We start from the raw sequence: 127,044 nt of genomic DNA, 5'->3' as shown, positions 1-127,044 counted from the left end.
TAACCTTGAGTCCAATCACAATTATAGATAATAAGTTAGTATTTCATCTTACAAAAATTACTATCATTAATTTGCTTTTTATATGCAAGGACAATGCTATAATGAATTTATAATTTAATATATTTTACTTATTCAGAAGATTAGATCTTTCAATCATAAAAAAAATCAACCATTAGAAACACTCAGATTCTTTCATGCTTAATACTTAAAGAGTTGTAAACCATCAAATCATGAAAATCAATCAAGCATAGTAAATAGATATTTCAATATGAGATAATTAAACATCTAACCTTGAGTCCAATCACATTAGAATGACCTTGTGGTCACCTCACCTCAAGCAAATTGGGAACAATAGGATTTTTAGATGACTTCTTATTATGCTTGGACGTGAACAAAGATAATTATGTTGTTTCCGGATAAAATATTTTTATAGTTTACTAATAATTTTTTCGTGCAATTATGAAATATTTTAAATTTTAATAGTTTTACAAATAATAAATTTAAATATTTTTCTATTATCGCTGACAAATATTTAATTGCAACAAATTTAAATAACAAAACTTAAAAATGGTGAAAAAAATCATTAAAATCAATTAATGTGTTAAAAAATAAATTCAAAATACGATAGATTAAAATTACAATAATTTTTAAATGAAGTTGATCTAAAACATATTTCAAATTTGGTACAGTTTATTAAAATAAAATAAAAAGTTGACAAATATTATTTGAAAGAAATAGAAAGAATGAATAAAAAATAAAATAAAATACTCAATACAAGAAAAGACACTTGATTTAATGAAAATGAGAATAATTTCTAAAAGTATTCTTATTAAAAAATAAACAAACTCACAAAAGAAACTAAAAAATATTATTTGAAGGATTATTTCTAAATTTTGTATGATATTCTCAAATTAATCCTCTTATTAACGGGTTGAAGAACTTAATTACTAAATATTGTATATTTTAAAAACAGTAAATATATTTATTTAATTCTTTGCGTGAAATATTATGAGAAATAAAAAAATAATACTATAATAAAATATTAGGAGGTCATGCCCTTGTCCACCACAGGATTATTTTTATTGATTTGATGCCTACCACGGGATCATTTGTGGTTTTGGGGATTTAAAGCAAGTAATTAATGGGTTCACTATTTCCAAAAGCTTCTTCGGTTTTCCTATTCTGGTCAAAAGTCCGTTATCTGTACTGTGCTAGTCAGTGATTCTATGGAACGATTTTCCGAACTTCCAAAGGCCTTTTGACCATATCCTTATCATAATCACTGCCTCTAATTCTCTTTTGTGACTAGTACATAGGATAGAAGAACTAGTGAAGTGTTAAAAAATAACAAAAATTAATTAAAAAAAGCTGCAAAAAGCTGATACTATGCGTTATACGTTACCATTCTTTCAATGCAACTTTCAGTGGAATCTGTGTATACACATTTTGCGGGTAGTTTTTTTTTTTTTTTCATTTTTCCTTTTGCACAATGATTTTTTTTTTAAAAATAAGTTTTATTATTATTTTTATGAATAGAAAGGATTATATCTTTTAAAAAAATATTTTTTATTATGTATGATAAATTTATTAACAATTAAATAATTATCTTAACATAATTCAAAAGATAATTTATGATAAAATGATAATCTAAACTATTTTATACACACTAAACTCATTTTTATGAACATTATTTACATTAAAAAGAATATATATAGCTAAACTCATCTTTGAAAATGTGAGACATTAATAAATTGACCGTTGAAAGATAAAAAATTTAAATTTAGTCCGTGAATATACAACGAGTTAGTTCTGTAGATAATTAAGTGACAATTTGGTTCCTAAATATTATAACTTAATATTAAATTGATCCTCACAAAATAAAACTTATTATCAAATTATCCTGTAAACATACAAAATGATCTCACAAATTTAATAATATGATTAATTTGTCCTACTTTTTGCACATTCAAATATGACTTTGACAGAAAATACTCACTTTGACCAAAGTATGGGTAACAATGGGTATTACTCGAATAGTTTAAATGAAAATGAGATGAATATCAAATTATATTTGTATTCATACTTGTACCCACCTCTATTACATTTAACAATTTTTTTACAATATATATATATATAAAAGATTTTATAAATATAATTTTTTAAAATATAAATCAACTAGCTTAATAGTTAAATAATTAAATTACAAACTTAAAAATATTCAATTAATTAAAAATATAATCAAATTCTTAATTTTTTAAATTTAATTTATTTGTTATTAATTATATTTATATATAATTTATTTAAAAATATATAAGTGAATTAAAGTTATAAAAAAAGTATAATAAATTTCCTGCGGATATAACTAGGTTAAATTCAACAAGTAAGAGGATGAACATTAAAAGTTTTAAATACGTATCTTTCATATTATAGTCTTATCCAACTTTTGCGAAGATGAGATAGGAGAGTTAAACTCATCCCTAATTAAATTTATACTTTCAATCATTTAGGATGATATCACACTTTTAAAGATAAATTTAAGTAGTTGAGTATATTCAATTTACTAAATGCAAACATGCTTTGCAAAAGAAAAAAACAAAGTAAATGCAAACATATTTAAAAGGAAAAAACATAACTATTTTATACTGCTGCTTTGTTTTAAGACAAATTCACTTTTGATGGACTTTTTGCGTCGGCCCCCAATGGTCTTTGTTTGGCACTAACATTACAGGTCTATGGTCTTCAATCTTTATGCTTTCCGTGGCTGTGACCCACACCTTGGATTGATAATTGATTTCATTTCACTAGGCAAATGATTAATAAACGGCGATCGGAAATATCACTTGGTAACTTTTCCAGCCTTATGTCATGGTAGTGTTTCTTTCTTTATATTAACTTGATCAACTTCTTGAGTCTTTTGATTAATAAGAACAAAGAAAGCAACTTGTGTATTGTTTGTTTTTCTGCGTGTTAATTAAAGGGGCGAGCCTTAGAATCTCAGATATGCCACTGATTAGGAGGCTCTCATCTCTCTCTTCCTTTTTATATTCATTGATATATCGACAATTTGTTTGAACATATATATTGACAATGGCGTTAGGTTTAGTCGTCGCTTTCTATTAAGTTTGTGATTAGAAGAGCTTGATTTCTTGTTCTTCACGGGCAATTTTCTCTAATTGGATAGGCATTCACCTAACAATATACTGTATATATAATAGAATATACGATACCAAATTTTCCATATAAGTTCATTTGCAAGCAACAATGCAGTCCTTAATAGGAGAAAGTATTTTGTTGTTTCTTTTTTGGGCATGTTCCAATTATCATTGAGCTCTAGTTAACAGGAATATCGTGACGCTGGAATGATGAAAATGGGTTTGTGTTCTGGATGATAATTGTGATTTACATTGTTTCTCGATTCTCGGTCGTTTAACTCAAACGAAGAGAACACTGTACCCATACAGGTAGTTCTATGTGCCGAAAAAGATAACAGAAAATATAGGTATGTGTGAATGAAAAAGAGTTTCATTGGGTCCTATGATGACTGATGAGCACCAAATTGCCAAATGTTTCAACCAATGTAATTACTAGTGTCATTAGTGACATTAGATAAGAAATTCAAAATAAAAATTTCTATTAAGTTGTTTCATTTTTATTGTGATTATTTTAAGGATAAAAAAGTAATAAAATTAAAAAAAAATTAGAAACTAATATTTTAAAAAATATTATTTGAAATCATGTTTTAAAAAATGTTAAAATCAATAAAAATATTTTATTTATCAAACAATCAAATAAATTTTTTAATTAATAAAATGAATTAGACGCTGGTTGAAATAATTTACCAAACATTACTCAAATAATTATAATACTCAAGTCTAAAACTCGGCTAAAATCTAGGGGGTTCAGGACATATAAAAACTAAACTAGTACCTATATATAACGAGGAAATAAATTATTAATGTTGTTTAAACTGGGAATATTTATATCTACAAAATCTGTTCTTGACAGCAGCAGTTATATATTGCATGTATCCTTTATTAATGCCATTAAGTTCAGGTAATGATTGTGTTATTTCCATAAAAAAATGAAGCATTGCAGTTTAGTTGAAGAGTTACCAAAGACGATATATAGTTTAGGATGAGGAAATAAACCATAATAATCTTAAAAGAAAACTAGGGAGAGGATCAGAGGAATGAAAAGTAAAGTTACCAAAAGTGCTGATAGCACAATTCTTAAAAACCGAAAAGTAAAATCCAATAACATGGCTCAAAGCAGGTTTTCTATTTGCAAACATAGCACGTGTTGAAGGTTAATTAATCTTCATAATGCAATAATTATATGTCTTGACGGGATTCTTAGATACGAAATGCAAATGGTTTTTTTGCCGTCCTCAATAGCCAGCATAAAAAATGCTATTGGTCTTTTGACGAATAAAACTATCAATTAGATCTCTAAAATATTTTTCTCTCTTAAGTAGACTCTAAATAAAATAATTATATAATTAACTCTTCAAGGATTAAAAGTTATACTCCAGCTGAACTGCTATTGTTTCCTCATCTTAAAAAAATTGCATTGCCTCTCAGAAAAAAAAAATTGCATTTCGTACTTGTTCGTGTGAAATCTTTTCGTACCAATTAGCACTGATATTTTCTAAATGATATCATTCCGTCAATTGACCTGAGTATTTTCATACAACAAAACCCATGTTAAAATTTGGTTATTAGGATTTTTTTTAAAAGGTGACGTGCTTCTTTTTCTTCCGTTTTTTAAGGTTAAAAAACAAAGATTAAAACCTTTCTATCAACTAACCAAACAATCAATTCACTCATTCAGTGATAGGTAAAGTTAAACTCAGCTAGCTAGCACAGCTTCCATTAAAGTAGCAATTTAGTCGCTAAACTTGGTTCTCTAAATAGGTGAGTTAGTATTTTGACGTGTTACTTTTTCAATTGTGAGGTATGAGCATGATGGATGATCCGATTTCAGGTTTTGCCAACTTTTTGAGTTGTGATATCATCATCTTATCTATTATCTACCATTGTCCTATCATTTCGAGCATAATTGTCGCATCCTCGCACATTTTGACTTTGCCATTAAACTAATTCATCACTGTAGATGGGCATGGTGGGCCTACTCCAACATACAGGGAAAAAAGGAGAACCAATTACCAAATTAAGTGGAGTTTATTCTACATTGATTTGTCAGCAATTGACTCAAAGATAAGCTTTGACTATAGTTTCATAGTAATGATAGAAACTACAAAGCAATTATAGGAAGCCCAGTCCAAATAATAGACAAAAACGAACTAGCCTGGTAGTTGGGCTTGGGCCTGTGGATCTGTTTGCACTTCTCTTATGAGCAGTGCATGGAATAACATTTCACATGCCAATAAACTTGTTTTTGGTAAACTACTGAAGTTGATAATACTATGAATCTTATTGTAATTGTTTATTAACAATTTGGGTTATACACATATTTTATGATTTTTTTTGCAGAAAGTTATCAATTTCCTATGTTATTCCCATGTTCAGTGAAATCAAGTTTATGATTTTTTTTATAATGGTCTCACTTATATTCTAACACTTGATAAATACTATCACAGTCTCCCTTTTTTTTTGGTAATCACTATTCCAGTTCCTATCACTGGATCGACTCTAGTAGGTCAAATTGATATACTCTACTCAAGTTTTTTTTTTGGTGGAAAATAGTTATTTCTTATTTTTTTTAATTTTACCGCGTTTAATGAAATCATTTTTTCAATTACAGGCTTACATTGTATTACCTCTAAACCTAAATATAAACAACAAAAATACTTTTAGACTCAAATATAAACAAATTTTAACTACGTTGATCCTATAATTAATGATACCATCCCAAACATATTCTTCTATTAATTGTTATTCTAATTCAAATAATTCATTTTTATTCTTCATATCAAGTGAACGTATGATAAAAGGTATTTTAGAAAGAAAAAAAATGTGATTACAAGAATTAAATGAAATTAATCAATTTTTTTAATAGTCAAATTTACTTACATTGAAGTCTAGAGGCAGTATTTCAAATATTTAATATCGATGTACTACTTAAACTTTGATGCTGGACTAATAGACAAGAACGCTGGACCGAGATTGCTTTTGATTTTCATCCTCTCTAAAAGAGTGCGTCTTCACCATCACTATGTTACGTTAGGCTGTTTTTGAGTATGAGTTGTTATAATTCCATGCAAAAGTGAAGATGGTGAAATAAAATTGGTGCAATTAAGAGGGATGTAAGGGGAAATGTCCCTAATAAATTGTGTGGCAAGATGAAAACAACAATATTAGTATTATGACATGATTTTTTGATTTTTTTATATAAATGTATTACGACATATTTAAATGATGTTGTCATGCACGTAAAGTATTAGTATATAAAAGTATATGCTTTTTTTCTTTCTTTTTCTTTAAAGTATATGCTTATTTCAATGATAAGGGACAAGCTTATAAATAATTGATTTTGTATGATTAATAAAGCTTATATTAATATAGTCTACTAAGTTGGTTAATTAAACAGTAAACTTTTTTATATTAGATTTAATTTTTACGAATAAAAAAATATATCATATGACTTTGCCGCCATTTAAACAACTTGACACACTCAAAGCTTCTCCTATAATTTCACACGACATGTAAAGTGGCCACTTAGACAACTTGACATACTCAAACTTTCCCTATAATTTCACATGACATGTAAAGGGGAGGTTAGTCCGCAGTTACCAACTAGATAATTATTTGGTCTATTAAGTGATCAAAATTATTTTTATACTTAAAAGTTAAAACACCTCATATTATATTGATTTGAGTATTAAAGTTTCTTTGGTAAATACTCTCGATATGCTTCAATCATGAGAAGATTAGAGAATCAATGAAGTAAAAATAGATCAAATTTAAATAACTATTTCTTTTATACAATGACTACATAGTATTTTTATACCAATGAAGTAAAACTAGATCAAGCTTTTCCTATAATTTAATCATTTAGAAACTTTAATAAAAGAATATGAACCCTAACGTGATATTGTTGTCAATGTGGTTTTGTGTGCGATAGTAGAAATGGAAGAATGCTTACAAAGAATAAGAGAAACAAAATACTCTAAAACGTAGTATTATTGTTAGTGGACTTGCGTTTGACGTTAGAGGTAGAAGGATGTTTACATAGAAAAAGAAAAATACAATATTGTGAATAATTAGAGTTAATAATTTTTATTAAAGTTTTTGAATGATTAACAATTTTTATTTTATTTATAATTAATTTAATAACTATTAATCAAAATTATTTATTAATAATCTATAAAGGGGATCAAAATCATTAATTTATAAAACCAGGAGGAGTGCAGGAAACCAAAACCATGAATTTAAGAAACTAAGAAAATCAAAATTACAATTTAACTTTTATTATATTCTTATTAATATTTTTATTATTATTATATGATCAGGATCGAATTGAGTTACGGGTTGACAATTTGTAACTCGTTGCCCAACCCAAATATAATGTAATTTATATTGAATAAGTTATATCTCTAATCCAAACAGGTTTAAAATCCAATCCAATAATTAAGTTGGATCAAAGGTCAATCTAAACCCATAAACATCCTATTGATTAATTAGGTGTTAGGGTTTTTCTTGGAACATAAAGGGAATAAGGGTCTGACTTAGTGGTAGGAAATAATTGAAATATAATTACATTTACAGGTATGTAAAACAGATAGATGAAAATAACAATACTTTTTTTAGTTCATAATATGGGCAAAACTCAAAGTTTATTCGTGTGCCAGTACTAGTGGTACTATTTTTCAATTAAAATAAAGTTTAATCTTATATTTTTTTTATAAGTTAATCTTATAATTTATATCATTATTCTTAACTAACTTCATAAACTTTTTTATTAATTAATTAAAAAGCTAGTTTGAGATTACAGGGGTGGGGGCCGCATGGAAGGTGGCTAACGTTGAAGAGGGTCCACAGTGGCTATTTTTGGGCTGGGTACCGTAGGCCTAGCTGTAAGTTTTGATTAACAACAACGATCTTGCACTCTCAACATAATTGTTTAATCTAACATTTTTTTGAACTGCAAAATAATTGATTATATAAGATGGCGCACAAGAAAGATGACACAAGACATGGCATCTGTTGTGCAAAATTTTACAGAACAGTTTGTTTTTAGAAATTAAAACATGTAGCTTACTAATACCGATTATATGTTTAATCTAACATTAACAGTTATGTCTTAGAAGTGATTTCTTTCTAATCCACGCAAGGATAGATAAAGTAATGTAATTTTCTTTTACTAGAGACTAAAACAGGCATAATTGGGATTAAATCACATTATTTTATTAATGTAAAAACTAAAATGAATATTTTTTTTTTATAAAAATTAAAACTAAAATTATAATATTTTTAAGATTAAAACCAGATTTAGACTTGTCGCTCCAGAGGATTTATTTTCTTGCCGGACCAAAACAGTGAAAAGAATCTTCTAAAAAAAACAGCGAAAAGAATCATAGAGCAAAGATTCTTTACGTTGTTGTGATTTAACCTCTGCGAGTTTTGGGTTGCAACAGGTAGCTGTGGCAGCAAAGCAACGAGGAACGTTAAAGATCATAGGCATCGATCTAAATGACAAAAAAATTGAAATAGGTATTTTGGCTATCTCATTTTTCAATGATCCTTTTGAAATAGTATACATAATTGGTCTTTTAGATATTTTGAGTCTTGAGAAGAATCACTCCCTTGATTATAACTTACGCAGGAAAAACATTTGGAGTCACAGATTTTGTGAATCCTTCCAATTGCAAAGAGAAGTCAGTGAGCCAGGTCTTTTATTATATATAACTCGTATTGGTTCCTGCATTTTACCATTTACATCATACTACAAATAAGCAGCGTTTGATTAATATTTGTCTAATTAGTTAGTTCTGATTCATCTCTCACTCTCTCAGGTGATTAAGGACATGACAAATGGAGGTGCTGATTATTGCTTCGAGTGCATAGGCTTGGCTTCTTTAATGGCGGACGCTTTTAATAGCACCCGAGATGTTTGCTCTCTCCCTCCTTTAAATTAAGTTTAGCATGCCCATGCACATGTTTGGATGCAATTTCATAAACTAATCTTAATTAAGCTCAATTAACATTTTGAAATTCATCACTTCAAAAGAGTTTTATGTGAAACGAAAATTTTAATGATTATGCAAGTATAATAACATCAAATGGCTAATATCCACATTAATTGTGTATTTTATCCAAATAAAACAAAACAAAACCAATAACATTAATTGTTTTTAAATATTTGGTTCCTCTAACTTCTGTGATCATAATTATTACTGAGCAGGGGTCTTTATCGAGTTCACCAATTCAGCAAGGTGGAAATGTTTATTTTCTGCCGCCCAGAAGAGAGTGAACACTATCACCAAGAGCTTATTAAAATTGAAGAAGACCTCTTCTCATCCCTGGGATTGCATTTTAAGTGAGAGTTACTAATATGTACTTTGTAGTTAGTACATTCTTTCTTCGTTTTTTAACACGATTCCATTGCTGTTTTATTATAACTAAGCTTTTATGCAGAACTTTGGATATGGCTTCTGAAGATTAGGTGCAGCTGCTTATCATAAATTCGATGTGGAGGCATGGATGCCTGGTTTAGAACGGTTTGGTGAGGTACTGCAACAACTCTTTCCCTTTCAATCTTCCAAGACATATATATCTCTATACATTTTATGGCTCTAAGGCTGAGATTCTTGCTTGAGTACAATGCCTGTGGGTGTGACCAATCAAAAGTATAAGATACTATCAAAATAATTTCGACACAGACCTTAATACAAACTTCATTTTTATTTTAATATAGCCTGTAGATACTATACTTGTGTGCAAGAATTACTCTTGCTTGCACCAAGAGAAACTGCATTTTGTTTTGTTACTTGTTAACAACGCTTGAAAAAGCAACTTCATGCTATTCCATTATACAAAAATCATGTGGCTTTCAATATAATTTGCTGAGGCTTCCTATTGTGACAGATCTCAAGCGCCTCAAATTGCACAGACTATCAGAGCCGTCGTTTGGGAATAAGGTATTGTCCTGCATCAGAAGCACAAGCCACAAGTGCAAAAAAATCTAAAGGCAATCTTGCTCCACCACAGTTTGTTCACACATTAAATGCAACAGCCTGTGCAGTACCACGAATGATTATATGTTTGCTTGAGAATCATCAACAAGAAGATGGATCTGTCCTTATCCCTGAGCCCTTGAGGCCTTTCATGGGTGGCCTTAGTGTCATCGCTATAAAATCTTTATGATTGATCACAGTATTTGTTTCCATTTGGAGGATGCTGTTGCGGCATTAGACTATGGTGATAGATGAGTTGAAGCAATTTTCATTAGGATGATATTTTTACCAATACTTTTAAGGATTTTTTTCCTTATAAACTATTTTTTTTTTGTATCGTTTTTCCTTTTTCTTGGAATGTAGCCATACAAATTTGTTAATGCAACGTGTGTAAATTTTTTTCAGTAAAACAATCATCCTTGTACATTTTTCTTTTTTTAATAAAAAGAACTAGTTAGCAAACTGAAAGATTAATGGGAGGGGCATTATTTACTGTTGATATTTTTCTGTGACTTGTGCACATAAACTAGTGAGTTGCCGTGGTATTTAGAGATTAACAGCGATGGCATGCCAATTTAATCTAAAAGTTCAATGTCCAAACCCTTGAATATCCATATATTCTTGAATCTTCACCTAACTCTGATAGGAAAAAAAATCTACTTAGTTTGTGAAAACAAGGATGGGAACTATGGGAGTGAGTTTGAAGTTATAAGTATCTTCCATGAGCAAATTTATACAGTTGAATTTATATTTTATTCTGATACTCTCATTTCTTATAATTATTAAAAATATAAAACAATTTTTATAGTTATTAAATCATTTTAATTATAGTAATAAAATAATAAATTAAAATTACAAATTTTATAGAAAAATATGAAATCTTAATTTTTTTAAAAAATAATCTTATTTTCTATTAACTTCCCTAATTTGTTTTTTGGTGTTCAATGACAAAAGTTAGATAAAAACCTAAGATCTCTAGCAAACTACGAGTCTCCCATCACCAGATAGATTCTAGTGGGTTTAATTTTCATATTTGATTCAAATTAAGATGTGTTTGATATATGATTTAGTTAAAACTACATAAGTAAATTGAATTTAAAAAGAAAAAAGACAATGAGGCTTCCTCAAATGCAAAGGAGATAAAAGTTTTTATGCTCCCTTTGTCAAAACCCAACTCAATTTTGAAGAACAAAGATGGGAAGGAAAAAACTACTCCCTAATCCAATACAGCTCGTTGGCATGCCTTGAACAGCTGAGCTGCGCCTGCCCAAATATATATCGAGCTTCCAACCAACTAATGATACTATGTTTGGGTTAATATTGGTAAACTTAATTTTGGAAAAGGTTTTAGTTTTTTTTTTTGCAAAATGAACCTTGGTCCTGCTTTTATAGAAATTTGGTTCCAGTAAAATATAAGTGTGTGAACATACTTTTGAGGTAACTAAACATGTCAGAAACTGAGTTTACTCTTCGAATTGAGTTTGGAATTCCCCAAATGGAAATCTAAAGATAGCCGTAGAGGGTCAAAGGAGATCAAGCTTTGTTCGGGGTGGGAAGAGCATTAAACATATGATGAGAATACGATAAATATTTGCAATAATACTTCCAATAATGAATTTCACCAAAAACAAAAATATTTGCAATAATGTGTGATTTTGAGTCCCAGGCCAAATCTAAAAAGCTTTACATAAACAAGTAATGCTCACTGAATGAATGAACGAATCATGCCTTCCAAAAGACCCAATCACACACTCAAGAATCTGATTTAGTCACCCTCACCAACTTTGTATATCAACTCTTGCATCTTTCTTTATTTATTTCCCCCCTCCTTCCTTTTCCTTTCTATTATACTTCCTTCTTCTTCTTTTTTCTATCAATATATACACTATGACAACACCCTTTTAACATCTTCCAGCTGATCTAGTGTTGAAACGTTAGTAAAGGGAAGTGCATGTGACAATCCTTTCACCAATATAAAGGAAAAAGCTTTTGCTTTATTCTGGCCTAACTATACTGAGAAGTGAGAAGCGTTTATATTGAGTGATTCTGTCCGACATAAACAACCAGGTAAAGGGTTTGCATAAAATGTTTCTTCTGAGCGAAACCTGTCCAAGCCCTTTGTTCCAGAAACGGGTCCTTTTCTCTTTCTGAAGAAGCCAAGCCTGCTCAACACACCATAAGCACAAACCCAAATAATAAACAAATGTATTTTTTTTTCTTTTTCATAAGCATTTTATCAAAATTCAGAATACCACCTCAAATATTTTCATCTCATGTAATGAAAAATGATGACAATTACCAGACAAATGACAACATATTCTGTCAAGCTAATGATGACAACTATAATTGGTACAAAGGCATTGGTGTTTGGCCAATATTACTTGACCAATACAGCTTCTAAGAAACGAATTCATTCAATAAAAAAGAAAAAACATGGATCAAAGAGCCTAAATTAGAAGAAATTTTCATGGAGTAATGATAATTAGGGATGCTCCAAAAAACTAGTTTTAAAAAAATAACTATAAATATAACTAGTTATACAAAAGTGGGTATAAAACTATAACCAATTTTATAGTTATGGGTATGTCAAATAACTTATTTTTATTTAAAAAATAATTAGTTATAAAACTATAACTAAAAGAAATGCATATTTCAAATAACTTATATTTATTCATTAATAACTAGTTATGTAATTGATTTTAGATATAATTTGTTATATAACTAATTTATTGATAACTAGTTATATACCCATATTTTAAAAATTAGTTATGATTATAGCTATAATATCCTCTTATAATCTAGTTATTTATTAGGTATGGTTATAATTATGTAAATATCCAAATGTTGAGCAACCTGATAATAATGATTTGTTAAAAAATGATAGGGCTATCAAAATCATAAAAATGATGGGACATGCACAAATGTCAATTACAATATCATATAAGGAACTTATAGTGCAATCATAAAATTACTTAACATATAATTAATGCTTCTTCTATCATGTACCGTTTTTTGTGGAGATCAATGATTTTATTAGAAAGTGTTCTCCCCTCAGTCATTGATCCATTTGCCAGTTTATCAAACAGATGAACAAGCGCTTTCCTGATAAAAGAAATGGGATCATGCTGAACAGCTCTGTAATGATGAACATCTTTTGAAAAGAGTCTCACCTATCAGGAGATATTGTTCTTCCACTCCCAAGAAAACGACGATGGCCTTCAACAGCCTTTGCCATGTTTCCAGGGTAAGAATGTACAAATACATCACTTTCAACCGATACAATATAGTCAAGAGCAGCCATTTGAGACGCATGACTAGAAAAGGGTTCAAGCTCCTCAATGGATGCTAACTTTTCCTGAAAATAATCATAGGTAGGCTATCAACATGATATCAATGCATTCTCAGCTGACTGCTATTACTTATTTAGACTTCTTGCCTTAAACTCAGCACTTGCCATAGATAGAAAACATGGCTGCACCTAAATGATTTAACAAAAGAAACCTTTGATAGAAAACATGGTTGCACCTAAATGATTTAACGAAAGAAACCTTTGATAGAAAACATGGTTGCACCTAAATGATTTAACTGAAACAAGAGTTGGATCAATGCACAATGCCACTAACCTGATCTCTGTGATTAATTAATAGAGAATCTGGCTTATGATGCAAAGCTCCTCATGCATTTAAAAAATAGAGCCACCCTGTGTTTGTTTTCTTCTAGGATAGGTTTTCTGTCACCAGTTATCTAACCCCTTTGACATTGCTTTGTTTTCAATTTAAGAATTGTATTAGGAGTATGATGTCATCATATAGTGGATGAGACAATGCAAACCTTTCCTATCAAAACCTCATTTTATTATTGCTCAATCTGGTAATAAACTAACTAGTTACTGAATGAAAATTTTAGGGTAATCAAACTTCATTAAAAGAAAATATGTTCAAAAGATTTTCTTATCAAACTTCACCAACATACAGCAACAAAATTGTAATTGCTTACCTTGCTCATTAACAATGGATAGCGGGATTGCAGGTCAGTCATATGGGACTCACCCCCATATATCTCCCCAGCAGCAATATATATTGGAGTCTTTGATGGGTATCCAAGAGCAGTAAGAAAAATTCCAACTTCCTTTGGAGTTAAGGGGCAAAAACCTTTGGACCTTTCTTCTATGGGGTTAATATACTTTCTTTTCCAATAAGTAGTATTCTCTCTACAAATTTAGTCCAAGATGGTAATTTTCAAACATTAGATATCAGGAAAAGAAAATAGATTTCAACTAATCATTTTGAAGCATCAATACCTGATAATCCGTAGCTCTTCAGCCTCAGCTGTAGATAATTCATGTGTGCACCCACTAAATGCAAGCATATCCTTCTCATAACGTAAATGTAATGCAATATAAGGGCCGAATGACTTCATTCTCTCCACCAATATCTACAATGATCCAAAAAGTATTTGGAAATGAAAAAAAAAAATCCTAAAGTAAGGACGGAGTATGAGCAAGCAATAAAAGAAGCCAATAAGAGTTAATATCTACTTATATACTTTTCCCATTTTTTCAATGTGCGGAGAGAAGCGAAGAGCTTCATAACAAGCACGGCAGCGAAGTTTCTGAATCTCTGGAGGTAGGTTGTTATTTGCTAACCGAGAATCAGATTTGGAAGCTCGAATTACCTTTAGAGGTTATCAAAGATAAGATAGTCGTACAGTAGTTAGAAGTTAAGGTAAATAGATGGATAATAACATATTAGTGTATACACCAACAGATTTCAACCAGACTACATACATTGAAATTATCCCACAAGGCAGCAATCTCATTCTCATAGTAATCCATACCAGACCAGCTTCTGAATTGCATGACAATTTTGGTTGCATTAACCAGTTTTTTGGGAAGCTTCTTAATGATTTTTATATCATTAGCTAGAGAACTAATAAACCACTCTTCATCAAAGATATCAGAGAAAATGCTGCAAATCAAACAAAAGACTATAAAATCTAATAATGTAAAATCCAAAATAGAGAACTATAGTAGAAAAATAGAACTCATACAGAATTCAAAAGTTACCTAGTATCATGCCAAAATGACTTTTTATCAAGTTCTGGAATTACAAGAGTGGCATTTATGATACGAGCTATAGCTACCATATCACATATCTGTAGTAGAGAAAACAAACTTTCAGCTTCTAGCAATGCAATGATAAGAAACATCCAAAACTGACTATCATACTAGTGACGTTCTCTAAATTCAAGACTTTTGTCATCAATTAGGCCTTTTAGCAATCTTTTTTGTCTTGAAGTATCATGGTAGTATTAGTATAACTTCTCAGAAACTAAACTAATGGAGAACTTTCTAACATCTAACAAAAATCAAATAAGAAGTTAAAAATTCAACATGGAATAAGCTGAGTAGCTGACACTAAAACCAAAAGTTTCATATGAGAGAAATTTAAAGAGAGAACTCACCCCAGTACGCATTTGGTTTAGCCCTCCATTTGTATGAACAGAAAGGTAACCACGTGACCTTCCAGGAGCTGGATAAACAGTCAACACTTCATTTAAAGACTGAAAAGAAAATTCGAACTTACAAATTGCTACACAAGTTCAAGTTTCTTACTTGAGTAATTAGGAGTAGGCTTTGTACAGGGTATAAACCCATGATTTGATGGAGGCTTCCACAGTTTCTCGTAGTCTGAATCCTTTCTTGAATCCTTCAACTACAAAACTAAAGGAGTGAAAACAAAGAAAAAGATGCATAATTGCTTTGCAGAATATAAAATATACTGTATCTGCTAAGATACATGACACCCCAACATAGCTGACAAGCACTAAAACCAAATAAAATAAGAAACTCCCCACTGAAAGGCAATTAGCAAAGAAGAAACTTCCACTATTGACAGAAAAAAAAAATTAAAAATACACTTCTGCATTTAAGATGGTTTTCCGATAATTAGCAATTTACTAAAGGCAGTTAGTGAAAAAAAGGGTAACATTTATCTCTGATTTATAATATAAGATTTTCTCAAAAAATGTGGAAAATAAAATATTATATTGGGATCACTACCTAGTGGATTGGTTTCATTTCTCAGTCACATTCTCAGCATCCACAAACAGATAGATCAACAAATCAGTTTCTAAGGGAATAATGATTGGAAATACAAAACCTTGGGAACAGAGAGTGGAGCCTTGGATAGATGAGGCGGAGCGAGTTCTCTAGTCCAGCTTTGCGGGTCACGAAACTGTCAAATTTAGAATTTCACACAACAGAAATGGAACTTTGATCACTAAGCCATCAAAATATTCAAAACTAAATTCCAGAAAGCCAAAGTCCCACACTTTCCACATTTGTATGCACAAATGGCAATCCAGTTCAAGTCAACAATACACTGAAAATCGAAGTTTTCAAAAGAGAACCTGAAAACAGACCCATTGCAAATAAATTGAATAAATAAATAAAAAAATAGAATCAGTTAGCCTTGAAACAAAGTTAGAGAAGATCACGGAGATTTCCAGAACGCCCGGAGCAACAAGAAGTGCCCTAAAAAACAAACTTTTTTTTCGTTCAGCGAAACAGAGGAATGAATGATAGAGAGAAGAAACAAACCGAGGGGATCTTATCATTGAACTTGTGATCAGTGGGTGAAGGAGAAACGTGAACGTGAACAAAGAAGAAAGAAGTGACGACTATTGAGAATATGGACGCGGCGAGAAACCTTCTGAGCATGCCCAATGGAACAACCGTCTTGTTGCGCCTATGCATTGATCCTCCTCTTCTCTCTACACGTTATTATTAATAGTAATGGTAATATTGAATATAAGAAACAGGGTATAAATGTATAATTATTATAAGTATAATATAAGGTTGGTTCAACAGTTATGTTGAGAATAAAAAGATGAACCTCGGAGTGTGGGGTTCTTCATGAGTTTGCAGTGACAGTGAGGGAGGATGTGAATAAAAAAGCGGTGCTGTTTGCTCTGTTTGTTCGGTTTTGGCTTTTTTTTCTCTCAACGTCGTGCTCCTTTTTCCCTATTTCTTTTTTATCTATAACGAATTATGAATTACTATTACTCCTATTCTTCAGTAATAGCACTACCATGTTGTAACTAATTATGTGCTTAATTGAATTAAAATTTAAATTGTTCGTGCATCATGGTGCTTGCAGATCTCGTTCGCGACCCACGCTTTTTGTTCATCTCTCTTGCTCTTTTCATAGCTAGATTCAGTTTTACTGTATATTTGTCTAGTGCTGGCAACTCCTCATAAATACACTTTTTTTTTTAATTTACTTCTTCATTTATTATTGGTTAACATTTATTTCATAAAAATAAATTTTAATTAATAACAAAGAATGAACTTAAGAGGATGTATCACAAAATGTGTTAAGTGTGGAAAAAAAATTGGTTGAGAGAAATAATGTTAGATTGTGATTTTTTAACTAGAGTATTTTTAGAAGCCTTTATTCAACAAGAGCATCTTTATGGAATTTTTAACATCTTATCTCTCAATTTATCATTTTTATTGTTGTTTTAACTTTTAACTTGAATTCCAATAATTTTAAAAGAAATTATTAATAATAAAAAATATCATTGTATTATAATATAAATTATTTATCATATGAAATTAATATAATTAATTTGTTCTGAATTTTATTTAGTATAAATTTTAATCACAAAATAAATTTTATCACGAACAATGCACAAATTAAAATACTAATTCATCTTTAAATTATTAAAAGTCTTAGTTTATTTAAAACACTCATTTGAGGTCTCAACCAAATAATTTCTCAATAAACATTTAAAGGAGAAGAAAATAAAAAAGTAAAATGAATCGATAAATTTTTTTCACAATTTAAAATTTAATTATACACTTAATTTTTATAAAAACTTAAAATATTTATACCATAAATAACATAATTTTTAAGTATTTTAGAATTCATAAAATTAATCCATAAAATTAAGATATACAACACATTTATATAAGTATGTATTGTAAATACTTTTATTATACATGTATGTCATATAACTATAAAGTACTTGTTACCCACAAAGAGGATTACAAAGGTATTGAAGTTGCGCTTAGAACTATAGAGAAATAATATTAGTGAGATTAAAGTAAAATAAAAGTGTTTGATAGGTGAGAGAATGAAGAGAAATGATTCTAAAATGAGAGAGACTAATATTCTATTCATCACCTATTTCTTCTGATATTTTTATCTCTCTCCTCAACAAAAATTTATTTATCATTCTATTTCTCACCTACTTTCATTCTTTTATTATTATTATTATTATTATTTCCATCTACTCAATTTATCTTCTCTCAATAAACACAAATGGCAGCATACGATAAAGACTATTGCTATGTACGTATGTCATGTGACTGTAAATTACTCGTTACCCATCCAATGCAACAACAAAAAGGGGCTGACAGAAAGAACCATTCAAGCTGTGGTATGGAGCGTTATGTTTGTGAAGAGGACGGAAATTTCAAGTCCTTATCATTTTGGATTTATTAACTTTCTTCTAATTCTCAATGAAGCCAAGAAGCTCTTCCTTTTCTTGTGATGCCTTTGTCCTTTGTGGTCTCTGTCCTTCTCCCCACAGCTGAAATTGGGTCGGATTTATAAAACATATTTCCAACTGAACTAATCAATATTAATTAGTTAGATTGGTTTAACTTTTCCAAATCTTTTAATAATTCAAAACGAATCATCCTAAAACATATTCAAGTTCTATTAGGCCAGCCATGGCCAGGTGATCAAATTTATTAATAAATCAATGAAAAATAAAATCATAAATGAAGGGAAAAAATAACAAAACAAATGCTAAAATATGTTTTTGTAAAATCTTACAAGTTTAGTTTTAGTCTCTGAAATTTTTTTTTATCTATTTTTCGTATTTATAAAATTAAAATATGTGATTTTTTATCCAAAAATATGTTTAATTATGTTCACACGTGATGCTCTTTTTTATTTTAAATTTTAAAATATGATATCTGAGAATTAAAAACTGCCAGAAAATAAAAGAAACCGTCACAAATTTTTGAATCTTTCTTTCCTTGTCGTCTTCGTCTTCTTCGAACACCATTCAACCCCTGCCCCGAGATAGCAAAACAAAATCAAAACAACAATGATGGAACGAAATGACACAACAAGCAAGCTAAGTACAAAATCACAACTCAGTTACCATAAAACAAATTCTCAAAACCTTTGTGAGAAAACCCAGATCTAAATCCGTGATTGATGGCCACAGCGGCGCGGTTGGATATTGGTTGGGATCGCGCCGGAGTGACGTTAGGGATGGTGGTGGGTGGTGGGCAGCGTAGCGAACTGGATTCGTTTCACCTCTTCTTACGCCGCAAACTCGAGCTCGCGCTGTAGGTTCGTCCTCCTTGGAGGCAGTGGCGTCGCTGCCGTAGCCTCATTGGAGGTAATCGGACTTCGTCAACGGGAGGAATGGCGGTGCCTCCGACGAAGGCTTCAGATCTAGGACCATCGCTGGTTTCGGGCATGCCATTTATGCCTCGCCACGCCGCCAAAGTGTACACTGGTTTCGGAAGAACGAAGTTCGAAGGGCAGAAATTTTGGAAATGTTGAGAAGAAAGAAATTGAGGTTTTTGATTTTCACTGGAGGGTTTTTGTGAAAAAACTCAAGTATTGTGGTTGTGTTTGGATTCGACTTTTCCAGATTTTGGGTGTAGAAAATGTGAGAATAAGATGAGAAATTTATGTTGTCTAACATGTTTTATAGTTGTAATTATTCTTAAGGATTTAGAAAACAAGGCTGTTACTTTAATTGTGACAATAACATCAAGCTTTCTTGGATTCTACATTTTTTATTCTGGTCACATTAAACTGTATTCATGAAGAAATTGAAACTGTAATGGAATCTTAGCTTCAAAGAAGGTGAGGAAAGAGGGTATACAAAAATTTGTGGCAGCATTTTTGTATTTGTGAAAGTTTTTAACTTTTAGAAATTGTATTTTAAAATTTAACTTGAATTAAAAAATGTCACATAAATTTGGATAAGTTCGCAGTTGTTCAAATCTGACTTCAGGATAGAATGTCACATATTTTCATGTTGCATGCACCGATTTAACTACTGTCTACTGATCCTCCAGTTAGTGCAATACATAACATGCAACACGGGGAACTAAATACATAGTACTTGTGCGTTGTCAAAATTATTTTTAAAAGGAATTAATTTTGTAAGTTTAATTTTAAAATAATGTAATTTATATTTGGATATTTTTATAATGAAATAAAATTTATTATAAATTCTTTTATCTAACAAAAAATATTATAAATGGTTTCAACTCAATCAATTTTTTTTAAAAAATAATATAAAATCAATTATATTAAAATTTATCTAAAATCAAATTTTCAACGTCAAAGGAAACATGCACATAACAAAGTTGGTGATGCACTTGGAATACGAAGTTCCTATTTGATTTGTTTGTCATGAGTGAAGTAGGTCCTCTTGGATGTTTAACCGCATGAAAATGTGACTCAGGATGCGTTTGTTCGAAGAAAGATAATAAGAAAAACAAACTATAAAAATAATTATACTAAGCCTGAAGTAAAGAGATGAGTGTAGCACATGACCGTAAGTCAGTAGCCTTTCACAATCTTCCTTGCACGAGATTGCAGCATTTTATTTTATTTTTATTTATATATTTCCTATATTCGTTCTGTTTTGTTTTTCTTTATCAACGATTTGGATATAAATGAACTAGAAATTATTTTATTTGCTAAATTAGCATATTTTTCTTAAACAGTTCTTAATTTTTTCATTATCAAAATTTACATCTTTAAGTTGTTGTTTCTTTTAACTTAAAAGGTATATAAGTTTCTTATTTGACATCTAATTCATTTTTTTCTAACAAAATTCTCTTATTTTTAAATCAAATGATGTATTCATTTATGACTTCATACCTAAATAAAAAATTAATTCATAGACTTTAATCAAAATATCTAAATATCGAATTACTGTACCAACGATATTTATTACACCTTCAAGCTTTATATAACCTATAGCACTTCAAATATTATTACCTGCAAAGTAGAGATTCATCTACCTGGTTAAGTCTTCCGTTCACACAAATTGTGATTAGAGTTTGATTCTCATATTTTCCATATTAATAGGCAACATATAAATTCTAGTTATAAAATTTTGTTAATATTGATGATTTTCTAGAAAACTAAATGATGATCAGACACGTTTTGTAATTTTTTTAAGAAAACATATTCTTAAATGAGATTCTTAAAAAATAGTTTAACTATAATTGAAAATTTCTTTATACGAAGTACCACTTAAAAGAAAGAAATATGTTATTTTACTAGTGTTTCCCGAAGAAAATAGTTTGTCATTTATCATATTTCAGGAATGAAATAAAATAAAATTTATATATAAAAATAAATAGTGTATGTATTGATAGTATAGTTTTTTTATACTATTATTCAATTATAAAGTTACATATAATAAATTTGTTGAATTTTTCTTTTAAAAAGTTTGTTGACTTTAGCATAAACACTTTAAAACTCATATTTATCATAATTTTTTTGACTGAATGTTTACCATAATTTCTAATTAGTTGAAGATGTAATTTTTTTTACTCATACAATGTATAATATATATATTATTTTATTTAAAAAAGAAAGACTCTGTTGCCATAATTAGGGGTAAATGACAAGATTCCATTAAAATGATTTTTCGGGCGATCAAATTAATGAAAAAATGAGTGAACCACAAATCCAATTTAGGCAGTAATTCATGAAATAACTAGATTGATTTTATGCTTTTTAAAAAGTAATATCAAAAACCAAATTTACGACAATTATATTATTGATTAATTAAATTAATGATAAAAGTTTGAAAAATCAAAATAATGATATTTATATTTTAAGAATAAAATTATAGATTTAAATTTATGAATCATAAAGGCAATAAATCCTCTCGCCGAACCTTTAGCATGCATTGGTATCTTTGTTGAATTTTTGAATATGTTAAGGACCATTTTTTTTTCGGCTGCATTTTAGACTTACTATCCTCTAGTGAGGCCCATCCATGGTACCACGGGGCTTCACCTGCTAAAATAAATACCCCCCCAGTTAGAGAAACATAATAAGAATTTTGTTGGAAAATAAAATTTAAAATAGCAAACTAGAAATTATTTGGGAATTTTTAAAAAGTTATATTTCCAGTTTATAAATACTAATACGTGAATGTAGTTTTTTTTTTTTGCTGAAAAAAGTTACAAATAATATGACTGTATGAGAAAGTAACAAGAAGAAACGCTGTCATTTTCTCCATATTTTGGTGTGGAACTGGAATTATTGCATCGGCAATTTACATGGCTGCAAATTAAACTTAGTTAGGGTGTAGCATTTTGGGCGATAATGGAGAGGAAATCTCTAATGAGCGATCAACACGAGTTGGAATTTGGAGAATAGTTTGAACGTAATGCGCACGATCGATGGGGGCATAACTCATAAGCATTAATCAACCACAAACCTAACACGAGATATTATCATTATCCTGTGGAATATTGGAATTTGCATATTGTGGCACGTCAACAACACCAACGTACTACTTGTGCATTTAAATATTCCATGCTCATCATCATGGGAAACTGGGAATTTAAATATCACCATGCATGAACCGTCTCACCTTCACTTACGGAAAATGTTTCATAATATTTTCCCAGTTTGTCCTTCTACTTTCACCTCTCCTTCAATCCTTTCATTCTCAATTTCCTTCTTTGAAACTTTCACACCATCAAGAAGCAAAAGCTTCAATCAAAGAACCAAAATCCAAACCTCTTTCAAGCCTCCTTGGTCATTTTTCAGATTTGACGATGGATACAAAACTGTTCCAACAACAACTATTCCAAGCACATACAAACACTCAAGGCACACTCCGAACAAAAGAAAGCAAGAAATTGAAAACCCTTGCACAACCCCTTTCATCTTCTTCATCAAATCAAACGGAAATAAGACAGCCCACAAGCTAAAAATAGTTATTCTAAATTTTATCAGCAGAAATGAGACAACACACAATAATTCATTAGCCCTAAAATTGGTCACTCCCAAATCACCCTCACCACCATCTCACGCACTTCGCAAAGTTCCAGAGCCTTCCACCCCAAAACTGAGGCGTTAAGGAAACGGGGAGTGAAGAGACCTAAGCATATCTATCCATGGTTTCACCATATTCTCTCCTTTATTGTTTTTTGTTTTTGTTTTAACTCACAGGTGTCGGTAATGGTAGAGTATGGTGGTTACAGTGGCGTCGGAGCCGAGGCGGACGGTCATCTTCGATATTAGTAGCGGCTACTTCAGCCTTCAAAATCCATTTGATTTACAGGACATTCATATAACGAAAATATAAAAAATTATAAATGCAGAAAATACTTGCGGTAAGCGATTATCTTTTCTTTCTGCATCATACACACAAAATTTTTTTGCCTTGGCCTAAACAATAAATTAAATTAAAAGAAGTATCACTGATCAGTATTAAGCTCCTTGTTCTATCACTTATGATATTGATATGGGACACTTGTCTGGTTGCTATTACTCTTTTCCCGAAAAACAAGGGACAGTGTTACGTGATCCTTTCTAATTAAGGTTATCCAACTGCATTTTGATCCCATTGCTTATCAAGCCACGGAAAATACAAGCTTTCTATGAACGAACACACACACACACACACACAACACATAATGGGGAGACGTTTGAAATTATGAAAAAAAAAAAGGAAGTCACGATCAATTTTATTAAAAAACAGAAAAATTGGAAGACATTTATGCTTAGAATTAAATCAGAGACTAATTATGTATATATTGATGATTATGAAAATTCAATATCACTAAGCCCTAATACATTCATTAAAATTTAGTTTTCTTACAGATTAATTGTGAAATAATTAATAATTTTTTTAAAAATATTTTTCCTTATAAATTAAATAAGAACTAAGAGTGTATTTTTTCTGGAAGAAAGATATTTTTACATCTGAAAGTCATGAAATTATCCTTCCACATATAGAGATCACCAAAATGAGTTTTGTCTCTCTAAGAGTCTTTTATATACACCGTTAGAAAATTAAATTCTTACTAATATGCTTAAAGAATCTGATAATCTATTAAATGTGTTCACCATTGTTGATTAAAAGTGTATTTGATAAAATTAAATCAGTTGATATTTTATAAGCTATAAGTGAGGAGTTTAAAAGGAAAAAGCTTGTAAACTAGCTCATTAGTATTTGTGATATTGTTCAATAAGTTAGTCGATAAATATAAAAATGGTATATTTAGTTATTTGACTATAACTTTGTATATGTGTGTGTGGTTGATTTGAAAGTATTTAATGGTATTTAGGAGTGTGTATGACTCGACCTGGCCAGAAATTGGTTGACAGAAAATTGTTTTAGCTAGATAGTTGTCAGGAAATTTCCTTAATTACTCCAATGTATCACTTAATACAATAGTGCACTCAAAGCTACGTCATTTTTTAAAAAGGAATGGCAAACTTAAAGTTTGAAAACTGTAACTTGTAAGAAGATCGAGCAATTAAATTATGTAATCATGATAATAAATTTTAAAGATGGCGGTGTATCATCTAGAAGGAAGAGTTGACAAGTTGCATGTCTTAATTGAATCAATTCTTTAATTTGGATTGAGAAATGAAATCTTCTTTTATGAAATTGAGAAATGAATATAGTAAGACATAAACCATTATTTTATGAAAAATGATCTATTGTCTATGCTAACGAGTCTCCCTTTTAAAACGAATTAACAAGATTTTTAAGCTAAATCATTCCATAATTTAAATTAGGAAAGAAATAAAAAAATATTTTTTTATAAGAAATGGCTCAGAAAATTGCATTGGCTAAAGTGACATTTATTAAAAAAAGAGAATTGACAAATTGTCTTAACAAAGTTGTCTCAGCTAAACTGTCCCTCTTTAAAAGGGAGAAGTTGCCTATTTTAAGTTAGGAACTAAATGTGATAGTGATAAAATAAATCACCAAGCTATATTCTAACTAATATGTTCTTTATTAAAAACGAAAGTTGACATATTATTAAATTAACTTTTTTTTAAAAAAAATTATCTATGTATATATATATATATACGTAATGCAATATAAATAATGGAAAAAATACTGATTTTGATTTTCTTTTTTATTATTTCCTTTTCTTGCATTATGATATTGTTTCACTCCAAAACAAGTTCAAATAAACTAAGAAAAATAAATAAATAAATTTTTTTCAATTGTATTTTAGACCTACCCAGTCCAACCCCAAAAAACTTATTTTATGATGGAATTTGAATCCTATACCTCCCAACTTATATTATGCACCTCTTCTTTTATATGTGCGGATAAAATAGTCATTTTATGAAGAATCTTTATTTTAAAATAATCGTTCCAAAGAATTATTTTTATATTTTTTTAAAGATAAAAATTATCTTATAAAATGATCATTCTAAAACAAGATGATACAAAACTATTATGAAATAGTTATTTTAGAAAAAAAAAATTTACCTTCTATAATAACTATTTCGAAATAGTTATTTTAAAAAGATTTTTTTTTATGTCAGAATAGTTATTTTAAAAATGTATATGTATTATGTAAAATCATTTACAAGATAGTCGACGTGAAAAGCTTCATATCTACAATTTTCTTTCTTGGTGTGACGCAGTAGTGGTGTGTGATGTATGACATCATTACTAGAGGATGTTGGAGAAGGAGGCAGAGGGTGGGGCGGAGGGTGACATGATGCGGGGTGGAGGATCCACGCACATTAATAGAGGAAGAAGACTGGAGAAAAAAGATGAAACATTTTTGCTCATTCAATTTTAAGTGACAAGATTCAAAGTGGGAGGTGCAGGATTTAAATGCTTCCAACATGACCCTTATTATTTTTTTGTGAAGGGTATCTGGATTAAAATGTCAAACAGCCGTCCAAATGGCCTATGTTCATTAGCCCAAACTAAATTAATTAGGTTGTGCTATTGACCCACTCATATTACTAGCACGTGTCCAAAATTATCATAAACTAAGCAGACTCAAATAGTCAAATTGGGGTGTTGCTAGGTGCACCCAGTATTATTTGTTGGTGCACCCATCATTTTTTTAAAATACCAAAATTATCCCTGTGCTTTCTTTGCATTTGTGATGGGTGTGGGTCAAGGTGATCCATAAATCATACGGGTCAACTTGATCCGTAAAAGACTTACGGATCAAGTTGATCCGTATATTGATATTAAACACATGCGGATCAAGTTGATTCATAAACCTTTTACGGATCAACTTAAAATGCTTACGAATTAAGGGTATTTTTATCCTTTTCCCTTAAGTATTGGGTGCACCAACAATAATGTTAAATACATCTAGCAACACGCGTGAAATTGTTGTAAAACAAAATTAGACCTAGAAAAAAATTATTACATAAAAACTTTAAAAGACAGATAAAAAGGATAATACAGAATATTTTTTTTTTTACTTTAAACGACAGATTTGTATGTTAATCCTTTTATTAATATATGTATCCCTTTTATTTTATAAAAATTAAGAGTAAGTATTAAAGATTTAATTACTTCACTTAATAACTTTATTTTTACTATATGAATTTGGCAAGTCTAATTCTTGAATTATAATGAATATTATCTTAGTGATCACCAATGTCATCAAATTTCAGATCAACTAAACAATATTTCAATATTTTGAAAATTTTATCATACATTAATCAAAATAAATTTGATTGATGAAATATTGATAACTTTTAAATTATAAGATTTTTTATGAACTTAATGCAAGCTATTAATTCAGTAGTTAGATTAATGTATGTCACGTCTTAATTTTTTTCCAGCTTCAGCCTGAAGAGGGAAATACAAATTTATTGAATTTTTTCCAGTACTTAGAAAATTTAATTAAACGATTAATTGGCCGATCACAAGCATTGACAAAGAAAAAAAAAATGCTACTGGCGTGTAAGAATTATTTTCTGAATTCTGAAATCCATACATATAGGGTGGGATGCTGTAGTTTGCAGACCAAATATAGCAAGAATAATCAACTGAAAGTGCAAAGAAACAAAAGGTGACGATTTACCATCCGTCGTTTATCTAATCAGTTGATCATAAGTGACGGGTCTTAACAAAATCTAAAATGATTAATTCAACTTCTCAACTAAAACGATTCTTTATATTTTTCAAAATATTGCATGCATGTATATTTGCAATGCTATTTCATTTTTTTGGACATTAAATATTTTCATTTTGGTTACGAGATCATGCTCTCGATAAGGACAATCTTAACAGTGGATATTTACGATTAACTCTTTACATGGATTGTGTAAAAAGCAATTCATACGTGTTAGTATTGTTGCTTACTGAAGCAACCAAAAAGTGATTTCACTATTTTTTTTGTTCTTTCTTATTATAGACTTTGATGGAAAATAAAAAAGTGAAACTGCTCCACCGTTCAAAGTTAAAACTTGCTTTAGCTAAATTCTAATTAATACGTATATCTGACTTGATAATAATTAATATACTGATTTTTTTTCTTTTTTTTATCGACAGGAAATAAAGATAGTACTAAAGATTTTAAAATACTCACGTACTTTACTCAATCATATTAATTAAACTCCTTTGGTATATTGATCCTTCTTCTAAGTTCTAATTAAACAAAATGAAATAATTTAATTTCAGTTTTCAAGAGATCGCAACTAATAAATGACACAAGAAAAGGGTAGTTAGCTGCATTAATTAATTGAGAAATCTTTGCAAGTATGAAGTATGTGTGTTTTGCTTGCATAATATTTTCATTTTTTTATGAGTGAGTACAACGACATTTTTCTTGTACTAGAATGTGTAGTCTTTGAGATTGCCGCGAAGATTGGATCTAGGTCTTCTTTCTGCCTTTCCTTAATTAACTTCAATTTTTAAATCCTGCGTGTTCAAGATATGAAGAAGACATTAATTTTCAGCTTTGTGGTGCCAATTCAGAAGTTTGAACTTTACAACGCATGCAAAGAAAATTGCGAGGAGGAATATATACAATGGTCCCACGGGTATTATCTAATATCTACGAGCTGTCAAGTAGCTAGGGTTACGATTTTCCTATTATGACTAATCTCTGCATATGCGAAAAGAACAAGAGAAATTAAAAATTAAAAATTTTAAAAACAAAAGGCTAAGGAAAGAAACGAAAAAGAAAATTCAAAGTCCCCGATCGAACACCGTGAACCCACCATTGAATTTTGTCACCTCGAATAAATTTTCTTGATGTTGGCATGTTGCATATATTAGAAAATGCATGGAAAAATGACTTAGAAAATCACTTAGAAGTAATGTTTAATTCAATGGGCTAAAAACGTTAAATTCTTAAGAGAAATTATTCAGATTGTAATTAGAGTCAAACAATTTAATTTCACATTTCTATAATTTACTTTGACTGCTAAAAAAAGACTGATAAGTAAAAAAGTGATAACCATTCAAGTGAGGAAATGAACCTCTTATGTAAGGTTTTCACATGACATTATTGTGTAAAATTTAATTATGTTATTTTGCTTTTAATAAATATTTACATTTTTTTACAACGGTTTATTAATCAAAGATAAATAATAGTACATAAATACATATTATATTGTTGGGCATATATAGCGAAAAAGAGTGGTATTGACATTTTTCATACGTATAAAGATATATAACATCAATCATTCAAATATAAGTGTTATCCATTAACAACAATAATTGGATTCTCTTAAAAAAAATTATTATTAGATTATAATAACTCAATATTTCTTGATAATTTAACCACTAAAAATGAATAATAATTTTCAATAAAAATGGATAATAATAATTCACATAATCACTCAATGGAGTAACTGTTAACAACACACACTCTAATACATTTTTTTTCCTTTATTTTTGCTTAAAATTTATTAAAAACTACAAATTTTTTAGTGAAAAACTTAATAAATTAAAAATAAAACTCATATAAATTTATGATTTCTAATAAAATTCAACTAATAATAAATTAAGTGAGTTACTAGCATTTGTCATCCACAGCAAAAATATTTTTATATTATTAAAATAAGTAAAATTAATGAAAGTGATCTTCCTCTCTAATTACAATATTTCTTGATTTTTTTTTTTTGGTAACAATGCCAATGAGTGTTCCTGGCCGGACACTTGTTAATTAAGGATTTGAAAAAAAAAAGTTTTGTGCATGAAATACTGTATTTTCACTGCATTTTTAATTATTTTTATTCCTTAAACACTTGTTGAGAGAGATATATTTTTTTTTCATTTTTATTAAATTAAATTTTATTTCTCAACTGGGGCATTATTTAGTTTATCCTTATGAATGGATGAGAACACAGCCTCAAATATTACAGCCATAGATCGATATTGCCAAGTCATGCCAGCAATACATGTTTCTCTGCGCGCCAAACTAGTTAATCAACATGTTGAACTGAATAAGTATTCTCCGACCTCTCCTCTTGTCAATAATTACATCTATAACCGCCAGTGATAACATACAAATAATTTTGATAGAATCAGATCTAAAAGGAACAATCTCTAGCATATTGATCCGTGTACAATTTAATATATATACGTACTGTACGTACATCTGGTTATGTAAATTAATTCTTATATTTGCCTTTAGTTATTCCCTCCCTATTAATTAATGATCCAAAAAGTGTTCATTTATATACAAAAACAATTACAAGCATATCATGCAATACAAGATCTCTATTTTTGTTTCCTGCTTTTGCAGAAGGGAAATTGTACACACGAACTAATTAATATTCAACGACATAAATATAATCCACTCAAAAATTAAAGGGTGGGATTAAAAAATGAAAGAAAGAATCACTAATTATAATTAGAGACGATCGAACAAATGATCATGCATCACTAGCTATGTCACAGTTTGTATTAGAGACCTAGTATGAACCAGCTGCTTAGTGCCTTTGATCTCCTCCATTCTCTTGCTTTTGGTTCTGGGATGAAGCAACTTGGACCAAAACCCACTTTTCATGCCAGTCTTCTTATTACGATCATCACCTTCATCTTGACCTTTTGTTCTTCTCCTTGTTGCAACAACGCTCATTGACCTACTTTTGAGTATTCCACCAGGTTTTGCGCTCAACAAAAAGATGGAAACCGAATTGGAGCCACTCTTTGAATCTTTATGAAAAGGGAAAGGAAGCGTTGGAGAGGCGCAAGAAGAGGCGGAAGAGGAGCAATAGGAGGTTAAAGAAGAAGAGGAGGAAGACGAATGACACGAAGAAATGAATGTTGTTTTACGCGAAGAAGAAGAAGATGAGCATGCCGAAGATAGTTGAGAAAGCTTGTCTCTCAAACAAAGAGAACATACGCCGGGTGATTGGCGGTGTTTGGGGTGCTTCTTGCAACAACGACCATCAGGCATGAACCTCCCAATGATGTCCTTGTCCTTCAAAGGTGGTCGAATTCTAAGGCTTGCCATAATACTATAAATAAGTTGTTTCTTATGAAAAAGCTAGGAAGAGACGTAGAGATAGTAATAACGTTGGAGGCAACATTGTCGTTTGGAATGTGAGGGATCGATATGGTTGATATAGAGAGAGAGAGATGTGTGAAGGGAAGGAAGGAAGGGGGTGATGAGGGTGTGTTTCACTTTCCGTGATAGTTCATGGCTGTTTCCTCAAAATGGTCTTTTTGACGGTTGAAAAACAAGACTTGGAAGGTTAAAATGGACGGTTGTGATTGAAACATGTCGCCTGAGTCGGTGGCTGGGATGGCCCCGATGGGTCTTGGGTGTGTGGAAAATGCCAAAGCTCTTTTTTGGGGGCGGCGTGGAAACAAAGGTTGGCGTGGACAAAATCAAAATCAAAATCAAAGCAACCTTGTTCATGGTAATTCAACGTGGCCCTTTTGTATTGCTATTTTCCTATCCAAGAAAGGGAAACTAGAATTTTGTTTTCTGGAGTGGGGGTCTTTCTAATTTACAACTTTGATTTTTAGACAAACATCAATCAAGAAATTAGTTAAATTATTTTTTTTATTAAATGTATTGTTAATATATTTATTATGATTTCATTTTGAGAGTGGTTTTAACATTTTTTATTAATTTCTTCAATAATGTCTTAAGCGAGACTCTTATTTTCATTACAAAAACGATATATAAACATCCATACAGTATATACACTTAATTGATACTTTTTTTTCCTATTTCTCTTCTTTTAATTTTTTTGGTAAAACAACTACGGATAATAAAGCTTTTTTAATATTTAAAACGATTACATGTTTAAGACAGAAACTAAAGTTGTTAATTAAAATAAAAAATTTCATATTAATTAATTTATATTTTTGGAAGGGATGAAAATGAGAAAAAAGAAAATAGAGAGAGAAAAACATGGATAACACAATGTCTTTCCGTTGTTTAGTTTTAAAAAAAGTAAAAGAAAAATGGATTTTTATAAATTAAAAATTCTATTTTTTAAATTTAAATTTTAAACTTTTCTCTATTGTCTCGATTTTTTTCCACTTAACCAAATGTAGGATTAGATATTTCCTTTCTTTTATAAGCATCACACCATCTCTATTCTTGTGTTCAGCAGAGAGAGAAAAAAAATTTGAAATTTAAACTAGAAGAAATATGAAAGGAAAAAATTATTTCTTAAAATTAAATCTTTTTTTAATTTTGCTTCTATTTTCTCTTCAAGCATATAAAAAAAATAATGTTTTACTCTAGCAAACGGACCTTATATATCTTTCTTTTGATGTCTATGAATATATAAATTAGCATAAAGTATGATGAGTAATTTTCAATTTATTATCTGGTTTGGTAGGAAGTAGGACCCCACCTGGCTGTCATGTGTGATGAGTAGGTTGCCATACCTTGGGACACTGCACTCTGCACATTCTTAACTTGTGTTGTGAATTGTGACAGGTGTGTGTATTTTGGTCAATGATTCAGCCATTTAACCATACTTTTTTTTTTCTCTTTTTGGAATGCAGTTTCAAGGTGAGTGTTTTCCGTAATCCGTACTGCAAAGGCGGGTTTTTATTTTTTTTATACAAATAAATTTAAATAGAATTTATATAACATAGACCGAATAATAAATTGTTTCATTATTAATATTTTTTAAGAAAAATTGAGAAGAAAATTATAAAAGGTTATCGAAATCAAGAAACAATATACTTTTTAATATAATATTTCAAAAATTAATTTTAAGTATGGTTAAGATTATTATGAATATATCCATTAAATATAATACATAATATATATACAGACAAAGATATATTTAATTTAATATAATGTGTCAATATTTAAATTTTAAATTAAATAAAAAAATAAATAATAAAGAGATTGTATTGCAAGATTTAAAAACTATAAACAAAAAATAAAATTAAATGTTCAATACAAAAAATTACATAATATAATAAAAATAATTTAAATATTCAAACCAAAAATATTTTTTTATTTATAAAAAATAAGCATTATTCATTAGTTAAAAATAACTTTATATCATATTTAAATTGTTTATAGTAAATCTGAAATATAATTAAAATATTCAAATTATATTTCTTTTGATAATTTAAAAAATGGGACACAAAAGTTAACTTCATCTTCTGTTGTTTTGTTCCTGTCGCCGTATTCTGCTCCTACAGTATTGCTTTGTCACTGCCGCAAAGTTAGCAACAAAGACCAACTTTCCAACCTCTAAAATTTCGAAATAGAATAAAATAAAAAAGGAAATGTCCAAGTAAATTCTTATAAAGTACGTTTTTAATTTAACTTATTGTTCTGGGTTAAGTCTTAGAAAGCCCAAAAATGCCAAGTCCAAGTCCATGTCGTCCAGTGACAAAATGACCCAGCAGATAACATTGCCCGGGTCTATCTACTCAATTAATAGATTAATTATATTATAAAATAATTAATTTTATTATATATAACAATAAAAATTTTAATATATATTTAATACACCTGTAAAATTTATTATTTAAATTTACATGTGCATTAAATATATATTAAAATTTTTATTGTTATATATAATAACATTAATTATTTTATAACATAATTGATCTATTAGTTCAGTTGATTAAAATGTTGTGCTGGTTTAATTTTTGCATAAACCATTAATTTTAAATTAATTCGTAAAACATATTTAAAAAAAAATTTAAAAAAAACTGTTGACCTCATACGGATTGATCAATCTATATCAACTTTACAAAAGGACCCAAATAAAATTTTACTGTTTGATTGGGTGTACCAGCACGTGTGCATAACAATATCCGAAAATGAATTGTAAATGACTTAAAAAGGATACCCCAAAAAGTTTGGGGTGTGAAATATGAAAGTTGGTAAATTTGAGTAATTTAAAGTGATTATTTTTTGCCACAAGGCAAGATCATTGGTATTCCCTAATCCACTAAAAGAAACTAATGATAAGTGACTGTTGCACATAGTGGAAATTGAATTTAAAGTGATTTGAATCCACCTTTGATAATCTCTTTTCATTAATAATTAATAAAAAAAAACCAGACAATGGTTCAAGGTCTTTTCAGCTTTTACAATTCCACTCGATTATTAACAACTCCACCCATCCAAACATAACCAAAGTAATCGGGGAACAACAGATGAAAATTATTGATAATTTTGATAGTCCAAATCATTCATCGCATTACATATATTAATGATATTGATTGATAGGTTAATATCCTGTCAAAATATCAAACATTTGTGCTGGTCAATAATTACTGGAGACGTTGTAGTTCAAAAGGAGAGAACAAACAACAAAAACGAAGGGCATGCCAACTCCTATTCTTGGAAAAACATCTGCAGTTACAAAAAAAGTATCTTACACAATGCAATTAGGTTATTTAGCCGTTTAGGAAACTTCAGAGGTATTGGCTTCTATAGGACACTGAGATACGTATGGCTTGAGCTGCATAAAAGAAGTGATTATATGAATCAGCGGTCACTAACGGTACATGAAAAATCTAAATTCATACTAGTTAGCTTTGCAGAAATTCTTGAATCATAGTCATTCATGAAGAGAAATAATCTTGTTCATAGCTTATGGTCATTTATGAAGATGAAGCCATCATTTTTTGACCCCTCTAAATGGTACAGTGTTGTGAGGGGATGGTGAGGCTAGGAATAATGACTATGTTTTTAGATCACTATAGCAGACATTAAGATAGACTGTCTATGGAATTAAAGACAAGTACTAATAAGATAAAAGAGAGAGCACAGCACAGTTAAATAGAATAACCACATCACCAGAAGCCAACACCATGGTTCTTGTCATTGTGGTAAGGAAGACAAAGAAAAATTCAATTAATAGTCATAGCTAAGCTAAACTATGCTAATAAGCTCAAAAGAGAAAAGCATTGAAGGAACAACATTAAATTTATCATTAACAAAGCAATGACTTGAGTACATAATTTATCCAAGCAAATGTCAGCACAGCAAACATGTGGAAGAAAAGTAGGGGAACAAAAGACAATATAGTGATGAGATTAGATAAGTGGAAGATGCAAACCTTGAAATCACTCAAATCAGGAACTACATAATTTGGCAATTTTTCTTGCATCACTACATACCCACCTGCAACAATATGGAGATTTACATTTAGTTTGACAGTATAAAAAAATACATTAATATAATATGTATGTTGATATAGTGCTCAAAGCTACACTATCACTACTCCTAAGAAAACACCATTAAAGACTATAAAGAAAGCTATGAAGAAGATAAAATAATAACTGAGATATTTTTCATTGATGATAATAGCCAAATGAGGGATACAATATATAGCCTAGTGGTTGTCAATAACAACCATACAAGTGTCCTCATTTAACTTTAGAAAATATAAAATAAAACTGAATAATATAAGAAGGATAATACCTAAGTTACCTAATATTTAAACTACCTATTTGGGCCTCTCCAGGCCCATCCCATCATATGTAGCTTGGCAAATTATTTTATTACTATATTATTAATACAACCTCAGTAATGAATCCAAAGTTTTATAAAGCCACATTTACAAACTGTAGACATTTACGATATAACAAATTCTTAGACTAAGATATGGAAATGCATGTAATTTCAGTCAACCAACCCAAAAAATAGACATGGGCTAAAGAGTAAGAGTTCTCATAAAGAGCAAGTAAAAAACAAGCATCCTTCACACCAAGCAGTCCTCGTCAATCAAAGTCACAGTATAGTGAAACTAGACTAAGATTTAATTTAAGAAGTCACAAGTTTTTTACTATAACTATAAAAAAACACAAGTTTCACTGGAAAACATTAATCATACACCTTAAATGTGCGTTCACCACAATTAAGAAGATCCAGTTCAACAGTTCCAGAACACCACAAAATCTCCAAAACTTAAGTTTTAAAACTGTAGTCACTAGTCAATAATTCAGCAAGTGTAATCAGTAAACACCATTAACGCAGAAAAAGCCTCTTCCTGAAGCTGCCGAACATGTTGATTGTCTATTTGCAAGCAAATTAGTAATAGACACCATTACCAAACAAATAAATATGCCCCATTCATATGACAAAACAAAATATGTATTCTAGTTCAACATGGTAATCAAAGTCAGACTAGTTCAAGATAAGTGTTCCTTAAACAAACACAGGTTAAACCACAACTTCAATTGAAGAAACAAACCTTTGCGAGTGTGGAAACCAGTAGGCTTGCAATTCTTTCCCTTGTAATAACCACGAGGAGCACGTTTTGATGATAGAATGTCAAGAGAAGATGGCCGCTTCCTTCGAAATGCCCTTCCTATTCCCAAGATGAGTCCCAGAGGCATCTTTTTCTACAAGAGACGGAACAAACCAATAATTATCAAAACCAAACATGTCACAATCAAGAATAACATATATAAACACAAATAATAGCAGTAATAATACATAATCAAAAGTAGAAAAATGTCTGCGTAAAAACTACATTATGCACTCGCCATTGGCAATTGATGAAGGTGAAACAGAAAGCCCGCAGATTGCCAAACAGAGGATTCAAGGAAACGGATCTGAGCTGGATTGGATTGAGGAAATGAAAATTAAGGAAAGGGAATTCGTCTTTCCGAGGGCTACAATTAGGCATGACCAAGAATTTCTTAATTGTCTCAGAGATCAAAGCTCTGCTACCCTGACCATAGCAACGCTGAATTGGTATACAGGCACTGAAAGGTGGGTTCCAAATCTGAAACTGAAATCACTAGCTCCATGCTTTAACCTATGAGACTCAAGATACAAATTAACTAAACCCAAAAGCTTTGCACAGACGAAAACAAGTTCCTTCGTTCTGCTAATAGTGAACAAAAAATGGAAAATGCAGACAGGACCAATTCAAACACAAATCGAATTCAGTTAGGTGCGTTAAATATTACACGCGTGAAAATGTTACGTTACCCGTAACCAAACATACATTAGAGAGAGAACAGAGAAGCATACCTAGAAGTCGCAGAGAGATAACAAATTGGGTTGGAAACGTCGACGAATAATCAGTGAAAGTGGAGAAAGAAGAAACACAGGGGCAGTGTGGCACCGTGACTGTGAGGGTTTAGGGTACAAGAGGAGGATAAATATATAATTTAATAAATAAATAGTGGTATAACAGTATAAAATATTACCTGTAAATATAACCATATAACAAAATGGGCTTTGGTCTTGTTAATTAGAAATAGCCATTAACAATATAATAGTAAAAAAATTATGAAAGAAAATAGTTATCTTATTAAACATTAAAAATGTAATGCATATCATTTTAAGTAATTAGAAATATTTAATAAGACATTTCTTATTTTTTAATTAATGTTCTTAAGATAATGGTCAATAAATCACATACTTTTAATTAAAGTGATTCAAATCATAAAATAGCTTGGGATTTTATGTTATTGTATTTCATTTTTTTATTCTAATTTTTTATTTAATATAAATAAAGCTTAAATTAAGGATATTATTGTAATTTACTTGACTATGGGTCCTGCATTGAGAAGTAATATTCTCAAGTCTCAACTCAATCTTACTCCGATTCTATAATTTGGAAAAGTTCAGGTTAAAAACCATCCTTGTTTAAAAAGAATTTTCCTGTTAAAAGTTAGGTGCATGATATATAGTGTCCATAAACACAATGTAGTCATGATATTCAATAAAGGAAAATTGACGTATCTTAATTACACGTTTACAGCCAAAGTGTGTGCATTCTTGTTAAGGATTATATAGGTAAAAAAAAAAAGCCTAAAATATTACTATCGTTAATATGCGTACTACTCTTGCACCAAATGAAATTGATTGATTAAAATTCAAGTGAAATAATCTATGATCATGAAGGTAGTCAATGATTGAAAATTAATTATTACAAGAATTTTTAGTGACATTTTGGGGGAAATTGAACAAAGATATACTTGTGGATGTAAAGGAGTTACATTTAAGCTTTGGCTTTACTCTTATCAGTATAACGTCTCACAAAGTGTAATTTGAATCCATCGTTTTACATTCTCTAGAATACAAGACGAATCTTCAGATGCCTGCGTGATAAATAAGAACCTAACCCTAAAGGAACCTAGTATAAGCCTAACCTTTGATAATTTTTACTGAAGCGGCATAAGCAGGATACAAAATTTATGCCGAAAAAATCATAGTAAACTATAGTGTATCTCTTCAATGTTTCTGTTGGTCCGTGTATATCATTTTTACCTCACTAAACTAACTTCTTCTTCGGGCATACTTTTGGAATCATGTTCTTGGCATGATGAAAACTGAGCACAGCAGGAAGAAATGTCGATTCCAGCCACCTCCATAGCATCGCAGACCCATTCAGGAACATCACCTTTCGGGAACTGCAGTATGAACATGTAAGTAGGTCTAACAATCACTAGAATTGGAAAAAATTATCATGTCAACAGAGATATATTACAGTTTTTCAATTTCAAAACAAAAGTCAATGTAATGTGACCAAAATTCAAGGTTGATGTAATTTTCTCAAGCATACCATTTTGCGTAGAAAGTCGCATACAAATCTACAAAAAGTAAAAACGAAATATGGTTATTGGCGTATAAAGGAAGGAAATTATTGAATGGAAAGTATCAATTCAGATCAAAAGCGAGATAGAATGAGAGAAAAGAATAATTAAATATGAACATACTCTGGAAACCTTCCTTCAACTATTGAAGAGTGTAGATTCCTACTGAGCTGCAAAATTTGGAAATACAATGACTTTAATCATACATATTAACACGAGTACACAACTATATAGTTATGATGGTCTTTTTATCAGATGTTACTGCTTCTACCTGCAACATGTAGTATAAATTATGATATGACAAAAGTTGAGACCCCATTGCATCTTTTGTCACAAGGCAATGGATGTAAGCCCTGCTGTAGGTCTTGCAAACCTGTGACAGAAGAAATAAACTAAAACACATGCTGATTTCTGCAAACAGTTGAATCAAATAAAGAATTGACCTCTTACAAACATACCATACAAGGGCAAGTAGGATCAATTGGACGGGTGTCATCAGCCATTGCTTTGTGTTTTAGTTTCAATACTCCCTGCAAAATTACAGGAAGAAAAAAAACAAGTTAAAAAAGAAATTGATTTATGAATGAGTGGAATTAATTAAAAAAATTAAAATCTATACACGATCATGAATGCATATAAACGACTATTGCATGTGCGCGTGTGTGACGAAAGAATGTTACAAATAATCAATAAAAAATGATCACCTCAGGAACAAGAGCAGTGCCAAAGCGTGCTGTGCGGGTAGGATACACACAATCATACATATCAGCACCCAAAGCACTACAAACAACAATATCAAGTGGATAACCAACTCCCTGAAAGTTCATGCAAAATGAGACGACATAATACTAATATATTTTAAGAAAAAAAATAAGAGGTTGATAAGATGAAGTCATTCTCAATGTCACCATAACATATCGTGGTTTGTCCTCTGGCAAAGCAGCAGTGCACTGAGCAACAACTCGCCAAAATGAATTTTTATCTTCACCGCCTGAAAGACCACCAATAGCATAGCTGTGACAAAATAAAATTATTTTTAACTCCACATCACTACTGAAAAAACTATTAATTTCAAGACTCTTCTGTGCTGCTGCTGGTGTTCGTATATAAAAGCAACTTATGTCTATTTGTAAATTACATTCTTTGCAGGGAAAAAAACACCATATGCAAGTAAAAATATCCAAACGTGACAATATCATGCAGATTGTGAGGGATAGTCTGTAAGGTTCATTGTAATTTGAGTAAATTCATAAAAGAAAGCCTTTATGCACGTTTTCAAGATATCTTATATACTATATCAGAGTCTTCAATATGTATTTTGTTTTCACGCATCCAAGGATGTTACTAAGTTTTGGATAAAAAACAGAGTCCTCCTTTAATGTGTTAAAAACCAGACCAGACAAATAGAGCAGTAAGTAAGGCCACCTGTTCAGGGTTTCCCTCCCTCCAAAAAAATCAAATTTGGATATAAACCAGGGGGAAAATAGTCGAATAACAAATTAAATCCATTTAACAATGAAAAATTATTTTTACATTCTAACAACAACTAATATTGATCTATAAAAAAAATGTAAGATTATTTTTAAGATTAAAACTTATCATGTTTTAAAGAGGAAATAAAGACATTGCAAAGACAATTTATGAATAATTTGACCTAGTCAAGTTTAGGAAGGCAACTGTACCCAAAGCCGAGCCAACCAAACTGGCCAGTAGGATCAGTAGAGTCTGTCTTGTTCATAAAGCACAGCAAAAAAATAAAATACAAAAGTATTGGAAAAACAATAAACGGTTTACAAGTTGACAAGAATTTACACCTACCCAGGCAAATTGCGCTCCACCAAACCTTTGACACAGATATCCCTGATTACAAAATATCATAATTTATAAGCAATATACAACTTCCACACTGGTAAAACAGTACTCAGGAAACTAAATATAGTGCACAACAAATAGCAAGAAGGTTATGCTTTGTGCAGGAATTCACCTCAATATGGGATCTAAACCACCTTGCACGATACCAAACAAGTTCTGATCATGAGGTCTCTTGTGAGCTGTTAACACAAAGCAACGTGCATTGATATTCAGCATGCAAAGTAGACAGTGATAGAAAAGTATGAGTAGGATTAAAAATATGGCCTATCATTTCTATTCAACATTCATGCTAAAATAAATATAAAACCTTTTACAAACTGGCCATGCTTGACATCATTGACCATAATTTTATACTCGGCAAATGCTAAGAGACGAACATAAATCACTTTCACCCTTTCTTTTCTCTAACAAAGTATCTAATGTGCTAGTGATTGAATAAAGGGAACTCAAGAATGGCAAATTAGATAAGCTTTCCCTTCCATTGTCTTTTGCAGTTCTATCTTCTTCAAGAAATAGAATATACGACAGAAATGCTTACTAAATATTAGGAAAGAAAATATATCACTGCAATAAGGATAGGTTTTTCATTATGAAAAAACAGCAGTCCAATAAACAATTGATATACAACTCAAAATAGCCACTACAAAAAAAAATGAAAAATAAAAATTTTATGTTTGTTCCATTTCAAAGATGTGCAAGTTACCAAGATTATAATTTATAGGATCCGGATTGTAAAGGGTATTCCAGTGATTTTCAAGCGAAGGAAAAATGGATTCACTGATATGGTTTAATGGTTGCTCTCGGGTTAGCTTGAATAAAATGTGTAAGTCTGGAATTTAAATTATTTTCAGTTGCACTCACATTTCACAATAGGGGAATAATTAATTGAAAGTCAGACGATTATTTTATTCTTTTGAAAAATAGAACTAAGTCTAGATTGCATCACAAGAATATCAGTTGTACAGGTTAGGCCAAAGTTTGTCAATGGTCACAATTCAATTCCCTTTCTTGTGACACTAATTCACTTCAATATTTACCTGCTATACATCTGTCTATCCATCTAAGAGTTCGATACATGGCTTCCTCTATTCGTGGACCAGTAATGGTGGTCTTTACAACATCATCGAGAGCCATAATGATATCTGCTCCAATTCGGTTCTGCATAATTTATGACAAAATTATGAAATCATGGGAAACAAGAGAGCATCAAATATTTCAGACTGCTTTAGGGGAGAAAAACTGTCACAACAACAAATGAATATCTTAAAACTGTTGAATTTAGAGGACAAATATAGAGGGAAAAGGTATGGCATTGTTTAAGTGAAATTGATTGATTGTACAATACTCGAGTTATGTAGAACATCTATATATAGACTATAAATAGACTAAGTGGGGACATTTTCCAGGTACAGAAAGAAAGAAAACAAATATCTTGAGAAAAGACACAACTGAGAATGACTAAGAAGGAGTAGTCATTCTCCATTTGTAGTAGACTGCAGAGTACTACAGGCTGTCTTGAATTGCCATTTACAATTGCTTTATAAAAACTAATGGGGAGAAAGTTGAATCAAGAGTAGAGAACATCAAAATCTGCAATAAGAGGGGAATAGGAAGCAAAGATAAAGGAAAAAACCTTTTATTGTAAGGGATAAATTCCAAATGTTAAAGACAGATCAACCCTCCCTCAATATGGAAATACTGTAGAAATAACTAATTTAAAACAAGGATAAATTTTATTTAAAAACAAATACATTATGCAGACTCCCATAATCTCCTATAGATTTTAAATACAACATATATAAATACTAGAAAAAAGAAAGCACCCAGGTAAAAATAAAAATAAAAGAGAAACGTGGAGAAAAGTTTAGTTTCCTTACTTGGATTTGAATCGATTCCTCAGGTGTTAGAAGCATTGGTTTTCCATCTACTGGTGACTACAACAAGAGAATAAACTTTTGTTACAAATAACAAAAGATGACATATACTTCATAACAATAATTCCATAAATTATTTCTTGAAATGCTAAGGTGGTCAAGGTGTTAGGTCAAAAGACATTTATGTCTTAAAGACGAATTATGACTCTTAATTATTTTGATTAGATGCATAGAAATACAAATGATAAAAATTGTGTTTGATGTGCTATCAGATATCTAAGTTTTCAAACGATACATCCATATAAGACGATATGATAGAAAGTGTTGATCTTCATCAATAAAGGCACGCTCTGCTGGTGCAGACCTGCTATGATGGAAAAAGTGACTTTCCTGTTGAAGTGTAAGATACGTCAACCTTAGACTTTGCATGAAGAAGGATGTACATTTAATGCAAGCATTAAATCCTCTAACGGCCTCAAGACTTTAGACGAAAAACAAAGGGAATAATCCATCAATTGAGATAAAGGATTGAAGATAAAAAATAAACCTACTTGCGAATTATTCATTATTCTTTTTTGTACAAATTTTTTTGTCTAGATATTAAGCTTTCAAAACACCTTGTAAACCTTGAGAGAAAATACTAAAGTGTTGAGTGATATATCTCTCAGTAAGACGATCTTATATTAATCATTGTGTAAACTTCCAATAGATCTTATTGATTTGTTTAAAAACAACAGTGACTTGGTAGAACAAATAATATTGTGTTAAGTCAAACTTGGGTAGAGCTTGTATTTGTAAGAGCTTTGTAACTTTTGATAAGTTAGTGAAAACTTGATGGGTTAACAAAAATTGGACATAGTCTCCCATAGAGACGAACCAATATAACCTCTTATGTTATTCTTTTCTGTTTTCTTTGTGTTGACTAACAAAGGATTCAAATTTATTTTTAGTTCTTATATTTGTTAAGAGAACGATTTTTCCATCGTCTAATAGAGTTTTTCTCAAAAGATCTCTTATTTGTTTTCAGTAAAATCTACATATAAATGTATTTTTAATCAACGCAAAGTTTAAAATTTCTAAAAACACAATTCAACCTCCTTCTTGAGTTATTTGTTTCTACACAAGGGTTTAATCAAACTAGTATGCAGTCAAGTTAGCAGTTTGGAAGGCATGGTCACAAAAGCAGATTTTAAAACACTGATCAAGTGAAGCAGAACACACCTTTGAAATCTTTTCTATATTTTGAAAGGAAAAAAATTACCTGAAATGTCACACCTTTTTCTGTGATATCAGCAAGATGCAACAGTGAAACCTAAAACATCAGAGAAATAAAAATGATTTTATTTAACAGGATCCTAAACATTAATATCAATCAACCAACGTATAATATTGGTCCACTTCACATAACATATTCGTTGTTAAGCCTATTTTCATAGTTCACTTCTTTGACAATGAGTTACTTTCATCACTTCTCTTAAAGAGTTAAATATGATCTTAATTTTGTAAGGTTAAACAATAAATGACATAAAACATTATACTAATTCATTTATTAATATCTAAAAACAGAACAGCAACACTTCAAAGCTTTAAGATACAGAGATACACAGAACAAAAACTGAAAAAGGACGCGCACGTGGGGGGTGGGGGGGAACTTATGTTATGCCACACTCACTCGGAAATTTATCAAATTTTTGCTTTCTTCATTATTATGAAATTTTCATGTAGTATATTAACAATAAAAATCATGAAAATTAAGTTTTTTTTTCCATTGTTGGCATAGGCTACATGGCATGAACAATTGCCATCAAGTAAAATTAGCAAGCAAAAGTATTCACAGGATCAAAGAATGCTAGAAATCACAACAGTTCATGCAATGCTAATGAAAACAAGAATCAAGTATACATAATGTCATAAACTACCATTTGAAAGCCACCAGAGTCTGTAAGCAGAGCCCGTTTCCAATTCATAAAATTATGAAGACCACCAACTTCATCAAGAAGCTCAGAAGTAGGTCGAAGGGCCAAGTGATATGTATTTCCAAGTATTATTTGGCAACCAATATCCTCAAGCTGGCTATTTGTCAATGCCTTTATTGTTCCTGTGATTAATATCTGTTAAATATGAGTTATTTTATAATAAAAATATATTGAAAATATCTTTCAAAATATTTATTTAATAGTTATTTTTACTTAAATGATAAGAATTGATACTTTTATTATTTATGGCTTGCAGATATGAAAAGATAAGATTACTCGCCTCACAGACCTAAAAAACCAAAGAGATGTATGATTTCCATGTTTTTCTATTCTTTATCTTTTCTATTTTTATCTTGCATTATTTATCTTTGGGGTAGACATTCGGGGGAGAGACTAACTTCTAGATAAAATTTAAAGAAAATATGCATGCATTAGTTTTAGGGGTTAGACACTCAGAAGAGGGTAACTTATAATATAACAAAAAGAAAGCATTTCATAAAAAAATCATTGCTAGGAATAAAATGATAATTTTATGCCCATGCATTTTATTTGTTGAGTCTTTGCAAAAGAATTTGGGAGATAGATAAATAAAATAGGCTTGTCATCCTGAAGAAGCAGGGGCAAGTAAATGAACACATGTGGGTAGAATAGAATCACCTAAATTGATAAAGAAAAATCATAAACCCATACATCCTAGGAAAACAAGGCATGCTAGGTCCTAGCATTTGCATTCCATTGAATTCTCTCTTTAATTATTCTGCTTTTAATTCCTTTGCTTTTTATTTATAATTTACTATTATTGTCTTCTATTCTGTCTTCTACTCTTTCTTTTATTCCCTTGTAAATTGAAAAGTCTCCAAGATAAGTACAACACAAAATCCCTATGAATTTGACACTTGGACTTCCCAATACTTTATTACTCGTGACAAATTTGGTACACTTGTCAACGAGTTAACACTGATCATTCAAAAATCCCATCATCTCTAAGCAAAATTGCAACATCTAAAGCGAACCACAGCTATTAAGCAATACACCAAAATCCCAACAGACTAAGAAATTCACATCAAACAATGCAAATACCAACAGCCAGTAATGTGCATTCTATGTACAAGCAAGAATCAATGCCCATAGGAAAATATTTCACTTCAAAATGTGAAGCATTTCTTCAGTCATTTGCTCCAATTAAAAGCAATTTGGGAACGACCAAAATATAATTTTGGTCCCTCTTATGAACATTTGGTCTTAGTTAGTTTGGTACCCTAAGTTTAAAAAGTTTCAATGTGATTCCTAATGTTCTTAAAATGTTTTTGCACTAACAATATTAATTTTGACTAATGTGGCAAATGTCTATCTAACGTGGCATCTTTCACAGTTTGTTATGTGTCACCAAACTAACCAAATCAATGTTCTGAGAAAAGAAAAATTTTGGTATAACAAAAATACTTCAATGGAACAGAGTAAAACTTAAAACTTGGGGGACCAAACTGAAACAAAATAATATTTTAGCTGTTTGGGAACACATTTAAAAAAAAAAAAAGGAGTTTATTTTGTTATTGCATGCAAAGTTTTAAGTAGGAGAACAAAAAAAGCACTAGGAAAATTGAATTTGCTGCATTGCAGAAACCAAATCAGGGAGAATCAAGTTAGAATTTTGACCTTGTGTGCCCACAGGCATAAACAACGGAGTTTGGCACACAAAATGAGGGAGTCTCAACCTCGCAGCGCGAGCACGGTTGAATCTGCCAAGAACCTGGGAAAAGAAACAGGACAAACTTCTAAGAATAACCGAAACACTGTTTAAAAACCGTTAAGAAAAAAGGATCACGCGCTGGCATGAATAACACGTGGGAAGTGATTTTCAGCCAACATATATAGCCATAACACTTTATTGTATCCACGTACCGTTCAATGTTCATTGAGACATTTAAATGAACCATAAAAAAGTACTCATAACTCAACTAACAAAAATTCAAATTGATTTAATAATTAATAGAATAAAATCAGAGACAATGCAATGCAGCATTAGAAGATGAACCTCGAAAGTAAGCGCCATCGCGTTAGTCTCGGAAGCAGTACGGAGCACACTGGTAATAGAGGTAGTATATCCTAGAAAGGAAGCACGAAAAGAGAATAATGAACATATAAGAACAGAAAACGTTGTCGGTGAGAGGTGAAGAGGAAGAACTTACAGGTACGGAGAGAGAGATGCGGCGAATGAAGGAGTAAAGGTAACTACTAGGGTAGGGCTAATGCGAAGGAAAGTTGTTATGTTGGTGCATACCTTGGCGGCTACGAGGGTGTTGTGGCGTTCGCACCTTATTTGTAATATTGTTTGGTTTGAAACACAGACACCAACCCATGGGAGCCTTCACGCTCATCATCCCTCGAAACATGCTAAAGACCCCGCTTTGACCAAAAAATAAAAAATTCGCTGTTCCACTGTGTCTTCTGTCTCCTCCTACTTTTTTTGCACGGCTCACCCCAATACCTATGGGTAACGCGCCAATCACAAACAACATGTCACCATGTTTCTTGTTATGTGTCCTAGCCTCACACCGAACGCAACTTTAAGTTAACCACCATTCAAAATTTCAAATACACCTAGTAAAAGTCTATTTACTACAACATAATTACTATAGTAAATAATAAACACTTTTATTTAATCTTTTAACCAATAAAATTTGCAAAACATCAATTTTTTAGTGAATTAAAAGAAATCAAACCTACATATACGAAAAGATCATTCAGGATACTAAACACTTTTATCTAATCTTTTAATATTAATCTCTTGAAGTAGAATTTAAAAAATAAAAATAAAAATTGACCACCGAATACTTATCTGCTCGTGCTAACCACCCACCCTACCCCTCACGTTACCATAAATAGGTCGGTTTCCTTCTATCTATCCTTGTTTTTTTTTCTAACGCGTTTGTATGTTTCTTTAAAATAGGGTTTAATACATACATATTTTATTTTTATAATTTACTTTCATTGTGATTTTAGTTATTATATTTAAAAACTTTAACGTTTAGTTCTTATAAGGTATAATTGAATTTTGTCGGAGGTGCATTGGGGCGGCATCTTTTGTCAGCCGTTGATATATTGATTTTTTAAATAGCGGCTTAGATTGTACTGGTGTGGAGGTTTTTATACTTTTGCAAATTGTTAACGAAGTTCTTGGGCAGAGAAATGTTGATCTGCATGGAAGGTCAACAATGTGATTCCCAGCCTCAAAGTGAGGAATGCCATGGGTAGGTTTGCCTATGGTGGGGTTTGTCGTGGTGTGGAATGCCAATGGTTCCCTTTAGTATCAAAGTGAAGAACAGTGAAGTGCAAACTACAATGTTTTAGGTGTTAGTCAATAGTGATAGCGACTTAAGGGTGACACAGCCAAGAGAGTATATGGAATAAATATCTAGTTTAATGTTTAAATATTTTTGCTTGTAATTTTTTTAATTTTTAAATTCAGGTAAATATCTCACTTTTGTTTTTTGCTTTTAGTTTATGATGATATCATCTTATAATATAACACTTATGATGAAATTTATAATGATATTAATATTTGATGATAATATTTTTAGGTGACATGATATATAATGTGTTACTTGTTGATGTGATCATATTATTAGTGTAATTTTTTTATTATTAGTCGCATCATCTTTTTTTCTTGTTTAAGAAAATGGTGGGAGTAACTAAAAAATAAAATGTGTGGAAAATTTAGGAAAGAAAACAAAATAAAATAAAAGATAATGACCAAAAATAACAAAATTGGTTTAATTACAATGAAAAAACATATTTAAATTTAAATTAATTAAATATTCATTTTATTACCAAAGTATAATTTAATATCATTTTTATGTTCTACTTTGAGCTTGAATGTTATGCATTGAAGCATAAAAACTATAACTGAACCAATTATTGATGATTATTTTTATATTGTTTATCTTAGCATTTTTAATAAGAATTACCAAAAAGATAAATCGTAAAAAGTTTGTTTTTCATATGATAGAATTTTTTAGTGTAAAGAAAATGTATTGGATTATAATTTTTAAAAATCATTTTAGTATAAAAAAGTATTGTGAATTTTACGAATTATATAAGAATATTTTTTTTTTGTTCTAAGTTGGAGATCATGGGTGTTAGAGACTAATATGACTCATGATGCATGACTATCGGTGGTTCAAGAAAATTTTGTAAACAATAAAAATTGAATAAAGATTCTTCGACTAAATCAATCATTTTCACTCATCTGAAACTCAGCGAGACCTTATTCCAATCCTTTGGGTTTAAGAATATTATAACTTATCAAATTATTTTACAATAATAATTTGAATTTTAATAGATTTATATCATAAAAATTTAAAAAATTTAAAATGATTTTATAGATTTATAAGATTTATAAAAATTCAGTAAGAGAATTACTGAATTATGGAAAGATGAAATATATTAACATATGAGACAAACATTAAAATTGAAATATATAATATATATTTTTTTATGCATGTTCTTTTTAAATGCAGATGTTGCTGACAACTGATCTCATTTTCTCCATGTAGTAATTGAAATTTTATAATAATATAAGTTATGTAATATATTTATTATATAATAAATTTTGGACATACATTTTTTCATTCCTCACATTAGGAATTAGGAAGGGATCTCAAAAAAAGTAAACGTAGTAAGTTTGGTTAAAATTTCAAAAATATTTTATTTAAATAAACTGATACAAAACTAAAAACAACAAATCAATCAATATTTTCTCAAGTTTTGTTTGGAAAAGGAAAATTATTGTGGCACTTTATAATATTTTATTCTCGATATATATCCTCTAAGTTTTAAAAATTTAAAGATAAAAATTATTTTCAAAAAATAAAAATAAAATATAAACACTCAACCCTGTGACACCTTAAATTTTCTATTAGAAATTAATTAACAGTAAGCCAAAATGTAAAATTTATAGATAATTTCAAACTACACTTTAATTTAATGAAAAAATATTATCGGAAGTAGACACTCTCAAACATAATTTTCTATTAAATTTATAAAAAAAATTAGTGAAATATTTTTTTAATTATCATGACTTTACCAATAATTCCATTAATGACATTTTTTTCCTCAATCCATCACCTGTCCCCGGTATCACTAATAGCAACAAAGTATTCCCGTGAGATATGATTACATTGATGAGTGACAGAGAGAATCCACTGCCACGTTCTCGTCTCTATTCCCAAATTAGCATTCACGTGTCAGCCATGAATTTCGCATTGCTTGCTTCCATGCTTCTCTATTAAAAATAAGCTCAATCTCATTCGTTCACATCATCACCTCAACACTCCAATCTTGCATATCCTTTGCTTTCACAATGCTCCATCAGTTCACACTCTTCGCTCCGATTTTTTCCGGCGGAAACAACGCCGGCCGTTGCTCGTTTGCCGGAAATTCGTCCGTCCGTGACGTGAGGTACTTCACTTCCAAATTTGCATCCACTGGTTGTAATTCGCAAGCATATTAGGTTATTAGCAAACGCAAGTGGTTTCTAGAATTTACATTTGGTTTTATTATTAGGTCGTTGAGGTTTATGAAGCAAGCATCGGGAAGACAATCGAACAATGAACATGGTGTTTTTAGCGAGGTACATAACGTAATCAAAATGCATTCAACTATTCAAGTACTTCGAGTGGTTTCTCATAGCTATTGTAAAATTTGATTGAAAATTTTGGCATAGTTTAGACAATGGATCGTGCCAAGCATAGGGCAACTACTGCTTATGGTGGTCGTGCTCAAGAAGGTGTTCTCGAGGTATTTATGTCATTTATGTTATGTGCGTCACTGGCCTTAAGATGAAAACTCTGGTTCTATTATCCAAAAAAAAAAAAAAAACTGTGGTTCTCACAATAACAGAGAGCATGATTGTAGAATGACTGGAATTGGTAATGCAACTCAAAATTTAATGTACATCTGTGATATAAAAAAAGAGCAAGGTTCACGGATATGAAACCTTTTTGAATTTTGATGTTAGTCTCATTACTTCTAGAATGACCTTTAAAGTTCAAAATTTAATCTTAAAAGCAAATAGTGGGATGAAATCGATGCAATTGAATGTCATTATCTTTCAATCTTGCTGCAAATTTTCATCGACTTTTTTGACATAACTATGTGCTGCAATATTCTTGCTTATCTTTACACCTATTGCTCTTCAACTACATTAAGTGCCCCATCCCATATCTGCTGTTGAAGAGTATCAATCTATCAAATACTTTAACCTATCCATCTTGTAATGTCTTATTGTTTGCAATTCCAGGAAGAATCCTCCAAGGTGATAGAGAGCAGACCATCATGGAAAGCTTTTCCAGGCCAGTCATTTCCATTGGGGGTATCAGAAGTTGACAGTGGCATCAATTTTGCTATTTTTTCACAAAATGCAACTGCTGTCACACTTTGTTTAGTCCTTCCTGAGAGGTAAATTTAGATATTCTTTATGCAATATTATATTAGTTCAAACTTTAAAATATTTCATGGAATTAAAAGATGTATATATTTGAAAGATGTATTTTGTTTAATTTGATTTTAGCCACATGTAAGCATTATTGCCATGAGTCTTTAGTTTCTAACATTGTTATATTAATTGGATTTCTTTTGGCAGGGCCTCATGGCACTGGTGCAACTTAAATAAATACTAAAAAACTTAGGATATTATTCATGCTAGGAAAGTGTAACTGTGTAATTACATTATCAGTTTTTATTGTAGCTTTGGTTTAGGGGCATTAAGGTTATATATTTACAATAACCATTAATTGGCCCTCACTTATTAACTTAGGCTTTTATTTAGTATGATTAACAAAATGGCCTACAATTCAATCTTTCTTGTTCTCAGTCAAATTAAAGCTTTATCCCCCCCATGTTGTGTAAGTCAAAATTTGCAGGATTTTCTCTGTCATTCAAGGTCCAGATGAAATTTTGAAGAGGCTGCAGACTGCTACATTTTTCTAATGTTCCATACGTTGTAATGCATACTTCAGTCTTCATACATCATACCTTCTGGTCATTTTTAAGACCAATATATCTTTTGCATCCAATATAGCTACAATTAATTGGAGTTCTCTTCTGTGGCTTGACTATATGTCTTGATAAGAATCATATGTTCTTGACTGCAATATTGCCGGAATAATCCAGCCATTAAACATTATGCTTTGATTCTAGTTTTTTTAAGTCAATATAACCATAAAAAAATATCGGTTTCCTTTTTGTTTTGCACACTTATTTTGTTATAATGTATTTTAGGGGAAGCATTGACGCATTGGATGGTGGCATGATAGAAATGGTTTTGGATCCTGATTTGAACAAAACTGGGGACATTTGGCACATATGTATTGAGGTATCTTCTATTAGATTGCCTAGACTTTGGCCTTGCCTTGGTCTTTCAGTTGAAATTGTTGTTATAGGGTCTGTATCAGCTTTAAAATACAACACCTGCACAATAACCTGAGTAGCTTTCCAAATTGTTTAAATAAATAACATTTTTCTGAGTATTTGAGCGTAAAACTTGCTTACATCTATGCAATATCTTCCAGCTTGTTAATCATGTGTCAGAAATATCTCATTGAGCAGACTAGTTAGTTCGTGTTTCTTTTATTTTTTGGGGGTGGGAGAATAACTTTTCTTTTTCAAAAGCTTCTAGAAATTTAAGAAATAAAGCATGTTGCCTATAAATAAGAAGATGGGTTGAGAGAGATTTATCTTGTCTCTTGGAAAGGATTGGACTCTTAGAGTAGGGAGAGGTCAGGGTCTCCTGAATACCCCTAGTACTACTGTAATTTATCTCCAGCTCTATTACCAAAGAGTTGTACACTGGCACTGAAGATAATACACATTTCTATCACTTCATCTACTTTCTTCATTTTCTTCTCTGTCAAGACCCAGTTCTATCAGAAATCAACTAAAAGAAGCTCTCCCTCCCCCCCTAGAATAGCTTATCTAAACACGGTCTTAGTAGTAGCTTTTAAGTATTTTTTTTTCTTCAATTTTCAATGTGTAGGATCTTCCACGAAGCAATGTTCTGTATGGATATCGCATAGATGGACCTCGAGACTGGGGTAAGGGGCATCGATTTGATAGCAGCATTGTGCTTGTCGATCCTTATGCGAAACTAGTTGAAGGTCGAAGATATTTCGGGGATATTAGCATGAAGTTGTCTAAGTTTCTTGGCACATATGATTTTGACAGCTTGCCTTTTGACTGGGGAGAAAATTACAAGCTTCCAAATATTTCTGAGGTATTTTTCCTGCACAATTGGCTGTTATAAGTGATATTTATTACGATATTTTTCCTAGATCAAGGCTTCTTACAAGCTGATTTGTGTTATGTCTATGGCTAGATCCTGCCTTTGCTTTGTATGCTATTACACCTGATGTCTAGTCTTCATTTGACTGAGAATATGTTTCTGGCTGAATGAAGTCTAATGTATGCTCTTCCATTTTCATCATTTTTGTGGCTGCTAATACAGAAAGATCTTGTTATATATGAGATGAATGTCCGTGCATTTACAAGTGATGAATCTAGTGGTTTGGATAGCAACATTCGTGGCAGCTACCTCGGTATGATTGAAAAGGTAATGTTTGTGTTATGATTAAGACAAATATGATGCATCACTTTGATTCATGAGTACAAATTTCTAAAAGTTACATTTCCTTGTGTTTATGAAATGGATTGAAGAAAGTTTTCCTTTGAGTCCAACAGCAGTTCAACCATTAAAATATAGGCAAATGAGAAAAAGATGTTATATTGACAAGGATGGGCATTTGAATATCGGAATGATGCTAATTTCCTAATGTACTGTTGAAGTTCTGTAGCAGTTTCAAACCCTTGATGGAATAACATATTGACTTTTTACAAAAGTAATGGAAGGTATCTCCTTCCCCCACCACTAGAAGGGAACTGATTTCGATGAGTTTCAGTTAGTAAGGAAGTTTCAGTCTCTGGAATCGTGCTTTGGCAGGGATATATAGCTCTCAAATCTGAAGGATAGGAACAGGATAGATTTTCCAAAGAGAGTTATATTGGGCTTATCGAATCTTTCTTTGATATCTCATAACAATACATGACATTGACACAACAAATTTTAATACACTGTGTATGCGAAATATATGCATGTTAAAAATGGCTGGGATCCTAGAGTGGTTTTAAACCTTCTATAGAAGATGAGAAAAAGTCATTTTCTTCATGTTGCGCTCAGAATTGTGATGAGACTCATAGTCACAGCTAGCAAATTTCAGTCTGTTGGGTGGCACATGTTATTTTTGTGTTCAATTTGTTCTATGGTAAATGCAAAGTTCATAAATGTAGTAGTTCTTAGATACTGTGTTACTGCCATATGTTTAAAAGAAGCTTTGTATGTTCTTGTTAGTTACTTGGAAATGATATTCTTGCAGCAATCTTGTTAGATACACAAAATTATGTTACCATTTGGTATCACAGAAAAGGAGGTTGTATGCAATTCTTTAGTGGCTACACACCGTCTTCAATTTTATGAAATATAGCTGTTTATTTATTACTATCTGCTTCATACTTACTATTTATTGTCTTTATTTAAACTTATTTTGTTGCTTGCCTATTAGATTCCACACCTTCTAGAGCTTGGTATCAATGCAGTAGAGTTGCTGCCTGTCTTTGAGTTTGATGAGTTAGAATTCCAGAGGCGTCCAAATCCCAGAGATCACATGGTAAACTAGAAAAGTATTATGCTTTGTTTTTTGTGTCAAGGTTTCTTATTGAAGCTCTTCCTTATGTACTGTGTATTCCCCAATAAATAAATAAATAAAAGTAAAGGGGTTCTGTCTTGCTGTTTACACATGAACTCTGAAGAAACTTAGTGCATGATAACTGAATACATATGGGAAGCACAACAAGGAATTTTGTTTTCAGAGTTAATGTGCAAATCTTAAAACACCAAGTACAGTTGTGATATGTATTTTTCTTTGATGATTGAATTGAAGAGATCAGAGTATATATAACTTTAGTTTACTAAGTGGCATTATATGACACTGATGGTTGTATTTTTTTTTCCAAGATTAATACATGGGGTTATTCGACAATAAATTTCTTTGCTCCTATGAGTCGCTATGCTAGTGCTGGTGGAGGATCAGTTAATGCTTCCCGAGAGTTCAAGCAAATGGTTAAATCCTTACATTCTGCTGGTATAGAGGTAGTAATGTTAATATTTCCCTAGTGTAACTTTGGAGTGGAAGTATGCTTTACATTATAATTTCCTGGTTCTGTCTTATTTTATATTATCTAAAGTCTTATTTATATACCTCTTGGTTCTTTCCATAAATCTTATCCATATGCAGGTTATTTTGGATGTTGTCTACAATCATACTAATGAGGCTGATGATGCCTTTCCTTACACTACTTCATTTCGTGGCATAGATAATAAGGTAATTTCAATAATGCCAACTTTCTCTCATATCACGATTCTACAACAATTAAAAAAAATTCCTAGTGAGTTTCTCTCTCAAGTTGTTCACCTGTCATTGGAATTTTGGAAACACTATATTTAGCTTTGGGTTCATCTATCCACTAACAATTTTTTCTGTGATGTTAGTTATATAGAATGTTGAAAAATGAGTTGCTTTTTCTTTACGAAAACTTTCTTCATTTCTACAGGTTTATTACATGCTGGACAATAATGGGCAATTGCTGAACTTCTCTGGCTGTGGTAATTTGATATTTTGGGTCTAACCATTGAGATTCTATCCTTGCAGCTTTATTCTTATAAATTTACAACTGCATTCACCTATCGTTAAGTTATACTATTGAACATATTTGTTTAATTTTGTGGGTTTTCTATATTAATGATACTGTATATACATGTGATGACACTTGCTCTCCCTCTGGGTAGAAAATCAGCCAACCATAAATTTAAAGAACTTTTTTTGCAAACAAAACAAGCACCATTCATATGATATTGTACATTGGTGTAACATGGACAAGTAGGCAACAAAAATAGTTGCCAGTAGGAACAACAAAAGCACATGAATAGCCAGACAGCTGTAATAGATAGCATGTATGTTGTCCATGAGGCTGGTTCCAGTCCAAGTTACCTAAATCCAAGTTTTCTTCAGGCCCTTGCTAAGGGTCAGGCTTGGGACTAAGGCTGTGAATAGTCCAGGAATAAACCCTTACAAATTGCACTTTATGTACAAGGGAAAATTTGAAGAAATTTGGTGCGAATTGCAACTGAGGACTTTTTTTAAAAGAAAAAACAGAGCAAAAGAACTAATGCATTTCAAAGTAATTATTTTTTTTTTAGACAAGGGTGTTTTCATCCTAAACCCTAGTACTCACATTTTTATTGTGTCTACTCTTACAGAAATAACTATGTTGTGAGAAAATTGACACGAGGAACAAAGGCTAAGAAAAAATGAAGAGAACAGAGATCATAAATATTTACAAAGTTGTGTAAATATAGTAATGGGTTAGGCTTTTGGGTTAGCCTATGTCAAGCCTACGCTTGCTATAAAATGGTCTAGGCCCAATGTTTGGCTTGGACTGAAGTGTGTTAAACCCAAAGCTAGGCATGTCTGGCCAAGCCTGCTAAGCATGCATGTCGCCAAACTCCAGAATCCACATTTGTAATGGAAAGAAATCAACATGAAACGAACGACAATTTCACCAAATTGTTGGACTACTTTTGTTAATGTTCAAAGTGTCAGGATGTATCTTCACTTCCACTGAGAGTCAAGAGACCTGAAGCTATGTAGTATGTGTTTCCTTGTTACCTTTCAATGGAACCTTGTGCAACACAAGGGTACTCTTAATTTTCATGAACAACTTGCAAACTATTTCTTAATTTTCACAACACACAGTAGCTGCTCATTATGTGGAGCTGTGCTTTTTTGTCTCTGAGAAGTGAGAACATTTAATATGCAAAACTTCATATCTGTGACTATTTTGAAAATTAAGAGATATCAAATTATCAATATTTAAAGTCTTCTCACTGGGAGTGAATGTTTATCCGCAGGAAATACATTGAATTGTAATCATCCTGTGGTCATGGAGCTAATTCTTGACAGCCTAAGACACTGGTATGGACTACTTATATAAAATGTTAATTTTATGATTCTGAATTTGTATATGCCTTGATATATCTCGATTTATTTCATAAAAAATTGAATTCATTGAATACCAGCTTCTCCTTGTTCATTTGTATCTCATAGAATTAATATACCATAATTTATAGTTTTCTGGTTTCTTAAACTGATACATGTTCATGAAGCTCTCCATATTATCTAGATTTCTGTATGTTCTCCCCCTTTTTCTGTGATTCTTTTATATTCAGTAATCAATAAATGCTGGCTTGTTTGCAATCTGCATGAGGGTTTGGTAATGTATGACCATTGCTATTAATTTTTTGAAATGAAAGGAATCATCTTTTAGCATTGGAAGTATTAACATTTATAAACTAACTAAGTCATCATTTTCTTTTAAGTTCCTAATTATTGAAGCACTATTGTTATTTTAATAATATTTTTACTTTATTGTAGGGTCACCGAATACCATGTGGATGGATTTCGATTTGATCTTGCAAGTGTCCTGTGTCGAGGAATTGATGGCTCCCCCCTCAATGCACCCCCACTTATTAGGGTAAATAATTAATATGCACAAGCTATATTTAATGAGTTCAGTTGTTATTTTCTAGGACACTTATTGTGCTTGTCAGTTAGTTTAGTTCAGCCATTTGAGATCACAAACAATCCGAAACTACTGCCAGACATGAGTTGGACATTCATGTCAGACATAATGCAACACTCTAAAATTTCTAGACATTTTAGATTTTCGTTGCACTTACTCTATTAGTGTCCATGACTTTTAGCTCTGGACTGATGAAATTAGTTTTACTTTGGGGCTAGTAGAACTAGACCTATATATTGTGTCAAACTGAACAAATCCAAACTGAAAGCACTCGATTTAAGCCTCTGGTTTAATAGGTTTTGGACATATAAAGAAAAGTCCGTACAGCTTTTAGTAGTTTAAAGAAATAAATAAATGAGAATCGAAATTTTATCATAGGATGTTAATAAAACTAGACCTGTATATTGTGTTGGACTGAACAAATCCAAACTATAAACAGTCAATTTAAGTCTCTAGTTTAGTGGGCTTAAGACATCTAGAGTTCCTACAGCTTTCAGTAGTCTAAATAAATAAATGAGAGTCCAAATTTTATCACAGGTTGTTAATAACATTCCAAGCATTCGTTACAGGGAGAGCTTGAGCAACTTAAGTATCTGCAAATTTGCAGCTTTACCTATTCACAATGGTACTGGGATTGGGGTGGTGGAAGCACACAGAGTGTTAGCTAAACAGATGGATAAATAGTGGTGGCATTAAGATGAAAATTTGATCAAACAGGCAGCAAGTAAAATTATATAAAGTTGTGAAAGGAATTGTTTGGCCAAATTGGCACACAGAAGGGCAAATTTCCCCCTATGCAAAATAGAGAAAGAAACTGATTTCAATTACACATGAGCTGAAAGCCTGAAACCAATTAAAGGATTTGAAAACAAGCCTGTCATACAAAAGTGATACAGGAAGAAAATGCTAAATGAAAAATCTGGCTTTTTGCTCCTTTCAGAAACATTAATCGGCTAAAAGTGCAGAATTTCAGGGCACATTTTCTTCTTATAACCCTCCAAACCTTGAAGACCTTCGCATCAGATGGAAATTCAAGGCTATCCTAGTTAGAAATTGCAAGCCAAAAGGAGCTAAGCAACTCAATGAAAATTTAGAGTCAATTAGAACCTGAATTTGAGTTTATTCGGTTTTTGATCACTTTTGGTTGATTTGGTTTTATCTAAGTTGATTAGTTTTAAACACACCTACAATTTATAGATTTGAAGACAACAATGAGTAGTAGTTTTCTCCCTCATCTAGAAAATTGAGAATTTATAAATTTTAATGTTTTAGTCAACTAATTTTTATGTTCTTTTGCAGGCTATTGCTAAAGATGCAGTATTATCAAGATGTAAAATTATTGCAGAGCCTTGGGATTGTGGAGGTCTCTATCTTGTTGGGAGTTTTCCTAATTGGGATCGGTAATATTTTTGTTGTTAATGTTTCTTATTTTTTTAGTGAATATTTATTTTATGAATAATATTGAACCCTAGCGTAGCAGTAAAGTTGCACCTTGGTGACCAGTTGGTCATGTTGACTAGCCTTCAGCCTGGTCAAAAGCAAACAATTTCACCAATGCAGGCTTCATGATCTTTGTGATTTTGATAGTGTATAGGTTACTAGTTTAATTTTTTTATTCAGTGGCTTGCTATCATGATATTTGTAATTATTTTTTTTTTGTGGTTGCGACCTTCATCACTGGCAACTTTGCAGTGATTATGTATGAAAGCGCACCACAAATTGTATAACATAAAAATCATCACAAAAGTTACTATAATTCTGTCATTAAATTACTTAAGGTTGTGGCATTGTTTTTAGCTCCTCTGCATGGAATGGTCACTCCAATGGAATGTGATCTATGTTTTTGCCAATGGTCAACATCTGAACTGCACCGATATGATTTTATTTTTAATGCCGATAAGATGATTTCAAGGGAATTATCTCCGCACAAGTACTGGAAATTAGTTCTTCCGTGGAGAAGTTAATCTATTTTTAAAATTGAAAGCCTGTTTTCTTCATTAATGGTTTGTGTTTGATGTAGGTGGGCTGAATGGAATGGGAAATATCGTGATGATGTACGGAAATTTATTAAGGTAATTCTAAGAGACTAATAGTAACAAGATACATAACTTAAATTGATCATTTGATCCAGATTGTCTGACCTCTCTTTTGGTTTGTTAGGTACTATAATTTGCATAAGGTTGCTGGCATCTAGAAAAAGGAAATAGAAATCATTAATCAACTGTTTCCTATCAATATTATGTTTGGGGAGTAAGAAATTCAGCTAGAAAAACTGACAGGCCATGTAATATGCTATGATTTGATTTGTGACTAATTTTGATTTTTTTCCTTCTTTGTTGTTTCCTTTTAAAAAGGTAGCTGACAGGCTAGTAAAAGGAAGTAGAAATAAACTGTCTCTGATCAAAATTATGTTGTTTGGGAAGTAAGAAATTCAGATGGAATAACTGACGGGCTTTGTGATATGCTATGATTTGATCTTTGACTTATTTGATTTTTTCCTTCTTTGTTGTTTCCTTTAAAAACATGTCCTAGGGTGATTCTGGTGTGAAGGGGAGCTTTGCAACTCGTGTAGCTGGGTCTTCTGATCTTTACAGTGTAAGCTGCTTATAGATTTGTATGTTTGTTGACTTTATGTGTTTGATATCGTGTTGAAGACCAATTCTCCCAAAGCGTAAGCTGTGAACTAAGAGGCCTGAGAATGGCTTTATGGTCTAAAAAGTATGAAATTGAACTTTTGGTGGTAGAATATTAGATTAAACTACTGTAAATTATTCTCAAGTCACAGCATTTTATCGTTCACATCAAGCATACATATATAAATATAAAGGTTGAGTTTTCTCACATCTTATCATTCATGCCGTTTTTATGTTGTATCAAGTTAATGTATTGAAATTATTGATCTAAGATATATTGTATCTGATTTTTACCTTAATTTCATGAATTGCTATACTCTGCTATATAAATAATCCTATAATGATTGCCTCCTTCCTTCATTTGTTTGTCTTACAGGTGAACAATCGTAGGCCATATCATGGTATTAACTTTGTTATTGCACATGACGGATTCACCTTGCGTGATCTTGTTTCATACAATTTCAAGGTAGCTCTTCTTAATTCTTTTCTTGAATTTATTGTTCATCAAAACCTAGTATCTTTCTTGGTTCTTGGTTTTGTAGCACAATGAAGCCAATGGGGAAGGTGGAAATGACGGAAGCAATGATAATTTTAGTTGGAATTGTGGTTTGGAAGGTAATTTCCAAATTGCAATGCTTTATTTGCTGTCTACAGTTTAGCTATGCTTGTTTAGCAATGTGGATTTGCTTTTTTTGGGAATGTGGACCTTACATCGTTATATCTATGTTTAACTTACAAAAGTAACCAGCTACAAATACAATTATGACCTTTACCAATGTTTCTTTGTTAGGAAGAGATTGACATTTATTTTCCTTTTACTGAAAACTGTTAATTATCTCTATTTGTTTGTCAGGGGAAACTGATGATGCTAGTGTAAGAGCTTTGCGATCACGGCAAATGAAAAACTTCCATTTGGCATTAATGATATCTCAGGTACATACTTGGATTACATTTTGGCATGCTTCATTTGTTTGTTAACAGAAAATTGTGTTTGGAATCCAAACCCTGTCTTTTCCTGGTTGCATTTATCGAATTTTGGCTAATTTGTCTTTGCAGCATTATTTTGGGTTAATATGCAAATTATCTTCAACTTTGGCTCTTTAACAAATAACCCCATATGGTTTCAATTTGGCAATTAAGGTGTTGAAAATTTCAAGTTTCAACCGATGACAAAGGAATATTTGAGTTTCTTGGTTGGTCAATATTTATGAGTTTCTTGGGAATGAAAGAGTAAGTGGTATTTTTACCAAAAACTTTAGTCATTTGCTTTATTAAATGATCTAAAAAAGGGTAACGTAGTATTTTTACCGCAATAAAATAAAATGAGAAATGCTAGAAATATACTCTTTTGAATGCACTCCCTCATATTGGTTGAAATTTATGGGAAATCACAAACTTTTGTGGGTCCCATATCCTATTTAATGAATCTCTCTCCTGATTTTGTGTTTTTCAATGGATTTTTTAACTAACGAGTGAGAGTGTGTTTGAAGGAGTGTGTTCCTAGCACCTCAAATAAAATTAACTGGGGAAAGTTAGAATTCCACCTCCTCCATGAGAACAATTTTAATGGAAAACATAGCTAAAAGGCATTATTGGGAAACATTGTTTCCTGGGAATGTTATTTTTTAAAAAGTAAACCAAACATTGGAAACAAAGTATCCCAACTTCAGATTCCTTGGAAACTAAAAAAACTTCTTGTACCAAACGCTCCCTTAATGGTTGGTAGTTGCTACTGGCTATATATTGAAAGTGCCATAATTGACAAATTTAAAGTTAAAACCACGGCTATGTGCAAGGGTCAAACTTGATTGGGGAGTATTTGCATATTAGCATTTTTAATATAACTATACACACAGTTTAGATGTTTATACTGTATTACTCCGTTTTCTCGATTAATTTTCCTTTTTAAAGAAAACTTGAAGCACAAATATATGATTTTCATTTTTTTTGTGCTATGCTATCACTGAAACCATAATGATTTTAAATTTTGTAATGAATGACCAGGGTACACCAATGATGCTAATGGGGGATGAATATGGCCATACTCGCAATGGAAATAACAATAGTTATGGGCATGATACTGCCATTAATAATTTTTTGTGGGATCAGGCAAGTTTGTAACATCCCTTTTGACCGCTTCCTACTAGAGACTATTTCTTAATGCATTATCTTTCTGCTAAATAGTTGGATGCACGGAAGAGTGATCACTTCCGGTTTTTCTCAAACATGATAAAGTACAGGCATGCACATGAAGTATTCAATCATGAAAGTTTTCTCAGCAAGGTAATATTTTTTGCTTCACATTTTAATAAATAATATAATATGGTAAACATCGCTATATTTTTATTAAAACAGACATACACAGATACACTGCCATTTATGCTTATGCAACAGTTTTTACTTTGCAGAACGACATAACATGGCATGAAGACAATTGGGACAATCATGACAGCAAATTTCTTGCATTCACGTAAGAATATATGCATATGTTTATTTGAGAATTGAGATAGAAAAGCCATATTGTATTTTCAGTAATTCTTTCACACAACGGGGCTCCTCAAGAACCTAATCACTACATGGGGATATCATCTTGGTCTTGGAATATAATTTATGCATAATGTGCAATGCTTAATACGATGGAAAAACGGAGTTTTTCTTGATTTTTTTTCCTCTGCTTTTAAAACATTCTTATTAGTGAATATTTATTGCTCATTATCGGAGTTAACTGAGACTGACTTGCTTTCCCCTTTGTGCTTGTGTTTGTGCATGTGCACGCAGGCTTCATGACAAGAGCGGGGGAGATATCTATTTGGCATTTAATGCTCACGATTACTTTGTCAAAGTTCTGCTGCCGGCACCTCCAAAAAAGAGAAACTGGTTTCGTGTGGTAAGTTTTTCCTTTTCGCTCGGGGCATTTCCAAAAATAACTTCTTTCAACTTGCATACATAATTACAATGCTTAGACATAGAGCACTATTTATACCCATTAAGAGTTGAGGAGCAAACTTGGTTCCCATGGGAAGACAAAGGTTTGGGCACCGTTTGGGAGTAGGGTCTAACCATAGTATTTCATGTCCGAAGGGGATTAGCTTTACATCCAAAGGGATACCTTGTATATCAAACAAAGAAAAAGTATTTTGTTTTTTACATGAGAATAAACCATAAATTTGGTTCTTGAAGTATCACCCTTTTTCCTAAATAATCTTTAAACTAATGAAATTATATAAGTAGTTCTTAAAGTTTTTTAAAAACTATGCTACATAGTCACTCAAGTATTTAAAAACTCTTAAAATTAAGAATGCTGGACGCGTATGCAGGTGGACACTAATCTCAAATCACCGGATGACTTTGTCCTTGATGGTGTCCCTAACGTAGGAAACACGTACAATATAGCTCCATACTCCTCCATTCTTCTTGAGGCGAAGTTTTGATTGCAGAAGCTGTTGTATAAAAACGAAAAAGAGAAAAGCACTAGAAGACGTATATGCATATATACAAAACAAAAGATAACTGCATCTGCATGGGAAGTGTAGTTCAGCTAGGTCAAGGGGAACAAAAGCGGAAGAGGAAAAATCTAAAATCTTATCGTTTCCAGAATGGAGCATGGCATGGAGTTGGGTTACAAGGTACTTGAGACCGGTCTTATGAATTTGGTTAATCATCACCACTTTATCTATACATATATTGTAAATTTGATCTGAGTGTAATAAATGCCATTATCTATGTATATTCAAATGGTATTGTTTACTTTGTAAATTTGGCTTGACTGGAATAAATGTTATTAATTTATATTGAATCGTCTAAATTTAATTCTTTTGAGTAAATTGAATCAATATATTTATTCTTCTTTTAACATGACAACAAAATTCCATAATTAATTAATGGTAAAATCTAATACTAGATAAATGCTTTCTTCTTTTTTCATTGGTTGTCTTGATGTACTCAATAGAAAAAATTTCAAAGTTTTAAGAGTATTTATTTTTTATAGTAACAGTATAAAATGAGGGTTCTTTACCTTATTAGTTGTGGATAAGAAATTGAGGATTAGTTAAAATGTGTATGACACGTTGGTTTCTTATGTAAAGAATTTATTTATATTGCTATAATTTAATTAGACGACAAATCTATCAAAAAAAAATGTTAAAGACATTTAAAAAATGAAGTTGCTTAGTTGTTCAGTAACAATAATACCCTTTGATGGCAGAAAAAGAAGTTAATCCGTTTATTTCAAAGTTAGATTAATTATCTAATATTAGCTTAATTTATAAATTATAAATAAATATAAAAATTTCCTTTTAACTAAAAATATGAAAAGAAAAAAAAATGTCGATGGTAAGTTTCAAGTCATCTCTGTCTCGTTTTATTAAATATTAGAATAATGGAACCATTGTAGATTTATAAAACTGTAGAGTGGCATTTCTGGGAATTCACGAAATTCGACCGTTGGTTGCACAAATTCAAAAAAAACATACCGTTATATACAACTATTCCTCTCTCAGACCCTGAATCCAACCCTTCTCGCTCTCTCTCTCTCTCTGCAACGCTCCGAATGGCCAACAACACCGAAGAACAACAACACAACTCAATTCGATCATCGATCATGGAGTGGAAGCAGATGCACCCACTCCACCAAATCGCGGAAACCCCCACCCACAAGCTCCTCCTGAAGCAGTGGCTCAAAGAAGAAGAACTCATCAACAACCGCATAGCGTTAAAAGAGACCCAAATAGATTCAACCCGCAAAGAGATCACCACACTCTACATCTTCTTCTTCCTCTTCCACTCCACAACCCTCATGCTCCTCTTCAACTCCTCATCATCTTCATCTTGTCATAGATCATGGGTCCCATCACTCTGCTCTCTGTTGTTCTCGCTGGGCCTCATATGGGCCTTGCGGTACAAGAGCGACGTGGAGGCCCACGTGGAGAAGATGCTGCAGCGGGAGAAGGAGGACAAAGGGTTGCTGGGGAGGTGCGTGGAGGAGTTGAAGAAGAAAGGGTTGGAATTTGATTTGTTGAAGGAGGTTGATGCATTGAGGAGGGCCAAGAGTTTGAGGGTGGAGAACAAAGAGGTTCGGAAATGGTCCTCCAGGGACCTTGTTTCTTTGTTCTTCTTCTCTATGGCTTGCTTCTCTCTTGCTCTCACACGAGTCATCTTGTGCACTTAGATAGGATTTGGGATCGGTATAAATATGTACTTAACTTGTTACTATTTGTTTGGTTTTGGGCTGAGATTTTTGCTATGTATCAATTATTAATATTTATTGTTGCAAGGGAGGAGGGGGGCAGGTGCAGAATGTACTGTTCTGCTTTTAATTATGCAATTTGAGAATACTAAGATGAACTTTTGGAATAAAAGTTATAATTCTGTTTCGATTTTGAGCGTGGTTGCAGGAGATGGAAGGTGGAAACAAGATGTGAATCATGTGTTCTATTTTTTCTTATTGCAAATTGATGCAAATGAATTTGAGATTTTGGTGTTAGTATGTTATCATTGCTAGGGTGGCAGGTGAAGAATGCTGCTAGCATTTCTCTAATCATAGGTTCCTTTTTCAAAATCTTTATCTTCTGATTTAGTCATTTAGAAACCGGATCTTGCCAGGTTAGTGTGACCAGAAGACTTTCACGTGGGCTGTTATTTTTTTGTTTCACAGTGCTAAGATTGTGGAAGAGATTATTGAGTTTTTTAAGGAATCAACTAGCACCTCTATGGAATGTCCATGCAGAACATGGCTTCGAGGAAGATCCTGTACACGCCGAAAATTGAAAATATACTTAATTTCTACTACTTAGATCCTGCAAATTGAAAGTTGAAAATATTCAAGAGTGCAACGCATTCCAAATGACTAGATAAATCTTAGCCCAGCTAACTAACTCCCTCAGACCCTCACTAACAGGACACCTCATAATTTCCTGAAAAATGAACAAAACGCACACTAACTCCGCGCAATCTGAGAAATTGAACTTGAAATAAAAATGTAAATAAGGCCAATGAGCTTGTAGCTCAATTGGTTCCATGTCTTTAAAAAAAAATAACGGCATTGTGTAGAATAAGAACAGTTTGATGTACATTGTTAAGATATTAAATCAAGCCGTGAAAGTTTTACTGTTGAAATATTAAGAATGGACCCATCGACAATAGAGAAACCTACTGCACCGCCTGAACAAATATTGAAGGGATAGCAGCTTCCATATTAAGACTTCTCTACTTTATATTATTTTACTAGTACGGTCCCGTGGGGTACTCACGGGTGGTGCCGACTATTTTGCATGTTGTAAAGGAGCTAAATAATGAATGAATATATTGAATTTAATATCCATAGTACAATATTTTCAAAAAGACACAATTTGATCTTCAAAATATCAGTTACTGTATATGATAACAGTGGAGTCTAATGGCATCAAAAATGAGTAGCAGCAACTCCATGATATAAAAGTTGATGTGAACCAAAAACACATCCAAACATGTTGATCAAGCTAATAGATGCATGGACAGTAAAGAAATTATAAAATAATTAATAATTTGTGGAAGATTGTAAATGAAGTTGCATTAACCAAATTTTGTTAAGAGATGTAATGTTTAACATATATGAAATTGCAATAGTTACAATCAAGAGCAATTGAATTAATGTCCAAATTTAACATGAGTATTCTAATTGCATATGTTCCTGTAACTTTAGTAGCATGATCATTTCAGTGAGCCCACACAGTAGCATTCGTATAAATGCACATTTTAAAATCAATTAAAAGTATAAAATATATCAACTTGCTTTTCATAGTAAAAAAAATTCATTCTCATGTATTATATTTTATATATAATTGATATTATAATATATATATATATATATATATATATATATATATATATATATATATAGTAAAAAAATTCTATCATCGTAGTTTAAGTGTAAATTTATGTACTTGTTTTCATAAAAAAATTATCCTTGTATGTTATATTTTTTATTTGAATAAATTTGCATATATATAGTAAAAAAAATTCATCCCATGTGTTATAATTTATATATAGTATCCATTTTAATAAATTTACACACAGATATATATATATATATATATAGTAAAAAAATATCTCTGTCAATTATAGTGTAAAATTATCTATTTATTTTATAAAAAAATGTTCATTCTCATGTGTTACATTTTATATTAATTTCCATTTTAAACTATCCCCGTGAATTAAGTGTAAAATTATCTACTTGTTTTTATATAAAATAAAAAAAAACAAATATCCATCCTCGTGTTTATATATTTTATGACTATTTTAATGTCACTTGTTACTTTTAACTTAATTAACCTAAATATATTTTGAAGACTTGGTAGAGTTAATATAAAATATTTTGAGTAGTGTTACATTAAATTAAAGGGGAAAAAGTGAATTTATAGTTGAAGAAAAAAAAGGTACAATTATCTCAAATTTAATAAAATATTTATATTATATAAGAATTATTTAATTACCACTTTGTTTTCTCAAATAACTTTTGCATATAAGATCAAAGAAATCTTTATAATCCATCATTGTATATAAAAGGTGCGCTTTCAGCTTGATAGAAGCCAATTAAAGTTCTGTAAAAAAAAAAAAAAAGCCTATTAAAGTAATTGTTGCACTTATGAAGCTGTTAAACGAAAGTCAATTAATATAAAGTTCTCAACATTGAGACCGAGAGTATTGTGTCAAAAGTTCACAAATGTGAATCTACACCTCCCTCACTTAATACAGTCAATAATCTAATGTCCCGTAAATATAAATGTTGCACATGTCTTTCGTCTGTGAATTCTGAAACTGCACGAGGTCTATATATTGGTAATTTAGTATTCCATTTGAAGCACAAATACACAACAATATTTGCTTCATAAATGCAGGTACTGCCAAGCTGTTGCCAAAACAGAGCCAATGTGATATCTAAAGGTAACTAAAAGTTGGTTCCCTTATCATGATTTACAGTAACATCAAATGAAAAAGAAAAAAAGAATATGAACTTCAATGTCTACAATTGACATCAAGATGAGTTCTTACAAATATGACTTGCACCAAAGGAGATCAAAATGGTATTTTGGGCTTATTTTTTTTTTCGATTCTGTTGGTGGGATACCATCCCTCTTTTATTGTAGTAGAATTCAACAGGAACATGATAGGTTTTCCAAGTTAAGATTCATATAGTTTTTTTTTTCATGGGTTTGGTGCATGTCTTCCGTACTTTTGTAGTTACTCTTTTGACTTTCTTTTATTTAATAACAATATTAATTGATGGGCTGTTGTTGACCTCTAGGATTTAGGGTGTTAACCCACTTGAAATTTTGGGTTTTAGGGCGAGGCTTGCACTCCTTAGTTTATAATATTTTTTTTTGTAAATATAACTTTACATATTTAGAATTAAATTGGAACTTTTTTTTTTAAAAAAAAACATAGAAAGATAGTTTACTCAATAAAATTTGATTGATTTAATTTTAAAATAGTATTATCGAAGTTTGAAATTAAGATTTTAAAACTAAATAAGATAGTATAAGTTAAATTAAACTGATTAAGCAGTATCTACCAAAAAAACTGATTAGACAGTTAATAAAAAAATCAAAATAATTAATTGAAATAATTGCTTTCCTAAAAAATTGATGATTGGAATCTAACCCGGAAAATAAACCCAAAAGAAATCCTAGGTTATTGTTGGTTGATATGATGAGGCAAAAGCGTTGTGACGAAAAAAGGTGGTGATTAGTGAATCTTGTTTGTTTGTTAGGAAGGATTAAGACTTTGTTTAGAACGCTTGGTTTAGCGCGGTTGACTCGGCAGGACCCATCCAGAAAAGAAAAAGAATAACATTCGCCGCTTATCAATACGAACCAACCACACTCATATATATACCACCCCTTCACCGTTTACCCTTTTCATATTCTTCTTCTTCTTTCTCATAACTTTCCACCCTTTCTCTCTCACAATGGCCAATACATCCTTCTTCTTTTTCTTCATGTTACTCGCTACCTCCTCTCTCGCCCAATCCCCTTCAGCTTCCCCCGCCGCAACTCCCAAAGCCTCGCCGTCGCCACCACAGGCTGCCGCTCCCAAAGCCTCTCCTCCAACCACCTCCTCCGCTCCCCCACCCACCACCTCCACCCCTCCTCCACCCGCTCCTGCTCCCGTTTCAAAGACCGCTCCGGCCTCTTCTCCTCCGTCCCCCACCCCTTCCTCCTCCTCCTCCTCCGGCCCCACCGCTTCCTCTCCTTCTAACTCCCCCACCGACTCTCCTCCCGCCCCCGTGTCTCCCTCCGACTCCCCCGTCGCCTCCGGCCCCGCCGTAGTCAGCGACGGACCCGCCGACGCCCCCACCGCTCTTGGCCCCAGCAGCCACGCCCACCTCCGCAGAGTCTCCGCCTCCGGATCTGTCGCCGCCGTTGCATTCGCCGCCGCGGCCGCTTTGATGATGTAGATCCGGTAGTTAGGGTTTTATTTTACCATTATTGTTTATTAGTAGTATAAATATTGGAGTACGAGAGTTTGTTTAAAGACACTAAACATTTTGTTTTTATTATTATCATCATTAGTGAGTGAGTGAGTGGTGGGAGATCAGATCATGTTGATAGTGACTTCTGGGAGATCTTGTTCTTTCGCTTCCCTCTCACACTCAGACTACCATTATTAATATTACCATCGTTATTTATTATTCGCTTTGTCTACGGATTTTTCTTATCGATCTTTTCATCTGTTTAATATTTCATATTCCGTTTGTTCGATTAAAATGTATAATTAGGAGTTCGATTTTTGGATTTTTGTGTATAGAAAAATCAGTTCCTTCAATTTTCAGTTTCACAAGAGGTTTTTCTCTTTAGTTTTAGCTCGGGAAAATAATACACTTGTTATGAAAAAGAAAAAAGAGAGAGGAAGCAAGTTTCATAATTCATGGGAGGAACAAGTTTTTGTCGTGTTTTGGGGTGGGAGAGGGTTCTTCTTTTTGGGTTCTTTCGGTAATCGGTGGTGTTAATAAAAGTGTTGGACTTGGACAAAAAGTACGCATGGAGTTGTCTTTAACAGGTGTCACATGCAAACGCCTATAAACGGGCTTTCGCGTGTCACTGACTCATGTGCTTCGCGACATTAAATCTGCCTCTCTATTTCGCTACAAAAGCCATAACATAAAAAGTCTTTTCTTATTCTCTTAAGCTTTTTATTTCTATGCACTTTTTATAGCGATAGGACCACTTTGGCACTTGCTTAGTGGACATGATCATAGCATGCAGGGGTAAAAATTAGAACACACAGCATCCTCATTGTGTTTCTGACTTTCTATGATGCATACTTAAGAGTTTTTTTATTTATTTATTTATCCTTTTGCTTCGTTCTATTAGAAAATGGAATTTATTCCGTTATTAATTTCATTCTCTCAGCTCTAGTTTTATAAGTAACATGCATTTTGAATTATATCCAGCTTAATTCTCTTAAAAAACTGAGTTCAATGTTTGCGTTATGCGATACATTCTTGTTGTATCTTTACGATTCTCACGGATTCATTTTGAATTTAGAATTATTCAGAATTTCAGATTAATAGTAGTTGTATCTTTACGATTCTCACGGATTCATTCTATTCTAAGTTTGGTTAATCTTATATTACATAATTAAAAAAAAAATCTAATTTTGCCTCTGGCCTGATTTTTTCCACCTAGATTAGGGATTAAGGACTCTAGACATTTAGCTTTAATTTTATTTTTATTGTTTATTTAGTAAATTGCACTATTTATTTGAGTATTTGACTCTAGACTACCAAGTGTTTGGTTTAAGAAAAATATAAATAAATGAATGAAAACAAGAAAGAAATACGACAGAAATAGCGGGTGACCTCTTAACCAAACATGTTAACTTTTTAATTTCTTATTTATTTATTTCCTCTTCATTTTATTTTTACTCTAAAGATTACCGTAAAAAACTTACTTTTTAAATTAAAAAATCTTAATTCATTACAATTATAAAGACTCAAAATAATTAAACTTACTTTAATTTTTGATTGTATCAAGAAGTTTTAAGTAATTTCAATTTCAAATTCGGCATATTTTCAGAAAACAGAATCTTTCAAATTTTCTCCATGTGCATATAACTGGTATGTGCACGTGTGATCAGGCTAGATCTAACCGGTGAAATACTGCAAAGAAAATTTGGGTGGTTAACTTCAAATTTACTTTGAATTTTTTTTAAGTGACTCCCTATTTTTTATAATTTCTCATGTGTTTCTCTTCACCATAAAAACAAGCATATATTAAAAAAAAGAATGAAAGACAAACATGGGAGATTTCCTAGATAATTAATACACGACAACAAGTGACCTGGATTAGTACTCAGAGATAAATCAAACCAGAAAACAGAGTGATAATAATATAAGAAAGAAAGAAAGCACTGCCTCTGTCCTGACTGAGTGGGGAAACTTATAGCATACGCAAAACATAGTAAGAGATCGAGGAAACAATGAACATAGCAACAATTGGTGAGACACTACTCGCTGAAGACGAGTTTGATTTAGTGGCGGTAGTAGTGGAAGTAGTGGGTGTGGCATCAGAGGCTTTTCCTGATTTGACAGTGACGGCAAGTTTCATACCGCCAGAACAATGTCCAGGAACAGAACATATGAAGTAATGAGTGCCTGCACTTTTAAGGGCAATTGTGGTCGCACCACTACTGTCTGTGCTAATAGAATTCCCTGCGGTGCACGACTTGTAATCGCTCTCTTTAACTTCATCCACTGTGTGCCCAGCTCCATAGTTGAACGCTGTCACAATACAAATAAATAAAATGCTACATGAGAGTTTATATCAATCATAAATCATGTGTGTATTTCTCTCCTTACTGAACATAGTCATGTTATTTAAAATTTAATGTGAGAGCATCTATATGTTACTACTACAAGAAGTTTCTTTTACCGAGACTATCACCCACTGAAAAGATCTTGTCGCCAGTCCAAGTGCTATAATCAGTACCAATTGCCCAACCTGAAGTATCTCCCACGGTGTAGACGGTTGCGAGGGTTGGCAGGGCCATGTTGATTGCTAGCAACGACCACAGAATCAAAGCACTAGAGAATGCCATGATTTTGTGAGAGCGAGATAATAATAGGGGAAACAAGGAAAACACACAACAGAGGAGGCTCTGAAGATGAAGTTAAAGGATGGGTTTGCTTTATATTATCGAAAAGGAGAGGATGCGAGTTGTTGAAAGTTAGGCCCAGTTTGTCGCATTTTGCATGAGGATGACTTGAGTTTCACTTCATACCTAACGCCCAGAAAAGATGGTGTTATTATGAGATGAAATAGTGGTTGAGTGGAATTATTCTTTTGCAATCATAATGCCCTTTGACTTAACAAAACCTTCCAATAGGAACTCATCTGTAGTAGTTTAACATGATCGGTTATGATGGATTGCCAATTAAGTTGTGTAATTTTATACATATTTTCCTTTGCTTGCCCAATATTGGAAATGCATTGTTCCAATTTTGTAGCTATTTGTTTCGACCATATATACAGTTGGGAAGGTTATGTGTTGATGCTTCGAAGGAACGCTTGTCAACTATATTTGATGAGGGTCCCTCAATACCTTGCATAATTATATAAACAAGATCATTTGAAAATGAATTTGCTTACAACATACTCATTGTGATGCACACGACAATGCAACTCCTAACGCGTCATATACTATAAAGTATTATCAATTTACAATAGAAATTTAATAACATTCGACTACGAGCCGTACGAAGATTAGGTAAGGCCATAATCATCTGGAATCATGCTATAATTTCTCGTTATATCCTTTTTAATCATGAATGACGCGTAATAATATATATGGGCATGCTAAAAAGGTACCATTAATAATTATAGAGTCTTACACATCAACGTTTGTATGGAGGATATCGTTGCGTTGTTCGGTATGGCCATTCTTATTGGACATGTACGTAAAGTAAAAGCTTCTACTTTTCAGGGGATTGAAACATTTAAGAAAAAGTATAATTAATAATCGCATGACGTAATTCACATCTAAATTATTTATATATATATATATAAACAATCTCTTCAAGAATGAGATTAATTTGGTGTTGAGGCTGTTTTCCCGTAAATATGATATTTAAAAGAATTCTCAACCAAGTAGTTTATATTATTTTTTTCTTAATCCTTTGTTTTACCAGAAAAAAAAAAGAATTTTGAGTAGTTTATATATTTTTTTTTCTTGAGTAGTTTATATTTGAATATAGGGATATAAATTTACATCTCAAAACAAAATTTGGCTAAACAGAACGGGGCAATTTACAAATTTGTGTTATTTTTGCTCCAGATTTTCACCAAAAGGGGAGGTGGTGAAATAAAACTTCTAGGCATCCAATGGAAGGTTCAAGTGTTGTCAATTGTCACGCAAAATATCAAGTTTCGTTTGTTGAGATTGCTTTGGAGGTAAGTAAAAAAGTGCAAACCGGCAGGAAAAAAATATGGAGAACGTGGCAACGGAGAGAAGTGTTTCTTTCTGGCGATAGAAAATGGGGTTTGGGAAAGAATGTGACATCTGAAATCTTGATCTTAACAGCTTACCAAACATGGTGACTAATTAAAGTTGAGTAGCACGTTAAATTAGTCTCTAGAAACTAGAATCATAATAACCGGTTAACTTAATCATTTCTCTTAAAAGGTTAATTTAATCCTTAACATTATAAAAATATTTTAATCTTTGAAAAGTAATGGTTATTTGAATTATATTAAGTGATTAACATTTATCATAAGGATTGATATAAGTGATAAATGCTTATATCTCTTAATTAAGTTATAGTGTTTGAATTCTAGTCATGAGCATGAAATAAATTATGTTAATAGGAAAATACCCATTATTGGTAAGAGTGGTAATCAATTATATTCCTTAACTAAATTGTCCATGGCTCAAATTCTAACCATGAGTATAAAATAAATTATGTTGAATGAAGAATACCTATTTTATGTGTATTCATAAACCATCAACGAAGATTAATCATTACTTTTGATAGTGAATATTTTGTCATTGCAACAATATCATGGTAAGAAAAAAAAATGATTAACACTTAACAATTTTAAAAAACTAAAATGGCATTTTTAATTTTCATGGATTAAATTGACTTATACTCATAATTTTAGGAACTAATTTAGTATATTACTTATAGTTAAAAAGTCTGAAACCTGGTCTCATGGGCTCCTTTGACAGGGAGGCTCTTACCTCTTAGTGACGAGCCCATTACGTAAAATAAAGCTGCAAAGGTTGGGGCTGTTGGGTCCCCTACTCCATGCCCAACTACTTATTGTGCTTTTAGTTGATGTCATGGCAACAATTAACAGTTAAAGGGATTCCACTTTCCAGTTATTCAGCTGAACTTTATCAGCAAAGGAAACAACAGTTATGTAGTATAGCACTCCCTTGAAACTTGACATGAGATGAAAAAATCTATTCAATTTATCATATCTTAGATGTAATTAGAATCAACACGGCATTGATACAATCTTGTAAATTTGCTCACCATATGTCGAATAGCATGAGATAATGGCTGATAAAGTAAAACCCAAAAAAAGTGACTGGGGCTAAAAATGTCACCACGTTAGGGCAAGTTTGACAAAATCCTGCGTTTGTGTTTTTCAATTAATATTTATTTAAGATAGCAATCATGCGTTGGTGTTTCGTGCTGAACAGTACAGCTGAGGAGCATTTAAAGTAACCTTCGTAAGAATCTACGAGAAGCATATTTCGTGTCATAGGCTACGTTCTTCTTCCCGTGACAGGAGAAAAAACAAGTTATCGGCATAAACGTTTTAAATTCGGTATAAAAAGATAATGTTCTTTGCATACAAAATTAGGACAACAAATATTTCCTTGATTTTCGACTTATCTATAAATGTGTGGACAAAGAGATAAAAATAATAGGTAATGTTACATCTAATATCAATTTTTGAATATTCATGTAATAAAACTGCCCTTAGAATTGGTCATCAAAAGTCAAAATATACTTGGGCGTAACATTATAATTTGCAAGTTTAAAAGTATATAATCAGAAGTTGGAAACATGTAAAGCCTTGGAGTTGGCCTACAAAAAGACCTGTTCAACAATCAGCAATCCCACAAACGACTAAGTTAAGAAGGAAAGGAAATGAAGAGATGTCTGATGCCTTTACCGTTTTACATCTGTAAAGTTCATCACTTCAAACATATATGCTATGTAAATCTCAAATCATACCCTAAATAATGAATAGTAAGGGAGGTCGTGATAAGAAGTTACCAAGCTTGCAAGCAGAAAACATTTAAAAAAACTCAAAACAACATTATTTTAAGAGCATACGTAACCACTCTACAGCGGAGGGAATGCAGGACAATTAACAAAAGTAAAAGAAGCAGTTGCTTCCTTATTTTGTATGCAAAGAACATTATCTATTTAGCCTAGCTAACATTACAAAGTGAAGCATCAGCTTCAAAATAGACAAAGATTCAAGTCACAGCACTCACAATGACAAAAAAAAATGACAACACAATCCAGCTGCATAGTCCCTAAAAAAATACAAAAAAAAAAGGATGATCCAAGGTGTGATTCTAGCAATTCAGATTATTCAAGGAGCAATTCAGCACCAAAAATGATTTTGAACGCATTCTCAAAATGAAATGAAATCACACAAATCATACAATGATTCATGATTCTGATGACATTGCAGTATTTAGTAGATAATACAAGGTAGATTTACATGCATTGTAAGCAATTCCCTTTTGTTGACAACACATATAGTGAACTCAGTAAAAGCAAGAATCCAACTCTTGGCTATGAACAACAATCCTGCTTAAATATTAATGTTAGGAGTTAATGCATATATCAACCCAACCTTCAAGCCACATTCATAGATTATAGGACAAGTCTTTTTTGTCTAATAGCAATACTATCAAAGTAAATAAATAAAAAAAAAAACTAAATTAAATAGTCTTAGGGCTACTCTGAAAGAATCCACAAAACATGCCTCAATTATTATTAATAAAAATAAATGGTTTGGATTGTTATACTACATGCATTTTATGGTCAAGCTTCAATTCCTCTTTGAACGGTTTAATTTTGATCCCTTTTTGGTAGATTTGAAACTAATATTCTTAGACTACACAATATCTTGATTAAAGATAAAAAGAAAAAATATTGAATGACATACACATGTTGTGAAGTAACCACTAACCAAAAAAGATGTAAAAAACATCACCACTGATATACATATATTTCTCGCTTTCTTAAGATATAGTAGCTTGCCAACAATTGTTAAATTATGCAATGAAGATAAATGGATTCTTGAATCACGGAAGTGCTTGTGCTTACACCTATCCGCTCCTTGTATCTCAAGGGCCTCTGGTATATAAGGGTGAAAACCACCAGTAAAACACATAATCTAAACCAATCAAAGATTTCGGATTATCTGCAAGAAAGAGCAAACATTCAAAATGTCTGAAGCAAGGACATACAACATCAATAATATCGATATGCATCAGGGAAAAACTGATATCAATCAGCTTTGTCAGCTTCTTCCCCATTCACACTCAACTCAGAAGGAGTATCTTCAGACTTTGCACTCCCCTCTGCTGGTTGTGGAGCTTCTGCCCCATTCACACTCAACTCAGAAGGAGTATCTTCAGACTTTGCACTCCCGTCCCCTGGTTGTTGAACAAAACGCCGACCCCGATCCACCCTGATTGGCCTTCCCATAAAAACCTGTAGAAGAACAATTTTTTCCCATGTCCCTCAGACTAAAAACAAACATTAAAGGCTTGTTTGATTCCTTTCTCACTTTCATGTTTTAAAAACTGTTTCCTAAAATAATTTCACACTATTCAACAATTAAGTTCTCATCCAAAATCTATTAAGTTTTGAAATTTTTTTCCAAATCAAGTATTAAAAAAAAACCAGAAATAACTGAGATGTTTTCTCATCATCTCCTGTTTTCTTCAACCGTTTGTTGAACAAACTTTTAGAAAACAAAAATGTACTCAGACAAATTCAGTAAACAAACAAGGCCTAAGACATCGCAGATAAAATTTGTGAGAATGACATTACCCAGACTAAATAATCCAAATTCAAACAAATAAGAAACCCCAAGTTACCTTTCCTTGGAACTCAGCAAGAGCAGCCTCAGCTTCTTTCTTAGACTTGAAGGACACAAATCCATATCCAGACGGCCTTCTAGGATTATCACGATACACAACCTCAGCAGAGACAACTCTACCAGTTCCCAAATCAAAAAACTCCTTAAGATCTTTGGAGCTTGCTTCATAGGATAAGTTAGCAACAAACAAGTTAAACGTCACCACCTTTGGTTTCACAGGGGGCGGCGCTGTTTTCTCCTTTTTTGGCCGAGCATAATTGACTTTAATTACACGACCCTCAAACTCCTAAGCATCATTCAAAGAAAGAAAAAAATAAGATCACATCAAATAATGTCATCAAAACATGTGCTTATAAATGACAGTAAACAGTTATTTTAGTCCCAAAAGTGGTAGGCATTGTCACATTAATCCCTGAAACTAATAAAATGTTAAATAAGTTTCTGGAATGTCAAATAAGTTCCTAAATTAATTACTTAATATCATTTTAGTTGTTAAATATATGTTAATATTATCACTTTAGTCGCACATTTTTTTGAATTTTGGACTAATGTGACTGCCGTCGATTTACAGTTTTCGGGACTTTTTTTTTTAATGTCCTTCAATTCAGGAACTAATGTGACAACATCATGCAAATTCATAGACCAAATTGAGAGTTAACTCTAAAAATAATAAAAGCGGTAAAAGAGTGTAAGTGTGGTGTTTTAGGCTTACATACGATTCGAGATTATTGAGAGCTTCCAGTGCCTCTTCTGGGGAACCCATTTCGACAAAGGCCAAACCCCGGTTTCGGTTTTTCTTATACATAGAAAGCTTAACGGCAACAACAATTTTAAAAACACTAGTCAGAAAACGGAAGCTTTAAAAATGAACAGAACCGAAAAGAAGAGAAGGAAGAAAAAAGAAACCTCGACTTCGAGGACTTTCCCATGTTTTTCGAAGAGGGTGCGAATGTCTTCAGGGGTGCTTGTCCAGGGCACGTTCTGAGCGAGCAACCTGGTGCGAGAAAATTCTTCTTCAGAGACAAGAGGCTCCTCGGTTTGTTGTTCGGAAGTGGAGGCATGTGTGGGAGTGAGGTTAAGGGTTTGTTTGGTTGTGATAAGGGATAGGCGTGGAAAGTGAAAGGAAGAGAGACTGAAATTGATGGGTTGAGAATGGGGCGTTTTGCGAAGAAAAGAGAAAGAGGTGGATTGGGAATGGGAATGGGGTTGAGTGGATAATTGATTTGTTGAAGGTAAGCAAACAAGACGTAGTAGCGCCATTACTTGAAAATGGCAATGCAATAGACAATAGCTGAATAGCTTCGGTGTGTGGTGTCCGGCCAAATGGATAAAGGGGCGTCTTCCTAACATAATATCCTTAAAATTTATGAATAAAAGAGAGATAAAATGAAAAAATAAAAAGACAAAATTTGATAAACTAGAATTAGTTATATATGTTAATAGCGATCCTCTCTTAACCATAATGTATATGATTTTTTCTATTTATTTGATTTATTATAAATTCATGCTAAATTAATTTATTTTAAATTTAAACAAAATTAATTACACTCCATTCATTTTTGAATTTATCTTTTATTAATTAAATTCAAATATTTTATTTTTGTTTTTTAATTTTATATACTTTAGACTTTAGTGTTTAAGACAGAAAATCTCGTGCAAATTATCCAAATCTTTCATAAGAAGTCTACCCTGGTGTTTCTAATCAAATTTAAATACAAAAATTAAAGAGTTACTCCCATGCAATCAAAGAATGATCAATAGTGATTTTTAGGAGCAACAAATACGAATACTATGATTAGTCATCCATCTATAAATCGGAAACAATGTTTGAAACTTTCCGCATGATGTAAACTCATGGTCCCTTAATGTGTGTTTGTTTTAGCGTTTAAACATTACAAGGCACGATTGAACCCAAACCATGGGTCTTTTGTATCATTGAGCTGAAGGGATGTTTGACAGTTTCAAACGTCTGACCAAACACACTGTTAGTGTGTCACGTTACTTCTTATGCATTCTACAGTCTGGGGAGTTATGTCGTAAGGGTGATAATGGTCGTCTTGCTACCTCTTGATCGTCAAAATCAATCTTCCTCTGCATTGGGCTACTTGTTCTGGGACTAGACTTTCTCTTGTTTGACTGCAAAATCCAAATAAATATAAATATGCATACATTCAAGTAGTGATGATGCACAGAAGATGCTTAATAAATATATCATCACCAACGAAAAAGAAATGAATTTGAACTGGCGCTGCAAGAATACATCTTAAAACTAACTTGCCTTGGCTGATGGGCTGTTGGTATACTCCCCACCAGAATCGGGATGGTTTCTTTCCTTGTATATCCTCAATAACCTTTTGTTCTCCTTTTCCAATACATTGTTTTCATCAAACAGTAATTTGACCTGCGCATGCCATGCCAAGTTAAGTCAGATATTGATCCACACTCAAATCATCACCCAAAACAAATGAAATGGTCCAAAAACCTGGGGACCAATCAAAGTTTACCTCCTCCTCGGCTTTGTGAAGGTTAGTTCTTAGATGCTCCTTATCCTTCTCAAGTGACTTGACTTTGGCAACAAGTGACAAAACACTCCGAGTTGATGGGTTTATGCTACCAAATCCAAAATAAAAAAAAATTTAGGCTTATAAAAATGAATTGACAAAAACTGAAATGGCAATATGAATAGAAATTGATTCTGATGGTTATAAAAACTACGACAGTTAAAGTTGGCCAAATGAACATTGTCTAGAGACTAGAGAGTTAAGGAAAAAGAACAAAAACAAGAGAAGATAATGAGGAGAGGTTGCAGGCTCACCAGTTCCACATACTCAGCAACTGTTTACAGGCCTCATTCTCACTGTTTACTTGCAAAAATGCATATGTAGAATCATCATCTTTACTAGTAAGTGTTGGCGTTGCCAAAACAGAATCAAGTAAATTCTTTTCCCCAGGTGTGCACACAGAAGAATTGACCTTCATGGAGAAAGCAAATATCTGGGATCAACATTAACAACCAAAGGAACAAGAACTTGCAAAAGCTAATACCATTTCAAGAGTAAAGGAAAAAGAAAAGGGGGAAAAAGTGGAATTTTGAAAAAGAACATCATTTAATAGTATAAGAATTCATTAATATAGATAGGTGAAAAGGAAGATTAGTTATGAGCAGTAGAACTTCATTAATATAAAAGTTGTCAACTTAGCAGCTGACAAAAATCAATCATATGATTCATGAGTTAACAACATCATAATGCATTATCATTATAAGGAGTGTTGGTAACACATTTTCTAACACACTCTTCCAAACACTATTTTTAGTTATTGGAATCTACGAAATCATGAGTGAAGCTCATTAAACAAGTAGTGTGTGATCCACCTAAATTAGTGATTTCCAATAAATTACAAACATCAATAGAGAGTATTTTAAAGGAGTATGTTAGAGAGAATGTTGGTAGCATATCACTTATCGTCATAAAGAGAAAGCAAACCAAATAATCTCAATTTCTAAGGTTACCAATGGAAACCCAAAATTAAACTATAACTAACTGGGATGGAACTCATTTCATCCTAATGTCACTGCAGCTACTGATTTGAAGCAAAAACACATCACATCACATCAGCAACTCCAACTTATGGTGAGTGAATTAATTCCAAAATCCTTCCTAACAGCCCTTTCGAGGATATCATCTGTAATTAATCCACTACCAAAAAAAAACAAAAGAGAGGCCTCTAAAATTTTCAAGTTTACATTAACATCAGAAAATTAAACTCCAACTAATCCACCAAACCTATTTATTCTCACAATCGATAAACTGAATAAAAATGAAATCTTTACTAAAATCCCTTCACGCCCTCTTAGCTGCATAGCAATATTTTGCACACATTACAATTTACAATCCACTAATTATGTTAGAAGGGAAGACATATATTTTAATTGTTAAAAAGGGTGGGAAAACACTTAACAAAAAATCAAAAAGGGGGGAAAAATATGGTTTACCAATTGATGCTGATGCTTATATTTGTTCAATTCATTCCCCATGAAGAGCAAATCCCGTTCCAAATCAAGAACTCGGGTTTGAGCCTCGCGTGCCCGTTCATCGGCATCGTTCCCAAACTCCATCAACGCTTCTCTGTCCTTATCATACAGCGCGCACTCATTCTCCAACTGATGGCAGCGAGCCAACAATCTCTCACACTCCGTCGCCAGTCTCTGATTCTCCTCAACGAACTTCTTCAGAGCTCGCGCGTTCATTCCCGCTTCAGACTGCTCCAAAAAAAAACATAAACCAAAAATTTCAATATCAATTTGCAAATTAAAAATAAATTGCGAGAGAAAGATCTTAAAGAGGCGCGAAACCTTGAGGCGATCGATGAGTTGGTCTTTCTGTTTCAATTGGGGGAGAAGGGAAAGGAGGCGTTCGCGGAGGCGCCATTGCGAGTCTTGGGAAGCTCGAAGTTTGGATTCTAGGGTTTTCGACGATACGGGAATACCTAATGTATCGTCGAGGGTTTGTTTGATGTAGTCGTCAACGTCTCGAGGGAGATCCATTGCTGCAATTCTTTCTGAGAACTAACTCAAACCTCGAATTCAAAATCAGTGTTTCAATTGAAAACTTTTTTAAGAGAACGATGAATTGCAAACGCTTTGGAGGGAGTGGGGTGTGAGGGTAAACCCTGGATTTTTTGGTTGGAAAATCAAAATCGAAAATTTGCCCTATTCTTTCTGTCTCCCCGATTCAAATTGAATGGGCTAGCCGTTGGGATGCATAAGGTGTTTTTTTTGGGGGGTCCATTTTATATATCTTTATTTTTTTATTTGCCCGAGGTGAATTTTTCGTAAAGTATCTTCTCACTCCACTCTCCCGTTATTGGACTGTTCACAATAAGGCCCAATGGGTTCTAACTTCTTTTTGCACTCTTTTTTTCCTTTGCACCCTTCCATATTTTTGTATTTTTAATAGAAAATATCCTTTTCTCGTAACTATATTTCAAAATCATTTTTATGAAAAAATTTGAATGAATTTTTTTTTGTCCTTTATAATTGCAAAATACATAAGGGAAACTTGTTTTTGGTGCATACAGTAAATTTACACCTTCTGTGCTTAAGTGAAAAGTATTTTGTAAAATAAAATTCCAGAAAAATAAAGCTCATTCATTTTTATTGTTGATGTAACAAATCATGATGAACTAAGGCCGACGAAACAAGTGAAAATCTTAACAATTTTTGAGATTTTCTTATTGCACCCAACATATTTTGAGAAAACTCTTACATATATAAATTTTTATTAAACATATGATTTTTATTTAAGATTTATGTATATTAAAAAAATAGATTATTAAATTAAAATTAATTATTACAAAATTTATTATATAAACTTATATGTGTATTAAATATACATTAGACATTTTAGTGTTATATATAACGATATTAATTATTTTTTAATATAATTAATTTATTAATTCAATTGATTAGAACATCATACTAATAGCATCAAAATCACTTCCATACACGCCAAATTTATTCTGCAAATAACTACTATTATTCACATCAAACAAAAATATATAATCTTTTTTAGATATAGTTTGACTGTGTAGAATAAAATGAAAAGGAAAAGAAATTAAAAAAAAAGTATTTTAATTAAAAGATAATATAATAAAAGAGTAAGACTCACTAAATAATAAAAATTTCTTATGCTTTCTCACCAATTTCATATCAATGAAACCAACAAGAGTTAATTAGCGTTTGTTTCCACTCATAGTAGGGAAAGTAATCTTTGCTGTGATATTATATTATGTTATGAAAATCTTTGTAGAACATTCTGTTCCGAAAAGAATTTTCTTTGTGTCATTTCACTAGAAAGATAGGAGCAAAATCAAAGTTGGGGATTTCGTACTAATTCCCTGGAGGGATGTTCTCCTTTTCAAAATCTCAATGATTTGGAATTTCCATCATTTCGTTTGCGAAACTTCTTTGACGTTAAGTCGCAAAGCACTCCTCACGTCCACGTTAAAGTAGAAGAATCTTGCAGTCTCAATATCGTTTCATACGTGGCAACAACATACATGCATGACGATAAACGTTTGTTTATTTGTGTGTAACATTTTGTAGATAAGATAGTCCAGATTCTCTACAGTAGTATTGAAGAGAACTAAGTCAGTTAGGATTTTTGAATGATTTTACTAAATGATAAATTTATCTTAGATAATTAAATTTAATAAATTTTAATAACGAAATTGTGTATTTCACACCCTGCAATCTTGAAATCATCTGTAAGTGATTCCACTCGTTTTGTAGTAAAGACGAGAAAAATAAGAAAACATATGTGAAGGGAGATAAAATAATAGTATTATAAAAAAAATAGTGTATATTAGCATTTAAACAATATAGCTCATGTCTGCCAAAAGAAATATTATTAATAATCTCCCCACAATAATTACCAATGTCACGCAATTATTCCCTCCAATTCTTGGCAAATATTTCCATTGACTTCAACGAGGAATCCAACTTTAAAAAGAAAAAAAAAAATCCATACCGGTGTTTGAAACGACTAAGGAGAATTGTGATAAAAGAATTTAATTGAAATATGATACATGTATAATAATTTATACAATATTATTTTATATGTTTATCTATTTATCATATTATTTGTTGCATTTCAAAATTTTGTCTCTCTTTTCACTTTTCCTCCTTTCTCTCTCTTTATGGTAAGATTTATTGTTCAAATATAATTTCTCAATTTAATTTCGGATAATTTTAAATTATCACATATTAAAATAATTTTTTTATATATTAAATATAAAATACTTTTAAGAAAATGAATTTTTAAGTGAAATGAAAGAATTTACAAATGAAAGAAAATTATAATTATATCATTATGAAGTCTCTTATCTTAAATATATATTTAGTGTATACTTTAGTTATTTTATAATACTTTCTTTTTTCTCCATTTTTGTTGCACTTTTGTTTTATTTTCCCTTCTCTTTCCCTCTCTTTCATACTAGTGTGGTAGAGTGACCAATCCATCCTTATGTATTTTCAACCCACCTTAAGGAGGGTGGAGATAGGTTGAAAACTAAACTCACTTCATTTAGAGACGAATTGATGAATGAACCTGAACCTGATAAAAAAATATTAATTTTATTTTACATATCATAAAAATATTTAAAATCAAAGAAATTTAAATTATTTTATTTAAATAATATATAAAAAATAAAATATAACTAAAGTAATTAAATTTCCATCCATTATAAATTACTTAAAATTTTAAAAAATTTATCCAGACGCTACCTAACATAATATAAGGAGCGTTTAGAAATGTATTAACAGTACACCATTGATAAGCTTGCGCATAAAGCTTCAATTAGAAAAAAGGTCTGGTGTATTATTGAATTCGAATGGATAACTAATGAGACAACAAAATATATGGATGCCTTTTGGAAAGCTTCTTAAGGCAAGGTAGGTCTTGCTTTATAGCTCTTTCCTTTTTCCCTAAAGAGACAACAAAATATAATGGATCATTCATGACTTGGATGTGAAAGTTTATTAATTTGGCTATAAACATCATCATTTGACACGTGTGGTTATTGGTGCACAATGCATATGTATGAAGAACGTAACGCCAATATATATAACAAAATTTACCACAATTAATTATAAATTTACTAATATAAATGTGTAGATGATCCTCTTCTGACTTGTTGACCATGATTTGTCTATACATACCCAAATTGTCCGAAACAGCAATCGAGGACACATTCTCTGCATGTCACATTAGTATTACATAATGTACAGTATTCTAGTTCTAGCTATATATCTATGGGCTTAGAGGAGCACATTGTATAATATCACACTGAAAATGAAAGAAAACGATCAAAATCTTAATTTGTGGAAACGGACGTATCCCGACACGGTCAATACTTAGTAAATCATGCAAATACCAATCCGCCAATTGCACCTTTCCGAAGTAGTCATCATTCGTAAACTCCTAAGTAATCCATTAATTTTGGTGATTTCTATTGAATATTGAAGGCATAATATGGCTTGCCGCAATATTTTTAATAATTGATGAACTGAGATATATAATCTATGGCATTCTTGTATTTAACGGGTCATGAATTGATCCCTATAATTTGCAAGTTATTGCAACCAAAGTACTAATGCTCTGACTTATAGTTTTAGCTTTCAAAATGTTAATGAATAAAACATTTCCTAATTCATGATATATGAAATAGCCGGTGCGAAGCTATGAACTTATCTATTTAGGTGCATGTGTGTGGTGGGGGAAAAGTGGATGGCGATTTGAAGGTACAAACCACAAAGTTAAAAGTAACGATTTTTTGGAACGATTGATGTGTGCCTACCCAAATGAGGTGAGAGACAAGAATATGAAAGTAGTATTGGTCATAGACTTAAAATAGATAATTAATAATAGATTTAACTAAAATAATATTAATAACTCATATATACTTATGTAACAGAATAATTCGTATACAATTAAACGACCAAGATTAAAGATTTTTCTCGACAACCTCTCTCTCTTTAATGTGTATGTGTTATATATATACGTATGTATAGGTCACGCCATCCAGTACCTGTTGAAACTTTAGCTGCGACACTACTAAAAACAAGCAATGATCATAAACGTTGAATCTGGAGGAAAGCTCTGTTTCTTTGATGGGTATATGTCCTATTACTTTCACCGGATGTGAAGAGCAGTTGAACAAGTAAAAGATCATTATTTTGTACTATTTGTTCCCAGCACACAACCCTCCCATTCTGTTTGTAACAATTCCAAAAGATGGCATCATTAGACATATTGTGATGCAGACAGAGGGAAAAGATGTAAAAAGAATATTCACACGTGAAAGACAATATGGAAGGTGTATATATAATTGCCATCTCATTTAATGAATCACTAAAGTTGAATGTTTTCAACTGTATTTGTGATGATATTGCAGGGTACTTTATTATTTAGAAATTTATAAACCAATATAGATCTGAATCTTATTTTGTTTTCATTTTCATTCTTGTCCTTTCGAAGTAAAATGCACGAGTAGCTTGCGTAACCTACCAAACATCCGAACTTATTGCAGCCTGGAAATTTACCTAGGTTAATTAAAGAATGTCATCAACTTCGGTTCGCATGCCAATGATAAGGGCTGCTGATCTTGGAAATATTTTGTGGACACTTGTGTACTCATCAACATTTAGGGTTTGTTTAAACTTCTTTCAAAGAACTTAAAAAAAATCTTCATGAGCTAAAATTAATTTATATACATATAAAGGTTAATTTGTAAAAGTTTTTTCATGTTAACTTATTCAAAAGTTGGTTTTTAACTCATAAAAAAGCTTATGCATTAGTTAGCTTCAGCTTATAGAAAAGTTTTTTCTAGCTTTTTTTTTCTTCTTATATAGGTGTTTGTAGAGAAATTTGTCCAAATAACTGTTAGAGAGACAAAAATAAAAATAAAAGAGAGTCGTAATAAATATAACAGAAAATATGATAAAATAAAAAAGATAAAGATACAAAAATATTTAATGGATGTGTATAATAGCTAAAATAATAAGAAGTTATCAAATGACATTTGTAACAAGATATGGATGTATCATTAAGCTGCATATACAATTAAATGTTGGATTTTTCACCAGATTTTTTTTTACACCTTCTTTTGCTTTATGTCATTCATCATAGACTTTTATCTCGAAATCACAATATGCGAATGATCAACATGTCTATGATTTAGTCTTTTAATTTATCTTGAAAACAAACAATAGGTCAATGATGGCTATGATTAAAACTATTAAATGTAAAAAGTAGTAAAATTAGCATAAAGATGAAGAAAAAATGTCACTGTCGCAGGTTTAAATATATATTTTTATCTCATTAAATATTATCGATTTCTTATGTAATGTCTTGATTTTAAAAAAGCTTGTAGATTATCCCTTTTCATACTATTCTTTTATTAATTTTTGTTAATTTTATTTATTGGAGGTCTTTTGGTTTACTTTTAATCCATTTAAATAAATAAAGAAATACTTTTATCACCTATAAATATTTCGCTTAACTTCAATAGAATCGTCTGTGATAAAGAATATTTGTGATCTAAAAAAAATCACAATGTAACAAATGTAACATTATTAATTTAAATATAGTAAATGAATTTATTTTTATAATATTTAATGTATTTATTTTAACACATTAAACATTTAATCTTATATTAATTTCTCTTTTTAAAAAATATATTAAGCAAATATGAATTCTTGAAGTTCTTATTGTATTAAAAGGTAGACCCAAAACATGCAACTTGTTGTTTTTGAGAAATAATAAATTAATAATATTTGGTAGACCCACACATGCAATTTGCTATTTTGAGAAATAATAATGTTTGTTTCACACTCAATTATGAGGCGTGAAGAGGATGGAAGGAAGAAAGATAGAAAACGACGGGGAAAATTAGAAAGAGAGAAATAAGAAGTATGATATAAATATAAGGAAAAAAGAAAAACTAGAGAGAAATAGGATATAAATATACAAAAAATTATCCAATAATTTTTCTAGTAATGCATATATATAATGAAAAAAATCATTTAGACATACTCTTCAGTAATGTAAATAATTATTTTTACTCATAAAAATATTTTTTTTAATATTTACTATTTATAATGTTAATGTGTGATCAATTAATAGAAAGTTATTATCAGAATTGTCTCCCATAAAGAATATTTGTGGCCTTAAGTCTTAACCAAATATATTAAATAATGTTATTTTTATAACATTTAACCTCATTAATTTAAATATATTAAATAATGCTATTTTTATAACATTTTATGTATTTTTTTTATCACATTAAACACTTTATCTCATTTTTTTTTATCTCTTTTGATCTCTTTCTCTCGTGTCCTGACATTATTGTTAATAGTTTTTGTAAAAATATATTAAAACAAATCAAAGTAACAACATGAATTCTTGACGTTCTTATTGTGTTAGAACTTAGAAGGTAGACCCGGCCCACACATACAACTTGCTATCTTGAGAAATAAAAAAATTTGGTACACCCACACATACAACTTGCTGTTTTGAGAAATAATAATGTTTGTTGCACACTCTATTTTTTTTAGGTGTGAAGTGGATGGAAGGAAGAAAGATAGAAAAAGAAGGGGAAAAAAGAAAAGAAAAAGAAAAGAAAAATATAATGAAAAGAGAAAAAAAAAGTAGAAAGAAAGTATGTAAAATAAATGTAAGAAAAATAGGATGTAAAAAAATCAAAATCATTTGAAAAATGTATGGGTATTGGTTCAAAATCATCATAAAAAACAATAATGTGAAAATTTATTAGGTGATCCATTATTATTGTTTTCATTAATTTTTATTCTAAATTAATAAACTTAAATATGTGTCACATATGATATCATAAATATATGGTGTCCTGGATTTTTTAGTAATTTTTTTTAATAATGCATGTCCAATTGATGAAACATTGATCTCAGTGGCAAAAGTTAACCAATTGCTAAAAATACGATTTCTACACAGTGGACAATTTTGTTTATTGTCTAAAGCATAGGGGCCGTGAGAGAAGTCAGTTTTAGATTAGAGATATCTTAATCTTAATTACATGAATTTTATGAAAGAAAGAAGATGAGAAAATCACCATAGGCGCAAGAGCATAATAATGTAGAGGATAAACTCCCGGCTTATTGAAATGGACTTGTATTTTCACTTGAGATTTGTTAGGTAATTGGATGTACATACAACCTTACGCATTTCAACTAGGACGGATAAAAAGGGTATTAGACGAGGGTGGACTATAGAACAAAATAAAGAGCAACATTGTTAACCTTGACACAATCACAGATATCCCCAAATACTAAACGAAGAGAAGGATAGAAAACTCTTTTAAATCAAAACAAAATTAATTTCGAGTTCAATGGATCAGCTGAAAGTAACTTCTTGGATTGTGCGTAATAGTTGATTCACTGCAGCCGCAATTTCATCCACCGTGTTCAGCAGACACCCGTCCTCTACCTGCTCCAATCCATCCATACAAAAAAAAAATAAAAAAATCTCATCAATTAAGAAGAAAAAAAAGTAAGTTATTTGTAATTTTCTACCAACCTTGACGCTAACTGAGTAAAGGACCATATCATCAAGAGTGGAAACATTAAGGTGGAGAATGCTGAGCTTGAGACTTTGAAGCCCAACAACGATCTTCATAATCTGCCCAGGTTGTTTCTTTGATAGTACCTTTAGATTGGCATGGTTATCCACCATGGTCACTTCAATGTCTGCTACGGCCCACTGTTTCTGCTCCTGGTTGTTCTGTGCCATCGTCGTACCACGTGTCGTGTATTGAGGAAACGCGAAGAACTCAGCAAAGGGTGTTGTTGTTGTTGTTCTCGACGTCCCATTTAACCCAACAACATTCTCTTTCCCTTGGTTCGTTCTCTTTTGGCCCTCCATCGACTGCAAAAGCTGCTCCAACTCCTTCACAAAGTTTATGGCCCCTCCAATAATAGAGGCTTGGTCACCCTGTTTTACATAGTGTTATATTAGCTAACATATTACATCTTAAAATACAACTAATTATCATAAGGAAAATGCTTTCTTAGACACCTCTTTTAAGTGTACAACGTTGTGAGATAGAAAAATAAGTGATTCATTTTGATAGAGAAATAGAATAAAATTATAAGTATTATTTGGGTGTTTGAAATTTATAAATATTCAAATATAATTATCCTTACATTCGAATTTTTCTAGTGATAAAAATTAATAACTAACATTATGGCCAATAAAAAAATAGAATTAATTATTTCCATAGTGAATTAACTCACCCTTTGAACATAAGAGGAAGGCATCAAGGATCGGAGCACGGCCAAGTACTCATTCATCTGTTTTCGGCGATTGCGTTCAACAGCAATGTGCGTCATCCTCTGGTTCTCGATTTCCTCCTTGTTCTTGGCGCTCTTGGTGCGGCGTCGTTTACGGCGGCTCGTGGTGGTCACGGTGGCTTCCACGGAGGAAGAAGGAGGAGGAGGAGGAGGAAAAGAAGGGGTTGTCACGGATTGTTCAACGGTGCATGCTTCAGGGGAGGAGTGAGAATCCCATTGTTGTTCCTTGACATTTTGCAACATTGAGGTAGAAGATGAATCCCAATTTGCATAAAGGTTGTGTTCTATGTTGTTGTTGATGATTCCTAGGAGGACTTTCTCTTCTTCCGCTGCTTGGAAATTACCGTAGTTGGGTGTTGCTCCAACTAAGGAGTACAAATAATCCTTGTTGCAACCATACGCAAATGGATCTTGCGGGAAAACCACAGCCTCTAGTGCCATTATCTGTGAATGAACCACTCACAAGAGCCTCTCCCTGTTGTTCGCAAAGGAGACACAAAGTCACGAACACTACTTTTGTGGGAGATAATAGAGAGAAAAAAGGCTTGTAGGAAAGTGGAGAGAGGGATATGATATGATGAAGGTTAATTATTAGAAGCTAGCTTGTGGAAAAAGAGAGATAGAGAGAGAGAAGAAACTTGAGGTGGAAGGAGAAGAAGCACTACATTCCCAAAGGACCAAACAAACTCGCCCTTTTATCAACGCATTTCGAAGAAAGCTTGCTACCTTTTCAACACGATTATTCAAACAAACAAAAGGGCTACAGCACCCTGCACGTGAGGTTTCATTGTTGTTGTTGTAGACCACTTCCTTGATCGCGTAAACTCAATTAGCTACACACACCACACGCACACAGACAGAGAGATTCTCTTGCTGCTTTGTTTATTCCTTGTTTTGCAATGATAATAGCGATGTGTTATTAGTTAATGTGTACTAATTAAATAACTACGTCATAATAATAATAATAATAATTAGCCCAAAAAAATTATAAAAATAGGTGCCGTGTCAGTGATCTGTGATGAAATGTGCTATATATGTTTCGAAAATATTGTGCTGTGTTGTGTTGTTGAAATGTGATGTATTTCGAACATATTGTGTTTAGTTTTTTTTTATTCACAAAATGTTCAAAGGGAAATAAAATCTGTAGTTTTCGTTTTATGTATTATTTTAAGGAAATTAACGCTTGGAGATAATGGACTTGGAAGATGGATAGTTGTTAGTGTATGTATCATATAAAATATCAAACTTCAATCTCTTTCGTGAATAACGTAATCTTATCCGCAATTCCACCATATTAAATTGCACACTGAAAAAAATAAATCAAACCATATGCAGCTGATCCCTGAATATTGTATAATCCAATAATTCAATGTCATTTGTGAAACAACAAAATATGGTTGTTGCAAACAAGCCAAGACATAGAGGAAAAACTACACTACACAGACACCTAATTCGTGAACAGTACAAGATTCCACTGTGAGGACGGTCATCTCCTACGTCCATATCTATACTTTTGGTCAAATAGAGGAACAAGACAGTCTTTTCACCATTCTTGAGTTATTGCTTTTTTGTGTAATTTAAAATTTCTTATTTAATTTTCAACTAATCTTTTTTTCACTGAGTCCACATATTTTTTAGTAAAATAATATATTTACTTATAATTTGATTTTCAAGTAAAAGATCAACTCTCATATCCTAATTAAAAAAATTTCAATTTCAATTCACTTGTATTAATAACTTTTGATTTAGTCCTTACTTTATATTGATTTTTTTCCAATAACTTTTTTTAAAAAAATACATTATAAAGAGTTTGATGCATATTTCTACAATCCATGGATACAGTATATAATCTGCTTAACAAATGGGTCTAGTTTCATATGGTAATAATGTGGTCGGGTATTCGGACATGAAAAAGAGAGATATGACGAAAAGCTGTGATGACTCAGAGATTCGGAGAAAGATAACAGAAGAAATGAGGGGGGAAAAGGAGAAAAAGAAAATGAAGAACAGCAAACAAACAGCCTAGCTCAGGCATAGGACAAGGTCCAGAGTTCAGAGGAATCCATGTGACCACACAACAGAAAGGGCCATTCTGTAATCATCTACCATGATTCTCCTCTCTCTTTCCCTTTCCCATGATCCTGTTCTCCTTTTTATTATTATTTTTTCTAAATTAAATATACTTTAATATTTCATGTAAACAGTAAATATGTAAAGTTCATTATATTATAGTAGTACAATCTTTAGGATTTGGATGTGGCAACATACAAAATAATACGATACAAATACAATGTCATACTTTTCTCTTTTTAGACTTGTTTACATCAAGTTTTGTTAATTTTTAATTTTTAATTTCGAATCTCGATTAGGAAAAGTACCCACTTGCTGTGAAATTTCACCAATTAATTAATTTATGAATATAAACTTAAAAAAATATAATGAAAATAATGAAATCATAAAAAGGAAAACATATATAAAATAATTGTAAGAAAAGGCAACAAAGATCTAGAATTAAAATTAAAAAAAAAAAAAAGGAACTGATCGTACATTGATAAGAAGGAAAGAAAATAAAACACAGATATCCATACATTTTCTTTTGTTTCCATTAAAAAGATGAAAAAAGAAAAGAAAGAAAAATTAACTTATAAAAAAAAAATCTTTCCACTTTCCTTTCAATTTAAATTTCAAAATTTTTATTTCCTCTTCACTCTTTTTCCCTCATTCCAAACATAGGGTGAATGTTAGAATTTTTTTTTTTAGAGGGCGAATGTTAGAACTTAGAAACACTACAAAAATAAAGTCATATAAATTAAACTACTAGTATAAATATATAATATTCATAGTAACAGTAAATAATTTAAAGAATATAAATACTGATATATTATTATCATATTGAAGCTTAATATAATACACTATATTATTCATATAAACTCATGATATTTATATTAATAAATTTTTAGACAAAATTGGTAAAAAAAATATTTTCAGACAAAAAAAGTATTATTGTTCGACTTTTGTATTTACTACTAAATGGCACATTTTTTTATTGTATACACTGAAACTATAAGTGGAACAGGGATATAGTGATGGTTAAATTAAACTGAAAATAGTAAAAGCGGTAAATGAATACAAATCGGACTTAAGCCCAACCCATAATATGATAACTGTTAACATTCATTTTATCTCTACCAATTAATGGCACAAACGATTAATTAACCATTTGACCACCAATCGATAGGCATTCTCTAGGTTTTCTTCCCTTTTTTCTTGGGTCTCCCTTTATGCGGAATATTGCTAACACCATAGTATTTGTTTATTACCATTCTAATCAGATGTTAAGTCATTCCATCAATGTTTATTATAGTTCCTCTGCTAATCTTTGATATTGGATTATAAAATGATTAATCTAATAAAGAAAAATCCAAACCCAACTGGCATTCCTTTGAATGTATCAGAAAAAATGTAGATTATGCGATTCGATGACTGCTTAACTATAGAACAACTCTGAGAAAAAAAACTATAGAACAACTAGGCAAAATACGATCTGCCGCTGCTAGTATCTAGGTATAATTATATATGTTATACGTTTTCACTAAATACTACAATTATTAATTGCTTATTTGACTTGGTCCTCGCGAAAACATTGTTCGTAATATGCTGATCAATATCATATTATGCTAGCCAGCGTGTCATGGCTCCATTCTAATTCGAACTGGGCCTCTCCTATTGATAATTCATGCATTTATACTTCTTTCGACGCAAGATACATCTTTGTTAGTTAATCCCCGGATACTAATTATCATATAAATAAATTTCACCAAAATTATGTTAAGCACATAACTATTTTTATGACTCTGTTCCATGCTAACTGAAAGCTCGTAAAAAAGGTTATTTTTGGTCTATAGTTAATTAAGTTCTTTTATTTTAAAACAAGCAAATTTAGTTTCATTGTTGTTTCTTTTTTCCTACTCAAAATCTTCAAATCATTATTTTTTTATCTAAATATTTGGAGGTTTATGTTAGAATTAAGAGATAGAATAATTTGGTTTTTTTTCCGTAAATACACCTTCTCTCTCCTATTTTTTTTCCCATCTATACTATTTTACAATTTAATTTTCAATATATACTACTTGAGACTTTCTCTTTTAAATTTAAAATATTATAAAATATAGATATTATATTATATAATTTTTTAATTAGTTTTAAAATTACTTATTTATTAAATTAAATTTTATAATTTTGTTTTTTATTTTTTAAAGAAAAAACATACAGATAAAGAAAAATAAAAAAATTGAATAAAATTAGAGTATAATTTTTTAGTTACTTTATATGTATTTTTGTAGTTAAATTTATGTGTTGTTGATATTTTTTTGTTATGTTCGTTAATTAAAAATATAAGAAAATTAGTTAGTAGTATTAAAATAAACTAAAAAACACAGTAAAAAAATAATTGATACATATATTTATCTTATACAATAGACATAAAATTTCAAAGAGTAGTAACTGCTATATTGAAAATATCTTTAAAAATATTTATTAAAAATATATTTAAATAAAAATATATTGAAAATATATTTAAAAATATTTATTTAGCAATTATTTTTTACTTAAGTGATAAGAATTGATATTTTTATTATTTATGCCTTGCAAATATGAAAATAAAAGATTAAAATATCCAAAAGATACCAATGACTACTCAATATGAGTTATTTTTTATAATAAAAATATATTAAAAATATCTTTAAAGATATTTAATTAGCAATTATTTCTTTGTGTCACCCAAATCAACAATATGGCAAGAAAGATGGGTGGGGTCCTGATAGAAGGAGAAAAGGGATGACAAAGGGTCGTCCCGTTTCAACTTGCATGCTGAGAAGAAAATGAACTGGAAAATAGAAAAAAAATATGGAATTTGCCAACAACATGATCATGGTCATAACATAAACAATTGTCCTCCTAACATGTCTCCATCTTAAAGTTTTCCTTAGTCAAGTGTAATTGTTATTTTATTGATAATGCAATACAATGTTCTTCGATAAATAAGTTGTTAAACAAAAAGTCTTATCTTTTTTAATTAAATCTAATGACATAAACAAACTAATTATATTTAATAATATAATTATATTAAAAATAATTATATTAAAAAATTCAGGTTTAAAATAAAAAATATGTTAAGTAAATTAAATAATAAAATTAAAATAATTATATTTAATAATATCATTTTCTTTTAAAAAATTAAAAAACAAAATTAAAAAATTTAATTTAATAAATAAGTAATGTTAAAATCAATTAAAAAAATTATATAATATAATATTTATATTTTATAGTATTTTAAATTAAAAAAACAAAAAGGAGAGAAAAAGTCTCAAGTAATATATATTGAGAATTAAATTATAAAGTAATATAAGATTGGGAAGAAACAAGAGAGAGAATGTGTATTTATAGAAAAAATAACCTAATAATTTTGAAAGTTTAGAGGTAAGAAATCTAGTAGAAATTTAATAGAGATTGAAGAATTTTATAAGATGTGAAAATAGGGTTTGAGCAGAGAAAATGTAGAAACTTTTTTAGTGAAATTTGATTTGTTGATATTCGAATAAAAAGCAATTTAACTTATTTGATTTATAAAAAATAAGTTAAAAATTAGAAATTGAGAGAGTTTACGTTGAAATAAATGATGAGATGATGGAATTTGATAAATTTTGAAGAAAAAAAAATTAATTGATTAAATATTAAATCAAAATTCATACAAACCAAATTAACTATAAATTGTAATTGAATTTAAAAGGAAACATTTTCTTTGTGCATATATATATATATATATATATGTATACATTGTACGACTTTTTATGAGAAATGTTAGCTAGGTATTGCAAATCCTTTTAAAGATTATGATTTTATTCGTTGTGAAAATATATGTTCACTTTCAAACTACAAGTCACATGCAATGATTCGTTATGTACTTCGATCTCAGATGATAGATAAATGCAACGAAATCTATTGTTAGATGATTTTCGCGTGTGTATCTATATATGTATATGTCTACGATTATAAGTATTGATGTGTGTGTATATATATATATATATATATATATATATTAATGAAAGTATTGATGTAGTATTTAAAAAGTTATAGAAAACTTGAAAATTATTTAAAATTATAAGAATGATATGCATCTTTTTCAATTTTTAAAAAAATTAGAATGACGTGTTATTTACTTATTCTTGAAGAGAGAGTGAACTAAAATATTAAATCATTCTTTGGAATCTAATATATAAAGATGTGATGAAAGTAACTAATTAATTCGAGAGTATAACTAAATAGTTGGAATTTTGAAAGAATGAAAATTTTAAAAGTAATCAATTAAAGAATGCAGACAATTCATATTTTTTTGAAAAAATCAACAGAAAAATATAAAATTATATCATTTGAAAGTTTCAAAAGTAATATAAAAAATTTCATGATAAATTAAATTTTTGTTTGAAGGAAAAAAAATACTAACTCTAAAATTAATAATTTTATTTTATTTTATAAAGATAAATTAGTATCTCAACAATTTTTTAAGGTTTAAATATATTTTTTGTCCTTACAATTTAATATTTTTTATTTTCATCACAGTAAAATAATTTTTTTTAATCTTTATAAAATATGATTATTTTATTTTTTGTTTTTTAAGTGTTTTAGATAGTATTTTTTTTACTATTTAAAACTTTTTTATCATTTAAAACGTTATTTAAAACACTTTAAATATAAAATATAAAATAAACCTATTAGACAATGATTAAAAAATTACAAAGATAAAAACAAAAAAAAACGATAAATTACTAAGATAAAAAAATATATGTAAGCCATTTTTTAAAATACAAAATATCTCCGCCTCAGCATTTATTTTTTACAGCAAAAATATTACGACCTAGATAAAATTGATATTGTTTACCAAGTACCGACCGTTAAATTGCAAATGCACTCTTTCAGTTTTAAAAAAGAAAGTTCTAAAATAACTTAAATTAAAGGACAGAATTCCTACTGCTATGCATATGAATTAATTGGTGAAGAATTATTGTAACTTAAAAAGTGATTTCAGGTTCTTAATCTGATAAAACTACATTAAAAATTTAGATGGAGATCGATTTCCAATAATATCCCTAATTCCCTACCCAACTTGACCAGAATTCTTAATTATACTTCCTAACATATTTTGATTTTGTGCATAGAAAAAAAAACATATTTTGATTTTGTCTATATATGTTTAATAAATTTAATTTTTGCGTAAGTAAAATCCAATTTATATTTATATTTATATTATTCAAAATATATTATTAAGTTCAAATAGTAAAATAACGCTACGTTATTATTTTTTAACAATATTGTTAAACTTTACACGATTGAAGGATAAAATCTAAATTACACACACGTATTGTATAGATATTAGTTATATGTGTAGCATTTAAGCATTCGAATTCTTGGTCGCCAGTCATGCTGGCCTAACTATATACAGTAACGTGTAAGTTGTAACATATTTTCATCCAGTTTTGTACATAGGTTAAATAATTCCAAAAAGAAATAAAATAATTACAAACGGATAATATATATTTTTTTATACAAACATTCAATCATAAGATTTACGACTCATTATATATGATAATTTTACTAACTTTTAAAATAATTTCAATGATAATTTAGGATTGTATAACGACTATTTTACATCGTGTGTATATATATATATAGACATTAAATTCTTGAATATTCAAATATGTACAAGTTGTTGTTAATTAAAACATGGAAATTAAATAATACACATATAGTTCCCAATTCCCGCAATTTGATGATTTTTGTCTTTTTTGGGACACATGGCTGCACCTAAAGGTGTCACTGGCTAATGGAAACAAGAAGAAGATAATCCAGATTGGTGTGTAATTATAAACTCAACACATGTCTCAGTTGCTTAATTGCATGTGCTTAAGCCACGAAACACGCTACTACCAGCAACTCCAACCGCGTTATGCGGGCACAAGGAACAAATAATTTAAGACCAATTTGTGTAATATAATATGTTAAGCAAGCCCACTTGTAGGGTACCTTAAATTCTGGGAACCATTGTGTTGTTTTACATGCATGCTGGTGTTTGCTGCACAGCACAGATAAGGGGCTTCTTTATCCTATCCTAACCTATATATAGCATCACCGCCAACCTGAAACCATTTCTAGCCACCAACTTTATTTTACTGCCCTCAAGTTTGCCACTTCAAGGTTGTTTTGTTTGTTAGCACTTGATTATCATAAGGTCAATTTGGTAAATATCTCATCTTTCCCACACTCCCTATTATGTTTTCTAATTTTAATAATTTCAATCAATAATTAAGAATATCTTTTAAAAGAAGTACACTAGATTATATAATTATGTGTCCATGGTTGCGGTGAGTGAAAAAAAAATTATGTTGCAAAAAAATGTTCTTGATTTAATCACAATTACAGTTATGATGATGTTGTTGCGATGGTTCAAATATTTTTATGTTGTGATTAAAATTGCGATGATGAATAGTAATTTAAAACCATGCATGTGTTACTACTTTATTAACAATTCTCTAATTAAAATTTGTGTTCTAGTTTAATTTTAATAGAACACTTTGATGAATGCATGTCCTATGGCTAAATCATATATCATTGAAACTCCTTTAGTAGTACTGTAGTGTACAGTTAAAAGCAAACTCACGACGCTATTTTATAAGCGATCCGATGGATTTATTTGCAGAGATAATCGATCGCATTCCCATAGCTCTGATGAGAAGTATGAGCAAAATGGGAAAGAGAGAAAGTTTTCAGAAGCGATCAATTTCCTCCCAGTTTCTCCGCGCGTTTATAGTATTGTATATGGCTATATAGGCTACGTCTTTTTCTTCTTTCTTTATAATTTTTTTTATGAGTGTGTAGGACTTTTATCTCACACTCAATTAGTATTCTCCCACTGAACCGGTTTATTTGTCCTATAGGCTACGTATTTTTCTTTAAAAAAAAAACTTTCTTTTATAGGATTAAAATATTATTCAAGCCATGATTATTTAAAAATAATCTTACCAAATTTTAAATAAATAAATGAAAATTAATCGATTATTTGAAATTTTTAAGTTTTTCAATTATAAAGATACAAAATTGGTTTAAAGATAAAAAAAAATAACAAATTCTAATTTCTAGTTAATAAAAAAAAAAACTTTTGGATGGTTATAGAATTGCGGCATCCAAGCTAGACAGATTTGTCTTTATGCACCATGGCTGTAATATAGTCAAAGAGATAAAGTATAAGTGCCATAATGGAAACGTCACTTCTCACTTTGCATGTCGCGGTGATGCCGATATACCAAGACCTTCTCTGATCAAATGCAATGAACTTTTAAATTTTGAGTTTAAAAAGTTCAATTATAATAACTTGCTTTCTTTAAATGGAAATTAAAATTGGACCAACGGAGCATATGTATTATAACATGAACTGTGGGTCGTTTCAACTTGGTTGAACGCTTTCATCAATTTGTTGAGCCTTTTTGGACTTTGGTCTGTCATCGAGATTGAAAGCAACTTATTCATTCCAACTTGTATTAATTTTTTTCAAATATTCTGGAACCGTAAATAATCAAAAACCAAAATTAGAAAAAAAGGGTACAAATATGTTATATCAGCACGTCACTGGCTCGGTGCAGCAGTTAAAAGATATTTTTGAAAAACGTTTTCATACCTAATCTTTATCAAATACCTTTATGATGAAAACGACCTTTTAATTCAATTTTAAACAGCGCTCTCTAATAATGGTGTTACAGTTGATGCCTATATTATGGCCATAGAATACATAATTAGGAAAGGAAGATGATCGTTATTTGATATAACTTCGAATTAGTTTCATAGCCCGTAAAAAATGAAATTTGTAAAAACATTTCAAGATTTTATTGAAGAACTCAGGATCCTAAATGAATTAGTTCTTAGGAGTTTGATGGTATGTGAAAATAATTATGTCATTAAGAAAATAATAAAATAATTAATGTCTATATTATAGAAAAATATAACAGGCCTTTTCTTTTTGGTACTATTGCTCTTAAAAATAATGATGTTTTTTAAATTAATAATTGAAGTATTTTTTATAGATGATCGTTTTTTAATTTCTTAAGAATATGTTTGAGAGTTGAATTTTAAAAAGAAAAAGATAAATCATTTCCATTAAATATCTTATAATTTAGTTTTTAAATAAAAGAATAACATAAGTTTAATATTTTAATATTTATTTATTTTATAAATATTACTCTTTCCATCCCACTTAAAAAATCTAACAAATAAATGAAATAGAGTAATAATCTTATAAAAATAATCTTAGTATTAATATTATATTAAAAAATTAAAGTGATATTTATTACAAGTACGAGTGGAAAAAATAATTAATATTATATTTAAAAGCTACCATAATGCTAAATTTGAGAAGATTTTTTTCTACGATAATTATTTTAAAATGAAGAAAGCATATAATTTTTTAATTTGAAAATAAAAATAATATTATTTTCTTCTTATTTTTCTATCAAAGGTCACTCATGCACGTATTATAAATTATCACTTGCTCTTTAAATGCAAAACTGAACTCTTCTGAATAATATATTTTAGGATTAAATATATTTTTGTCCCTATAATTTAATATTTTTATATTATTTTTTTAAATTATTTTTTTTCATTTTATTTCTTGCAAAAATAATAAACAAAATGTTATCTAAAACACTTTAACGACAAGAAAATAAAAAAAAATATTTTACAAGGATTAAATCGAAAAAATAAAATTTACAAGAACAAAAAAAAAAAATTTGTAGGTAAAAAAATGTATTTAAACCTAACTATTACAAGTAGCATTTTCAATACTTCAAACATTAATTGATCTCCACGCGGCCACGCCCCTAACTAACCTTACCAATAAAACACAAATTAAAAATTTGAGTTCCTTATTGATTGGCACTACAGAATTACACTAAATTATATTATTAATGACTCTTTTGGCAAAAACACTGGTTACTTGAAATTCAAATAATTTACCAATTCAAGTTAAATTTTATACAGTAATGATATATTCTAGAAGATATTTATGAGGCATTTCTCTTTAAGGAGAAGATTAAATAACTTCTTGGTCACTCTGAGACTTAATAAGAGGGTCTTGTTGCTAAAGGAAGAACTCAAGAGACATGTCTAGGGAATAATTAATGAAAAGGGTAGATTGAAGTCTAAAAACAACTATAAATTTTGCATGTATATATTGTAAAAGAAAGAGACATCACATCATAGTTGTCTGTTACAAGTTGCAAAACAAGAATAAGACAATTGCAAATCACCAAGGTAAACAACCAGCAAACTCTCTCTGGTCAAGTGAATGTTGCAAGAAAATAGTTGCAGTGATAAAGAACATTTTGTAGTTTCTTGCAATGACTCCAAACCAAGCGAGGATGATTTTTTTTATTCTGGTTGTAAGTTACATAATTTATCCTAATCAATATTGTTTTTTAATAAATGAAACTGAGGTCAATGGTGATGTTTTGATGGGCAATATTGACACTTCCTTTAAAATTATAGGTATTGCTATAATCAAAATTAAGATATTTGATGGATTTTTTGTTGTTGTTGTTGTTGAATAGATATTTGATGCAGTTGTCAAAAGACTTGGGTATGTGAAGCATGTTTCATATTTGAAGAAGAATACCATGTTATTAAGTACTCGGGACTCTAAGGGTATAACTATTTGGTAAAGGTGGAGTTTTCAAGGTGAGCAAAAAGGAACTCTGGTCGTGATGAAATAATAGAGAAAAACTACTAACTTATATGTTCTGTAGAGATGTAGTTGTTGCTTCAAATACTTTGTTAGATGTCAGTGTTGATTACCAGATTGTGGCATATACTACAAATGTTATAAATTTTAAAGATTAAATACAAAATTAAAATGATTTTTTATTAATTTCCTACACACTTGACAATAAGATGTTTAAAATTTCATATTACGTTGTACAATATTATAATAAACTTAATATTAGTAGTTAGTGATACTAAAAATGTAGAAAAAAAGGACAAAATATCATTTAAGAACATTTTCTTCAAGAAGTTATTTTATTTTATTTTCTGATATTCTCATCAAGTGGATTTTTTATGCTATTGTTATTTGATAATCTCACACTTTGATTTGGGCTCTGCGTCTGATTCACTAAACTGGACCTCATGGAACTAAGCGTGATGTTGGCTGGTTGGATTAACTTAGTTCTGGATAATCTCATAATGTAGGTTTGTTTTTTCTATTATGTGCTAATCTCACACTTTTATTTGGGCTCTGCGTCTGATTCACTATACTGGGCCTCATTGAATGGTTGGATTAATAGTTTTGGGCCAGGACTGCTTCAATCATTACATAAAGATAGTTGCTATTGGCCCCAAATGCATTGCTAATAGTCCCTATCAAGTGGCTGAATTTTTTTTCAAAAATGTCATTCCCACATAAACACGTTTCTGTTATATAACCACATACAAAATCCACAATGAAAATGTGTTTCTATTGTAGTACAGGGGGTGCGAACTAAATCTACAATGAAAACATGTTTTTATTATAGATTATGTACACGAAAATGCATTTTCATTGTTGATTTTGTACACATTCTTGTTCTACAATAGAAACACATTTTCGTTGTTGTAGATTTTGTACAAAACTCTCATACTACACTGAAAATGCATTTTCTTTGTTATATACAAAGTTCGTACAAAATACTCAACAAAAATATGATTTCACTTATAAAATCTGAAACAAAAATATGTTTCCTTGAATATTCTATACACGAAATTGTGATTCTGTCCAGTATTGTTTGGCTTAAAAAAATACAACAGGATCATGATTCTATGTTTCCAACACAATATAATCATAATTTCATTGTACAAAAAATAAATAGATGAGGGAAATAAGAAGGGGTGATGTAGTTTGAACTGAGGGATAAATAAGTTTGTTTTACGGATTTTTAAAATTTATAAGAACTCATAACAAAGGTCGTAGTCTTGTAGTGGCGAATAGCAATTCCCAATAAGTTGGGTTCAGTATTCTATTTCAGCATACGGATTGGATTTTTATTTTTTTCTGAGCTGCATTGAACTATTGGAATTATCAATGACGAAATGAAAATGCTAAAAATAATCCACGATGTTAGTGTGAACGTAGTTGAAACAAAAAAATTGAATGTTGCACCATGGACGCGTGATAGTTGCTTGATGACCTTTGCTCGCAATCATGAGAATGACAGAGAACAATATATTTTTTTTATTGTGTGTGGAGAGATAAAATCGTAAAAGAAGGAAATATTTTATAGAGAAACTTCAACAATACTTTATTCATCTTTATTATAAATTTTGATGGGCAAACTTGTAAATCTTGGACATATTCGTTACAAGTTTTTATTATTAACAACGGATAAGTTAAGATTAATTAAATTTAAGAATTAATATTTTAAATTTTTAAAATAAAAATTAAATGACATATAATTAAGAGATTTTTAAGGTAAGAATATTTATGACACATTGACAAAGGTAGATTAAGAAAGTATTTAACTTTTAAAAATGAGTACTATAATTAATTCAATTTATAAGAATGAAATAATAAATTACAAAATTGCATTTTTTTATAAACGAGTACTCAAATTAATTTAAATTATAAGAATGAAATAATAAATTACAAAATTACTTAATTTTTATACAGAGAATTGAATTTGTTTAGATAAATAAATAATTGAATTTTATATACTAATGACACTACTGATTATTTTATTTTATTTTGCATAAAATGACACTACTACCGATTAACCTTTTAAAATCTAGGTTATAAATTGAATGAAAAATTTAACTATCTAGCTTGAATGCTTACTTTTATTTGGTGGCTTGACTATGAGAACATTGAAAATAGAAGCGAAACAAGTGCAAGACACATAAACTTGTGCGCTGCGTATAAGACTATAATAATATGTACTTTCCTTGCATACTTCTAGCGACTAATTTATTTGGAATTTGCGTATGGGATGTTCCTTTGTGTGACGGGTGTCTATATTCAAATGTGATTGTATTTCCAATGGAAACCCTTTTTGTGACAAAATTCAGAGTGTTGAATTGCTTGATGGAGATGTGGACTGAAAAGGATGGACAAACTAGATAAGCAGGGGAGCTTCACTTATCAATAATAATCTTGGATTAGTTTTATTCGATAACTTGCTGGCTTCAATTTGATCCCTTCGTCACCTTTTGCTGTTTGCCATCCCCACGTTGATTTATATCAGTTTATCTAGAAGCAGAGCTGTATTAAAAAATATTATTTTTTAAGGTACAAACGAAATCATTAGTGTACACATAATCAGTCTAAAACTCTAAAAAATTAGTTTGACCTTTTCTTTAGTTGGTTAGGCTTGGTATGTAAAAATAAAGAAAGAATGTACTCCGATCCTCGAAGTAATATTCATTTTTCCCTTTCCCAAAAATAAATGTTTGAATTTTTTTTCCCTGGCAAATATCTTTGATAACTGGCAATAGTACTGAAAAGTTTGGGAAGCATAGAAAATAAATTCTTGATTGTGTGTAGTTTTTTTTTTCATGTGATAAGCAAGCAATCCTATATTTTGGAGTAAACAGATACGGTGCTAACATCTATTTCTAGAAGACACCACGGAAATATGTAACAAAAGAATAAGCAATTTGTACAATAAACTTTTACAATAATCATGTAAGTAGACAAGTGATCCCCCTTTCCCTGAGTGCATATCCGTTGTAGTTAAATGGAGTGATATTTGGTGCAGTAAGTGGTTCATTGGTCAGTATAATATTACACTTGATATTTTTATACATACTTACATGCCAGATCTATTTTTTCTCTATTAGACCGTTATTTCAGTTGAGATATTATGCTCTTCGAGCACTAATTTAGCATAATTCCAATAATCTAACGTCAATGGAATTAAAATAAATAAAACATAATATATTACACACAGCATAAAATCTCAACTGAAATTACAGTCAAATAGAGAAAAAATAACTGTGGGTATGTAATTATGTATAAAAAAGGTAAGTAGCAGATACTACTCCATTTTACTGTAGCGGATCTACACTTAGTGAGTGTACTTTTCCATTCAAAAAAAGCTTTTTGGATTCTTAAAAATCTATCTGGCAGTTAAGAAAAGAAAAGGATAAAAAAATATAAATATGAAAAGTGAAATAACGTGAAAGAAAGAAAAAATAACAAGATGTGTTAATTAAATAATTAGAAAATTAAATAATCCAAAAATAACTACTGTTTCATTTTACCACTTTTGCACGCTTACACACGCAAACAAAAACATGATAACAACATAAGTTTTTTTCAAATTAAATTAAAGATTTTATTGGTTAAGATCTCTGTCTCTAAGAATACATTCACTTCTATATGTTTAACTCAATATTATTTAATTAAAACATTATCAACTTGAGAATAATTATTCTCAGAATATATTCACATATAAACTCTTAAGTCCTCATTAATTAAACAAACCAATAACAACCGGGGACAACTATTCTGGACCCCTTCAAGCTTATCACATAACCCATGGCCTACAACAATTTACCTATTTGCTCCACTTGCCAATTACTACTATATAAGGCATTTTATGCTTCTAAGTATGGATCGAATTGAAGCACATTTTATTCATATGTTATACTGGAGGCCGCTGTCGTTAATCAAAATCCTCTCCGACACTTGAAGTATCCACCATGTTCATAATGCCTTGAAAAATCTCTAATGTATCAAATCACTCAATTATTTTATTTATTTAGTTGGAAGCCAAATCAAAGCTAATCTTGTTGAGGAATGAAAAAAAATTAATTTATTAAAACCACCAAATCCATGGTTCTTGTCGTAATTGACTACCTCTAATTCTATAGTACATGTGATAATCAATATAATGGATTAATATATTTTATTTTAAATGTTAGATTTAGATCTTGTTCCTTTGATGGTAAAATTATTATTATTATTTGTATATAATAACTTTTAAAATGTTTTTAACCCATAAGATGTAAATTAATATAAGTGGCTGTATAAAAAAAGTAGTAAATAATTTCGATCCTTTAACCATATGATATGGTTTTGGTCTTTGTTTATGTACATACAAATGATATTTATAGGTGGAGAAATTGTCTCTTAATAGTTATTTCAGGAATTAATTATATGACTTTCGGTGGCTTTTTAAGTTCACTATCAAATTCCAGGGCTCAATCTTAGTTAGGTAGTAGAAACTATGAAGCTGGAGTACCACAGGGACAAAGAAAATTTCCAATGGAGCGGTGAAATCTGTAAAAATCGAAAAGAAAACACATTAGTTTGTTTTTTAAACTAATTTAGTATTTTTTATTACAATAAACAATATTGATGTTTGGAAAACTTTAGAAAAAAGATTATAATATTCAATGTTTTACTTGAAATAGTAAAAAATGGGAATTAAGATAGACAAAATATATCACTAATTAAAGATAAATATATTTTTATGGGACTAAAAAGTTAAAATAAATTATTTTAATCCTTATAAAAATTGTAAAAAAAAAAAACAGATTTCTCCTTACAAAAATTGTAGAAGAAAAAATTATAAAATTTGATTCAATTTATTGTGATCGATTAGTTAATACGTTGGTTGGTTGAGTGTATTCTCAAATACAAAAGAAAATCATTAGCTTATTAAATTATTTATCAATCTATAAAAAAGATTCAACAAAAAAACACAAACGAATACATATAAATTCAATGTCGGATTATTAAAAAGAAAAGAAAAGAAAGAAGATTAATCCAATTTATTTAAATTTCGATATAGATAAAGTCAGAGATTCCTATCCAGTACGTAGGCTAGTGTATTTCCTCCCCCTTTGAGTTGCAACATGACGTGCAGTCCGTCACCTGTCCAAAAGGAAAATCTCAAAATCATCCCTCCAGGTTTATCACAGGAAAAGCAGTACTACTAATAATTAAGATAGTTTTGAAAGAAAAAAAAAAATCAATACCTACCTAAAATAAAAGCTTTATCATCCTCTTTTGAAAATTTTCCATCCCAATGTAGCCGCAAGATACCTAAAGGAAGCAAAGTCCATGGCGACGACTCCTTCAAACCCCAAAACCAAATAGTAGAATAAAATCATAGCACGACCCAATTCCAAAGAAGTTGAATAGCATTACATACCTTTCACCCACCCTCTTTTTTCCTTCGCCACCATTATCCAAAACGCCCCAATGTCTTACGTTACCATATCATTAATTACCAGTCAAAAGGAGCAATCAGCAAGCATGTACGGTGGCTATTATTAATTAGGACCCAAACCATCCAAATTGAAATTCAATTCCACCTGAACCCTAATGACCACTCTCACACACTCCAATTTCCACCATGACCTTCTTCTTCTTTTCTATTTTTTTCTCCTCACCGAATTTCCGTCGCCGCTCACCGCGCAGCTTCCGGACACGCTAACTCCGCCGTCTCCGCAGCAGCAGGAGGACCGTTTTGCGAGGCTGAAGTTCGACAAATCCATGGCCATCGTTCTGGTGATCCTCGTGGCGGTGTTCTTCGTCCTAGGGTTCCTCTCCGTGTACACTCGCCAGTGCGCGGAGCGCAGGATGCGAGGGAGGTTCGACATCTCCATCTCCATCTCGCGCCGGCAACGCGGCCTGGACCGCGAAATCATCGAAACGTTCCCAACGTTCGTGTACTCCACCGTAAAGAGCCTCAAGTTAGGGCGCGCCACGCTAGAATGCGCCGTGTGCCTCAACGAGTTCGAGGAGGTCGAAACGCTGCGTTTCATCCCAAATTGCAGCCACGTGTTCCACTCCGAGTGCATCGACGCGTGGCTCGCCAATCACTCCACTTGTCCCGTGTGTCGCGCCAATCTTTTTCCCAAACCTGATGACCCGTCTTTTGATCCTATCCAAATTCCGGATCCGGAACAACCCGTTATATCATCACCGACCCGAGCCGAAACTGGGGGCTCTAATCCTCGTTCTCCGAATTTGATTGATCAGAACCCTACGTCGCGGTCAAGGTCAACGGGTTTTCGTATCGCGGGGTGGTTTCCGCGGTCTCACTCGACGGGTCACTCGCTGGTTCAACCCGGGGAGAATTGTGAACGGTTTACGCTGCATTTGCCTGAGGAAGTGCGGAACCAGCTTATGCTGAGTCGCACCAAGAGTTGCGGCGTGGGCGTGACGTTCACGCGCGAGAACAGTGAAAGGAGGGGTTATAGGGCGAGGAGCGTTGGTAGTAGCCTCAGCCCTCACGTGAGGGGGTGGTTTTCTGTGAAGGATGATGTCGGGGAAAGGTCTTCGGATCGGTTATTCTCCACGTCGACAAGGGATAGTGAGGTTTAGATGCTTCCTTTTGGTTTGGTGGGTAAAAGTCAAATATCATTATTTCACACTTTCACAATGGCTTTTGCCATTTTACCAATTAACCAGCCTTTCTGGCCTGTGCTCCTGTATATAATATATACTCTAGTAATATTTACATGTGTATGGTTTTAGAGTTTGGAAATTTTGGAGTCTTCTGTTCTGTGTGGAACAAACTACATTGATAGTAGGATTTTGTAAACGTTAATAAATTTGAAAATCTGAAACATTTACTTATTTTCTAGTCTACTTCTTTGGTACTGTGTTGCTTTGAAGATATGTTTAACTTGCTCGTTTTGTGTCCATGTTACAACAGTTGAACTTAATTACCGAAAAAGACAAGACAATAGTAATATTTTTTTTTACCGTTGCTATGCAAGATGATTTAATTTCTCCTATTCATATTTCATTTTTTTTGGTAAAAAATTATTATTGTTGTATTTATGCGTGTTATGATATTTTCTATTTATTGGATTTTTTATTTTAAAATTAAAATAAATTGTACTTGTATACTTTTATGTTTCATCTCATTTTTAACAGTCAGGTGAGTTTTCAAGCAATCTATATAAGGGTGACTATTTTATAAATAATGTCATCAATAATATATTAAATAAAACTTAATATAATAAAAAATGATAATTACGTTGCTGAATTTTTAACAATTAAATCTCTTTTAGTAAAATAAAATAAAAATTTCTATCAAATGAAAAATGTCTTATAGTATAGGTGTAAGCATGTCAATTTGGTTTGGATTTGGTCAAATTCATGATCTAACCTAATCAAATTTAAATGAATTCTCTTTGAGTAGATTTTTTAAGGAAAAAAGTGAAACATAACCTAAATCAATCCATTTGTAAATAATTTGGGTTGGGTTGAGTTAATAGATCAAAACATTTAATTTTGTCGGTTCTTTTTTAAAACATTATTTTTTATAAGCTAAATTTTTTATTAAAAGAATCAAACATAATTGAAAAATTTTGTAATGCTATCACACTCCACTTCACTAACTCTTATTTATCTATCTATCCATGGAGGATGGAAAATTAAGGATACCATATTTGAGATAAGGAGATTCGAAAAGCATGGTGAAAATAGATTTCAAACACTTTTTTTCTACTAAAACCAATGGAAAATAACCAGTCATACTTTTGGTAAATAGATTCAAAATATTTTTAGAAGCTCATCTAAAATGGCTTTAATGAATAAAATCATTATCGCTTTAATTCTGAAGGTTAAGGATGTGTTAATACTTACTCTATTCAAGTCGATAAGTCTATGTAATCAATAGTTAGTAATATTTGATTTTTTAAAATTTAAAAATATATTATATATTACATATATTAATAATAATAATTTAATATAAAATAACGAGTCAATGAGTTTAAATATTAAAACTCGTAATTTAACTCAAAATTCAACGAGTTTGATTAATTAAATTTGGGTCTAACTCAAATACAAAAATTATTCAATTCAAACTATTTAAATTGATTTAAGTCGCTAGTGACTTGCATCTGGCAATACCCCTAATAATATGGTTAACATGAAGTCGTAATTCATGTAAAAAAAATAAAGTCGTAATTAAGAATGAAGCTGGCCATAATTTATGATATGATACTTCAAAAAGAATTATAAAATGAGGTGTCACTCATTTAACAGAATCTTTAAATCAGTCATCATCACTTATTAGAGAAAGCCTGATGCTAACGATGGGTTATGCTATAAGTATAAATAATTTAACATGCTACAAAATAAGTATAGAGAACTCAAGAAATTAATGAAAAATAAATAAAGTTGACTTTTCATACCCGGTTTATGTATTACCTTTACATTTTTCTCAAATTTTATTTCTCTTTCTTATCCCACCCATTATTTTATTTTTCTTTCCTTTTCATCTCACTTTCTTTCGTAAAAAAATATTCTAAAAAGGAAAATTAAGACCAAATAAATTTTTTCCTTGGTTATTTTCCTTAAGGGTCTTATTTATAAATTTCAACATTAATTTGAATTATAACTTATAAACATCTCTATAATTATATATGATATAAATCATTACAAACAAGAAGAATAATGTATACTTAACAATGACATATTATATACATTTTATTTGTAGATGATTATTTTTTTTCCAACCCAAATGACGAGGAAACAAAAATCCTTAAGGACATCATAGACATGACAAAGCTTCTCGTCAGATCATCAATTTTCAAAAATCATGTTTTTTTTAAGTAGCAACACCTCTCCCAGCACCAGGCATAATATTTCATCAACTTTAGGGGTATCTAAACCCATTGGTAGACGAAAATACCTCGAACTCCCTTTCATTATTGGCCATAAAAAAATGAGGTTTTAGCTTTCATTAAATACAAACTCTAGAAGCGCATCAATGACCTGATCCACCAAAAATCTTTCAAAAGCTAGTAAGAAATTTTAATTAAGTATGAGCTTGGTCAATCCCAACATATTGCATGAGTGTCTTTTTACTCTCATATACCCTTGAAGATGAGCTTCAGAAAATGATAAACTCTTTTTAGCAGGGTTCAAACTCACAAGCCAGAAAATGAATAAACTATTTTAGTCGAGAAAAACTTGTCATGAAGGAAGAATGTGGAGGTATAGGATTTTGACATTCACATGCTTTTAATCTTATTATGCTAGGAAAGTAAGATTGGAGATTATTGACCAACCATGATACTATGTTTTCACAGTTGTACGAGTTTTTAAAGCTAAATATTATTCTCATGGAAATATTTTGGATGCCAATTTAGACAATAATCCAAGTTTTATTTGACGTAGTATCTATGCTTCCGAGTTCTAGTTAGAGAAGGTATGAATTGGAAAATTGGTAATGGAAATTCCATAAATATTTGGTCCTAACCATGGTTGAAATCAAAAGACAACATGTTAATCTCCTCCCCTCCTCCTTTGGGTTTTCATTTTCACACTTGTTGGGGATCTTATAGATCCTATAACTCACAAATAGAAAGCTGACCTTGTTGACTCTCTTTTTAGTACCATGGATGCTACCTCAATCTTATCATTTTTGTGCTAAATTATACTAAAGAATACCAACAAACTTGGAAATTCACACAAATAGGAGTTTACTCAGTGAGATCGGCTTATCATAATGCTATAGAATCAATAGTCAACTCTAACCACCTCAAGATAATCGAAAACTGGAAGTTGATATGGAATCTGCACATCCCCCTAAAACAAAGCACTTCTTGTGGTGAACTTTAGGGCTTTGCTTACCTACATTTGAAAGACTCATATCTAAAGATGTGGACTAGTGTCCTTTGCACTGTAGTTTCTGTTCCCAATCATATGAAAAATGAGTGGCAATGCATTTTTCTCATGCGAAAAAGCAAAAGAGATTTGGCAAGTTGTTGGTCTTTGGCAACTTATTCGACCCAAGGCTGATGCTGCAAAAGGATTCACGAAATGCCTTCTCGATCTCCTTCAACATCTTCACCAAACAGACATGAACAAACTTGCGTTATCTTGTAGGAAATTTGGCAAAAACGTAACAACATGGTTTGGGATATGTAGACACTAAACTTGGTACAGTTGTTGACTTGGCTCTACAATTCAGTGTTGAATGGCTATCTGTCCGAGACACCAATGCTTAAGAAACCCATCAAGCTTCATCTTCTGCCACTTCTTAGACTCCTCTGCATTGGGCACTCATAAAATGTATTCTAAATCAATCTTCCTTTGACATCAGATTATGTTTATGAGACCAAAATGGTTCATTTTTCAGAGTAAGATCTGAGTTACCCAGGTACACCTCAATCACATGAAGTTGAAGCATTTACATTTCATCAAGCTCTTATTTTTACACGGCTGCTCCAACTTCAAAACGTGGTCTTCGAAACAAACTCATGTAAGCTCACCCAGGATACTATTAAAGCAACAAAGCAAGGTTGAGATGAATTCCATGCTATTCTAGCCAGATATAGAGTTCTTTTAAATTCATCCCAAAACACTTGTGTGAGTTTAGTTGAGAGGCAAGCCAATATTGTTGCCCACAAGCTTTCTATGACATCAATATTCTATGTTAGCTCTCATAATTTCATTTATACTCCTCAAAATTTATTCTCTAATATCCTTAATGAAATGAGACGAATTTGTTTGCTTAAAAAACAAACAAACAATGACATAACAAATGTCTCACAATATTTTTATAATTCTTGTGACTCTCGAATATACTCTTGTTGATAACAATTTTTTTTAAATGTCAAATTAAAATAATTATTTTCTCTATTCTAACGTAAAGTTTGTTTCTGGAAAATTAATACTTATATTTTTATTCTTTTTAAATAAGTCAAATAGAATTGAGTTAATAATATTTATCTTCTCCTCTATTAATTTGATATATATATATATATATATATATATATATATATATATATATATATATATATATATATATATATATATATAGTTAATTTCGATAATCAATGAATTACTAAATAATTTTGAATTAATGTAAAATTTTATAGAAATGATGATGAGTTTTAATTTACGGATATAATTTAAATTATCTAATGAAAAATGATAGAAACGTGTAAGAATGGTATACTTGTAACAATATAAATTTATCTCCCTTTCTCTCTATGTATAACAAAATAAATATTGTGTTCTCCCCTAATTATACGTATATTAATACAGTTCTACATTTTTTTCCTAAACATTGGTCAATGAGATTTGATGGTCTAATTGGTGCTTCTGGTCGAGGTGTTGAGTACTGCCGATCCATAATTCTAGCTTCGACCTAATTTTCTACACCTTTTTGCTTTCTTCCCAATCAGGTCACTTCCCATGCATTTAACAACTTTTGGAGCGTAGTATTTTGTGGGGGTGCTTGATCTATTGAATTCTTTCATTTTTTTTCATCATCCTTCATTTGTTCTCCGCCTTGGAGGCATTGGTCCACAATGTAACAGAAGTAGTATTAATAACATGTGAATTTAGACAAAGGAGCAAACTGAGTTTCGTATAATAGTAGAAGAAGAAAAAATGAACAACGAGAATAGCAAGGCAACGCTGAACGGGGTTCCGCCGCAACCTAAACCACCAGATGGTGAGGGTAGCGGAGGAGCGAGGGTGTCGTTTCAAGACAAGGTGATGGAGGGTAGTGTTGCGGTTCCGCGTATGACAAGAACAGATTTGATTGCAAACAAGTTGCTCCGGATCGAGTTGGAAGATGGGGATAGGTGGCTCCCCCGATGCTATATTGAAGACCAGCTACTGGAGGAGTTGCGGAAACCATGGACGGATGCGCTTATCATGAAGCTTTTGGGGAAGAGACTGAGTTTATTCGTGACGAGGGAAAGCAAAAGGGGTGTACATCTTTACGAGGAAAGGGTATAATGGGTAGTTAGGTAGAAAGTGGGTATGGGGTGTATTTAGAAAACTGCAGGCGTAAATAGAAGGATCCTTCATATTAGATTGATATAGACTGCTAGTTGAAGCACCTCCATAAATTCCATATTTTTCTGAAATGTAATTGGATGCTATAGCAATTTAGGATAAAATTTCACTTAAACTTTTAATTTATTATTAACTCTATTTATTAGACATTTACTCATTGGATCATGAATATTGATATTATATGTGATCATTATTTTCAACCTTTAAACTCAAGGACATTTTAAAATAAAATTTGAATTTGTGGTAATATTAATTAAAACTAGTTATTTCTTCCTTCTCAAAATAATTTTCATCTAGGTTATTTTACATAAATGAAAAAAATTAATAATTTTTTATAATTAATTTTATATCATCATTTATTTATTTATAAATTTTATTGTCTATCACTAATATTATAAAAGATATAAGTTGAAAAGGAAAATTAATTTTACATTAAAAAATTAAAATAATAATTATTTTGATTTTTTTTTACATAACAATTATAATAGAATGGAGGGAGTAATTTAACACTTTCCTTGTTCTTATTATCTGTCCTATTATATATATATATTTACTAAGTATATTAATTACGAAGACTTTTTTTTTTGTAGTATCATCAGCAACACATTTAAAAGATAATGAGCTTTTATTGCATATTTGATTGATTTTTATATTTTTTTTGTTTTTTTTACTGGAATTATATTGTTTTTGTTCATTACTAAGTATCGGGAGAAAGATATTGAACATTAATGATTTTAATATTTGTTATTTGAATTCATGCATTTATCTTTTTGGCTATTATGAATTTATTTACTAATTTATGATTTTTTTAAAACAAATATCTCATCAACAAAAAATAAAATGAAAGAAATATTTGGTTTTAATTTTGAAAACTGGAGGCGTAAATAGAAGGATCCTTCATATTAGATTGATATAGACTGCTAGTTGAAGCACCTCCATAAATTTCATATTTTTCTGAAATGTAATTGGAAGCTATAGCAATTTAGGATAAAATTTCACTTAAAATCTTAATTTATTATTAACTCTATTTATTATTAGACATTTTCAACCTTTAAACTCAAGGGCATATTTGAAATAAAATTTGAATTTGTGGTAATATTAATTAAAACTAGTTATTTCTTCCTTCCCAAAATAATTTTCATCTTAGGTTATTTTACATAAATGAAAAAGATTAATAATTTTCTAAAATTAATTTTATATCATCATTTATTTATTTATAAATTTTGTTATCTATCATTAATATTATAAAAGATATAAGTTGAAAAGGAAAATTAATGTTACACTAAAAAACTAAAATATGTTTTTTTTTTTTTTTACATTATAATGGAATGGAGGGATAATTTAACACTTTCCTAGTTTTTTTTATCTGTCTTTTTTTATATATATATATATATATATATATATATATATATATATATATATATATATATATATATATATATATATATATATATTATTTACTACGCATATTAATTACCAATACATTTTTTTTGTCGTATCATCAGCAACACATTTAAAAGATAATGAGTTTTTAATGCATATTTGATTGATTTTTATATATTTTTTTGTTTTTTTTACTGGAATTATATTGTTTTTGTTCATTACTAAGTATCGGGAGAAAGATATTGAACATTAATGATTTTAATATTTGTTATTTGAATTCATGCATTTATGTTTTGGTTATTATGAATTTATTTACTAATTTATGATTTTTTTTAAAACAAATACCTCATCAACGAAAAATAAAATGAAAGAAATATTTGGTTTTAATTTTGAATTTAGAAAAAGTCAAAAGAAATAATGTTTTAAAAATATGTTTAAATAACGCATTCATTTATCATATGTATGATTTTTAAGAATGATATTGAACAATTGTAAAAAAAAAAACAAAAGAGAGAGAGAGAGAAGGATATTGAACTTGAATGGTTTTAAATTTTAATATTTGTTATTTGAGTTCATGAATCTATGTTTTTGTTATTATGCACTTATTTATTAATTTATGATTTTTTTAAAACAAATACCTCATAAACAAAAATAAAATGAAGGAAATATTTTTTTTTTTAATTTTGAATTTAAATAAAGTCAAAATAAAATAATGCTTTAAACAATCGGTTCAGATAATGCATTCATTTATAATATTGATGACTTTAAAGAAGGATATTGAACAGTTGTAAAAAAAAGGATTTTGAACATGAATGATTTTAATATTTAAAATAAGATAAAATACTGTTTAAACTTTCTTTCCTAATATAAATATTAGTTTAACGGGTCATTGAAAATCCTTATGATTGTAATTAAATGTATTTCATTTAAACAATTATTTAATGTATTTTTCAACTTAGAATATTTTTTCATAATCTATAATTTATTGTTTAATAACTCATTGAAAAGTTTTCGTTTTTATAATAAAATTATTCTATTTTTAGAGCTGTAAAAAAAGAATTTCATTTTTAGCATTAAATTTTCCAATACAAATGAATTTAAATGATTGAAAATACTTTTAAAATATGTATTTAATATTCTTTCAGAAAATGTCTTACATGATTGTTGTAATATTTAAAACATGTAATATTTTTAATATTATAATACTAATAAATATATTTACACATTTAGTTTAAATATGTTGTAATGCAATATTTTTCTCTCATTTGTAGTTTTTTCCTACAACAACTTAATATTATAATACTTTTGCATACCCTTATATTAACGGTCTATGTTTCTTTTTTGTAAAAACATAAAAGTGATATATTTTATATTTTAATTTAATTATTATTGATGTAATTCATTATTGTCTACATGTTTTCTTCAGTATAATATTTCCCACTTTATTTAATGCATATATATATTTCCTTAAAATTTATTGAACATTTTTTTACAGTTTCTTTATTTACTTCTTCCTAAAATACATTTTTTTACCATGTTGTTTATGTCTAATAAATGTAACTTCTAATTTAACTAACTATATTATTTTACATTCAATATAAAAGATTTCATGTGTCGGATTGGAAGGGCTAGTTTAGAAAGAAAGAGTCAGATAACAATTGAATTAATAAAAGTCAATAAAAGTAAAGAATAAAATATCTACCAGCCTCCTTCAATATATATATACCAGCCAGCGAATGTGACTAAGTTTTGTAAATGGTCAAATTAAATTTTAAAAAAAAGTCTATTTTATGTACATAATAATCAATCATAATAATTAATAAGTAACAGTATTTTCAATCTAGTTGAGAGAAAAGGAAATTAGTTTCCTTGCCCGCGTGAACAAGAGAAGGAAAACGCGGGGAAGCAGATAATGAAATTATTATATATGGTCTGAATTTCATTTCCCTCATTAGTCATTACCCTACATCTAAATATCTAATTATTATCATAAAGTCTTAAAAACGACGTGGTTTCTTTTACAACGAATAAATAATAATTTTAGCTAGACCGTATGCGTGTCAGAGCAAAAACACAACCCTTTATATATGCTTCCAAATTCTCCACCACGGATCGTAACATACTTCAGCAATGGCCCAGCAAAAGCGGTTAAGAGGTCTGGCTCAAAACCTCAAAGACAAAGCCTCGGTGATCGCCGCAGCGCTATCCACCAAGCGTCACCTCTCTTCCGTCCGTGTCCACGTGCTCCGCGCCACCACGCACGCCCTCGCGGCACCACCCTCCGAGGAAACAATTTCTGCTGTCCTCGCGGTCGGGCACGGCGGCTCCCACCGTCATCCACGCGCGTGCATCGACACTCTCATGGACCGCCTCCACACCACGCGCAGTGCCACCGTGGCACTCAAATGCCTCTACACTCTCCACAACGTCGTCGTAAAGGGACCCTTCGTATTGAAAGACCAACTATCTTGTTACCCTTCTTACGGTGGCCACAATTTTCTTAACCTCTCCACCTTCCGAGACGTCTCGGACTTGGAATCGCTCGAACTCAGTTCGTGGGTGCGCTGGTACGCCGCCGTACTGGAACAGACCTTAACCGTTTCAAGAATCTTAGGTTATTACTTGAACGATTCTTGTGAATCCCAAGAAAAAAAGAAGACTTTGGTTGTTTCGAACGCGTCGAATGCGGATTTGTTGTATAAGTTGGAGGTTCTCGTGGGTTTCGTCGAACAAATAAGCCACGTGCCTGATTCGTTGCACCTTCAGAGGAACGAGTTGGTGTACGAGGTTGTGAGATTGGTCGGGGAGAATTATAGGAGCGTTCAAGGTGAGATTTTTTTGCGTGTTGAGGAGCTTGGGGAAAGAATAATGGAGGATTTTGATGTGGGTGAGTTGAACGAGTTGGTGGGGTATTTGGGGAGATTGGAAGAGAGTCGTGAAAAGTTGTTGCTTTTGTTTGTGAATAGAAGAAAGAATAATGGGTTTTGGGAATTGGTTGAGAAGACGAAGGGGAAGGGTGTGGCGAAGAAGAAGGAGATTGAAGGGAAGTGGCTCGCGGTGGTGGTGAGTGGCAACGCCGCCGAGTTGACTCGGTCCACGAACCCGTTTCTTGACCCGGGGCAACAACTCAGTCCGGTCCCCCGGTTAAGTTTTGCAACGGTAAGGTGAAATACGGCAACGGTCATTTTCAGTGAGAATTTGTCAAAAATAAAAATAGTAAAAACACTCATTCTTTTTATTTTTTTCCCGTTTATTTTGTGGGAATCCGCAGTCTGCGCCTTCCAGTTGGAGGTGTGGTGCTCTATACTTTTTCAGTACTTTTTTTATTTTTCTTTGATGTGGGGCTGTGGGGCTCGATGCTTGCCGTCGTGTGCATGATTAAAGTGTAAAAAACAGATCTTATAATGTATATCAAGATAACAAAGAGATTTCTGTAAAAAAAAGAAATTAAAGAAGAGATTTAGTGGACTTTTTTGATTGATTTTTGAACTTTTTATGTTCCTCTCTTCTGGTCCTTCTGGATGTATTAGGCGTGGTTTAGAGTTTATTTCATTAAAAATAAAATAAACAATGTTAAGTGAAAAATAATGTTATAAAGAGAACAATATCTAAGATAAAAATAAGATTCTAAAAAGAGACGATACAAGGGATGATGGTATAACAACAATTCAGAAATAGATAAAGTAAAAAAAGTAGAGTAAAACGTTAAGGATAAAAGTGAAAGAGAAAAGTTATAAACTTGTGAGCTAACTGAAATAAAATTATTTTAATAAATGCATTTGATGACTTGTGTTTGCCTGACATGATTGGCAAACACATTTTATGATTTGTCTTATTGTACATGATTGTGAGAGATATATTTGATACATAACTTTTTTTTACGGGATTTGATAAATAACTTGAAAACTCATTTGTTTCACATTTCAAATTTATAGTAGTAATTTTATCAAAGAAAAAAGTCTTAATTATTCTACATGATTCTCAAAATTTAATGGGATGACCATCAAAACATTTCATATCTTATTGTTGAATTTCATTGCGAGATAACAAGCAATTGGCTACAACTAAAAAATAGAGAAAATCTTAATTAAATAAATTTGATCTTAGCTTTCCAGAATCCATGCTTATACTTACAAGTCACTCACCTTTTTATACTCAGTGTTGTTGTTTACTGTTTAGGGACAAGAAAATTTCCCAGAGTTTTATGTAAATATGTATGTACCCAAACAAGATCGGATCCAGAACTCTGATAAAGGTGGCTTTTTTTCCCCTTTTTTGTAATTATTTAAGTATATAATTTCAAATAACTAAACAATAATTCCCGTAAAATATTTACTAATTTTACACATAAAACTAAAAATATTTTTTATTTCAAATAATAAAAATGTAATACAAATTTCTGTTGTTGAATGTTTTAATCATTTAAAATGCTAAAAATATCTATAGGAAGAAATAGGTGTTTTTTTATTAAGGAGAAATTGTTACCCGCGGTTTAACCGCAACAACTCTGTGAGACTGCGAACGTCGTCGCAACGGTCATCGTTGCCGTCGAATCCAAAGTCGAACCGACCACCGCACGCTGCCCCTGTGAACGTGTTTGCGTGGAGGGTGTGGCCAACTTATTCAACACCGTTCTTCATTTTTTTTGGTTTTTAGGGAATGCTTTCTCTTTCATTTTTTCAGATCTACACCATGAAAAACATCATCTCCCTCCACTCCCTCCTCCATGCTCGCCGCCACCGTCATTGTCCCTGGATCTACTGGCCTTGTCAACATCACTGACCATTTTTTATTTCAATTTTAGTTGCTCTGAAATTGTATAATTTGGTTTGAAAGGTTTGATATTTGAAATGAATGAGTTACTTTTTGTGAGAATTTTGTGGATTTTATATTTCTTAAATATAGATTTTTGTGGGTTTGAAATATAAAATTGGAATGCATTCAGATTTGTGATTTGCATGGTATGTGATATGTTGGTGAACTTCCGATTGCAAACTTGTTGGTGAAGAAAAGTTGTAAAAGGGAAACACATGATGATGGTGGGGTGAGAGACAGAGAGAGAGAGGGGGAAGGATAAAATTTATTTGCAGATAAAAAAAAAGGACCATAATCAGATTAATTTGTAGAAAAATTTTATTTGCAGATAAAAGTTTTATTCTTGTGCCTATTCAATGGAATCGTAGGATCAAAACCAGTTAACAAAAGAAAATATGATTGAAAACCAGTTAAAATGACTTATAGGGCTTGGTGGAGTAAATATCCTGTTTTAAAAATGTTAAAATTATCATTTACTCAACTCCAATGTTTCCTTTCCATTATTTTATTATTTGTTAACTAATTTTAATTCAAAATTTTATATTCTATTATTATCTATTTTTTTCAACCAAATAATCATTTCTATTATTTTTTCTACTTCTCTTCCCTCCTCACAACCAAACAATCCGTAAGAGTCGGTGCAGAAAGAGTTTGGATAGCAGAGGTATGGTGATTGTGGAGGCAAAAAAATGGAATTATATTAACAATAAAAGGCCAGATGTTGAACAAGTGCTGGATCTGATTGATCGATCGAAACAAAGTGTTGCCTATTAATAGTATACCGTATTTTTTTTTTTATAATAAGTAGTATAGTGGATATATGCATGTTAGCTAAAGTTATTGTGCTACGAGGAACTGTGTCAAACAGTGCGTGGGCGTCCACGCTGTATGATGTCTGAATTTGGGCAATTGCTTCCTGCAATCCCGAACTTAGCCTTTTAGATCTGCTTATCCAGAGTCAACTGGAGCCTGGCTCATCCATCATAGTAGGAGTAGGGGTTTTTCTTCATGCACCTAACTCAATTGCTGATACACCAATCATAACAATGCAATTCCAATACTACTGAATATGAATTGGTGATCAGTAAGTGGCTCATATGATTTTTTTATTTTTTCAAAAATATATTATATGAATTATTTTAAAATTAATAACCAATGTAGGAATCGAATATGTAACTTTCATATTCTTAGCATAACTCTCTATCTGAACTAATATACCAATTATTTTATGAAATAATTAATGTCACTATATATAATACTAAAATTTCTAATGTATATTTAATGCACATATAAATTTAAATAATAAATTATGTGAAAATTAATTTTGATCTAATAATTAATTTGTTTACATATATAAATGTTTATGAAATCTATGATTTTTATTTAAAATTTATATACGTAAAAAAATACATTATTAGATCAAAATTAATTATAATATGATCAAAAAATAAATTAATAGATTTGTTAATAAATCTCTGATTTTTGCTTACAATTTATACATGTAAATAAATTAATTATTAGATCAAAATTAATTGTTACAAAATTTATTATCTAAATATAAATGTGCATGAAATATATATTAGAAATTTTAGTATTATATACAACGATATTAATTATTTTATAACATAATTGGTCTATTAACTCAGTTGATTAGAGTATCATGCCTAATCCATATTGGACTTACGGATTATCAATCCGTATCGGTTTCGATTCTGCTATGGCTATCGTTATGCATGTTGAACTGGTGTATCAGCCATTTGCTGAGTGGGCAAAGCAATGCCATAGGTTTGGTAGGAGAGATAACACAAGTCCATAAGATAGAAACTATTACTGGCAGGTCCAATTGTGGTATCATACCCACATTCCAACGTAATAACGAAAGAGCTTATTTTTATTTTTAATTATAGATTACAGAAATGTATTTTTTTTTGGTTTGATTTTATTGATTTGAAAATGACATAATGGAAATAAATTTTCATTATTTGCACCATTTACTTAAAAATATAAGAAAGAAGTAAAATTATATTAACATTATAACTAAAAGTAAAATATCAAATAAGAAAGGTTTTTTTAGGCCACTTACCTCTTATACCATTTATTTGTAAGAATTTTTCTAAGCAATAAAAATTCTTAAAAAATGGTTGCGAAAAACATGCACAAGATCACTCCGTTACTATTATAGTATTATTATGTATCCAACTTATTTCTTGTCTCAACTAATTTCATCCACGCAACAATGAAAAATAAAAAATAAAACTAATTTCAACCACTCGACTTCTCTTATTAGACTAACTCTTTCTATATTTTTTAACAATCCGACTGCTAAATAACAAGGGAACCTTTTCCAGCTAGTTGTTAGCCAGCAATAAAAATTAGAAACAATGAATGAAAGAAATTAATGATGACGGGGTAAATCACGAGCTTCATCACTTTCCACAATCTTGCATTAATAAAAAAAAAGTAAGCTTTAAATTACTTATTTACTCTATATAATTTTAACATTATTATTACCTTTTAATTTTTATAGTTTTAAAAGTGGTTTTTATATTCTCAATAATTTATATTTTAATTCTTTTTTAATTCTTAAATTTAAAAATGGTTTTTTTAATCCTAGTTTATATTTTAATTTTCTTTTACTCCTTATAGTTTGAAAATGATCTTTTTAGTCTCTATAATTTATATTTTAATTATTTTTCAGTTCTTACTAAAAAAATATAAAAATAATTAGTTACAAATTAGTTATAAATTATCAATTATTTTTTATTATAGTTAATTATAATTGATAATATGGTAAGGACTAAAAGGGAATTAAAATATAAAATATAAGAACTAAAAAGATCACTTTCAAATTACATGGACTAAAAAGAAATTAAAATATAAATGATAATGACTAAAAAAACCACTTTCAAACTAAAGGGACCAAAAAAGAATTAAAATATAAAATAGAGAAACTAAGAAATCATTTTAAAACTATAAAAACTAATCCGAAACCAAATAAGTAATTAAAAAAAAAGTGAAAAAAATAAAAAAAAAAGTAAAAAAATAATATTAGTTTAACTTTTTTTTTGTGCTAAAATATGATTAATATATCTAATTAACCTTACTAAAGAATATGAAGTAAAAGCATAGGTTGGAATTAGAACTGGGTTGTCGGTGAGCGGGGATCTCAAAAGTTCAACTGCGAATGTAAAACATATTGACAGACATAGCTATCCTAAAGAATAACCGGACCTTTAATTTTGAATACAACAACTATATTGAAAGAACAATATACTATACGCATACAACGCCAAAACTCCATCATTAACTCACAGACCTCAGATTGCCGAATAGCAAACTCCATCGGCTAAATCAATTAATGTAAATTGTAGGTTTTCAGTTGGCCGTTGGAGTTGGATTTTTTTACCACTTATTTACACGAAAGCAAGCTTTCTCCCCCTAAAAAATGCAATTTAAACAAAAATATTAGAACATGCATATTTACGCTATTGATATGAATAACTTATTATGTGGAGATCTTAATTTCAAGTTTGTCAATATGCCAAGTGATGCTGATAAGGAATTGGAATAAGCTACGGATTATTTATGTAACAGTAAAACTATACCTCCTTTTCCCAATCACATCGTATCGTTACTATAATCAGTATCAGCGTTTGGATTGCTGTGCCACCGAAGATCATGCCCGCCCAAGATTCCCTGCCATGCATATCATTCCCATGTCAGCACACCACTTAAGAATTATTCAAACCCAAAATCAGTGTTTAGATGTGATAATTAAGTAGCGGATTATACTTACAGTTACACCACTTTTGAAGACCCAGCCCATGATAATTCCGAGGGGAGCCCGATAAGGTAGTAGCATCCTATATTTATGTATGCTACATATGCTTGCCATCCGGATCCAACAGCCACTCCCATAATATTACATCAAATATTGTCAATATTATGATGACAACTCACTTAACTTTGAATGGCAGAAGTTATAAGATTAATCTAATGATGGACAGAGAAGAAAAGATACAAAGGTTACATGTTTAAATTTTTTTATTAAAAAATTAACAAACTAATAATTAATATGTGTAATTAAAAAAAAAATCTTTCAAAGACTTCAAGATAAGAAACTACTTAGAACTTTATCCAACTGTTGTCCTAAGCAAGGTCCATTTTACCCAAATTTCTTAATCAACATTCAGAAAAGAAAATAGAAGGTATTCAGCTCAGCTTTTGAAAAAGTTAAATAACACAAATTTCTTAGTACTCCCGGACAGGTTTATCCAAACAATACTACAGTGGTAGAAAGAAGACTAACGCAAGCATGACCCCAGAAGCCAAAGACGGTTTAAAGAATTCCCAAAGACCAATAAAAGCTTCAGCAGAAAAACCAGTCCACGAGCGAGGGCACCCACCAAAGAGTGGATACCCGAGCATTCCCAAAACAGAGAGCCACCACGAGAAACCAATAGAAAGAGCAGTGCCAACAATCCCATTTCTCATCCTTTAAACAAAAAACTAACTCACTATAACATGAATAGTGTTAGAATTAAAATCTGATATGAAAGATATGTGACTAAAGCAAGAATTAATAAATAAATAAATGATAATTAAAGATTAAATTGTAATTAGATTAAATATGAGAAATTTTTAAAAGCAATTAATGAAAGTAATAGTCAAAAAGAGGATTAATATTTACTAATGTAAAATAAAATCTTTTGCTGCAAGTGAGAGAAATCTAATTATAAAAAAGTATACGTATATCTTACAAATTTTACAAGAGCCACCCTGAAACCCAAGCAATGATTCCAGTCTTCAACTGGCACTGAAGAAACCGCTGCAAAGTGAACTGGAACGGGAAGCTCAGGTGAAACGGATCAACCAAAGCGCCACTAAACCCGCCTGTTCCGCCACCGCAATGGGTTTCCCTATTAACTTCAACACGGGCGTGACAAAAATGAACACCGGCAACATCAGAATGGAAGACAGGAACAACCCACGAGCGTTGCAAGTAAACGCCCAACATGCGGTGATGTCCTGCGCAGTAGGCCTGGCCGCATAGTGTCTCAAGCGCACTAGCCATACCCAACTAAAAAAAGAGGAATAATCTCTTTAACAAAAACTATCAAACTAACGATTAACATTTGCGAATAAAATAGAATATATATATATATATATATAATGTGGGTTGATAAGAGTGGGAAATAGTGAAAGAAAGGTGGTGGTAAGTGGAAAGTGTTTTGGATGGGGTGGGTTACTTCCAAGAAACCGAAGGTGATGGAGATGAGGAGGGGGCAGGAGATGGAGGTGGCCGGCGAAGGAGTGGGTGACGACGGTGATGGAGAACACGGCGAGGCGGGTGTAGATGGAGAGGGCGGGGATGTGGCATAGCTTCTTCAATTCGGAACAAGATGGATGTAAGAGAGAGTGAGTGTTGGATCCGTGTTGTTGTGGTAGCGTTGACTGTATCAGAGGATGCTCTGCTTGGATTAGTGGAGAATAATGCAATGCTATAATATATTTTGAGGGAGAAAAGTAAAAGTAAAATCAGGTCCCCCTTTTGTTGACAGTGAGGGGTGCTTTAGTGCGTCACGTACGGTCCATCTGCTTATGTGCCGGGAACCACACCACATGGGCTGGAAATTACTTTTCAAAATACTAAAATCGAATTGTTTTTAGCAGATATTTGCGGCGGGATTGATAGAGAAATCTTATGAGAAAACAAGCATCACTTTGGTAGAGATTCTTATTTTATTTGGATAAGTAGGAATAGAACACGATAATAATATCTATATATAATAATCACGCATTCTACTTAACTAAATTAAATCCGATAGTAGAAATTATTATATTTTCATCTTAATTAAATCTGATTTATACAAAAATATTGAAATTGAACATATTTGAGACTAAGGTAACAGAACACTTTTCTTAAGAAAAAAAAGAAGAAGGAAGCAACAGAACACTAGTATTAGAAAAAATAGTAAAGAAAATAGTTATTTAATGGGATAAAATTTTCAACATAAAATATTTAATGTTTGGCTTGTTGGAATTTTGGGAGTAATGCAAGTAGGAATTTCTATTAAAGTGTGCAATTTTATATTGAATGAATAAGGTATGATATAAAAAAAATAATTATGATCACACAAATAGTAGTAATTTATATCTCTTAATTAAATAGTCTAAGATTTAAATTATAATCAACACTTAATATGAAATAAATTATGTGAAAAGAAAAATACTCATTTCATATGCGCTTCCACTCCAACAAAGATTTGTCATTATTTTTTCTGAAAAAAGTAATATTTTACCATTATCATATTAGGGAAAAAAAAGGTTCCAAGTAGAAACTTCTAAGTATTTATAAAATGAAAGAACTAAACTACAATGAAAAAGAGCTAAATGTAGTAATAGGAAAGCATGCAATTTAGTAGCTGCAACATTCAACGGACAAGTAACAAGCCTTACTACCTATACAGGCTACACATGGTTAGGCAACATCTTTGTGAACCCCTACAAGCTGGAAGGTATGTGATGGATTGGAAAGTTGTGGCAAAGACCCTTGTATTTATCAGATGTGATGGCATGAACACATGTTGAGCTGAACATCCCAAAAAATTAACTTCAATTTGAAATAAATGTAGCTTTTTACTTTCTTTGATTACCCATTTGGCGCAGTTTGTTTTTCCTTCTTGAATGCAAACATTAAGTAAGGATCCTATACACAGCATCATAGTGATTGTTCATGGCAGTAAGCTTTTGCACGTTTTCAAGGACCTTTTATATCATCAAGTATGTCATGTTTCTTTGAGAAAGCCACCATGGAAGAAACCTCCTAGTCTCCTAGATTTCACACTTCTCACCCTTGCATTAGAATACAATCGTGGGCTTGCCAATAGAGGACTTGTAGATTTCATGTGTTTGCCTAGTGTTACTGCACTATGCAACTTTTGTGCACATTAGCCTAAAGTAACCTATGTCAATTAGATTCTTAGGATTTTCATACTGCATCTTCTTCTCAAACCTTTAATCCTTGGTGTTTTCCACTTTCTTTGTGTTCTTTAATCTTCCAATCTTGGTTTTATTTATGCTTTGAAATGTGAATGAGCTTGATGCACTCTTAGGCTGTGTTCTTCGTTCTCTCTGTTTCTCCCGCGTCTAAAATCACTAACTGTCTTCACCCCTATTGCTATAAACATAAATACCCTTCATTCGTATCATTTCTAGTCAATAATGCTAGAAATTTGGGATTAAATGCAAGTAAATTCCATAGGGAAAAACATCATACAATTCAAAGTAGAACAAAGGACTTCCATAGTATATATTGAATTAATAAAATAAAATATGATATAGAAATAAGAATTAGACGAATTTATAAACTACAATGAGAGAGTAGTAGCACGCACTCTTGCAGTTAAGCAGTTGCAAGTATACTAAAAAGCCTAACTACTTATATTATTTGTAAACCGGTCTGATTAACTATACTTATTGTAAACTAAGTTATATTCAAATTGAATTCTGTCTAATATACTAATTAATTACGCGCATGTTGATGCAACATCTTTGTCATGGTTGTCAAATTAAAACTGTAATTTTGGATGAATAGGAAATCCAAATACCTAAAGTCGAAATATACTTTCCATGAATTTGAAATTTTTTCAAGCCAACGTTATCTAAAATTGAAAATTTAAATGCATGGAATCTTCATTATTAATTCTATTTATTTATACAATATTAAAAGTTAATAAAATATAAACGTTATTAACTCGTAATTAGGATAAAAATATGTCAC

The 127,044-nt window shown here is 30.9% G+C and overlaps 13 protein-coding genes, 1 long non-coding RNA gene and 1 pseudogene across 20 annotated transcripts; 6 read left to right on the top strand and 9 right to left on the bottom strand.

The window, feature by feature from the left end:
- The first annotated feature begins 8,685 nt into the window (after positions 1 to 8,685).
- Positions 8,686 to 10,648, top strand: LOC100791486 (serine--tRNA ligase, chloroplastic/mitochondrial-like; annotated as a pseudogene).
- A 1,103-nt stretch (positions 10,649 to 11,751) lies between these two features.
- Positions 11,752 to 19,937, bottom strand: LOC100807411 (O-fucosyltransferase 7). Of its 2 annotated transcripts, XM_006581463.4 has the most exons (14): positions 19,316 to 19,936; positions 17,032 to 19,223; positions 16,737 to 16,909; positions 16,297 to 16,371; positions 15,750 to 15,849; positions 15,599 to 15,666; positions 15,201 to 15,289; positions 14,922 to 15,102; positions 14,681 to 14,809; positions 14,436 to 14,569; positions 14,132 to 14,345; positions 13,306 to 13,490; positions 13,142 to 13,237; positions 11,752 to 12,297 (listed from the first exon to the last, which is right to left on the bottom strand). In XM_006581463.4, exons 2-14 carry the CDS (start codon positions 17,051 to 17,053, stop codon positions 12,144 to 12,146), a joined length of 1,620 nt encoding a protein of 539 aa, XP_006581526.1. In that variant the 5' UTR covers positions 17,054 to 19,223; positions 19,316 to 19,936; the 3' UTR covers positions 11,752 to 12,143. The 2 variants fall into 2 exon arrangements, with proteins under 2 accessions (XP_006581526.1, XP_006581527.1); XM_006581464.4 differs by lacking the exon at positions 13,142 to 13,237 and having other exon boundaries at positions 19,316 to 19,937.
- A 10,006-nt stretch (positions 19,938 to 29,943) lies between these two features.
- On the bottom strand, positions 29,944 to 30,710 carry LOC100500381 (uncharacterized). Its single transcript, NM_001250242.2, has one exon. It carries the CDS (start codon positions 30,624 to 30,626, stop codon positions 30,057 to 30,059), a length of 570 nt encoding a protein of 189 aa, NP_001237171.2. The 5' UTR covers positions 30,627 to 30,710; the 3' UTR covers positions 29,944 to 30,056.
- Positions 30,711 to 33,746: 3,036 nt separating this feature from the next.
- On the bottom strand, positions 33,747 to 36,703 carry LOC100790957 (39S ribosomal protein L41-A, mitochondrial-like). Of its 3 annotated transcripts, none has more exons than NM_001361134.1 (5): positions 36,597 to 36,699; positions 36,104 to 36,378; positions 35,809 to 35,959; positions 34,672 to 34,736; positions 33,747 to 34,071 (listed from the first exon to the last, which is right to left on the bottom strand). In NM_001361134.1, the coding sequence occupies exons 2-5, from the start codon at positions 36,104 to 36,106 to the stop codon at positions 34,015 to 34,017; spliced, it is 276 nt and encodes a 91-aa protein (NP_001348063.1). In that variant the 5' UTR covers positions 36,107 to 36,378; positions 36,597 to 36,699; the 3' UTR covers positions 33,747 to 34,014.
- Positions 36,704 to 37,566: 863 nt separating this feature from the next.
- Positions 37,567 to 46,742, bottom strand: LOC100806874 (queuine tRNA-ribosyltransferase catalytic subunit 1). Of its 2 annotated transcripts, none has more exons than XM_006581462.4 (16): positions 46,079 to 46,742; positions 45,925 to 45,995; positions 45,546 to 45,639; positions 43,833 to 44,011; positions 43,175 to 43,225; positions 41,917 to 41,973; positions 41,077 to 41,197; positions 40,152 to 40,218; positions 39,986 to 40,027; positions 39,076 to 39,181; positions 38,872 to 38,982; positions 38,626 to 38,697; positions 38,439 to 38,540; positions 38,291 to 38,337; positions 38,137 to 38,164; positions 37,567 to 37,984 (listed from the first exon to the last, which is right to left on the bottom strand). In XM_006581462.4, exons 2-16 carry the CDS (start codon positions 45,940 to 45,942, stop codon positions 37,838 to 37,840), a joined length of 1,242 nt encoding a protein of 413 aa, XP_006581525.1. In that variant the 5' UTR covers positions 45,943 to 45,995; positions 46,079 to 46,742; the 3' UTR covers positions 37,567 to 37,837. The 2 variants fall into 2 exon arrangements, with proteins under 2 accessions (XP_006581525.1, XP_006581524.1); XM_006581461.4 differs by having other exon boundaries at positions 46,171 to 46,742.
- A 2,246-nt stretch (positions 46,743 to 48,988) lies between these two features.
- Positions 48,989 to 63,001, top strand: LOC100806342 (isoamylase 3, chloroplastic). The gene is made up of 24 exons (XM_003527846.5): positions 48,989 to 49,349; positions 49,455 to 49,521; positions 49,620 to 49,688; positions 50,191 to 50,348; positions 51,171 to 51,264; positions 51,925 to 52,161; positions 52,393 to 52,497; positions 53,504 to 53,608; positions 53,956 to 54,090; positions 54,236 to 54,322; positions 54,552 to 54,603; positions 55,909 to 55,972; positions 56,432 to 56,531; positions 57,879 to 57,979; positions 58,600 to 58,651; positions 59,112 to 59,174; positions 59,589 to 59,678; positions 59,755 to 59,827; positions 60,066 to 60,145; positions 61,217 to 61,321; positions 61,397 to 61,495; positions 61,621 to 61,682; positions 61,991 to 62,099; positions 62,530 to 63,001. The coding sequence occupies exons 1-24, from the start codon at positions 49,252 to 49,254 to the stop codon at positions 62,641 to 62,643; spliced, it is 2,319 nt and encodes a 772-aa protein (XP_003527894.1). The 5' UTR covers positions 48,989 to 49,251; the 3' UTR covers positions 62,644 to 63,001.
- Positions 63,002 to 63,716: 715 nt separating this feature from the next.
- Positions 63,717 to 64,585, top strand: LOC100527362 (uncharacterized). The gene has a single exon (NM_001248055.3). It carries the CDS (start codon positions 63,762 to 63,764, stop codon positions 64,377 to 64,379), a length of 618 nt encoding a protein of 205 aa, NP_001234984.2. The 5' UTR covers positions 63,717 to 63,761; the 3' UTR covers positions 64,380 to 64,585.
- Positions 64,586 to 68,156: 3,571 nt separating this feature from the next.
- On the top strand, positions 68,157 to 68,645 carry LOC102661941 (classical arabinogalactan protein 4). The gene has a single exon (XM_006581460.3). It carries the CDS (start codon positions 68,157 to 68,159, stop codon positions 68,643 to 68,645), a length of 489 nt encoding a protein of 162 aa, XP_006581523.1.
- Positions 68,646 to 70,514: 1,869 nt separating this feature from the next.
- LOC100306522 (uncharacterized) lies at positions 70,515 to 71,349 on the bottom strand. The gene is made up of 2 exons (NM_001249315.2): positions 71,122 to 71,349; positions 70,515 to 70,970 (listed from the first exon to the last, which is right to left on the bottom strand). The coding sequence occupies exons 1-2, from the start codon at positions 71,285 to 71,287 to the stop codon at positions 70,630 to 70,632; spliced, it is 507 nt and encodes a 168-aa protein (NP_001236244.1). The 5' UTR covers positions 71,288 to 71,349; the 3' UTR covers positions 70,515 to 70,629.
- A 3,830-nt stretch (positions 71,350 to 75,179) lies between these two features.
- Positions 75,180 to 77,662, bottom strand: LOC100790439 (RNA-binding protein CP31B, chloroplastic). The gene is made up of 4 exons (NM_001414680.1): positions 77,233 to 77,662; positions 77,039 to 77,137; positions 76,325 to 76,612; positions 75,180 to 75,935 (listed from the first exon to the last, which is right to left on the bottom strand). The coding sequence occupies exons 1-4, from the start codon at positions 77,584 to 77,586 to the stop codon at positions 75,729 to 75,731; spliced, it is 948 nt and encodes a 315-aa protein (NP_001401609.1). The 5' UTR covers positions 77,587 to 77,662; the 3' UTR covers positions 75,180 to 75,728.
- A 267-nt stretch (positions 77,663 to 77,929) lies between these two features.
- On the bottom strand, positions 77,930 to 81,074 carry LOC100789907 (uncharacterized). Its single transcript, NM_001254103.3, has 6 exons — positions 80,681 to 81,074; positions 80,321 to 80,587; positions 79,142 to 79,299; positions 78,831 to 78,936; positions 78,605 to 78,727; positions 77,930 to 78,462 (listed from the first exon to the last, which is right to left on the bottom strand). The coding sequence occupies exons 1-6, from the start codon at positions 80,870 to 80,872 to the stop codon at positions 78,325 to 78,327; spliced, it is 984 nt and encodes a 327-aa protein (NP_001241032.1). The 5' UTR covers positions 80,873 to 81,074; the 3' UTR covers positions 77,930 to 78,324.
- A 6,941-nt stretch (positions 81,075 to 88,015) lies between these two features.
- Positions 88,016 to 90,036, bottom strand: LOC100789380 (transcription factor bHLH94). 2 transcript variants are annotated; one of them, XM_003526518.5, is made up of 3 exons: positions 89,153 to 90,028; positions 88,437 to 88,850; positions 88,016 to 88,346 (listed from the first exon to the last, which is right to left on the bottom strand). In XM_003526518.5, exons 1-3 carry the CDS (start codon positions 89,648 to 89,650, stop codon positions 88,254 to 88,256), a joined length of 1,005 nt encoding a protein of 334 aa, XP_003526566.1. In that variant the 5' UTR covers positions 89,651 to 90,028; the 3' UTR covers positions 88,016 to 88,253. The 2 variants fall into 2 exon arrangements, with proteins under 2 accessions (XP_003526566.1, XP_040872314.1); XM_041016380.1 differs by having other exon boundaries at positions 88,016 to 88,850; positions 89,153 to 90,036.
- A 15,893-nt stretch (positions 90,037 to 105,929) lies between these two features.
- On the top strand, positions 105,930 to 107,870 carry LOC100805815 (RING-H2 finger protein ATL11). The gene has a single exon (XM_003527845.5). The coding sequence runs from the start codon at positions 106,611 to 106,613 to the stop codon at positions 107,613 to 107,615; it is 1,005 nt and encodes a 334-aa protein (XP_003527893.1). The 5' UTR covers positions 105,930 to 106,610; the 3' UTR covers positions 107,616 to 107,870.
- An 8,638-nt stretch (positions 107,871 to 116,508) lies between these two features.
- On the top strand, positions 116,509 to 117,927 carry LOC100788852 (putative clathrin assembly protein At4g40080). The gene has a single exon (XM_003526517.5). The coding sequence runs from the start codon at positions 116,577 to 116,579 to the stop codon at positions 117,612 to 117,614; it is 1,038 nt and encodes a 345-aa protein (XP_003526565.1). The 5' UTR covers positions 116,509 to 116,576; the 3' UTR covers positions 117,615 to 117,927.
- Positions 117,928 to 122,389: 4,462 nt separating this feature from the next.
- Positions 122,390 to 124,784, bottom strand: LOC100805276 (uncharacterized). Of its 2 annotated transcripts, XR_414651.4 has the most exons (4): positions 124,511 to 124,784; positions 123,058 to 124,341; positions 122,867 to 122,957; positions 122,390 to 122,699 (listed from the first exon to the last, which is right to left on the bottom strand). It is a non-coding gene; the product is annotated as an uncharacterized lncRNA (long non-coding RNA). The 2 variants fall into 2 exon arrangements; XR_001388613.3 differs by having other exon boundaries at positions 123,058 to 124,778.
- Positions 124,785 to 127,044: the final 2,260 nt, after the last annotated feature.

The sequence above is a fragment of the Glycine max genome, chromosome 6, assembly GCF_000004515.6.
Source record: "Glycine max cultivar Williams 82 chromosome 6, Glycine_max_v4.0, whole genome shotgun sequence".
Taxonomy (NCBI): Eukaryota; Viridiplantae; Streptophyta; class Magnoliopsida; order Fabales; family Fabaceae; genus Glycine; species Glycine max.
Note: the sequence above shows the minus strand (reverse complement) of the source record. Positions and strands in the feature narration are given on the sequence as shown.

Excerpts from the sequence above, each read along its gene's own strand:
- LOC100500381 (NM_001250242.2), bottom strand. The coding sequence starts at position 30,626 with ATGGCAAGCCTTAGAATTCGACCACCTTTGAAGGACAAGGACATCATT.
- LOC102661941 (XM_006581460.3), top strand. The coding sequence starts at position 68,157 with ATGGCCAATACATCCTTCTTCTTTTTCTTCATGTTACTCGCTACCTCC.
- LOC100807411 (XM_006581463.4), bottom strand. The coding sequence starts at position 17,053 with ATGAAGAACCCCACACTCCGAG. Across the intron at positions 14,570-14,680 it reads ACATTGAAAAAATGGGAAAA|ATATTGGTGGAGAGAATGAA; the intron begins GTATATAAGTAG and ends GGATCATTGTAG. Across the intron at positions 14,346-14,435 it reads GAAGAGCTACGGATTATCAG|AGAGAATACTACTTATTGGA; the intron begins GTATTGATGCTT and ends CTAAATTTGTAG.
- LOC100806342 (XM_003527846.5), top strand. The coding sequence starts at position 49,252 with ATGCTCCATCAGTTCACACTCTTCGCTCCGATTTTTTCCGGCGGAAAC. Across the intron at positions 49,689-50,190 it reads CTCAAGAAGGTGTTCTCGAG|GAAGAATCCTCCAAGGTGAT; the intron begins GTATTTATGTCA and ends TTGCAATTCCAG. Across the intron at positions 61,683-61,990 it reads AGCAAATTTCTTGCATTCAC|GCTTCATGACAAGAGCGGGG; the intron begins GTAAGAATATAT and ends ATGTGCACGCAG.
- LOC100805815 (XM_003527845.5), top strand. The coding sequence starts at position 106,611 with ATGACCACTCTCACACACTCCAATTTCCACCATGACCTTCTTCTTCTT.
- LOC100806874 (XM_006581461.4), bottom strand. The coding sequence starts at position 46,408 with ATGTTGTTTGTGATTGGCGCGTTACCCATAGGTATTGGGGTGAGCCGT. Across the intron at positions 43,226-43,832 it reads ACTCTGGTGGCTTTCAAATG|GTTTCACTGTTGCATCTTGC; the intron begins GTAGTTTATGAC and ends CTGATGTTTTAG. Across the intron at positions 38,165-38,290 it reads GTTGAAGGAAGGTTTCCAGA|ATTTGTATGCGACTTTCTAC; the intron begins GTATGTTCATAT and ends TACTTTTTGTAG.
- LOC100789907 (NM_001254103.3), bottom strand. The coding sequence starts at position 80,872 with ATGGATCTCCCTCGAGACGTTGACGACTACATCAAACAAACCCTCGAC. Across the intron at positions 79,300-80,320 it reads ATAAGCATCAGCATCAATTG|GTCAATTCTTCTGTGTGCAC; the intron begins GTAAACCATATT and ends TTCTCCATGAAG. Across the intron at positions 78,463-78,604 it reads CCAACAGCCCATCAGCCAAG|TCAAACAAGAGAAAGTCTAG; the intron begins GCAAGTTAGTTT and ends TGGATTTTGCAG.
- LOC100306522 (NM_001249315.2), bottom strand. The coding sequence starts at position 71,287 with ATGGCATTCTCTAGTGCTTTGATTCTGTGGTCGTTGCTAGCAATCAAC. Across the intron at positions 70,971-71,121 it reads TTCAGTGGGTGATAGTCTCG|CGTTCAACTATGGAGCTGGG; the intron begins GTAAAAGAAACT and ends GTATTGTGACAG.
- LOC100790439 (NM_001414680.1), bottom strand. The coding sequence starts at position 77,586 with ATGGCGCTACTACGTCTTGTTTGCTTACCTTCAACAAATCAATTATCC. Across the intron at positions 77,138-77,232 it reads GGAAAGTCCTCGAAGTCGAG|CTTTCTATGTATAAGAAAAA; the intron begins GTTTCTTTTTTC and ends GTTGCCGTTAAG. Across the intron at positions 76,613-77,038 it reads TCAATAATCTCGAATCGTAT|GAGTTTGAGGGTCGTGTAAT; the intron begins GTAAGCCTAAAA and ends AATGATGCTTAG.
- LOC100788852 (XM_003526517.5), top strand. The coding sequence starts at position 116,577 with ATGGCCCAGCAAAAGCGGTTAAGAGGTCTGGCTCAAAACCTCAAAGAC.
- LOC100790957 (XM_041015995.1), bottom strand. The coding sequence starts at position 36,246 with ATGCCTAATTGTAGCCCTCGGAAAGACGAATTCCCTTTCCTTAATTTT. Across the intron at positions 35,960-36,090 it reads GCCAATGGCGAGTGCATAAT|AAAAAGATGCCTCTGGGACT; the intron begins GTAGTTTTTACG and ends CGTCTCTTGTAG. Across the intron at positions 34,737-35,808 it reads TGGTTTCCACACTCGCAAAG|GTGGGTATGTAGTGATGCAA; the intron begins GTTTGTTTCTTC and ends ATATTGTTGCAG.
- LOC100527362 (NM_001248055.3), top strand. The coding sequence starts at position 63,762 with ATGGCCAACAACACCGAAGAACAACAACACAACTCAATTCGATCATCG.
- LOC100789380 (XM_041016380.1), bottom strand. The coding sequence starts at position 89,650 with ATGGCACTAGAGGCTGTGGTTTTCCCGCAAGATCCATTTGCGTATGGT. Across the intron at positions 88,851-89,152 it reads CTTCCTCTTATGTTCAAAGG|GGTGACCAAGCCTCTATTAT; the intron begins GTGAGTTAATTC and ends TATGTAAAACAG.